Source organism: Lathyrus oleraceus, chromosome 4 (genome assembly GCF_024323335.1).
Source record: "Lathyrus oleraceus cultivar Zhongwan6 chromosome 4, CAAS_Psat_ZW6_1.0, whole genome shotgun sequence".
Classification (NCBI taxonomy): Eukaryota; Viridiplantae; Streptophyta; class Magnoliopsida; order Fabales; family Fabaceae; genus Lathyrus; species Lathyrus oleraceus.
This window is the reverse complement of record NC_066582.1, coordinates 445,450,117-445,594,295: the sequence shown is the minus strand read 5'-3', so window position 1 is coordinate 445,594,295 and position 144,179 is coordinate 445,450,117. Positions and strand designations below refer to the sequence as shown.

At 37.9% G+C, this 144,179-nt stretch overlaps 1 non-coding gene across 1 annotated transcript; it reads right to left on the bottom strand.

The window, feature by feature from the left end:
- Positions 1-131,580: 131,580 nt before the first annotated feature.
- On the bottom strand, positions 131,581-131,686 carry LOC127077429 (small nucleolar RNA R71). The gene has a single exon (XR_007787242.1). It is a non-coding gene; the product is annotated as a small nucleolar RNA R71 (small nucleolar RNA).
- Positions 131,687-144,179: the final 12,493 nt, after the last annotated feature.

Sequence of the window (144,179 nt, the reverse complement as noted above, 5' to 3'; positions counted from 1 at the left end):
AGGTACGTAGGCAGGAGACCGTGCGAGGTCTCTCCGGGCACTTTTCTTTCTTTTTGTGTTAGTGCTTGACAGTTATAGGCTCGAGTTCCCGACTCCCTATTAACTTGTTGGCTGGTGTGTGCTTGGAAGCTGATGTAAGTCCATCGAGTGGCATTCGGGTTCCAGTGTGCGTGTGTTTGGTTCAGATGCTGATGTAAGTCCAGTGATTGGCTTTCGGGCTCCACGTTTGCCTTCTTGTGTGTGTTTTGGTTCGGATGCTGATGTAAGTCCAGTGATTGGCTTTCGGGCTCCACGTTTGCCTTCTTGTGTGTGTTTTGGTTCGGATGCTGATGTAAGTCCAGTGATTGGCATTCAGGCTCCCAGTTTGCCTGTGTTTGTGTTTGCTTGTTTGGCGTGCGTGAGTCGAACTACGGCAGCTCTGATTCTCGTTCCAGACGAGATATGTAGGCATAGGATGCGATGTCCTAGCGAGCCCTCTCCTCCTTTACCCCACCTGTGTGGTCTTCAGTGTGCGTGTGTGATGTTTGTTTAGCAACCTTTTCTTTCTTTTAGAGCGTGGATCCCGTCGAGTACGACGGACGTGAGGGGTGCTAATACCTTCCCCTTGCGTAACCGACTCCCGTACCCTTTCTCTTTGGTCGCGAGACCATGCTTTTTCCAGGTTTACTCTGAGCGTTTCCTTTCCCTCTTTTGGGATAAATAACGCACGGTGGCGGCTCTGTGTTGTTTTGTTTCAGCTCGCCGGTTGTTTTTCGCGGATGCGTCAGCTGGCGACTCTGCTGGGGAGTATAAGATGTTGACCTGTGCTGGTCCATCTTCCCTAAGCGAGTCTCTCCTAGCGTTTTAGGATAGTTTAGGTTGCTTGTGTTGTTATATTTATCGCACTTATTATTCTGATTGTGTATATATTTGCATAAATACTTGCATGCATCATACTATCATGTTGCTGTCCTCTGTACAGGTGGTTCCTCTGTTTGGGGTGGGTGTTCTGAGTGGGGCTAAAACCCAGGCCCGAGTGTACACCTAGGATTAGTGTGGTCTCACGTTCCTCATTTGCTTTATTAGCATATTGTTGCAACGTGACGTACCACAAGCCGGACGAGGTTCATCTGAGAGCTCTTCCTTTGTGGAGCACTCCACTTTGGTTGGGTTACCTCTTTTGGACTATTGACTCTGGTGGCCGATCATTCCCGGATCTTTGGTTTAGATGATCTCAGGGGAGCTACAATGGCACACCCGAAAGGGCAAACCCATTGAGTATCTCTGCCCGATTGTCGAGACTATTATCCGCCTTAGGGTGACCTGATTAGAATTTACCTGTGAGGGGAGGGTGGTTCTTTCAGATGCATGTTCAGATGGTGACTTTGATGGTGACTTTTGGTTCCGTTGATCAGAGGCATATTTATAAGTCGGATTTATGGTCATTTATTTCAAAGACGCCGGAGTGATGTCCGAGTTATTTATCAGTGGGGATCCGTTTATTTCAGGATTCCCCGGGCCGATTCAGAGGATTGTGGGTATCTGCTCAGAGTTTGTCTGATGATGATGATGATGGTGATGTATCTTCCGTTTATTTCGGAACCCTTGAGTTGGATTTGTGGTTACATATTCCCTCAGATGGTTGTGATCGGTTCAGAGATCAGGACTGTGATTCAGTGCAACAGAGGGTCAGATGACTTGGAGGATGGCACTATGCATTGCATTCATTCATCAGCATCATTAACATTTGCATTTACCTGCATCTAACACATGTTTATCCATATGCAGGGACATTTTGATCGAGACCCTGGTTGAGAGACTTTCTGCTTAGATATGAGGACCGGTTTGAAAGATGATGTTGCCTATAGTTTCTTTAACCCAGAGATTGACGAGCTGAGAGATATGATAGCCTTGATTACGCCCGACCATGTGGGGATGTTTCGAGAGGCATACGGTGGTATTCTGAAGATGGTTTTCAGACTCACTGACAGTGACAGAAGCGCCATTCATACTCTTCTCCAGTTTTATGACCCGGGTCTGAGATGTTTTGTGTTCCCGGACTATTTGTTGGGACCTCTGATGGAGGACTATGCTAGTATATTGGGTATTCAGATCCGAGATCAGATTCCTTTCTGTGCTATTAGAGGAGTGTCTGACGTCCTTGGGATTTCCCGTGCTCTTTATTTGAGTCCGGAGATGGTCAAGGAGGGTTTGAAAGAGAAAGGAAAATTACCAGGTTTTCATTTGAGTTTCTTGGAAGCCAAGGCCAAGGAACATGCTGCTGCAGGTAATTGGAAGACAGTATGTGCTTTGATTGCTGTGGGCATTTATGGTGTCATTCTGTTTCCTAATCAGAAGAGCTTTGTGGACCATAATGCTATCAAATTGTTCATGCAGAGGAACCCTATTCCTACTCTGGTCGGAGATGTCTACTACTCGGTTCATAACAGGAACGAGAAGCGGTGTGGTGGTCTGATCCGGTGTTGTGCTCAGATGCTATTCAGATGGTTTATGGGGTATTTGCCTTCCCGAGGTGCTTTTGCTTCTCTTGATCCTACGGTCAAGTGGTCGGTCAGATTGATGGGTTTGCGGGCTGCTGATATAGCATGGACTCATAACGGTATGGCAGGACGGGATTTCATATATAGCTGTGGGAGATTTCCCAATGTGTCTCTCATAGGTGTTCAGGGTTGCATTAATTACAACTCGACGCTTCTTAGGAGACAGATGGGGTTTGCCATGGAGGTTCCTCCTCTCGAGCGAGAGATTCAAGAGTCCTTTTACTTCTCAGCTGAGGGTGATCAGGCCAAGTTGAGGCAAGTATCTGGGTCATGGCGTAACATCCAGAGGAAAGGAAAGGTTCCTTTTGGCAAGGTCAACAGCCGGTCTTTTCCTCCATTTGATGATTGGCTGCGGAAGAGGATCGAGATTACACATCTACCATTTCCTGGAGGTGATCCTTGGTGTCCTATGATTGAGGGTCCGCGTTCTTCTGTCAGTATGGAAGAATTCCTCGAGATGAAGAGAGCCAGAGATCAGTTGCTTGCAGAGAAAGCGGAGTTGGAGATGAGTGTTGCTCGGATTCAGATGGCTAATCAGGAAATTAAAGTGAAGATGGAGGATCAAGACAAGCGACATGCCTTGGAAGCAAAGCGCTTTGAGATGGATACTGCCTACTATGGGAAGGTCAATCAGGCTTTAGCATCGTCCACAAGGGAGCATGACGTCACGAAGGAGAAGCTAGCCAGAGCTGCAAAGGTCATTGAAGATGAGAAGAGGAGGCAAATTCTCGTGAGGGATCAGAGGGATGACAGGGTCCGAGTTCTCATTGCTGAGTGGGAGGTCAAACTGAAGGTTAAGGAAGCCGAGAACGCGAAAGTCATTGCCGAGAGAGATCATTACATGGCTGAGAGAGATCATTACTTCAGGCAGATGAAGATTCATCAGAAGGAGGTGGGGAGATTACAGCAAGAGAACACCGAGCTCAGGTTCGCCGCAGAGTTTGCTAAGATGGTTGATGATTTAGGGCCATCTGTGGGACCTTCATCAGATTAGATCTTTCTTATTTGTGTTGAATTACCGTCAGGCTTGTTGACGGAATTCACTTGCTTGTATTTCCTTCCCGATTCTGGAAGATTGTATTGGATTTATATCTGATTTGATGTATGACTGTGGCACTTATTGTGCATTTTGCTATGTGATGATTATTTTCATTCAGTGATTGATCTTCAAGCTTTATTTGCTTTACTGTATGTACTCACACAGCACACACACATGGTTGGGCGGTATTTTGCTAAATCATATATCTCTGATCGAATGCTGAATATCAGAATATTGCTGCCGGGTTATTATATGTCTCGATGAAGCCAGGATCGAAAGATGGAGTGTCCCTCATGTGGATGGACATTGCATTCATGCATGAACCATAATAACTTGTCTTCTGTTTTGCCGGTGTTAGTTTCTAACCTGTTTGATTGACACAGGAATGATGAATCCGTCCGACACAGACATTCTCGAGCTGAAAGAGAAGATGGGAGAGCTGATCAATATCATGCAAGAGTTCGCCTTGGGGCAGAAAGCAATCGCCGAGAAGGTGGGGAGGATTGAAGACTGGCTGAGGAAGGGGGAAATACCGGGAAACGCTTCGTCGTCTGGACCGAAGAAATCCTTTGGTAATGACCAGCGCAAGAATGAGGGTGAATCGAGTGCTGTGTATGCCCAGAGAGGATACGGTAGGAATCGTTACTACCAACACACTGCTGCAGTAACCATCCCTGCTGGTAATCAATCAGTCCGACAGCAACATCAGCCAACTCCACAGAGGGCACAGGGAGCTGGGAGCCAAGTGAGAGGAAAGGGGGTTGATCGTCATTTTGATAGGCCACCCATGCCGTATGCTCTTCTGTTGAAGAAGTTGAAAGATCTCGGAATGGTACAATTGAGGATGTTGACTCCGTTGAAACCTGATCAGAGGCCACCTAACTATGATGAGAACGCCAGGTGTGAATTCCATTCTGGTGCGCCTGGGCATAACATTGAGGGTTGTAGAGCCTTTAAGCATACTGTCCAAGATCTGGTGGATTCCAAGGCCCTCAATTTTACACTGTCATTGAATGTTAATGCCGATCCCATGCCGATGCAGGGTCAGGTGATGGGGGGGGGGGGGGGGGTAATCGCTGAAAATTCAGATCGCGTCTGTGCGATGGAGGAAGAGACTGACAGCGACTGTGAACTGGAGCCGTGGATAAAATCGTGCATACCAGGGAACTGGAAGGCCTAAAAAAGATCATCACTGTCACTCTACTGAAAGAGTAATATTTTCCTGTTTTCAGTTTTATTTGCATGAAAGCCATACGTTTTGCCCGAAACGTATTGGTCCATTGTAAGGGCCACCTCATGTTTCATTTTGCAACATTTTGCATCATTAATAAATGGATGTTTGTCAATTAAAAGCGGTGTTCCCTGTTTTTCATTTATTTTTGCAGTTTAAAAACAAATAAAAATGGCAATGTTTGTTTTTATTTTTTCCTTTTGATTTGTCTCGTTCCGACTTCGAACAATAAGTCTCCGGATCTCATTGATAACAATTCGGTTACACCTCTGTATGACTTCGACAATCCGATCTATCATGCCGAAGAAGAAGGCGAAGAAGATTGTGATCTGCTGGAATTAGCCAGGTTGTTGAAACAAGAGGAGAAGGTGATTCAGCCGCATGAGGAGCGGGTTAAGAATGATATTCCAGGCACCGCCTAGGTCAGACAGGAAGTGAAAATTGGGGCCGCTTCAGAGGCGAGTCAAGAATGGTAGCCTTGTTAAAAGAGCATGTGGACATCTTCGCCTAGACATGTCAGAATATGTCATGGTCGGAAACCGATGTCATTATGCACAAGCTATCATGGAGAGGAGACTGTCCTTTAGAGAAGCAGAACGCCGGTGCTACTTATCAGAGAGCCATGGTGACTTTGTTTCATGATATGATTCATCATGAAATCGAATGCTATGTTGATGACATGATAGCAAAGTCCCAAACAGAAGAGGGACATCTGGTGGATCTGGCCAAGCTGAGTGGACTGGTTGAGAAAATTCAACCTGAGGTTGAATTCAGATAAGGGCACTATCAGAGTGCAGTCCGGTAAGATGTTGGGGTTCATTGTAAGAGAGGAATTGAGGTTGATCCTGCTTAAAAAAAAAAAGTAAAAAAAAAAAAAAAAAAACAAGAAATGCCTGAACCGAGAATGGAAAGAGAGGTTCGTGGTCTCCTGGGTAGATTGAACTACATGTCATGGTTCATATCTCACCTAACAGCCACGTGCGAACCAACATTCGAGCTGAAAAAAGATCAAACGGTCAGGTGGAATAATGATTGCCAAGGGGCATTGAAAGATAAAAGCATAAGTTGCAGGAGCCTCTGATTCTGATACCTCCTGTGGAAGGAGCAATCGCTAATCTGTACTTGACGGCCCTCGAGGGGTCTATGAGGTGTAATGGGGCAGCATGAAGAGTCTTGTCGAAAAGAGCATGCAATTTACCTTAGCAAAAAGTTTGCCGACTGTGAAACAATACATTCACTGTTCGAGAAAACTTGATGTACTTTGGCATAGGTTGCTCGCCGACTGAGACAGTATATGCTGGTTCATACCACTTTGTGGATTTCAAGATGGATTTGATCAAGTACATATTTGAAGAGCCAACAATGACCGGACGGGTTGCAAGAGGGCAAATGATGTTGACGAAATACGATATTCAGTATACCTCTCAAAGAGCAATCAAGGGGAGTGTATTGTCTGATTACCTCGCCCAGCAACCTATTGAGGATTATCAACCGAGGAAGTTTGAGTTCCCTGATGAGGACATCTCGAGGTGCTCTGATCGAAAGATTGAGAGTAGCCGATCCCGGAGGAGGGGCCTGACCCTAAATCTGAACGGATTTTGATGTCTGATGGGGAGGTTAAGGTGAATAAGTTTTTGCTACCCGGATAACGTTTGAATGCACCAACGGTGTGATTGAGTAGGAAGCTAGTATCCTGGGTATCGAACCTCGGTGCGCCTACTGGGGCAACGCCTTTCTCACTCGTATAAGAAGGAAGTTGCCACCGGTTGAGGTTCAGATTCCTTCTTTGAGAGTCCTGATGGACGTGAAATTGCAAGAGGCTGAATGGGTAAGAACCCGGTATGAAGAGTTAAGCCTGATTGAGGAAAAAAGGCTAGCGGCCATCTGTCATGGGCAGTTATACCAGCAGAGGATGAAGCGTGCTTTTGACAGAAAGGTACGACTTCGGGTATATCACGTGGGTGACATGGTGCTGAAAAGGATCCTTCCTCCTCAAAACGATCGAAGGGGCAAATGGACACCCAACTATGAAGGTCCATTCGTGGTCAAGAAGGCTTTCTCCGACAAAGCCTTGTTGCTAACGACCAGGGATGGCGAGGATTTTCCATCCCCTGTGAATGCGGACGCAGTTAAAAAATACTTCGTGTAAAGAGACCCGCTGGACGAAAAGAATAAAATAGTCCAGGCAAAAAGGGGCATCCCGGCGAACCAAAAAACAGAAAGAAAAGGTTCGGGCAAAAATTAGGGATAAAAAGAAAAAATGTACACCCGGCAAGTCGAAAACCTGAAAAGGCGACTTGGGCAAAAAAGGGTATCCCGGTGGACTGAAAACCCGAAAGGGCGGTCCAGGCAAAAGAGGGATTGAAACGAACAACTGCGTTCAGCATGATCGTTTGCGCTTTGGTTAAAGCATCATGGATAATACCCGGTAGGGATCAATCAGAAGCGTCTTGTTCAGAAGGCAGAAAGCACGGAGAGTCTGAGGACATATGGGGTGTAACTGAGTTGGAACTCGATGAGATCACGGGTTTCACATTGCCATTAGGATAGATTTTTCCTTTTGTGCGCAATTACCTCTTTTCAGGAATTGCTTCCGTTGTATTGCTTCATTTGAGCCACACTTTTCCAATCAATAAATGCATATCCAGTCAAATACTTTTGTTTTTGTTTTCATTACCGCTTTGAGTGCAAAAACATCCAGATTATTGTGATCAAGAATTTTGCATTTTTAGACGTACAGATCCCTTCCAATGCATGCTTATAAGATTGAAAACTTGAAATCTTATTCGGAAGGTTGAGTGACCCAAGTGTTGAAATCTTGACACGCCTGGGGCACGGTTTTATCTAACGATCTGTTTTGCAGGTACTGTTAGGTATTTTTCCTCACTTGCAGGTTGTGATGTGGAAGCTGTTGACAAAACAAATCCCCACGGAGTCCGATCAGGGACGGATGGATAGAAGAACGGTGGAAGAGACGACGAGGCGTACGACGCTCCTGGATATTAATCAAGAAGACTCTTCAAAGTCGGAAGATTGAAAAGTCTGTATAAGTCCCGGGAGTTCGCTCTCCATCGAGCGCGAAGCGGTTTGGAATACAAGATGATGGAGCAGAAAAGGTCCAGACGAGTCGGGATGCATATCCCCAAGCAGAGTCAGAAGGACCAACTCTGCAGCAGATTCAAGGTCTGTGACTTCCCTAGCAGGGTCAGGATGGTTATCCCCAGCAGGTGTCAGATCAATGCTTCCCCGGTCGCCGGGCTTGAAGGTTGCATTTTCCCCAGCGGAAGTATCTGTGTGCGGTGGTTTCCCAAGCGGAGTAGGGATTGATATCCCCAGCAAGTCAAAGACAGGTGTATCCCCACAGAGCGCTGGTAGATCTATCCCCAGCAATTCCCCAGGCGGATTGGGTGCAAAGGATAGTTGTTCCCTAGCAAGGGTTGCCTTTTCCCAGCAGCAGCGCTATTCCCCAGCAGGGTGGAGATCGGAGTGTTGGCGAGTTCCTCAGCAGAGTGTCTCGAGCTTCCCAGAAGAGTCCCTTGAGGGGGATACTTTTATGCACTCATCATGTAGAATAAGCATAGCATATTGCATAAAAAATATAATAAATCGCGTAGCATTTCCATAATTATGGAGCATTACGCTGGAAAAAGATCATGCATCATTATTGCAAGCATACGCTAGTCTCAAGCCGTGGTATTTGTTTGAGAGGTGGTTTTGCCCAAAGGTGAAGGTGTTACTCTGAGGAGTTTGGCATCGTGATTTTGAATCAAAATTTCTGTCGAGCGAAGATGGGAATGGTAATCAAAGAGGTTTCGGGGTCCAAAAAAAAGAAAAACAAGAAAGAGTAATCCCCAGCTAAAAGCAAAGTGTTCGTTGGCTAGGGTTGAGCAGAGAGTAGCCGACACGGGGCTTGTTATCCCCGACATGTGTCACTATTCCTTTTCGCCGATGCTGATAGGCATGAAGAGTTTTCCGGTATCCAGACCGAGGTGGCGTTCAGGCCAAGTTTCCGATTTTCAGATCGAAGAAGTTTCCGACGATCAGGTCGAAGTACTTATGGCATTCAGGCCAGTTTTCCGGTGTTCAGACCGAGGCGGTATCCAGACCGAAGTGGCGTTCAAGCCAATTTCCGATTTTCAGATCGAAGAAGTTTCCGACGATCAGGTCGAAGTACTTATGGCATTCATGCCAGTTTTCCGGTGTTCAGACCGAGGCGGTATCCAGACCGAAGTGGCGTTCAGGCCAATTTCCGATTTTCAGATCGAAGAAGTTTCCGACGATCAGGTCGAAGTACTTATGGCATTCAGGCCAGTTTTCCGGTGTTCAGACCGAGGCGGTATCCAGACCGAAGTGGCGTTCAGGCCAATTTCCGATTTTCAGATCGAAGAAGTTTCCGACGATCAGGTCGAAGTACTTATGGCATTCAGGTCAGTTTTCCGGTGTTCAGACCGAGGCGGTATCCAGACCGAAGTGGCGTTCAGGCCAATTTCCGATTTTCAGATCGAAGAAGTTTCCGACGATCAGGTCGAAGTACTTATGGCATTCATGCCAGTTTTCCGGTGTTCAGACCGAGGCGGTATCCAGACCGAAGTGGCGTTCAGGCCAATTTCCGATTTTCAGATCGAAGAAGTTTCCGACGATCAGGTCGAACTACTTATGGCATTCATGCCAGTTTTCCGGTGTTCAGACCGAGGCGGTATCCAGACCGAAGTGGCGTTCAGGCCAATTTCCGATTTTCAGATCGAAGAAGTTTCCGACGATCAGGTCGAAGTACTTATGGCATTCAGGCCAGTTTTCCAGTGTTCAGACCGAGGCGGTATCCAGACCGAAGTGGCGTTCAGGCCAATTTTCGATTTTCAGATCGAAGAAGTTTCCGACGATCAGGTCGAAGTACTTATGGCATTTAGGCCAGTTTTCCGGTGTTCAGACCGAGGCGGTATCCAGACCGAAGTGGCGTTCAGGCCAATTTCCGATTTTCAGATCGAAGAAGTTTCCGACGATCAGGTCGAAGTACTTATGGCATTCAGGCCAGTTTTCCGGTGTTCAGACCGAGGCGGTATCCAGACCGAAGTGGCGTTCAGGCCAATTTCCGATTTTCAGATCGAAGAAGTTTCCGACGATCAGGTCGAAGTACTTATGGCATTCAGGCCAATTTTCCGGTGTTCAGACCGAGGCGGTATCCAGACCGAAGTGGCGTTCAGGCCAATTTCCGATTTTCAGATCGAAGAAGTTTCCGACGATCAGGTCGAAGTACTTATGGCATTCAGGCCAGTTTTCCGGTGTTCAGACCGAGGCGGTATCCAGACCGAAGTGGCATTCAGGCCAGTTTCCGATTTTCAGATCGAAGAAGCTTCCGACAATTAGATCGATGCAGCTTGTGGCATTCAGGCCAATCTCCCGGTATTCAGACCGAAGTGGTGTTCAGACCAAAGTGGTGTTCAGACCAAAGTGGCGTTCAGGCTAATCTTCTGGTATTCAGACCGACATCAATACTCTCATATTGTGATGCTCAGTATACAGACTGACGAGCGGCGTTCAGGCCATGGTTCTTGTGTTACTGTTATCCAGATATTTCTGTTCGGTGTTCAGGCCGACTTTCTCCGTTCCAGACGGATTTTTCTCAGAGATTATTTCTTTGCCGATTCTGACAGGCATTGTTAATTATTTTCCCATCAGAGTGCAAATTGTTCGTCTGTTCTTGGTATTCAATCACTCTTCATCCTGATCATCTGAAAGCCGAGGTGTTCATATCGACAGGTTCATAGTGGATTGAATAGGGGCAGCTGTAACACCTCAAAATATGCCCTCCTCTCTTGGGACTAGCTTAACATATTGCATATCATTTTTAGGTCATTAGGCATTGCATCTTGCATATCATGTGGTTACATTGAGCAAGTCATCCTCCTAGGTCTTGGTCAGAAGATGAAGAGGTCAAAGTGCAAACTAGGGTTTCATTGAATGGATCATTAATCATCTGAGGATGTGTGATTCAAATTAGGGTTTCTTGATTTCTCAAGGGGGTTGATCTTCATCTTAGTTGAAATGGTACATCATCATCATCATGGTCTTGACATCACCAAGAGATTCCTTGTGCTTGATCAGATACCTTGGGATTAGGGTTTTGACCTCTGGTCAACCCTAATCAGTTGTATTGTGCCAATCAGGGCTTGTGAAGGAGATGAGGTTTTCAATGGATAGGGGGATCATCATGTGATTATATTGAGCTTATGGAAGCTAGGGTTTCACCCTTGAGCCATTTCATCAGGAGCTTGAGGCTCAACTTGATCAGTGCACAGCCAAATTCATCTATCAATCAAAAAGGTCAACTGTGGTCAACTGTGCCTGATTTTATGGATTGGAAGGTGGGAAGTGGTTTGAAAGGCTTCATTCATGTCCACATAAGTTTCATTTGACATTTCAAACATCAAGAATGAAGAAAATAAAGTCAGGAGAAAAATTGCCAAAAATAGAAAGTGACTTGTAATGAAAGTTTCCAAAAATGGAAAGTTTTTCACCACAAAATTACATGTCCAAAAATGCTTCAAATGAAATTTTGTTCAACATGAAAGTTGTAGATCTTGCTCTCACCTTTCCAAAAAGTCCAAGAACTTGAAATTCTCATGAATGGTTGACAAGATATGGTCCAATCATTTTCCAAAAATGCCTAAAATCAAAGTGGCATAACTTTCACATGGAATGGCCAAAATGGATGATCTTTCTTTGAGCAAACCCCATTTCACATGTACTTTCATGATGCATAATCCAATTTCATCAAAAATAAGCATGGCAAAAAGTCATTTTTCAAGTGAATCCTTTTGAATTTTTGGTGTGGGATAGTGAATTTGAGATTTACAAGGAATTTGCACATGGGACTTTTTCCAACACACTCCAAATGCCAAATGAAATTTTCTCCAACTGTCATTTGCTGTCACATTGCATAATTTGGAGAAGGACATTTTTGACATAGCACATGAAAATGGCATTAACACTAATTTCACTCAATTTGCTAATTGTGATTAGCAAAATGGATTAAGCAGGGGTATATATCACTAATCATAACAGAAATTGCAAATCACATCACATTCTCCAAGATTGCAACAACCTTTCCCTCCAAAACCTCTCAAATTCACAAAACTTCATCACACATTTTTCAACATTTCTCATCCAAATCTTCATCAATTTGCATCATTCTTCTTGGATCCATGTTCTACAAGACTTGTGGATGAACTGTTTTGCAAAAGCCATGCCAAAAGCTTGATGATCATGGACTGTGGAAAGCTTGGTCTACTATGGTGTTTTGCTAATTCTTGCAACTGGAGTTGTTTTGAGCTAAGGCACGCGTTCTATTCACATTCCTGACCATTAATCTCCATCTGTTTTGACTTGTTGGACCTTGAAAGTGCCAAAATCAACATCTGCCATCATCTACAAGGTAAAATTCGATTTCCTCCATTGCATGAATTATGATGTGGCTTCGGTAGGTCTTTCAATGTAGAGTAACATGATGCTTGTAATTTGTGATTTGATTAAGTATTGAGAGAGTAATCGTGATTTGAGGTTTGATGTGCATTTCTATTTTCGATCGATCCCGTTAGCACAGTTAGAATTAGGAAGAATCAATGGCATATTCATGATCTAGGTGGAGAGACGGTTCTTTTGATGTATGGATTGTAGCATTTGGTTAGGAAAAGTTCATGAGCATTTCTGGAAATTTTCTGAAAGTTCTTGATGAAGAACAAGTTGGAGAGCGCGTTTGATCTTCAATTTCGCTTGGCCTCGTTTGAAACTTGTTTACCACCAAGCCTTGCCCAATCACGCTGCGCCAACCAGTTTAATGAAACGACCGTGTTTTGGTCGTGTGGCCAGGAATTACAAATATGCCATTTTCAGCATTAATTTATATTATTTCATTTTTTCTTTTTCATTTGTTATTTCAATTTGATCACATGAACTTTAAAAATTCATAGAGGATTCATTTTATGTCCAAAATTAGTGAGACTTTTTGCATTGTTCTCCTTGTGATGTGTAGATTTTAATGATGATTTTTATTATTTTTGTGCACGTGTGAAAATTAAAAATGCTTAGGGATTGTTTGAATGTGTCACTTTTGTACATGTCTTGCCATATCATTCATAAAATGATGATGCTTCCAAATAAATTCATGAAATTTTTTGTGCTTATTCTGGACTCTTTGATGGTGATTTTGATGTGTAGTTTGTAGTTTTTGGATACCTGATTGAGGAGATATGAATTTTTGAATAGAGGTGTGACAATTTGTGTCACACCAAGCTTGATGAACTTCATGATTTTATTTGATGTGCTTAGGGATGTTGAATTGAGCCAATTGTTTGCATGATTGAGCATATGGATGTTGAGAATACATGTGAATTTTTCTGGATTTATTGATGGCATTTCCTATTTGATTGAAATTTTTCCCTCTGTTTGGTCATTTTGTGATTTTTTTGTGACACATGTTGGTATTTGATTTGTGAAATTCTGGTCATTGATTGTATGAGTGTGAAATTTGGTATGAGCATTGTAGACACATTATAGGTCATTATGGTTTTGATCCCATTCATTTATCATGTATTGTCACTGATTTATGATTTTTGGAAGTTAATGATTGTTTTGATGCCTTGTGTTGGCTTGCTTGAATTTGTCTGAACTTTATGAATTTAATTTCCATACTTACATTGATCCAAATGAGCTGAAAATTGATATGCTACTCATTGAATGTGTTCTGTTTAGGTTAGAATTTTTGTGGAATTTATTGAGCTGTTTTGATATTGATTTGGTTGTGATCATTCTGTTTGGTCTTTTGATGTTGCAAATAGCATGCTTTGTGATATTTTGTGCATAAAATGATAATGGTGATTGATATGAGCATGGGACCAATTGGTTTTGCTTTTAAATTGTTTGATCTTGGTTTTGGATAATTTTCACTTGCTGTTTTGAATTTTTCACCTCCTTTGGACCCTAGGCTTGTCCTAGTGGTCTTGTTTCTCACTTTTGGATTGTGTTTCAGGTTGAGATGCAAATGCCTTAAGGAGAAAAATGCAAGTTGATTGAATTGAGTTTGGTTGCTTGTTGTAAACTAACTTGTGTGTTTTGTAGGATGCTTGGCTCAATTGAGTTGATTGTGCTTTGCACATTGCATTGGTTGACTGTATATATTAATTGTTTGACTTTTGCTGTTTAATGTTGGTTTGTCTGGGATACTGACTGTACTTGATTGATTCCAGGTACCATAGTCGCTTTAGTTCTTTAAGAACTTGTTGTGTTGCTGCTTGGTTGTATAAACCAATTGAGGTAGACTCTTTTGTCTCCATGTAGTCTGGAAGACCTGGCTTGTTATTTAGCCACGCAACTGTCTGAAGTCCTCCTTAAGAGGCGATGTTTGTGATTGTTTAACTTTGTCCCCAAGCAGGTAAAGACCTCTATGAGGCAATTGGCGGAACCCAAGGGATATGCAATCTACCCCCCGCTATTCTGTGGAGTCGTCCCTCTGCTCACACCACTGTGTTGATGCATTGGGACATTAACCCAAGATCTTGTGTTGTTGCACAGTCGAGTCAGAGTCTTGAGCGTAGAAGGGTTCCTCCTTTCTGAACCCACGCTCCTTTGTCTGAAGCTCTCCCTGGCCAGGGATAAGAGCTGTGAAGTCTAATCTTCACTCACCTTTCATCTGCTTCACCCTGACTCTCAATGTCAGGTTAAGAGCGAACACTACCCTGTACAGTTGACTTGCCTCGGCAGTCCACCCTTGTGTGAGCCTCACTTGACTGGATATAGTGTGTGCTATGTGAATGTTTGCTGTATTTTGATTGATGCTTGCATGCTTGTTTTCCTGGTTAGGATTAGCTTGCTGTTGTGCAAGTAGGATAGAAACCATAACATAGGGCAATGATGCATGATAACACTAGGCTCGAGTACAGCTCCCTAGTAGTGTGTCTCCCCTTTGTATCTGGTTAGAATTTCTTTCCCATTCAGGGGAACTACGTCGCCCTGATCCTCATACCAGATGAGGTACGTAGGCAGGAGACCGTGCGAGGTCTCTCCGGGCACTTTTCTTTCTTTTTGTGTGTGTGCTTGACAGTTATAGGCTCGAGTTCCCGACTCCCTATTAACTTGTTGGTTGGTGTGTGCTTGGAAGCTGATGTAAGTCCATCGAGTGGCATTCGGGTTCCAGTGTGCGTGTGTTTGGTTCGGATGCTGATGTAAGTCCAGTGATTGGCTTTCGGGCTCCACGTTTGCCTTCTTGTGTGTGTTTTGGTTCGGATGCTGATGTAAGTCCAGTGATTGGCTTTCGGGCTCCACGTTTGCCTTCTTGTGTGTGTTTTGGTTCGGATGCTGATGTAAGTCCAGTGATTGGCATTCAGGCTCCCAGTTTGCCTGTGTTTGTGTTTGCTTGTTTGGCGTGCGTGAGCCGAACTACGGCAGCTCTGATTCTCGTTCCAGACGAGATACGTAGGCATAGGATGCGATGTCCTAGCGAGCCCTCTCCTCCTTTACCCCACCTGTGTGGTCTTCAGTGTGCGTGTGTGATGTTTGTTTAGTAACCTTTTCTTTCTTTTAGAGCGTGGATCCCGTCGAGTACGACGGACGTGAGGGGTGCTAATACCTTCCCCTTGCGTAACCGACTCCCGTACCCTTTCTCTTTGGTCGCGAGACCATGCTTTTTACAGGTTTACTCTGAGTGTTTCCTTTCCCTCTTTTGGGATAAATAACGCACGGTGGCGGCTCTGTGTTGTTTTGTTTCAGCTCGCCGGTTGTTTTTCGCGGATGCGTCAGGTATCAACCTACAAAACAATTCAAAGTTAGTCAACATTAACCAATTAATCTATCCAAATGAGTGAACATCATCAACTATGGACTTGGATGTGTACACTTGAAATCAAAGCTCAACTGTGAGTAACTAACCACTAGGTCAAAGCCTAGGGTCAAAGATGGAGAAAAAAATCCAAAACAAAACATGAAATTTAACATGAATCATCTTCAATCAATTAAGAACACAATCCAAAAGGTCTCATATCATTATCATTCACCAAATTCATTTCATGAACCAAACATGGCAAGGTATGCAAGTTGTAACCACATTGTAACATCAGAATGAATAAATGCACATTAATTCAAAAATGATTCAAATAATTTCAACAAACTTCATGAGCAAACAGGACATACAACATGATCAGCACACAAAAAATTAGAGGCACTGGACATCATTAAGCATGGTAATCACATTGTATAAGTCAAGGCAAGCATAACAAGCACATGTGTGACACCAATTGTCACACCAACTTAGCATAGGCCTAAAACAGAAATGATTCATGGTAAAAACCTCAAACCAAAGCCAAAACAACATTCAACATGTCTAGAAATAGTGTGAAAAGTTTCACATTCATTGGATAAAGAACAAGTATTTCACAAAAGAATGAAGATCAAGGCAATTCAAAAGTTCAAATGTGACCATCCAGAATGAAAAATCTCAATTAAATCAGAAATCAATCCAAAAATTCCAACAAACATCATGAGCAATCACAACATCCATATCATGCATCATACAAAAAATCAAGGCATTTGGATAACATTTGGCATGGCAAATTCATCAATCAAGTTGAACATCATAAGGTGTGACACAAATTGTCACACCTAACTTAACATGATCATAAAACAGCAATGGTAATTGATAAAAATACCAAATCAACACCAAAATGTCAAGCAATTAGTCTAGTTATAGCATGCAAAATTTCATAGGCATTGGATCAAAAACCAGCATTTCACAAATGATATGGCAAGGCAAGGTCAAGAATGCATACATGTTCAAGTATCCTAGCACAAAATGAAATCCAGCCAAGCACAATTTATGGAAAAATGATCAAAAAATACTAGACAAGATAAGGAATGCAATGCAAAAAACCACATAATTTTTGGAGCAATTTTCAATTATATATGAATTTTTAAAGATGATGAAAAATTAAAAAATGATGTGAAGCATGTACATGGCATAATGAAGAAAAATGAATGAAGGAAATAAACATTGTTGCAGCCAAGAATCGAAGTAGGAGTCAATTTGAAATGAGAGAAACGCGCCACAGCCAAAACGACTGCGTTTTGGATCCAAACCCTAGCCTGGCGCGCATTCCATAATCCGCAGGAAACTCTATGAACTGGCAAATAAATCCGCAGGAATTCTGGAAATTAGCATGAACATGCATGAAGAACACGATGAAGATCATGAAGATCTTCATCCACTTTTTTCCAGATTTTCAAAAAAAAGTTCCAGAAATTAACCAAAAGCATACCATTCGATTCATCATGCAATGCACATTCACAATCCATAATCATTTCAACATAAAACACCAAAACAAACACGGATCGAAGACATTAAGAATCAGGCATGAAACTTCAAACAGTCATATCTCCCTCAATTTTGCACGAAATCTCATGGTTCAAAGCTCAGAACACTCAGCATAAAAAGATCTATCATAACATCATAACCTAATTGAGAATTAAGAGCATCGATTCTGTTACCTCTTGAAGAGCAGAAGTGGAATTCGATGGATTCAAGGCTTTGTAATGCTCAACAGTCCTTCTATGATGCTAGTACAAGTGTTTGTAGGAGAAAACTCAGCTCAATTGTGCATGATTTCATCAAAACTTGGAATCACCATTGTTGCTTCAAGCTTGATGAATGCTTCACTCTTGCACTGATGGCCTCGATTCCACGTGTAATCCTGCTCAAAAACAACTCAGCAACAAGAATTAAGCAAGAAGAATGGATTGAATGTGAAGAACTTTCAAGAAAAAAGTGAGAGAAAAAATTTGGAGTTTTAGATCTAGATCTGAAATTATGGTTGTTGTTAGTGAAAAACAGTTAGGGTTTCTGTTATATATGTTGTGTGTCGCATCCGCGAAAAACAACCGGCGGGCTGAAACAAAAACAACACAGAGCCGCCACCGTGCGTTATTTATCCCAAAGGAGGGAAAGGAAACACTCAGAGTAAACCTGGGAAAAAGCATGGTCTCGCGACCAAAGAGAAAGGGTACGGGAGTCGGTTACGCAAGGGGAAGGTATTAGCACCCCTCACGTCCGTCGTACTCGACGGGATCCACGCTCTAAAAGAAAGAAAAGGTTGCTAAAACAAACATCACACACACACACAAAAAACAACGCAGGTGGGGTTAAGAAGAAGAGGGCTCGCTAGGATATCGCATCCTATGCCTACGTATCTCGTCTGGAACGAGAATCAGAGCTGCCGTAGTTCGGCTCACGCACGCCAAACAAGACACACACAACCACAGGCAAACCTGGAACCCGAATGCCAATCGCTGGACTTACATCGGCTTCCGAACCAAAACGCACACAAAAAGGCAAACGTGGAGCCCGAACGCCAATCACTGGACTTACCTCGGCATCCGAACCAAACACACGCACCCTGGAACCCGAATGCCACTCGATGGACTTACATCAGCTTCCAAGCACACAACAACCAACAAGTTAATAGGGAGTCAGGAACTCGAGCCTATAACTGTCAAGCACACACACAAAAAGAAAGAAAAGTGCCCGGAGAGATCTCGCACGACCTCCTGCCTACGTACCTCATCTGGTATGAGGATCAGGGCGACGTAGTTCCCCTGAACGGGAAAGAAATTCTAGCCAGAAACCAAGGGGAGACACACTACTAGGGAGTCGTACTCGAGCCTAGTGTTATCATGCATCATTGCCCTATGTTATGGTTTCTATCCTACTTGCACAACAGCAAGCTAATCCTAACCAGGAAAACAAGCATGCAAGCATCAATCAAAATAAAGCAAACATTCACATAGCACACACTATATCCAGTCAAGTGAGGCTCAAACAAGGGTGGACTGCCGAGGCAAGTCAACTGTACAGGGTAGTGTTCGCTCTTAACCCTGACATTGAGAGTCAGGGTGAAGCAGATGAAAGGTGAGTGAAGATTAGACTTCACAGCTCTTATCCCTGGTCAGGGAGAGCTTCAGACAAAGGAGCGTGGGTTCAGAAAGGAGGGACCCTTCTACGCTCAAGACTCTGACTCAACTGTACAAATGTACAAGATCTTGGGTTAATGTCCCAATGCGTCAACACAGTGGTGTGAGCAGAGGGACGACTCAACAAGAATAGCGGGGGATGGATTGCGCATCCCTTGGGTTCCGCCAATTGCCTCATAGAGGTCTTTACCTGCTTAGGGATAAAAGTAAACAATCACAAACATCGCCTCTTAAGGAGGACTTCAGACAGTTGCCTGGCTAAATAACAAGCTAGGTCTTCCAGACTACATGGAGACAAGAGAGTCTACCTCAACTGGTTTATACAACCAAGCAGCAGCACATCAAGTTCTTAAAGAACTAAAGCGACTATGGTACCTGAAATCAATCTAATACAGTCAGTATACCAGACAAACCAACATTAAACAGCAAAAGTCAAACAGTTAATCTGTACAGTCAACCAATGCAATGTGCAAAGCACAATCAACTCAATTGAGTCAAGCATCCTACAAAACATACAATTTTAGTTTACAACAAGCAACCAAACTCAATTTAATCAACCTGCATTTTCCTCCTTAAGGCCTTTGCATCTCAACCTGAAAATCCAAACCAAACATGAGAAACAAGACCACTAGGCCAAGCCTAGGGTCCAAAGGAGATGAAAAAATCAAAACAGCAAGTGAAACTTATCCAAAATCACAATCAAACAATTGAAAAGCAAAACCAATTGGTTCCATGCTCATATCAATCACCATTATCATTTTATGCACAAAATATCACAAAGCATGCTATTTACAACACTAAAAGACCAAACAGAATGATCACAATCAAATCAATATCAAAACAGCTCAATAAATTCCAAAAAACTTCCAGCATAAACAGAACATATTCAATGAGTAGCATATCAATTTTCAGCTCATTTGGATCAATGGAAGTATGGAAATTAAATTCATAAAGTTCAGACAAATTCAAGCAAGCCAACACAAGGCATCAAAACAATCATCATCTTCCAAAAATCATAAATCAGTGACAACACATGATAAATGAATGGGATCAAAACCACAATGACCTATAATGTGTCTACAATGCTCATACCAAATTTCACACTCATACAATCAATAACCAGAATTTCACAAATCAAATGCCAACATGTGTCACAAAAAATCAACAAAATGACCAAACAGAGGGAAAAATTCCAATCAAATAGGAAATGCCATCAATAAATCCAGAAAAATTCACATGTCATCTCAACATACATATGTTCATTCATGCAAAAAATTAGCTCAATCCAACATCCCTAGGCAAGGCAAATAAAATCATGAAATTCATCAAGCTTGGTGTGACACAAATTGTCACACCTCTATTCAAAAATTCATATCTCAACAACCAGGTATCCAAAAATTGCAAACCACATATCAAAATCACCATCCAAGAGTCCAGAATAAGCACAAAAAATTTCATGAATTTATTTGGAAACATCATCATTTTATGAAAGATATGGCAAAGCATGTACAAATGTGACACTACCAAGTAAACCCTAGGCATTTTAATTTTCCACACGTGCACAAAAATCACAAAAATCATGATTAAATTCTACACATTACAAGGAGAATCATGAAAAAAATCTCACAAAAATTGGACAAGAAATGAATCCTCTATGAATTTTTGAAGATCATGTTATCAAATGAAATAAAGTTTGAAAAAAGAAAATGAAATGAATTAAAATAACATGAACCAGTGGCACGGTTGTAATTATCAGCAACAACATCAAAACGACGTCGCCTTCATTAACGCAGTGGCGCGTTTTGATTGGCCAAAATGTGGCGGTAAACAACATTTGAAAACAAGGCCAGGCAACTGAAGATCAAACGCGTTTCTGCTCATGTTCTTCATCGAGAACCATTCCGAAATTTCCAGAAAATGAAGAACATCAAATCTCAACCAAAATGAACAAACTATACATCAAAAGAACCGTCTCAACATGTACATCATGAATATGTAATTAGTTTGCCCTAACTCTAACTGTACAGCACGGATCGAACGATTTAAGATATGCACATCAAACTTCAATTCGATATATCTCTCTCAATACTTAATCAAAATCAAAACCACGAGCATCATGTTGATCTATGTTGAACAATCTACAAAACGCATATCAAGATTCAAGTAATGGAGATTTTCGAAACTCTACCTCTTGGAGATTGCAGATCACGATTTGTGCTTTTCCACGTGTAAAAACCAAAAACAGATGAAGCCTGAAGCTATGGAAGTTGATTAGAGTGATCAGCTTGGCTCGAAACAGCTCCAAGTGCAAGAATCATGAAGATGCCATTGTTGTGCAAGCTTTGGACAGTTGGAATTCTTGAAGATTTGGCCACGAATTTTGCAAAACAGTTACTCACAATTACATGTAGAGCATGGATCCACGAAGAATCAACCAAAATGATGAAGAATTCATGAAGAAATGTGAAAAAAAGTGATGAAGTTTTTGAGAGAATTTGAGAGGTTTTGATGAAAAAGTTTGTTGCAATCTTGGAGAATGTGATTGTGATTACCAATTCTGTTACAATTAAGGTTATTGTCGCATCCGCGAAAAAACAACCGGCGGGCTGAAACAAAAACACAACACAGAGCCGCCACTGCGCGTTATTTATCCCAAGATAGGGAAAGGAAACGCTCAGAGAAACCTAGAAAAGAAATGGTCTCGCGACCAAAGAGAAAGGGTAAGGGAGTCGGTTACGCAAGGGGAAGGTATTAGCACCCCTCACGTCCGTCGTACTCGACGGGATCCACGCTCTAAGAAAAGAAAAGTTTGCTAAAACATCACACACACACACACCGAAGACAACACAGGTGGGGTTAAGGGGAAGAGAGCTCGATAGGACGTCGCATCCTATGCCTACGTATCTCGTCTGGAACGAGAATCAGAGCTGCCGTAGTTCGGCTCACGCACGCCAAACAAGACACACACACCCACAGGCAAACCTGGAACCCGACAACCACTCGATGGAATTACGTCAGCTTCCGAACCAAAACATACACAAGAAGGCAAACGTGGAGCCCGACCGCCAATCACTGGACTTACGTCGGCATCCGAACCAAAACACACGATCAGATAACAAGTAAACACACACAAAAAGAAAAAAAAGTGCCCGGAGAGACCTCGCACGGTCTCCTGCCTACATACCTCGTCTAGAACGAGGATCAGGGCGATGTAGTTCCCCTGAAAGGGAAAGGAAGAACATGCAAACTAGTAGGGAGTCGGGAACTCGAGCCTACAAGTCATCAAGCAAGCCAGAAGAGACGCTGAGACGTCAGAAGAAACGGCACACACAGACTAACAGGGAGTCGGGAACTCGAGCCTGATAGCTGCCAAACAAAACACACGCAAAAAAGAAAAGGGTGCCCGGAGAGACCTCGCGCGGTCTCCTGCCTACGTACCTCATCTGGCATGAGGATCAGGGCGACGTAGTTCCCCCTCAAGGGAAATAAAATCTAGCCAGAAACCAAGGGAAGACACACTACCAGGGAGCTGTACTCGAGCCTAGTGTTGTCATGCATCATTGCCCTACGTTGAGGTTTCTACCTACTTGCACAACTGCAAGTTAATCCTATCCAGGAAAGAAGCAAGCATACAAGCATACAAGCATCAACAGATCAAAACAAGCATTTCAAGCAAGTATTCACATAGCACACACTATAGCCAATCAAGTGGGCTCAAACAATGGGTTTGACTGTCGAAGCAAGTCATCTGTACATGGGTAGTATTCGCTCTTAACCTTGCCATTGCGAGGCTAAGGTGAAGCAGATGAAAGGTGAGTGAAGATTAGACTTCACAGCTCTTATCCCTGACCAGGGAGAGCTTCAGACAAAGGAGCGTGGATCCAGAATGGAGGGACCCTTCTACGCTCAAGACTCTGACTCGATTGTGCAACAGCACAAGATCTTGGGTTTGTGTCCCAATGCATCAACACACAGCCGTGTGAGCAGAGGGACGACTCACAGAATAGTGGGGGATAGATTGCATATCCCTTTGATCCACCAATTGCCTCATAGAGGTCTTTACCTGCTTGGCACAAATGTAAACAACCACAAACATCGCCTCTTAAGGAGGACTTCAGACAGTTGCCTGGCCAAGTAACAGGCCAGGTCTTCCAGACTACATGAAGAATAGAAGTCCTACCTCAAGTGGTTTAAAAACCAAGCAGCAGCAAGCAAGTTCTTAAAGAACTGTAAGCGACTAAATGTACCTGAAATCAATCAAGTATCATTAGTACTCAGACAAACCAACAATAAACAGCAAAAGTCAATCTATACAGACAACACAAGTTAATGCACACAAGTGCAAGCTATAAGCCCAAGCTCAAGCATCACAACCTACAAAACAAAGTCAAGTTAGTTTATAAACATCAACCAAACTCAATTCAAATTGCCTTGAAGCAATCTCCTTAAGCATTGTGCATTTCATCCTGAAAATCCACACCAAATGTGAGAAACTAGACCACTAGGCCAAGCCTAGGGTCCAAAAGGGAGAAAAAAATCTAAACAACAAGCCAAACCAATCCAAAATCAAATTAAAACCATTCAAAAGCAAATGCAATTGGTCCCATGCTCATACCATTCACCAATATCATTTTATGCACATTTTAACATCAATCATGTAATTTGCAACACCAAAAGACCAAACAGAACTATTTCACTCAAAAGCATACCAAAACAATTCCAAAAATCCTCAAATAATTCACACCTAAACAGGACACAATCAACAAGTAGCATGTCAATTTTCAGCTCAATTGGACAAAAGAAAGTAGGTCAATGAAAATCAATAAGTCCAGACACATTTATACAAGCCAATTCAAGATATCAACACAAGCATCAACTTCAATAATTCATGAAACAATGACAACATATTAGAAATGAATGGGATCAAAACTATGATGTCCTATAATGTGTCTAAAACCAGCATACCAAATTTCATCTTCATCCAAAACCATATGAGAATTTCACAAACAATATACAAACATGTGTCACACAATATTACCAAATGAGCATACAGTGAATAAAATTATCAATCAATTGGAAAATGCCATAGAAAAATCCAGAACAATTCACATGTTATCTTGACATACCAATGATCATTCATGCAAAATTTCAATCCAATCCAACAATCATAGGTCATGCAAATAAATTCATGAAGTTGACCTAGCTAGGTATGACACAAATTGTCACACCTAGATTCAAAAAATCATATCTCAATCATCAGGTATCCAAAAATCATAAACTTTACATGGAAATCACCATCAACATGTCCAAAATGAGCACAAAAAATTTCAATCATTTCTTTAAATGTATGAGCATTTCATGATGAAAATGGCAACATGTACAAAATTGTGACACATTCTACAAACCCTAGGCTCATTATTTTTCCATTCATGCAAAAAATCCACAAAAATCATGATAAAATTCTACACATTTCAAGAAGAACAATGCAAAAAATTGCACTCAATTTGGATAAAAAATGAATGAGTTATTAATTTTTGAAGATCATGGCACAAAATGAAAAAATGAAAAGAAAATGAAATAGAATAATTATTAAATTAAAGCTGGAGTGGCATTTTTGAAATTAAAGAGAAACCGGCCAAAACGGCGTAGTTTTGAGCGCGGAAACGAAATAATCCTATTGGCTGGAAGCGGCGCCAAACAACATATTCAAACAGCCAGGCCAATGAACGGATCTAACACAACTATTTTCCAGAAAATCATCAACATTCTTTATCACTTTTCCAGAAACGCATCAAATTCAAGAACATCAAATTTTCACTAAAACCTACAAACTTTATATCCACGTGCTCGTCTCTTCGCCTAGATCAAAGTTATGTAACTATTTTAACCTAACTCCTACTGTAGCTCACGGATCGAGCGATTAAAGTTCCACATTCAAACATTCAAAGCATGATAACTCAATCTACAGTTAATCATAATCAAAACTAAGCACATCACGACGATCTACATGCAACGATCTTTCAAACGCACATCACAATTAAAGCAACGGTGAGTTTCGAATTCTAACCTTGTTGTGATGGCAGAAGTTGTTCTTTGAGCTTTTACGCGTAATTCTTCAAAACAGATGAAGATTGAAGTTCAGCCAAGTGAATGCAACTCGTAGCTTGATCCGAAACAGCTCCACGTGTGAGAAATGTCAATTCACCATTGATGAGCACACTTTGAACAGTGGAGATTCAGAAGGTTTCAGCACGAATCTTGATGAAACAGTTGGAGAAGAAGGCTCAATGAACACGAATCCACAAGAACTTTGCAATTTGGTTAAGGTTTGATGGAGATTTGGTGAAAAAAAGCTTGATGAAATTTGAGAGAAAATGCACTTTTGGAGGGAAAGTTTGTTATGAATCTTGTAAATTGCGATTTTGATCCAAAGTTAGTTATGATTAGGCTCTTATACTTCCACTTAATCACACTCTTAATCATGAATTAACCAAAATGAAATGTGATTAGCAAAAATGCATTTTACTAAACAAGGGCAAAATGGACTTTTCACCCTGGGGCCCATGACAGCTGTATGACAGCTCACACACTCTCCAAATTCCATTTGTGATGTGTTGCAACTTGTCTCATGGAAATTGGTTTTGTATTTTTCATTTTCACCATGTCATGCCAAATTGTGTAATTTCAAGTGCAAGTTCAAAATGCCTTTGCCAAATATTGGACTTTGGAAGTTTATGACAGTTGAGACAATTTCTAATTTGCATTTGTGAGGTGTTGCAAAAATCCCCATGCCAAAATTCCCATTATTTCTCAACTTGGACCATTTTGCCCTTGGATTTTTAACTGTACACTTGAAAATTGACTTTTTGCATTGACCATTTTTGATGAATTCCAATTATGCACCATGAAAGTACATGTCAAATGGAGTTTGCACATAAAAAGATCACTCAATTTGGACACTCCATGTGGAAGTTATGCCACCTTGATTATAGGTCTTTTTGAAAAATGAATGGACCATAACTTGCCAACCATACATGGGATTTTCAAGTTCTTGGACTTTTTGGAAAGGTGAGAACAAGATCTACAACTTTCATGTTGAACAAATTTTCATTTGAAGCTTCCTTGGACATGTAATTTTGTGGCAAAAAACTTTCCATTTTTGGAAACTTCCATTACAAGTCACTTTCTATTTTTGACAATTTCTGTCCTTACTTGATTTTCTCCATTCTTGAGCTTTGACATGTCAAATAACACTTGTTCCAACACGAATGAAGTGTATCCAACTCTCTCCCACCTCCAAATCCATAAAATCAAGCACAGTTGACCATAGTTGACTTTTCCAACTGATAGATGAATTTGGCAATGCACTGATCAATCTGAGCCCCAATTCTCCGATGAAATGGCTCAAGGGTGAAACCCTAGCCTCAATAATCTCCATACAATCACATGTTGATCCCCATATCAATCATAGACCCCATCTCCTTGCTATGCCCTGATTGGCCCAATGCACCTGATTAGGGTTGACCAGTGGTCAAAACCCTAATCTCAAGGAATCTTGATCAAACACTTGATGATGACAAACCATGATGATGATGATGAATCATTTTGAACAAGATGAAGACCAACCTCCTTGAGAATCACAAAACCCTAATTTGGACCTCCACATCCTCAGATGATCAATGATTAGTCCAATGAAACCCCAGCATGCACATGACCTCTTCATCTCCTGATCAAGACTTGTGAGGATGACTTGCACAATGTAACCACATGATATGCAATATGCAATGCCTAATGACCTAAAAAATGATATGCAACATGATATGCTAGTCCCAAGAGAGGAGGGCAAATTTTGAGGTGTTACACCTGCCCCTATTCAATCCACTGTGAACCTGTCGATATGAATAGCCTCGGCTTTCAGATGATCAGGATGAAGAGTGATTGAATACCAAGAACAGACGAACAATTTGCACTCTGATGGGTCAGAATCGGCGAAGAAACAATCTCTAAACCAAAATCCGTTTGGTACGGAGAAAGTCGGCCTGATCACCGAAAAATGTCGACCTGGATACCAAAATAAATGGTAACACAGGGATAACTATGGCCTGAACACCACACATCCGCTGGGGATTATTATTCCTCTCTTTTTTATGCTTTTCTTGAACCCCGAGATTTCCGATAATCGCTTTTTTTTTCATTTTCTTGAACCCCGAAATTTTCTTCTGCGCAAATGATCCTCAAATCACTGCATTTGAACCCCGCTCTCCTATTTGCCAAATAATGAACCCCATTCTCCAGTTTGAACCCCAGTCGCCTGACGATAACTCACGATCGCCATTGTGAACCCCGCTCTCCAGAAAATGTCGCAACATCTCCCTTTCTCCATTTGAACCCCGTCTCCAGAAAATGCCTCAACATTTCCTTTTCTCCGTTTGAACCCCGTCTCCAATTTCTCGTGATAATTCCGCTGGAAACGTCGGAAATAACACCAACACCACTCTGAGGGCGACATGTCAGAGGGTATACCTTCACAAAGGAAGGTAGCATGTGTATCTCTTCCTCAAAAGACACCCATAACGACCTCCATCAGCCTCAGCCAGAGTCTAAGGTGACACATGAACAGAAGATAATCCTAAGGACCTCATCCCGGATACATTCTTCAACTCCAATCTTCATTTGAACCCCAGAAAATGCCTCAGCATATACTCTTCTCTGATTGAACCCCGATCTCCAGAAAATGTCGCAACACTTCCCTTTCTTCATTTGAACCCCATCTCCAGAAAATGCCTCAACATCTCCTTTTCTCCATTTGAACCCCGGAATTGCGCTGATCGCGTAACGTCCTTTGATGTTATTTCCATCTCTGCTTGATAGAAAAATTTCCTCCAATATCGCACTACTGGGGAACATTGCTGATTTAACGTCATGATGCTGAACTCCTCAGAGTAACACTTTCGACCAGACACTGACTGATGACTGGGAGAAAACTCGACGTTTACTGGACATCGAACAATGATGTTTACCTGACACCAAAGAAAGATCGACCAGACACTTACTGATGACTGGGAGAAAACACGACGTTTACCGGACATCAAACAATGATGTTGACAGGACATCGAACAAGGATGTTGACAGGACATCGAACAAGGATGTTGACAGGACATCAAGCAATGATGCTGACAGGCATCAAACAAGGATGTTGACAAGACATCAAACAAGGATGTTGACAGGATATCAAACAAGGATGTTGACAGGAAATCGGATAATGATGTTGACAGGACATCAAACAATGATGTTGACAAGACATCAAACAAGGATGTTGACAAGACATCGAACAAAGATCGACCAGACATTAAACAATGACTGGGAAATAACTCGACGTTTACCGGACATCGAATGATGATGTTTACTGACGCCAAAGAAAGCTCGACCAGACACTAAACAATGACTGGGAAATACTGCTGCTCCAAAATCCCGCTGCTGAACTCCTCGGAGTATCGTCTTCACTGTCCGGCAAAACCGATCCTCAAGCGGTAACCACGGCTTGAATCGCGCTGATCGCGTAACATTTCCATCTCTGCCCGACGGAAATCTCCTCCAGTATCGCACTACTGGGGAAATACCTTTGATCAAATCATGAGGCCAAACTCCTCGGAGTAACACCTCTACTTCTGGTAAAACCACCTCTCAAACGGTAACCACGGCTTGAGACTAGCTTGTGCTTGCAATATGATGCATGATTGATTTTTTCTGCGTAATGCTCCATAATTATGGAAATGCTACGCGCTTTATTATTTTTCTATGCAACATGCTATGCTATTTTTTTTCATGATGAATGTATAAAAAGTATCCCCTTCAAGGGATTCTTCTGATGAGCTCGAGACACTCTGCTGAGGAACTCGACATTGCTCCAACTCCACCCTGCTGGGGAATAGCACTGCTGTTGGGAAAAGGCCACCCTTGCTGGGGAAAACCTCCTTTGCACCCAATCTACCCGGGGATTTGCTGGGGATAAGAACCACCAACACTCTGTGGGGATACAACAATCTTTGACTTGCTGAGGATATAAATCTCGACTCTGCTTCGAGAAAACCTCACAGATACCTGACGACTTCACTGGGGAAATGCTTACAGATACTCTGATGGGAAAACAGCCACCTCCAGGCCTGGCAACTGGGGAAACATCGATTTGACACCTGCTGGGGATAACCATCCTGACCCTGCTAGGGGAAATGTGTGCTACTCCGCTGGGAACAACCCATGCAATCCATAGATAGAATCAGCTCAGCTGGGGATGCAGATATCAGTCCGCTATGGAGACTCGTCCAATCCACTGGTAGGATGAACACTGTTGGAGATATATTTCATTGAAACCCGCTCCACTCGGGGAATAGCAACCTTCAGGCCTAGTTGCTGAGGAAACACCGTTCTAAACCTGCCGGGGATAATCATCCCGACTCGGCTGGGAAAGTCACAGACCTTGGATCTGCAGGGGAGTTGGCCCTCTGATTCTGCTTGGGGACCTAGCTGGGAAATGAGAAAAGTAGGTACAGAACACCCATCAACTCATCGAACCATGGTATCCACCTCCCAATCTCGTACCGACTTTCCACTTTTGAGAATTCCCAGACTCGTCTGGACCTTTTCTGCTCCATCATCTTGTATTCCCAATCGCTCCGCGCCCGACGGAAAGCGTACTCCTGGGATTTATACATACTTTTCAACTTTTCGACTTTGAAGAGTCTTCTCGATTAATTCCAAAGGTCGTCGGACGTCTCGACGTCTCCCCTCGTCCCTCTACCCATTCATCAGTCCCTGATCAGACTCTGCGGGGAATTTCTACAGACTTTCCAATCTTCCGATTTTGAAGAGTCTTCTTGATTAAAATCAAGGATCGTCGTACGTCTCGACGTCTTCTCGTCGTTCTTTCGTGCACTCGTCCCTGAGCAAACTCTCTGGGGATCTGTTACAAAGTTTCCACATCACAACCTGCAAGTGAGTGAAAACATCTAACAGTTCCTGCAAAACAGATCGTTAGATAAAACCGTGCCCCAGGCGTGTCAAGATTTCAACACTTGGGTCACTCATCCTTCCAAATAAGATTTCAAGCTTTCAATCTTATAAACATGCATTGGAAGGGACCTGTATGTCTTAAAATGCAAGATTCTTTATCAAAAATATCTGGATGTTTTTGCAATCAAAGCGGTAATGAAAACAAAAAACAAAGTTATTTGACTGAATATGCATTTTATTGATTTGAAAAGTGTGGCTCAAATGAGCAATACAAAGGAAGCAATTCCTGAAAAGAGGTAACTGCACAAAAGGAAAAATCTATCCTAATGGCAATGTGAACCCCGTGATCTCATCGAGTTCCAACTCGGTTACACCCCGTATGTCCTCAGACTCTCCATGCTTTCTGCTTTCTGAACAAGACGTTTCTGATTGATCCCTACCGGGTATTATCCATGATGCTTTAACCAAAGCGCGATCATGCCGGACGCAGTTGTTCGTTTCAATCCCTCTTTTGCCTGGACCGCCCTTTCGGGTTTTCAGTCCACCGGGATACCCCTTTTTGCCCAAGTCGCCTTTTCAGGTTTTCGACTTGTCGGGTGTACAGTTTTCCTTTTATCCCTAATTTTTGCCCGAACCTTTCTTTCTGTTTTTTTTTGGTTCGCCGGGATGCCCATTTTTGCCTGGACTATTTTGTTCTTTTCGTCCAGCGGGTCTCTTTACACGAAGTATTTTTTAACTGCGTCCGCATTCACAGGGGATGGAAAATCCTCGCCATCCATGGTCGTTAACAACAAGGCTCCGCCAGAGAAAACCTTCTTGACCACGAATGGACCTTCATAATTCGGTGTCCATTTGCCCCTTCGATCGTTTTGAGGAGGAAGGATCCTTTTCAGCACCATATCACCTACGTGATATACCCGAGGTCGTACCTTTCTGTCAAAAGCACGCTTCATCCGTTGCTGGTATAACTGCCCATGACAGATGGCTGCCAGGCTCTTTTCTTCAATCAGGCTCAGCTCTTCGTACCGGGTCCTTACCCATTCAGCCTCTTGCAACTTCACGTCCATCAGGACTCTCAAAGAGGGGATTTGAACCTCAACCGGTAGCACCACTTCCATTCCATACCCGAGTGAGAAAGGCGTTGCCCCAGTAGATGTATCGAAGATCGATACCCAGGCTACAAGCTTCATACTCAGCCACCCTTGCTGGTGCATTCAAATGTTATCCGGGCAACAAAAGCTTACTCACCTTAACCTCCCCATCAGACATCAGAATCCGTTCGGATTCAGGGTCAGGCCCCTCCTCCGGGATCGGTTACTCTCAATCTTTCGATTAGAGCACCTCGAGATGTCCTCATCAGGGAACTCAAACCTCATCGGTTAATAATCCTTCACGAGTTGCTGAGCGACGTAATCAGACAATACACCCCTTGATTGCTTTCTGAGAGATGTACTGGATATCGTACTCAATCAAAATCATTGGCCCTTTCGCAACCCGTCCGGTCATTGCTGGCTCTTTCAGAAATCTACCTGATCAGATCCATCTTGAAATCCACAAAGTGGTATGAACCAGCATATACTGTCTCAGTCGGCGAGCAGCCTATGCCAAAGTACATCAAGTTTTCTCGAACAGTGAATGTATTGTTTCACAGTCGGTAAACTTTTTGCTAAGGTAAATTGCATGCTCTTTTCGACCAGACTCGTCATGCTGCCCCAGTACACACCGTAGACCCCTCGAAGGCCGTCAAGTACCAGATTTGACAATTGCTCCTTCCACAGGAGGTGTCAGAATCAGAGGTTCCTGCTCCTTATTTCATTTTTCAATGCCCCTTGGAAATCATTATTTCACCTGACCGTTTGATCTTTTTTTTTTCACCAGCTTGAGTATAGGTTCACACGTGGTTGTTAGGTGAGATATGAACTATGACATGTAGTTCAATCTACCCAGGAGACCACAAACCTCTCTTTCCATTCTCGGTTCAGGCACTTCTTGCTTTTTTTTTTTTAGCAGGATGAACCTCGATTCCTCCCTTACAACGAACCCCACAGCTTACCGGATCGCACTCTGGTAGTGCACTTACTTGAATTCAACCTCAGTTTGAATTGTCTCAACCAGTCAACCGACTTGCCCCGGTCAGCCAGATGCCCCACTTCTGTATGAGACTTTGCTATCATGTCATAGCATAACATTCGATTTCATGATGAATCATCTCATGAAACAAAGTCACCATGGCTCTCTGATACAGGCACTGGCGTTCTGCTTCTTTAGAGGACAATCTTCTCTCTATGGCAGCTTGTGCATAATGACATCGGTATCCGACCCTGGCATATCCTGACATGACCAGGCGAAGGTATCCACATGCTCTTTTAACAAGGCTACCATTCTGCTCTCGACTTGCCTCTGAAGCGGCCCTAATTTCACTTCCTTCCTGACCTTGGCGGTGCTTGGAATAACAATCTCAATCCGCTCCGCATGCGGCTGAATCACCTTCTCCTCTTGTTTTGACAACCTGGCTAATTCCAGCAGATCACAATCTTCTTCGCCTTCTTCTTCGGCATGATAAATCGGATTGTCGAAGTCATATGAGGGGTAACCAAATTGTTATCGATGAGATCCGGAGAATTATTTTTGAATTCGGAACGAGACAGATCAAAAAGGAAAAAAATGAAAACAAACATTGCCATTTTTATTTGTTTTTAAACTGCAAAAATAAATGAAAAACAGGGAACACCGCTTTTTGACTGAAAAACATCCATTTATTTATGATGCAAAAATGTTGCAAATTATGAACATGAGGTGGCCCTTACAATGAACCAGTACGTGTCGGGAAACACGTATGGCTTTCATGCAAATAACATTGAGAAACAAGAAACATTACTCTTCCAGATGAGTGACAGTGCTGATTTTTCAGGCCTTCCAGTTCCCTGGTACGCATGATTTTATCCACGATTAATTTCACAGTCACTGTCAATTTCTTCACTCACTGTATAGGCGTGATCTGAATCTAGCATTCCAGCACTGACAAAGGTGAACGACGGACGACGTCCTCTGTTCTGCTCGGACGAGTCTTGACCTGGATGATAACCAATCCCAAACATATCCGCCTTTACCACAATGCCTATGATCTGTCCCCAGCCTGGGATCCCTCCATTTCTCAACATTTCCAGTGCCTGTTTGTAAGAAGACACGGACGGTTTTTTCTCTTTCTCAACACCAACGGCATTTTTCACCTTGATGGTTTCAACTGCCAGACTGGGTACTTTACATCTCACATCGCCCATTTCTACTTTCATCTTTCTCTGGACCGATTCCCCAATTACTACACACCCCTTTGTAGCGATGGCCGCACAACAATCATCAACACGAGGGAAAGCTCCATTTTTCGTCGGGCGTTTTGGGACCACAGACATTGGCATTTTTAACTGATCCTTCTCAGTCACCTCTACCCCTTTCTTGTCCTTCGACATCATCTCCACTTTTACAGGACCAAGCCTCGTCACGAGGTTAGCGCTATCATCTGTCGTCGGTGCAAAGCTGATTGTCTTAGAATCCACCAAGTCCTGGACCACATGCTTAAAAGCTTTGCAATCCTCAACATGATGTCCGGGTGCCCCAGCATGGAACTCACACCTGACATTCTCATCATAACTGGCAACCCTCTGATCCGGTTTCCCTGGAACCAATATCCTTGGCTGCACCAACCCAAGATCCTTCAACTTTTTAAACAGAGAGGCGTAAGTCACGGGCGGCTTATTGAAATGACGATCCGTCGTCCTTCTTCTCACTTGGCCCACTGCTCTTTGTGTCCTCTGTTGAGGTGGTGGTTGCCGCTGTTGTGCAGATTGATTACTAGTAGGGATTGTTACCGTATCAGCATATGGGTGATAACGATCCTTACCGCGTTCTCTTTTGGCCTGCGCACCACCTGATTCAACCTTCTTTCTCAAGATGACCATTGCCAGAGGGTTTCTTTGCTACAGAGCCAGAGGGATTTGTTACTTCGGATGACGGAGCCTTTCCCTGAACTTTCTCCTTGATCATCCAGCCCTCAATCCTTTCCAATCTCTCGGCCATGGCTTTCTGCCCCAAGGCAAGCCCTTGCACAACACTGAACAAATCCCTCACCATCTCTTTCAGTTCGAGGATGTCGGCGTTGGGAGAATCCATCAGTTTGGATTTGTTGCCCCTAGCAGGATATCTGAGCAAACAAGTTATGCGCACCGGCTGACACCTACAAAACAACAAACAGGTTAATATGCATGAATGCAACGTCTATTCATATGAGGAACATTCCGTCCTTTGATTCTGGTTTCGTCGAGACAGATAATATTTCACCAATAACATTTTGACATCCAGATGTCTCTCAACCAGATTCTCAATCCATAATACTCCCCATATGGCTAGACGTAGGTTTGATGCAGATGAATGCAAAATGAGAATGATGCAGATGTATGAATGCAATGCATTGCCATCCTCCAAGTCCTCTGATCATCTGTTGCTCTGAATCACAGCCCTGATTTCTGAACCGATCACAACCATCTGAGGGAATATGTAACCACAAATCCAACTCAAAGGGTTCCGAAATAAACGGAACTGCCAAATACATCATCATCATCATCATATAATCTCTGAGCAGATACCCACAATGATCTCAGAATCGGCCCAGGGAATCCTGAAATAAACGGATCCCCACTGATAAATAACACGGACAACACTCCGGCGTCTCGGCAATAAATGGCCATAAATCCGACTTATAAATATGACTCTGATCCACGGAACAATAAGTCACCATCAAAGTCACCATCTGAACATGCATCTGAAAGAATCACCCTCCCCTCACAGGTAAATTCTAATCAGGTCACCCTAAGGCGGATAATAGTCTCGACAATCGGGCAGAGATACTCAATGGGTTTGCCCTTTCGGGTGTGCCATTGTATCTCTCCTGAGATCGTCTAAACCAAAGATCCGGGAAATGATCGGTCACCGAAGTCAATAGCCCAAAAGAGATAATCCAACCTAAGCGGAATAACTCCACCCGGCAAGACTCTCTCAAATGAACCTCGTCCGGCTGTGGTGACATGTCTCCGCATCATGTCGTACAACATGTGAAGAGACATGAGACCACGTTAATCCTAGGTGTGTACTCAGGCCTGGGTATTGGGCCTCACTCAGAACACCCACCCCAAATCAGATGAACCACCTGCACAGAGGACGGCAACATGATAGTATGATGCATGCAAATATTTATGCAAATATATACACAGTCAGGATAATAAATGCAATAAATAAAACAAAACAAGCAACCTAAACTATCCTAGAACGCTAGGAGAGACTCGCTTAGGGAAGATGGACCAGCACAGGTCAACATCAGCAAATTCCCCAGCAGAGTCGCTAGCTGTCGCATCCGCGAAAAAACAACCGGCGGGCTGAAACAAAAACACAACACAGAGCCGCCACTGCGCGTTATTTATCCCAAGATAGGGAAAGGAAACGCTCAGAGAAACCTGGAAAGGAAATGGTCTCGCGACCAAAGAGAAAGGGTAAGGGAGTCGGTTACGCAAGGGGAAGGTATTAGCACCCCTCACGTCCGTCGTACTCGACGGGATCCACGCTCTAAGAAAAGAAAAGGTTGCTAAAACATCACACACACACACCGAAGACAACACAGGTGGGGTTAAGGGGAAGAGAGCTCGATAGGATGTCGCATCCTATGCCTACGTATCTCGTCTGGAACGAGAATCAGAGCTGCCGTAGTTCGGCTCACGCACGCCAAACAAGACACACACACCCACAGGCAAACCTGGAACCCGACAACCACTCGATGGAATTATGTCAGCTTCCGAACCAAAACATACACAAGAAGGCAAACGTGGAGCCCGACCGCCAATCACTGGACTTACGTCGGCATCCGAACCAAAACACACGATCAGATAACAAGTAAACACACACAAAAAGAAAAAAAAAGTGCCCGGAGAGACCTCGCACGGTCTCCTGCCTACATACCTCGTCTGGAACGAGGATCAGGGCGATGTAGTTCCCCTGAAAGGGAAAGGAAGAACATGCAAACTAGTAGGGAGTCGGGAACTCGAGCCTACAAGTCATCAAGCAAGCCAGAAGAGACGCTGAGACGTCAGAAGAAACGGCACACACAGACTAACAGGGAGTCGGGAACTCGAGCCTGATAGCTGCCAAACAAAACACACGCAAAAAAGAAAAGGGTGCCCGGAGAGACCTCGCGCGGTCTCCTGCCTACGTACCTCATCTGGCATGAGGATCAGGGCGACGTAGTTCCCCCTCAAGGGAAATAAAATCTAGCCAGAAACCAAGGGAAGACACACTACCAGGGAGCTGTACTCGAGCCTAGTGTTGTCATGCATCATTGCCCTACGTTGAGGTTTCTACCTACTTGCACAACTGCAAGCTAATCCTATCCAGGAAAGAAGCAAGCATACAAGCATACAAGCATTAACAGATCAAAACAAGCATTTCAAGCAAGTATTCACATAGCACACACTATAGCCAATCAAGTGGGCTCAAACAATGGGTTTGACTGTCGAAGCAAGTCATCTGTACATGGGTAGTATTCGCTCTTAACCTTGCCATTGCGAGGCTAAGGTGAAGCAGATGAAAGGTGAGTGAAGATTAGACTTCACAGCTCTTATCCCTGACCAGGGAGAGCTTCAGACAAAGGAGCGTGGATCCAGAATGGAGGGACCCTTCTACGCTCAAGACTCTGACTCGATTGTGCAACAGCACAAGATCTTGGGTTTGTGTCCCAATGCATCAACACACAGCCGTGTGAGCAGAGGGACGACTCACAGAATAGTGGGGGATAGATTGCATATCCCTTTGATCCACCAATTGCCTCATAGAGGTCTTTACCTGCTTGGCACAAATGTAAACAACCACAAACATCGCCTCTTAAGGAAGACTTCAGACAGTTGCCTGGCCAAGTAACAGGCCAGGTCTTCCAGACTACATGAAGAATAGAAGTCCTACCTCAAGTGGTTTAAAAACCAAGCAGCAGCAAGCAAGTTCTTAAAGAACTGTAAGCGACTAAATGTACCTGAAATCAATCAAGTATCATCAGTACTCAGACAAACCAACAATAAACAGCAAAAGTCAATCTATACAGACAACACAAGTTAATGCACACAAGTGCAAGCTATAAGCCCAAGCTCAAGCATCACAACCTACAAAACAAAGTCAAGTTAGTTTATAAACATCAACCAAACTCAATTCAAATTGCCTTGAAGCAATCTCCTTAAGCATTGTGCATTTCATCCTGAAAATCCACACCAAATGTGAGAAACTAGACCACTAGGCCAAGCCTAGGGTCCAAAAGGGAGAAAAAATCTAAACAGCAAGCCAAACCAATCCAAAATCAAATTAAAACCATTCAAAAGCAAATGCAATTGGTCCCATGCTCATACCATTCACCAATATCATTTTATGCACATTTTAACATCAATCATGTAATTTGCAACACCAAAAGACCAAACAGAACTATTTCACTCAAAAGCATACCAAAACAATTCCAAAAATCCTCAAATAATTCACACCTAAACAGGACACAATCAACAAGTAGCATGTCATTTTCAGCTCAATTGGACAAAAGAAAGTAGGTCAATGAAAATCAATAAGTCCAGACACATTTATACAAGCCAATTCAAGATATCAACACAAGCATCAACTTCAATAATTCATGAAACAGTGACAACATATTAGAAATGAATGGGATCAAAACTATGATGTCCTATAATGTGTCTACAACCAGCATACCAAATTTCATCTTCATCCAAAACCATATGAGAATTTCACAAACAATATACAAACATGTGTCACACAATATTACCAAATGAGCATACAGTGAAGAAAATTATCAATCAATTGGAAAATGCCATAGAAAAATCCAGAACAATTCACATGTTATCTTGACATACCAATGATCATTCATGCAAAATTTCAATCCAATCCAACAATCATAGGTCATGCAAAAAAAATTATGAAGTTGACCTAGCTAGGTGTGACACAAATTGTCACACCTAGATTCAAAAAATCATATCTCAATCATCAGGTATCCAAAAATCATAAACTTTACATGGAAATCACCATCAACATGTCCAGAATGAGCACAAACAATTTCAATCATTTCTTTAAATGTATGATCATTTCATGATGAAAATGGCAACATGTACAAAATTGTGACACATTCTACAAACCCTAGGCTCATTATTTTTCCATTCATGCAAAAAATCCACAAAAATCATGATAAAATTCTACACATTTCAAGAAGAACAATGCAAAAAATTACACTCAATTTGGATAAAAAATGAATGAGTTATTAATTTCTGAAGATCATGGCACAAAATGAAAAAATGAAAAGAAAATGAAATAGAATAATTATTAAATTAAAGCTGGAGTGGCATTTTTGAAATTAAAGAGAAACCGGCCAAAACGGCGTAGTTTTGAGCGCGGAAACGAAATAATCCTATTGGCTGGAAGCGGCGCCAAACAACATATTCAAACAGCCAGGCCAATGAACGGATCTAACACAACTATTTTCCAGAAAATCATCAACATTCTTCATCACTTTTCCAGAAACGCATCAAATTCAAGAACATCAAATTTTCACTAAAACCTACAAACTTTATATCCACGTGCTCGTCTCTTCGCCTAGATCAAAGTTATGTAACTATTTTAACCTAACTCCTACTGTAGCTCACGGATCGAGCGATTAAAGTTCCACATTCAAACATTCAAAGCATGATAACTCAATCTACAGTTAATCATAATCAAAACTAAGCACATCACGACGATCTACATGCAACGATCTTTCAAACGCACATCACAATTAAAGCAACGGTGAGTTTCGAATTCTAACCTTGTTGTGATGGCAGAAGTTGTTCTTTGAGCTTTTGCGCGTAATTCTTCAAAACAGATGAAGATTGAAGTTCAGCCAAGTGAATGCAACTCGTAGCTTGATCCGAAACAGCTCCACGTGTGAGAAATGTCAATTCACCATTGATGAGCACACTTTGAACAGGGGAGATTCAGAAGGTTTCAGCACGAATCTTGATGAAACAGTTGGAGAAGAAGGCTCAATGAACACGAATCCACAAGAACTTTGCAATTTGGTTAAGGTTTGATGGAGATTTGGTGAAAAAAAGCTTGATGAAATTTGAGAGAAAATGCACTTTTGGAGGGAAAGTTTGTTATGAATCTTGTAAATTGCGATTTTGATCCAAAGTTAGTTATGATTAGGCTCTTATACTTCCACTTAATCACACTCTTAATCATGAATTAACCAAAATGAAATGTGATTAGCAAAAATGCATTTTACTAAACAAGGGCAAAATGGACTTTTCACCCTGGGGCCCATGACAGCTGTATGACAGCTCACACACTCTCCAAATTCCATTTGTGATGTGTTGCAACTTGTCTCATGGCAATTGGTTTTGTATTTTTCATTTTCACCATGTCATGCCAAATTGTGTAATTTCAAGTGCAAGTTCAAAATGCCTTTGCCAAATATTGGACTTTGGAAGTTTATGACAGTTGAGACAATTTCTAATTTGCATTTGTGAGGTGTTGCAAAAATCCCCATGCCAAAATTCCCATTATTTCTCAACTTGGACCATTTTGCCCTTGGATTTTTAACTATACACTTGAAAATTGACTTTTTGCATTGACCATTTTTGATGAATTCCAATTATGCACCATGAAAGTACATGTCAAATGGAGTTTGCACATAAAAAGATCACTCAATTTGGACACTCCATGTGGAAGTTATGCCACCTTGATTATAGATCTTTTTGAAAAATGAATGGACCATAACTTGCCAACCATACATGGGATTTTCAAGTTCTTGGACTTTTTGGAAAGGTGAGAACAAGATCTACAACTTTCATGTTGAACAAATTTTCATTTGAAGCTTCCTTGGACATGTAATTTTGTGGCCAAAAACTTTCCATTTTTGGAAACTTCCATTACAAGTCACTTTCTATTTTTGACAATTTCTGTCCTGACTTGATTTTCTCCATTCTTGAGCTTTGACATGTCAAATAACACTTGTTCCAACACGAATGAAGTGTATCCAACTCTCTCCCACCTCCAAATCCATAAAATCAAGCATAGTTGACCACAGTTGACTTTTCCAACTGATAGATGAATTTGGCAATGCACTGATCAATCTGAGCCCCAATTCTCCGATGAAATGGCTCAAGGGTGAAACCCTAGCCTCAATAATCTCCATACAATCACATGTTGATCCCCATATCAATCATAGACCCCATCTCCTTGCTATGCCCTGATTGGCCCAATGCACCTGATTAGGGTTGACCAGTGGTCAAAACCCTAATCTCAAGGAATCTTGATCAAACACTTGATGATGACAAACCATGATGATGATGATGAATCATTTTGAACAAGATGAAGACCAACCTCCTTGAGAATCACAAAACCCTAATTTGGACCTCCACATCCTCAGATGATCAATGATTAGTCCAATGAAACCCCAGCATGCACATGACCTCTTCATCTCCTGATCAAGACTTGTGAGGATGACTTGCACAATGTAACCACATGATATGCAATATGCAATGCCTAATGACCTAAAAAATGATATGCAACATGATATGCTAGTCCCAAGAGAGGAGGGCAAATTTTGAGGTGTTATAGTTATATACCAAGCTTAATCCACCTTGCTAATCACAATTAGCAAATCCAAGTGAATTAGTGTTAATGTGGTTTTAAGTGAAAGTCCAAAAATGACCTTTTCAAATTGGCAATGTAACAGTAAAATGACGGTTCACACAAGTCATATTTGGCATTTGGAGTGTGTTGGAAGTGGTTTCATGTGCATTGGCCTTGTATTTCTCAATTTCACTATCTCACACCAAAAATTCAAAAGAATTCACTTAAAAAATGACTTTTTGCCTTGACCATTTTTGATGAATTTTGACCATGCAACATGAAAGTACATGTGAAATGGGGTTTGCTCAAAGAAAGATCACCCAAATTGGACATTCCATGTGAAAGTTATGCCACTTTGATTTTAGGCATTTTTGGAAAATGAATGGACCATAACTTGTCAACCATACATGGGAATTTCAAGTTCTTGGACTTTTTGGAAAGGTGAGAGCAAGATCTACAACTTTCATGTTGGACAAAATTTCATTTGAAGCTTTTTTGGACATGTAATTTTGTGGTGAAAAACTTTCCATTTTTGGAAACTTTCATTACAAGTCACTTTCTATTTTTGGAAACTTTTCTCCTGACTTTATTTTCTTCATTTTTGATGTTTGAAATGTCAAATGAAACTTGTTTCAACATGAATGAAGTGTATCCAACTCTCTCCCACCTCCAAATCCATCAAACCAAGCACAGTTGACCACAGTTGACTTTTCTGATTGATAGATGAATTTGGCTGTGCATTGATCAAGCTGAGCCCCAATTCTCTGATGAAATGGCTCAATGATGCAACCCTAGCCTCCATAAGCTCAATACAATCACATGATGATCCCCATATCCATTGTAGACCCCATCTTCTTACCATGCCCTGATTGGCCCAATGCAGATGATTAGGGTTGAGCAGTGGTCAAAACCCGAATCTCAAGGTATCTGATCAATCACTTGAATCTCTGGATGATAACAAAACCATGATGATGATGATGTACCATTTCAACCAAGATCAAGACCAATCTCCTTGAGAAACCATGAAACCCTAATTTGGACCACCACCCTCAGACAGTTAATGATCAGTCCATAAACCCTAGCTTGCATCATAACCTCTTCATCTCCTGATCAAGACTTAGGAGGATGACTTGCACAATGTAACCACATGATATGCAATATGCAATGCCTAATGACCTAAAAATGATATGAAATATGCTCAGCTAGTCCCAAGAGAGGAGGGCAAATTTTGAGGTGTTACACTGTGCTAATCACCCTTCTAATCATGTTTAGCCAAATGGTAATTGGAATTAGCAAAAAGAGGTGTATGTACCAAAATGTGATTTTCACCTTATGCATGAAAAATGCATGTGAATAGTGCACGAATTTCCACTTAATTTCACTCAAAAGTCTATTTTGGAGCTATTGGCAATGATAGAATGTTCAAATAATGCACCAATTTTAAACTTTAATTTTTCCCTCCAAAAATCAAGTGAAATGCAAATGATTATGTGATGACAATTGGTGTAATGCAATGCATGTTTTGGAAACTAGAGGTCAAAAGGAGAATTTAGCAAAAAGAACCACTTGAATTGGAGTTTTGGTTGAGAAGTTATGCCCATTTGAAGTTTAATGCATCCTTGGCCAAGTTTTGATCACATCTCCTTAACCACACATGAGAAATCCATGATCTTGGACTTTTTGGAAATGGGAGAGAAAGATCTTCAACTCTCATGTTGGACAAAATTTCATTTGAAGCTTTCTTGATAATGTAATCTTGAGTTGAAGTTGGTCCAAAACCTTTCCATTTTTGGAAACTTTCAAATTACAGGTCACCTGCTATTTTTGGAAAGTCTTGATCTGACTTCAAATCCTTCAATGTTGATGTTTGAAATGTCAAATGAGACTTGTTCCCACATGAATGAGGCATCTCTAACCATACCCCACCTCCAAATCCACAGTTGAACTGACAGTTGACTTCTGTTGACTTTTTAGGGTTTCAGATGAATTGCACATGGACTGATGAGCCTTGAGTTTTCAACACTTGGCCAAATCACTTCAAAATGATCCCTGGGTCACATGAACTCATTGTACCAACCCTAGGGCTTTGATTCCAAGGAAAATGCACTTGCTTGCTTGCACAACTGAATCTTCTGACCAGTCTAGCCTGATGACTTGTGGACTATGCAAATGATAATGCAATGTTAATGACCTAAAATGAAAATGTATATACAAAATGGGAGGTGCAAATTTGAGGTGCTACACTTGGGGATAAACTTCTCAAGGAAGTCACCAAGGAGAATATTGTGGCTTCGATATGGGAAAAACTTGAATCATTATATATGACCATATTTTTGGCTCATATGTTGTATCTGAAACAACAACTCTACTCATTTTGAATGGTAGAGAAAAAATCTATAGTGGAGAAGTTGATTAAGTTTCATAAGATTAATGATGATACATAGAATATTGAGGTAAAAATTGATGATGAAGACAAGGATAGACTTTTATTGAGCTCATTACCTATATCCTTGGAGTAATTTAAATATGCATTTCTTTATTATAATGAATGTACTATTACTTTGGATGAAGTCCCAACTGCTGTGAGACCCAAAGAATTTTCAAAGGAGAAATATTTGAAAATCGACGATAATGGTGAAGGATTGAGTGTCTCAAGATGAGGAAGTGAGCTTAGAGGGATACCGAAATCAAAGAGGTTTGACAAGTGAAGGTTATAATGCTTTATTTTTCAGAAACCGATCACTTCAAAAGGGTTTGTCATGAGAGGGATGACAATGAAGATTCTATTCAAATTTCAGTTTCCTTTGATGATGATAGTTATGAGAGTACTGGTGTGTTAGTGGTGTTGAGTTTGGAGACTGAAAAGGGTTGGGTCATTGACCCATGTTGCTCTTATCAAATGTGTCAAAGAAAAGAATACTTTGAGACTTTGAATTAGTAGCAAGGTGGGGTAGTTATCCTTGGTGACAATAATGCTTGTGAGGCTCGTGGTATTCACACATTTAGATTTAAAATGTTCTCTGATCATGAAATTCTTTTTCACAATATGAGGTATATTTTAGATCTCAAGCAAAATTTGTTACCTATAAGCGTGTTTGATGATCTAGGATATTGCACTAGAATTGAACATGGGGTGTTGAAGATTTCACATGGTGAAGTGATCATAGCTAAAGGGTCTAAATTATATGATTTATATATTTTAAAAGGTTCCAATATTGTTGTTCATTATTCATCAGTTAGTGAAGATTTTCTTGACAAGAACAAACTATGGAATCTGAGGCAAGTCATAGTGGATGCTTGTAGGTTGTTTCATACACTGCTACAAATAACTCCATTTCACCTCAGACGTAAATGGGGTATAACCTCGGTTACATAGGCGAGATAACAAAAGGAGACATGAAAACATGTCACTTTACCTCTCGGTTTTTTGAATAACCGAGGGAAAAAGTGGAACTGGTCATGGGTTCCATCCCCAACAACTGCATTCTTTGGATTTTCAAAATTACGCTACTTTTTACCTTGGTTTTTAACAATAATCGAGGGGTAAAATCCTGCTTACAAAATTTTAGTTTTATTTTATTTTTTGATTTTAATATGCAAAGCATCAAATTTGTTGACAAATTCTAATCCTTCCTCATCATCAACAACAACACCAATAACAACAATAAAAACAAAATCAATAGAATTCTTAAGCATTAAATTTCAACAACAACAACAACAATAACAACAACAACAAAATCCATGGAATCTTTAAACAATAAATCTCAACAAAACAACAACAATAAATAAACAAAATCAATAGAATCATTAAATACTAAATTTCAACAACAACAACAACGATATTAAACATTTTACTTGATATAAGTACAACATTAATAAGTAACTTTTATGCTTTTCTAACTAACATTAAACATTTTTAACAAGGAATTACTAGAGAAAAAATTATATTAAGAAACCAACATTTTCTTTTATCATCATTGTTTTCAATATGTTAAGTTTAAATTTCAGAACTTTGCATCCAAGATGGATACTTGTGCCATTCACGTTTTGATTGGCTAGTGAAAGTTTCACGTGGATCACTAATATTTAATGTGGATTGATGATTTGACAATGTCTTGACTGCTAATTTATAAATGGACGACAACGATTCGTTACTTAATTTTTTCATCAAATTGGTCATAAATAAAAAAATAAATAAAAAGTAAAATATGCTACTTTACCCCCTCGGTTTTTAGCAAAACTAGGTAATAGGTTATAAAAAAAATAAAAAAAAATTAAAAGATGATAAAATGTAGTTGGTATGATTCAAATGAAAGTCCTCTAAGTACTTTATCCCTTGGTTTTTCAGCAAAACTAAGGTAATATGTCATAAAAAAATTAAAAGATGCTAAAATATAGTTGATGGGATTTGAAGGTATGTCCTCTAAATAATTTATCCCTCAGTTTCCGGCTCAATCGAGGGAATATATGTTTTTTTTTAAATGTGACGCGTCTATGGTTTTCACCTCAGTTTTTTATTGGGTGAGGTGAAAGTTTCGTCATAAAATGTTCTATTAGTAGTAGTGATAGAACTTTAATGATTTTTGCACAAGACAGAGGATAAAAATGCATGTGATTGTTGAGTTTTCATTTAATTTTCGGTGTAAGGTTGGTGCCAAAGTAACTTAATTGGTTTTCATGTTTTCGTTTACAGAAATAGAGTTCCAAAATACTTATGGAGGTTTGGAGTAGGAAGACTGTAACATACTCTATTTTGAAGATCGTCAAAACTTTGTTTATTAATCAAATCAAGCTAATTCAACTTGATGATAAGATTGTGGTTTGTGTCTTCAATGGCCATCCAAGAGATAGAAAGGGTTAACTAATGTTGGGAGTGGAACCTAGAGGATCAAAGTTCATTAATCGATGATGTTTTACTTTCTATGAGTCCCATCATGGAAATAAGAGTAAAGAACTGAGGATGGAACTTTTATAAACTATGACGGAGAAGACTCAGTTTAAGGTGGAGGTTCTTACTATGGTATTAGATAGTGATTCAATATAGTAGATAACAACAAGGTGGTTGATGGGTAAATTATCATCACCCCAGTTTCAAGTAAAGGTGGAGATTATTGAAGTATGCCTTAAAACAGTAAGTGATGAAGAGAAAGAAAATATATGCCGAGGTTGCAGAAACCCTAAACTGCGGTGATGATAATGATTCAATATGTGTCGAGTTTGAGGTGGAGGTTCTTACTATGTACTAGATAGTGATTCAATATGGTAGATAATAACAAGGTGGTTGATGGATAAATTATCATCGCCATAATTTCAATTAAAGGTGGAGATTATTGAAGTATGCCTTAAAATCTTAAGTGATGAAGAGAAAGAAAATATATGTTGAGGTTGTAGAAATGTGATATCAGTTTAGAAGTCGAAGAAGACGACATAGTCGTTAGAGAGGTTGGCAACAAGGTTGGTGCGATGACACAAAATGAGACTTGCTACAGAGCTAGCATGGTGTGAGGTTGGCTCCGGAGCTAGCTTGACGTGATGCTAGTGGAGAAGCCAATGACGATAGCGTAATAATGGGCATGGGTCTGAAGAGTGTACAATTCGGTTAATTAGAGCAGGTTTTCTGTTTTTTATTTTTATTCGTGGATATGTTACTTTATGGGTCTATGTTTTAGTCTTGTTATGGATCCGTTGGGTTTCAACAATTATAAATATGTATCTCTTGCATGTTTGTTATCACAACCTTCAGAACTTTAGAGTTAGAGAGAGATAGAGAGAGAGAGAGGAGAGAGAGGGAAAGAGAGAGAGAGAGAGAGAGAGAGAGAGAGAGAGAGAGAGAGAAGGTAAAAGATTTAATGTGATATTATAGAAGTGAAATATATATGGATAGTGGAGTAATGTTGATGACTTTTGGTGAAAATTAAAACTATATAATGTTATTATATGTGTTGTTAGTGGAGTCCATATTTATTTTTGAACAAAAACTTAACAAGTTATTTTTAAGTAATTTCTAAATAATTTGAATTGTTAAATATTAGTAATATATTTATAGTTAAATCTTACACTACACTATGATGGAAAATTCTTTTCCATCATAGTTAGTGAATTACCCTGGGACCATGAAAATTTAACTTGACACCCCTCAATAAAATCGGGCACCCCTCTGTTTTGAGCGAAATTACCTTGATACCCTTGTAAAAATTCTAGAAAATTTGAAAATTCCAATTTTGTACCAGAAATTTTAAGCGAATACCGGAAATTTTATGAATTTACAGGTTTTTACTGTTGTTGTATGACAGGTACCGTAAATTTTGAATTTCCGGAAGATATATACCGGAAATTTCAAATTTTTCGGAAGAGTTATACCGGAAATTATGACTTTTGCGTAAAATGGTTAAGAATTCCGGAAATTTTGGATTTTCGATCTACCAGAAATTACAAATTATGTCAAATTTCTGGTATGCTCCTAGAATTCTCAAACACATGAATTTTCAAAAAAAAAATTGGTGCAACGACCTGCATAAATGGTTTGATTAAAAAGTCATCACATATAATATATACATGTTTACCACAAAAGTTGTTCTAAGTACTATCACACTCGACGCAGATCTAAGCCTAAAATGACATTTCACTTTCATACTATAAGCGCCTTGTAAGGGTTTTCTGCTTTCAGATGCATTCTTCCTTTTATAATTATCTCCTCTCTCACAACCCAAAATCAATTTATCTTTCCTACCTCGCTAGCCATTTGCACTATCAGAATAAACAGTCATAACTATAATATCATGTTGTTTGCCAATATTATGTGCCCAGACTAATACTTCAGATCGAGACTCAAATATCTGTCATTTACATCACAAAAAAAATATACTACCAATATCATATAAGGGCGAAAAATATTTAATTTAAACTTATTACATAACAAAACATATTTTTTATGTGGTAAAGAACTGTGTACAACCGCTATATGTATTTGTAGATGACTCTGCCGGCTCCAAACCACAAAAATAAAACATTTTTTGAAAGTTCTTCTCTATTACCGGAAATTTCAAATATACTTAAAATTTCTGATATATCGGAAATTTAGAAATTTCCAGTAATTGTTGTTTTGTCCATAGAAATTTTGAGAATTTCCGATATTGTATACCATATTTTTTAAAATTTCTGGTATTTTTTACTGTATATTCCCAAATTTTCAGTATAAATGCCTGAATTCTGAAAAATGCGAAAAATTGTGTACCGAAAATTTCATTTTTGTAAGTTTTAAAAAGTAAAAATTATGGAAGAAAAGTAAAATTTGAAGTGTAAATATTAGCAAGGGTTTTTTGAAAATATTGAAAAATTGAGGGGTAAAAAATTATTTAATATAAATAATAATAACAAATTATCACTATTATTTAAATAATATATGTTAAACCATGATAATTATTATCATAATAGAAATTGGTAACATTCACTACTTGAAACATGATTTATATCATATAATATGATAAGAAAATATTAAGACAATGATGACTAGTAACACTTACTTTTCATTAGCCATTTGTTATTTCCTTGTTATTACGGGCAGACACGGTAACTTGCTCTTTTCCATATTTTTATTACACGCAGAGTAACTTGCCCTTTTATAATAATAACAATTATTATATAACAAATATTGCTTAACGATGCCGGTATTCCTTTTCATTATAGTACCGCATTGTATATCTTTTATAATAATGAATAATAACAATTATTATTATATTATAAAAATTTAAAATCCTTAATTCACAACTCTTGTACCGTTATAAAGCCTGATTTTATAACTCTTGACAATACAACTCTTGTGTCGCCATAAACTCTAATGCAACACATTCATACTATCAAAAACATAATGATCCATTATTCAATTTGAATGAGCTAAATGTCATCACTTCACCATATAAATGTTGGATTCTGAATCAGAATGAACATTGACCATTAATATAAACATAATTGTTAGAACAAGATTTGATTCTGCATCTATACCTTGAGTTTTGATGATAACAATGTTGTATTTGTGTGAGAACAATTTTAGTATCCTAATGGTTTATTATTGTGTATCTTTAACAGTTTGTTTTGATTAGGAGCATATGATGTGCAACGTCATCAGTTTCTGAATAATGAGTTCCATTTCCGCTTCTACGCCAATTATAAGAAGTTCTGAAAGATGTTCGATGTTACTGCTACAATGACCTTTCTGCTTCTGTGTTGATTCACTCCTGATAATTTTTTGAGGAGACACTATGTTGTTGCTGCAACGTTCTCTCAGTTCGGGCTTTTGGACGTGACTCTGACCACCAAGCTTCTGAAGAATGGTAAGCTTCTGAAGATTATGTTACGTAGTCGAAGATTCTGAAGATCTCTGGCCAGACGATTGAGGTTATCAAGTTTCTGACTATAGATTCTGAAGACTCTGAAGATTATGAAGATACTGAAGATCTCAAGCCAGGTTATCAAGTTTCTGACTATAGATTCTGAAGACTCTGAAGATTATGAAGATACTGAAGATCTTAAGCCAGACTACTGACGTTGTCAAGGTTCTGACCAAAGATTCTGAAGTTTATGAATCCAGCTTTATGTTTCTTCATTTCATGCTTCATCAACTTTCATCAGAAGCCAATGAACTTGAAGATAAGATCAAATGGGTACGTGATCAAATAGTACATAGTACAAATCAAATAGTACATAGTACAAATCAAATATCATTTCCACTACCTGATTTCATGGGCAAGGACAATAATATACATTACACATGTCACTGATTTTATGGGCAAAGGACAGTATGCAATATCACTCCTTTCACCATCCAACAGTGGACAGTCACTCTATGAGCTTTCCCCATTTTGCCTTCCAACAGTCTTCATTTTATGCTATATAAGTGAGACTTGGAGACTTGAAGAAATAAGTCGGTGCTACAACATTTTGACAAGTCTATTTCTTTGTGAAAAGCTATCAAATTTTGTACACAATTTTTCTTTAAGTATTTGTTTATCGTTTGTGTAAAATCTGCTTGTATAGAAGCAACTTGTAAGACACAAAATATTATTCAAACTGTTTGTTTGAGTCCTTAAGGAGACTAGGGTATATTCAGATCCTTGAGAATACAAAGAAGGTTATTCTTTGTGAGTCCTTAAGGATACTATTGTAATCTGTTGATTATAGTGGATTAAGTCCTTGTGTATAAGGCAAAATCACCTTGGCAGATGGACTGGAGTAGCTTTGAGTTTCAAGCAAACCAGGATAAAAATACTTGTGTTTTTATCTCTTTGTTATTAACTTTTAAGTGGTATTCTTGAGTTGGTAAAAAGCTTTTCATTCCTTTAGGCCTAGGTACAAGGTCTCATACTTCATTTCTTATAAACTGCTCTAGTTCTTCTTTCATAGCATTGATCTAGAATTCATCAGTCAAGGTTTCTTTCATATTTTCAGGTTCAAACTTTGAGACAAAGCAAGCATTTGATATCACATCTCTAGATCTAGTGGTGATTGTCATACCCCGATTTTGGTCCTGAATTTTTTATGTTTGGCATGCTTGGCCTAACCTTGCTTTGGTTTTATATGAGGATTGGTTTTGATTCAAAGTCATGGTGTTGTGATTGTGGATACATCTATGGTCTGGGTCATCTGAACAACCAATTTTCTTGTGTTTCTAGCCACTTGCCAGTCATGTTATTGGTTCATGGATATCCCTTTCAAATCCTAACCATTATGGTCTTATTTCATGGTTTTGTTCATACACATTATCAGTCAAGTTATTTTCTTTTCAAGAGTCAAACATTCAAGTTATGATTAAACCAATTGTGAAACCAACTTCAAACCATTTTGTTAATCCATTTCAATTTTATTTCATTACATTTGATTCCATACAAAAAATACACAAAATTGACACTTTGACCAATTGTTGACTTTGGTCAACAGTTGACTTTTTGGTCAACTTTGACCAAAGTCAACCCTAAATCCTAGTACCCTAAATTTCACCATAATCATCAATCCATTGTCTGTTTACAAGAAAAACAAAAAAATATATAGATTTTGACTAATTGTTGACTTTGGCCAACAGTTGACTTTTTAGTCAACTTTGACCAAAGTCAACCTCCCCATGTTCTGATCATCCAAAACCTAATCTAGCCTTTTTTCTTAATTCTTCATCCAATTTTCACGCTTGGTTGTGTTATCTTTTGGTTGCTTCATTTCCAAGTAAATGGCCTTGTTTCTACCTCATGCATAGCATGCCTTGTTTGACATGTTGGCTCATCAAATCTTGGCCTTAGTCTTCCCTGAACCAGGTCTTAATACAGCACACTGCAGCATCAATAAACCCATATTATGTTGTGAGATACAATTCTGAAAATGACATCCCTGCGGGAATCCAAGGGGGAACAACTTTGGTCTCATGTGTACCAAAATTTGCTGATCGTGTGCTTAATAATAACAAGGATCTTTATAGGAAAGGCTACGATGCATCTGGTCCAAATGATGAAGAGTTGTCTGATGAAGTAGAGTTTTCGGATGATGAGAAAGAAGCTGAATACAGGAAAATGCAGAGAATGACAAAGAGAGGGAATAGTGATCAAAATCCTAGCAGGAGAAGAAACAATAAAAATAAGTTTTCATTGAAAGAGATGGTGCCACCTACTCTCCCTAATGCACCTGCAGTAGCACCATTGGTTAATCATGGAAAACCGATCTTCATTTTTAGGCACTGGACAGGGTGGAATTACCACAGTTTCTCCATTTCAACCTTTAAATGCAGGTCCTAACTTTGCTGCAAATGCAATGTGGGCAAATCAGACAACATTTCCTCAGCAGTCACAGCTTTCCCTGCTTCCAAATGCATTTCTTACAAATGCCATGTCATATTATCCACAAAATACACAATTTTCTCATCAGTTTCCTGTGCGAGGAGGTCCGTTCCAACTGCAACCAAATTCCTTGCTCACAAAACACCAATCTTTACCCCGCTGAACTGGCCCTGCATTCATCAATAACCAAATACCCTAATCACATGATCAAACATGGTACATACATGATTGATTTGGTAAAGCAATGCACATGAATTATGGTTTTGAACTCACCTTGACACACCTTGTACTAGCCTCCTGTCATCATGGTCCTGCAGCTGCCAAATCGAAACTTGAATTCCATAAGGTCATGGCATGATGACTGAACTTAGAGCAGATGATTTGAAGCAATTCCATTTGAACAAACTTGTACCAATTCACAATGCATCACAAACCAACCTGCGATGTATCAGCTGCAGTTAAGGCTTCATTGCACAATTGCCTTACAAAACCAAACCACCATGGTTCTCATACCTATTATCCACGAGCACCTGCTGCAGAACTAGTACATGAACATTAAGCCAGCATAAGCCTTAAGCAACAGAAGATCCTCCCTGGTTCAGCCATGACACCCAAAACAGACAAATGCATCCGAAGTTGTAAGTCCACAGCAACTGGCCTATAATCAAAACAAAATATCCAAAGACTTGTCTTCCAAACTGAGTGCCAAAACACAAGCCTCGAAACATAATCAGATTGGCAGATGGTTGTGAGTCTACTAACCTGTTAGAAAAAGCCATCAAACAAAATCAGAATACCACAAGGTACATGCTAAGGCATTGTTTAAACCAAGGACGGATATCCCATGAGATGCACCAAACCATAACAGCCCTGCACAAACACCATCCTGCTGTCATGAAACAACGTATTGCCACGAAGAGCTTTTTCGTTGCAGATGCATACATGCTGCTACAACATTGCTGCCAAGAAGTCCAACCAACTTTCCGTCAACACAACATGTTGCATCACCAAGACCACCATAGCCATGAATCGCTACCCTCAATTTTCCTTGCCCTGCTGATGGAGACAAATGGTGTTGATCATGTTGCCGAAGGGTTGCATCGCTGGCTGTGATGTTGCAGGTGGCATTTCCACAGTCCAAATCCATTAGCCTGCAACATGAAACATCATTAATGTATAGGATCAAAACACCCTGCAGCCATCAATCCAAATATGTGAGCCAACCATACATCACTCTCCATAAACATGTCTTAATAGAGCAATACATTTGGTCACTTGAAACTCACCATGACAGGGGTAATGCATACAACAATTGGCCCTACAGCATGCTATGATCCTGTTACATTAGATGTCTACATCGAATCCAAAATTCTACAGGTGGATAGCATCTTTTCCAAACCCAAGTCAAACCAAGCTCACCATTTTTTTTACTGCGGTAAAAAGGGACACATTAATCAGTCAATTTGCAAAACCTAAAGTGCAAAACCATTAACCAACAGTCAGAGGGCAAAGTCCAAAAACATCCCAAATTGGTATGAGGTCAAAGCAGAGAAGAAAATTTGTGAAGGATACCTTTTCTTGAATCTAACATGGATAGGGTAATTCTGTGTCTGAGCATCCAAAGTGCTTTGCAGAAACACTCCTTTTGAACAGCAAAGACCCCATTGGAAACCCTAATTCACAGAATATAAAAGGAGAATGAATCAGTAAACAACAGGGACCTAGAGGCGGAAAAGAGACCAAAGAAAACCCTAATCCAAGAAGAGGAAAGCAACAGAGACCTAGAGGCGAAAATCTGAGGAAGAAAAAAACCTAAAACCCCAGAACTGTTTACCTGGAGGCCGGCGTCTATACGCCCTTCACCGCCACCACCACGACACTTTGTAAGTACTTCTCCTTCTTTCCTTTTATCCATCTCATGTGCTTATTGATGAAATGTTGTGAGAGTTGGGAGGGATTGATTCGCTGAGCTTAAGGTCGAGTGCGAGAGAGATTCGTTGAGAATTTGAAAGAAGCGTGAGGTGAGGAATGTTTGAATGATGGAGATTGAGAGATGAAGGTTTGAGCTCGTAAGGTGAGAGAGAGTGAGGGAGACGATAGCGGTGGAGACGAGCTTCTGCTGTTTCCATTTTCTTTTTTTTCTTTTTTTTAATTAATTCTTTTATTATTTAATTTATTTCATTTTTAACACAAAAATCAGAAAAATGTATATGTTCTTATTTTCTTTTATTATTATTATTTATTTTTTATTTAGCTTAATTTGTTTTTAACAGAGATAATAAAAAACCATAAAAATGTTTATTTTGTTTTTTTTATTTTGTTATAAGTTTGTCAGCCCAGTTCATATATTTATGGTAGTACCTTAATAGCAAATAGTGTTGAGTGGCCTAGTGGAGAGATGGTAGTTGCATAATATTAGGTGGGGAGGGTTCAATACTCATGTGTGGTTGTTTTTGGCATTTTATTTCTTTTAGCTATATTATTTTTTTCTTTTAGCATTTTCATTTCTTTTTATGTTTATGCCTTTATTACACTCATATGTTCATTTTGTTAATAATGTAAAGTTGTTGTATTTTAATTTAATTCAAGACCATTTTTAAAAAAACTATAAAAATAATATTTTTCTCGATTTAATATCGAGCCCATCTTTCGTACCCTTGTAAGTCGATTGCTTTTTAAGCATCGCCATCAACCTCACATAGCTTACTCTTGGGCTTTCTTACAATGAGCCGGTTCCCTTGCACTTACACTCATACATTGTTTATTGTTTCATTATTTCATTCTTTGATTATTTGATTTGATTATATACTTGCTTATATCTTACTTGTTTGATTAACTGTTGCCTACTTGTATGATGTATGAGGCATATATTTATATGGTTTGATTGCCATGACAACCCCCATTCATAACAAATGTATCCCTCTCCCATGAAATGTATAATATTCTTTCATTCTTTATTCATCTGTTAATACAAGAAATAAAATGAACACCCGATAACCATTTCAAAACAAGACCAAAACCTCGATCCAACGTCGAGTAATCATTTTTCAAAACCTAATAGAACCAGCACGTATTCATCCACCCTTTTGTAAGTCGATTGCTTTATGCATCGCCATCAACCTTGTAAGCCGATTGCTTTATGCATCGCCATCAACCTTGTAAGTCGATTGCTTCATGCATCGCCATCTACCCTTATCCCTAACACTTCTCCTTGCTCCATTCGTCGACTCTTGTTCCGATTAGGTAGCACCCATTAGATAGAACCCTCTGTATGATAACATAGGTAGGATTCCCATATTCTTTGCATGCTAACATTAGGTAGATATTCCCATTTGTAAATCCTAACACTTAAGCACATATTGCATGACAACTTTAGGGCAGAGCTTCCCCCACTTCTAGACCTTTTCGAGCGTCTCCGATCCTGTGGCATGTCAATCCGTCCTATTGCAAAGAGGTAACTGCCTAAGACTCGATTCAGCGAGCTGCGACACCTACTGCTAGGACGTGAACACATTGCCCACTCTCCTTTGACACAACTGGTGTCTTCCTTTGTAAGGCCATGTTCAGATGGCAATCCCTATGTAGTCGAACTACGACAACTCTGATTCTCATGTTCAGATGAGATACGTAGGCACGAGATGCGATGTCTTGCCGAGTTTTGACTGACGACTAACAACTAATCCTCGCTTGCTTTCGCCCTTGTTGCGATCCTTTCTCTCGCCCTCGTTGCGATCGAGACTTTCCCTTTCTCTTGCCCTAGTTGCGATCGAGACCCTTATTCCTGTAGTTAGTTTGAACTACATTATGCTCTGATTCTCATTCCCGATGAGATATGTAGGCATAAGACGCGATGTCTTAGCGAGCACACATCCCCCCAACCCATAGGTACCCAAGCTACGAAGACTCTGATTCTCATTCCAGATGAGATACGTATGCAATGGATGCGACATCCGTGCGAGTCATTTTCTTTGACCTTTTATTTTAGTAAATAGTACATTAGATAAACATACACCCTTTAGACAAGACACAAACAAGAGTGGATCCCGTAGAGTACTACGGATGCGTAGGGGTGCTAATACCTTCCCTTCACATAATCGACTCCCGAACCCAATATTTGGTTGCGAGACCTTGTCTTTTCCTTTCCTTTCTCCAGGTTTACTTCGAGCGTTTCCTTTCCCTTCTTTGGGATAAATAACGCACGGTGGCGACTCTTCTGTCATTTCTTTCTCGCCGGTTTTTTTTTCGCACACTGTATTTTTCAGGTTGCGACAGCTGGCGACTCTGCTGGGGACTACGGTTTCCCTAAGCGAGTCCCTCCTAGCTTTTGTAGGTTTCTTGTTTGTTGGGTGTTTATTCTTTTGTACAGTTATTTATTTTCAGCATTTACCTGCTTTACCTTATTGCATTCATGTACATATGCTTGCTGTATCTGTGGGTTGTTTGTTTGTTGGGTTGGGACTGTTCTATGAGAGATAAGCCCACTACCCAGGCTTGAGTGTACACATAGGTGCTAGAGTGGATAGTCATGAGGCTTGCGTGGTATGTTGCTACGTTAAGTCGTTCATGAGACCCACATTCCAGACGAGGTTTCTTTTGGATATATTCTGTCCTATGGGTGTTCCATAACGACAGATATTCCTCTAGAAATCGTCGACTCTGGTGACCATTTCCCGAGAACTCAGTCGAGGCCTCTCCTCCGAGACGTGATTATGTTAGCTCTGGTGGGCGCATTCTCGCTGCTCAATCCGAGGACCCCGAGACTGGGAACTTGCTTTAGGATATCCTGTTGAGGGGAGTCATCAAAGGTCTTTTATCCCGTAATAATGCCAAACCTTCAGTGGTAAACGTATTATTCTCGACTGAAGGGCTAAAGCTGACAAACTTCTGTTCTTAGAACCTACCAGTGAGGGGTGGGCTAAATTCAGGAAACCTTAACCTCCAACCAACCCGGTTTTCTGGAGCAGAGTTTTGATCTTATATTATATTCTTCAGTGGGTTTTCTCTTCAGACAGTGCAACCCGCTAGTTGCTCAAGCGGATACAGCAGTCTTGATTTCCATGTCACTGCATTGCATTGCATCATTCTGCATTCATATCATTTAACACATGTTTATCCATTTCTAGGGGGTTTACATCTTCTTCTTGATTCCGGTCGGGGTTTTCTGGTTCTCCTGAGATGGATATCGACAGAAAGAGACACGTCGCTTACAAGTTTCCAGTGGTTTGTTTGGAGCCTATTCAACAACTGATGAAGTTAATGGATCACGATTCTCTAGAAGGATTCCGGAGGGATTACGGTTTGATTCTAAGCTTCGTCACGATTCTCTCCAAAGATCAACACGATGCTCTCTTTACACTGCTGCAGTTCTATGACCCTCCATTGAGATGTTTCACATTCCCGGATTATATTTTGGTCCCTACTTTGGAGGAGATTGCCAGTTTTCTTAGAGTTCCTATCAAGTCACAGTTGTTGTTCTACAGTTCTGAGTTTCTGCCCGATCTCAGCATGGTTGCTTCGGCCACATATTTGGGGAAATCAGTCTTGAAGGCTAATATGTGTCAGAAGGGAGGAGTCAGCGGTTTTCATTTGAGTTTCTTACTGGGAGAGGCAAAGAAGAAACTTGAAGATGGTGACCAGAGGGGTTTCAATGCTGTGTTGGCTCTTTGTGTGTATGGGATTGTCCTATTCCCTAATGTTGCCAAATTTGTGGACATGGACGCAATACGCCTCTTCGTGTTGGGAAATCCAGTGCCGACCTTGCTAGGAGATTTCTTTCATTCAGTGCACCACAGGAATGAGAATAGAAAAGGAGGATTGTTGAATTGTTGTGCGCCTTTATTTTATAAGTGGTTCAGTTCTCACCTACCCAAATCAGGAGCGTTCGTTGATGTCGAGGACTCGTTGAGTTGGTCGAAGAGATTGATGGGGTTGAGGGCTGAAGATATTTCTTGGTGGTCTGACAGGAGTTTGCTTCGGGCAGATATTATTCACAGTTGTAGGAACTTCCCAAATGTACCGTTGGTAGGAAGAAGAGGAGGAATCAACTATAATCCTTCTCTAGCAGTTAGACAGTTTGGATATGCTTTAAGAACTCCGCCTTTGGAAGAGGATGTGGAAGAATCTCTGTTTTTCCATTCTTCGCCTGATTTGACTGTATCCCGTGAGGCAGCTGAGGCCTGGCTCAAGGTGATCAAGAGAGGAAGAGCTGTGCTTGGAAAAGGAGATTGTAGGACTTATCCTCGGTATGAAGAGTGGCTTCAAGGAAGAGTTGAAGAGTTTGGTCTGCCGTTTCCTATTGAAGAACCTTTGTATCCGCCTACTCCTGAGCAGTCAACAATGGTGAGCCGGGAGGAGTATGACAAATTGAAGAATGCCATGGAGGGACTTCAAACCGAGAACTCAGAGTTAAGTGCGAAGTTGCAAGACTGTATGCGTCAATTCCATGAGGCAGAATATCGAAAGGGGGAAGCCGTCAGATTGCAAGAGGAAGCAGAAGGGAAATTAGCTGTGGAGGTGGACTTCTTCAGGAAGACAGACAAGGCCTTGGGATCATCCAGTTCTGAGTTGAGGCGAGTCAAGCAACAGTTAGTGGATGCGCATGGTAAATTAGCTGGGTGGCAAGAGCGATGGGATGCATTTTCAACTTCTCGGAAGGCAAAGGAGGAAGAGATGGTGGCCGAACTGACTGGTCAGATGGAGAAATTGAGGATTTCGCTGAAGGAGAAGAACCATGAGCTTCTGTGTGCCCGCTCTACCAATGGTTACGTCACCGATCAACTCAATGAGGCTCGAGGACAGATTGAAGAGCTCAAGGTGTTGGCAGGTTTGAAGAAATCCAGACTTGAAGAGGTATTCGGAGAAGATGATGGGAATTACTACAGAGAGCACATCAACGAACTGGATGGGATCATTCACAAGAGGAATCTACTTATCCGGTGTTTGACAGAATCTCCAGACCATCCCGACACGATAGCATTACTGGCTGAAGTGAGGAGCAGTCCTTATGGTTTGTACACAGGAGGCTGAGTCCTGATTCTTGTTCCTCCCTTTACTTTTGCTTTATTGCTGTGTAATGATGATCCACAGGCTTGTTGTGGAAATCCTCTTTTGATGTACTATCGGCTAAGGCCATTCTCTTTGATTTTATCTATATGAAGACCTTCTCTCTATTGCATCTTGATCTCCGAAATTTATGGCTCGATTTTCTCGTGAGACTGGAATCAAGGGGGTAGAATACCTTTTTGAAGTGATAAACATGTCATTGCATTAACATTTCATTTTTGCATATTCTTGCATAACAGGTGTCGCCGCGGTGTTCTCATATTATTTGGTGTTCCATCAGCAGGATAGCCGATTCAGGAATTCACCGGTACGGTACCCGCAGAAACCAGCAAAGAGCAATGGAGAATCTACAAGCAGAGCTCGCGGAGATGAGGGTCCGCATGAACCAGTTCATGGACGTGGTCCAGGGAGTAGCGCAGGGACAGCAAGAGATTAGACAAATGATACAAAGGAATCCTGCAACTACTCAACCAGAGGTCGTGACTGATCCTCCAATTGGAGAGGTTAATGGGCCGACGCCTATCCCAATCCCACATAACAACCCCGATCAACAACCGATTCATGATGATCAAGATGATCAGTTCCTGCTGCTAGAAGACTTTGGCATGGGCCATGGCATGGATCCCATGTTTAGGAGACTAGAGGAGAGGCTGAAGGCGGTAGAAGGACAAAATCCCCTGGGGGTAGATGTTTCTGACTTAGGATTGGTCCCAGGCGTGAGGGTCCCACCAAAGTTCAAAGTCCCAATCTTCGACAAGTACAATGGTAGCTCTTGCCCGAAGACCCATGTGCAAGCCTACTTTCGAAAGATGGTTGCATACTCTGATGACGAGAAGCTACTTATGTACTTCTTTCAGGACAGCCTAGCTAGGGCATCCCTGGAATGGTACATGAGGTTGGATAGAGCCCATATCCGTTGCTGGAGGGATTTAGCGGAAGCTTTTGTGAAGCAATACCAGTATAATGCAGACATGGCCCCAGATAGAACTCAACTCCAGAACCTGTCTCTCAAAAGCAATGAGTGCTTCAGAGAATACGCTCAACGCTGGAGGGAGACAGCTTCCCGTGTTCAACCTCCCATGTTGGAAAAGGAAATGGCCAACATGTTCATGAATACGTTGCCTGGACCTTACCTGGAGCGACTGGTGGGTTGCAATGCCTCCAACTTTGCCGATGTGGTCTCTACGGGGGAGAGGGTGGAGAATTATCTGAAGACCTACAAGAGCCACATTGGAGTTGGATCTTCATCAGGAGTAAAGAAGCCATTTATGGGAGGACAGAAGCAGAGAGAGGGGGGAGTGAATTCTTTGACTTCATATCAGAGCAGAGGTGGTCGAAGGGATAATTTTCAGACTTATCATCAGCAACCGTATGTTGCGGCTGTGACTATTCCAGCTGCAGCACCACTACAACAACAACAACCACGGCATCAACAGAATCAATACCAACAACAACAACCACAACGTCAGCAAGTTCAGTATCAACAACAGCAACAACCAGGTAACAGACCCGCCTATCAACAGAGGCAGAGAATGATGGACCGGCGTTTCGACACTCTCCCAATGTCGTACGCTCAGCTGCTTACAAGTCTTCAACAACTACAGCTGGTGCAATTACGCACTCTGGCTCCTCCGGTTGGTAGACTTCCGGTGGGTTACGATGCCAATGCTAGGTGTAGTTTCCACTCTGGGGCACCTGGCCACAACATTGAGAACTGCAAAGCTTTTAAGCACGTAGTTCAGGACCTTATTGATTCAAAGGCTATCAGCCTTGCACCGGCTCCTAATGTCGTCAATAATCCCATGCCACAGCATGGTGGTGCAAACGTTAATATGCTGGAGGAAGAAGCCAAGTCTGTTAAGGATGTGTTGCAGTTGAAGACCCCGTTGTGGGAAATTAAGGAATGCTTGTTGAAGGCCGATGTTTTCCCCGGTTGTGGGAAAGGTTGTTTGGATTGCGCTACACAGGGTAAGGATTGCTTAAAGCTGCAGCAGGGTATCCAGGTCTTGCTTGACAATGGTACCCTCCAAGTTGAAGACTTGTCTGTCAAAGAGTTTGCTGAAGGGGTAGTTGAAGAGGTATTTGAAGACGCTGTTGAAGAATTCACAGATGTTGTTCCTGCTGACTTTGTATTTCCCATTGATGTATTTAATCTTTCAAATGTTGTTGTTGATATACCAAACAATGTGTCTGATCTTGATGTAACTGAACTTGATTCCGGTGTTCCGGATGTTTTTGTTTCAATGAACGAGATTCCCGAGTATGACTATGATGTCGCTACTATCACCATCTTTTACCCGACTAATCAGATTAGTGTGCCAGAAGCACAACCAGTGCCACCAGTGCGACCGACCGCCATGACAATCACAACCCCCGGTCCTTTACCTTTCACAAGCGATAGGGCCATTCCGTGGCATTATGGGGGGAATGTATACACACACGATCATGGGGTGGAATGACCTTTGAAGGTAGAAGAGGGTCAAAAGTCTGAACTCGAAGTTGAAGGTCCCGCAATGGATAATGTTGGTGGAATCGGGCGATTCACCAGGAGTGGCAGGTTGTTCTCACCACCGGTTACCCAAGCTGATAATGTTGATGCTGGGGCGAAAGCCAAAGGCAAACAAGTTGTGAGTGAGGGTACGTCTGCATCCCAGGCTGGTTTTGAGCCCACTTTTGCGAAGGATGTGGACGAGCTTTTAAGAATTATAAAGAAAAGCGATTACAAGGTAGTCGATCAGTTGATTCAGACGCCGTCTAAGATATCCATTCTCTCACTCCTGTTGTGTTTAGAGGCACACAGGGAGGCACTTCTGAAGGTCCTTAATGATGCATATGTGCCTCAGGAGATCTCAGTAAACCAGCTAGAAGGGATCATTGCAAATGTTCATGCAAGCAACGGGTTGGGTTTTACTGATTCTGACTTAACACCAGCTGGACGCAATCATAACAAGGCTTTGCATATCTCAATGGAATGCAAAGACACCGTGTTATCTCACGTTCTGGTGGATACAGGTTCCTCTCTCAATGTGCTACCCAAGAGAGCCCTGTCAAGGTTAGAAGTAGAAGGTTTGATCTTGAAACCTTCCGATCTCATGGTGAGAGCCTTCGATGGTTCTAAGAGGTCGGTGTTTGGAGAGGTAGAATTGCCAATTCAGATTGGATCACAAACCTTCAACACCGTATTCTATGTGATGGATATCAGTCCCTCGTACAGTTGCCTTCTGGGTCGTCCTTGGATCCACAATGCTGGGGCAGTCTCTTCAACTCTACACCAGAAGATTAAGTTCCCGGTCAATGGAAGAATTATCACTGTCTGTGGTGAGGAGGACATCCTGGTCAGTAACCTGTCTACATTCAAGTATGTAGAGGTGGAAGGTGAAATTCAAGAGACTCTCTGTCAGGCCTTTGAGTCAGTTCAGATCAAGGATGCAGCTCCGTTAGAAGAGTTTAAAGCAGGGGCCCCTATCTCATCTTTCAAGCAGGCACAAGCCTTGGTGGATTCAGGTGTTGCTCCTGGTTGGGGACGTCTGTTGGAGTTACCAATGAAGGACGACAAGTTCGGGATTGGGTATCAACCAGCGCTGACTTCTACAACTCCAGCACCTCAGACTCGTCAGGGGCCGATTACCTTCTCCAGCGCTGGCATCATTCAGTATGGCCAGATATCAGCAATCAACGAAGAAGATGGGGATAGTGATTGCGACATCGACAACTGGGTGCGTCCGAGGATCCCGGGTGAAGTCATCAACAATTGGTCTTCCGAGGAAATTGTCCAAGTCACTCTTCTAGAGGAGTAATTTTTCTTTGTTTATTCATGCATGTCCAAGTCTTACGTTCCGCCCAGGGCGTAATGACTCATTGTAGGGCTCATCTATGTGAATACCTGCATTGTTTATCATAAATGAAGGACGTCTTTTGCATCCAAATGTTTTGTTCACTGTTTTTCAATTTTTACAGTTTTCAAAATTTCAAAAGAATAAAAATATTTGGCAATGTTTTATTTAGTTTTCACTCACTGTTCACACTCATAAGCACATACCATCACTCATGCAGATGCACATCACCGGATCCTATTGATAACAGTTCTGCTATGGCTCGCTTCGACTTCGAAAATCCAATCTTCCAAGCTGAAGAAGAGGGTGATGAAGACTGTGAACTCCCTGAAGAACTTGCCAGGCTGTTAAAGCAAGAGGAAATGGTTATTCAACCGCATCAAGAGGCTACTGAAGTGATTAATCTCGGCACCGAGGACGCCAAGAGAGAAATCAAGATAGGGGCTGCTTTGGAAGATGATGTGAAGAAGGGGTTGATTGAACTGTTGCAAGAGTATGTTGACGTCTTCGCTTGGTCTTATCAGGATATGCCAGGGCTTGACACAGACATAGTGGTACACCGCTTGCCTCTCAAAGAAGGTTGTCCTCCGGTCAAGCAGAAGCTCAGAAGAACAAGACCAGAGATGGCTGTAAAGATAAAGGAAGAGGTGCAGAAACAGTTGGATGCAGGATTCCTAGCGGTTACCAATTATCCGCCATGGGTCGCCAACATCGTTCCAGTACCTAAGAAGGAAGGAAAGGTACGGATGTGTGTCGACTACCGGGATCTGAACAGAGCTAGCCCTAAAGATGATTTCCCATTACCTCACATCGACGTTTTGGTGGATAACACAGCTCAGTTCTCGGTATTCTCCTTCATGGATGGCTTTTCTGGCTATAACCAAATCAAGATGGCACCAGAAGACATGGAGAAGACAACTTTCATAACCCCATGGGGCACCTTCTGCTACAAGGTGATGTCGTTTGGTCTGAAAAACGTTGGGGCAACATATCAACGAGCTATGGTGACTCTATTCCATGATATGATTCATCATGAAATCGAGGTTTATGTGGACGATATGATTGCCAAATCTCAGACAGAAGAAGAACATCTGGTAAATCTGCAGAAGCTGTTTGAGCGGTTAAGGAAATTCAAGCTGAGGCTTAATCCGAACAAGTGCACTTTCGGGGTGAGATCTGGAAAATTGTTGGGTTTTATTGTTAGCGGAAAAGGGATTGAGGTGGATCCTGACAAAGTGAAAGCAATACAGGAAATGCCTGAGCCAAGAACGGAGAAGCAAGTCCGTGGTTTCTTAGGAAGGTTGAACTACATTGCAAGGTTCATCTCTCACCTAACAGCCACGTGTGAGCCAATTTTCAAATTGTTAAGGAAAGATCAGGCTATCAGGTGGAACGACGATTGTCAAAGGGCTTTTGAAAAGATAAAAGAGTATTTGCAGAATCCTCCTACCCTCATGCCTCCAGTCCCAGGGAAACCGCTGATTATGTACTTGACAGTACTCGACAATTCCATGGGTTGTGTTCTCGGTCAACACGACGAGACAGGTAGGAAAGAACATGCCATCTACTACTTGAGTAAGAAGTTCACAGATTGCGAGTCGAGATACTCAATGCTTGAAAAGACATGTTGTGCACTTGCATGGGCTGCTAAGCGATTGAGACAATACATGCTGACTCACACAACCTTACTGATCTCCAAGATGGATCCAGTCAAGTATATATTCGAGAAGCCAGCTCTCACCGGAAGGGTTGCTCATTGGCAAATGGTACTGACAGAGTATGATATCCAGTATACATCCCAGAAAGCCATCAAGGGGAGTATTCTGTCAGACTATCTTGCTCAGCAGCCGATTGATGATTACGAGCCGATGAAGTTTGATTTTCCAGATGAAGACATCATGTTCCTCAAGATGAAAGACTGTGAAGAGCCAGTTGTTGAGGAGGGACCTGATCCAGATGAAAAGTGGACTTTAATGTTTGATGGGGCCGTCAATGCCAGAGGAAGTGGAATTGGTGCTGTCATTACCACTCCGAAAGGTGCCCACATGCCTTTCACCGCTCGTCTGACTTTCGAGTGCACCAATAATGAAGCTGAGTACGAGGCCTGTATCTTGGGTATTGAGCAAGCCATTGATTTGAGAATCAAGACTCTGGACATCTTCGGAGATTCAGCTCTAGTGATCAATCAAGTAAATGGTGATTGGAACACTCTCCAGCCTACTCTGGTCCCCTACAGAGATTACACGAGAAGACTGTTGACTTTCTTCACAACAGTAAAGTTGTATCATATACCTCGTGATGAGAACCAGATGGCAGATGCTCTTGCTACTCTATCCTCCATGATCAAGGTGGTTCGGTGGAACCATGCTCCCAGGATCGATGTGATGCGCCTTGACAGGGCCGCATATGTGTTTGCTGCTGAACTGGTAGTCGATGACAAGCCCTGGTATCACGATATCAAGTGCTTTCTGAAGAATCAAGAGTACCCTGCAGGGGCATCCAACAATGATAGAAAGACTTTGAGAAGATTGGCAGGCAGTTTCTTCTTGAACAAAGACGATGTACTGTATAAGAGGAACTTCGACATGGTTTTGCTCAGATGCATGGACAAACGCGAGGCGGACATGTTAATGCAGGAAGTTCATGAAGGTTCCTTCGGTACTCATGCCGGCGGACATGCAATGGCTAAGAAATTGTTAAGGGCGGGTTATTACTGGATGACCATGGAATCAGATTGTTTCAAGTATGCTCGGAAGTGCCATAAATGCCAGATTTATGCTGATAAGGTGCATGTGCCGCCGAATCCTCTGAATGTGATGTCTTCGCCGTGGCCGTTTGCAATGTGGGGCATTGACATGATTGGAAAGATTGAGCCGACTGCTTCCAATGGGCATCGCTTCATCCTTGTTGCCATCGACTATTTCACCAAATGGGTCGAAGCAGCATCATTCGCGAATGTCACCAGACATGTGGTTGCCCGTTTCATTAAGAAGGAAATCATTTGTCGTTATGGGGTTCCCGAAAGAATCATTACTGATAATGGTTCTAATCTCAACAACAAAATGATGAAGGAGTTGTGCCAGAACTTCAACATTCAGCATCACAATTCTTCCCCCTATCGTCCTAAGATGAACGGTGTTGTTGAGGCAGCAAATAAGAACATAAAGAAGATCGTGCAGAAGATGGTCGTTACGTACAGAGATTGGCATGAGATGCTACCCTTCGCCTTGCATGGGTACCGCACTTCAGTACGTACATCGACCGGGGCAACCCCTTACTCCCTGGTGTATGGTATGGAAGCAGTCCTACCTGTTGAAGTGGAGATTCCTTCTCTAAGAGTCCTATTGGATGTCAAGCTAGATGAAGCTGAATGGATTCGGACAAGGTTCAACGAGTTGAGTCTTATTGAAGAGAAGCGAATGGCAGCCATTTGTCATGGGCAGTTGTATCAGAGTCGGATGAAGAGAGCCTTTGATCAGAAAGTGCATCCTCGATGTTTCCAAGTTGGAGATTTAGTGTTGAAAAGGATCCTTCCTCCTCAGACGGATCACAGGGGCAAGTGGACCCCTAACTATGAGGGACCGTATATCGTCACCAAGGTTTTCGATGGTGGGGCCTTAATGCTTGCAACGATGGATGGTGAAGACTTCACTTCCCCGGTAAACTCAGACGCAGTTAAAAAATACTTCGCATAAAATAGACCCGCTGGACGGTAAAAAAGAACAGTCCAGACAAAAATGGGCATCCTGACGAACCAAGAAAATGAAAAGGTTCGGGCAAAAGTTAAGGATTAAAAATGAAAAGATCGTAGACCCGGTAAGTTGAAAACCTGAAAAGGCAACTTAGGCAAAAATGGGTATCCCGGTGGATTGAAAACCCGAAAAGGGCGATCCAGGCAAAAGTTAGGGATTAAGCGAATGACTGCGTTCTGAGTTAGTTCTGAATCTCATCTCATGTCGATGACTGGAAACTTTCAAAGGGGAGGAAACAGTCCAATCACCTTTTCAGAAGGCTGATCATCTAGAGGATCGTGAAGACGAGCGGGTCATAGCAGAATTGGAACCCAATAGAAATCCATTTCACATTGCCATTAATTTCTGTTTTTATCTTTTGTGCAATTACCTCTTTCCAGGGATTGCTTCCTGATGTAAATGCCTATTCAGAGGCCATTCAATCAATAAAATCATGTGATTCAGTACATCTCTGTGTTCATTTTTATTTTACTGTTTTGTTTGCAAAAATGACGTCCGAATTTTTGATAAACATTGCATCATGAAACATAAGAGCTTTACAGGTACATGCTCGATGAACATTTAAAATTGCTGTAAATTTTAAGTGCTTTGGATCGTCTATTCAGAACAGATACCCTCGGGGCATTTCCTTAAAATCCCCTGCAGATGATCGTGAATATCTTCCCCAGTGAAGACACCAACAGACGAATCCGGTGTCTTATCCCTGCAGAGCTGATCAGAGTGTTGGATTCTTCAATCCCCAGCAGGTTCTCACCACTGTACTCCCCAAGCGGTTGTTTCAAACTATACACTCCCTAGTAGAGTTAACAGTGCCAGACTGTATATCCCCAGCGGAGTTGACAGTGCCAGACTGTATATCCCCAGCAGAGTTGACAGTGCCAGACCGTATCCTCCCAGCAGAAGTAGTTGCTCCTCAGAATTCGATGCCAGATCGATGATCCCGATGCCAGATCGATGATCTCTTGCCTTGAAACATAACCTCGGTACCGTATCGGTGTTTGCTCCCCCTCTGCTGAGTCATATCTCGTAGATTATGGTTGCCAGAACCACTATCCCTTCCCCCAACAACAGGTTGGCAGTGCCATTCTCTCCCCAGTCAGAGCCTCGGTATCTCGCCATTGCCAGAACACCGCGCGACCAGTCATTTCCCCAACAGGATTCCTTGCTTCGGCTTGGCATTTTCCCCAGCATTTCGCGTCCTTGCATGTAGAATCATATTGCATTGCATCCTCCCAAATCGCGTAGCATTTCCATTTTCATGGAGCATTACGCCATTGAAAAATTCAAACATACGCATGTAAGCATAAAACATTCTCGGCATCCCAAGTGACAAGCCAGAAGTTTGTTTCCAGTGCTCAGACTGAAGGTTGTTCATGACTTATTATCCCCAGCATGGGTCGTCGGCCCACGTGCCGCCTCAATTATCATTTTCCCTATTTCTGCCGATGCTGACAGGCATGAAGTTTCCGGTATCCAGACCGAAGTGGCATTCAGGCCAATTTTCCGGTATTCAGACCGAAGTGGCATTCAGGCCAGTTTCCGTTTTTCAGATCGAAGAAGTTTCCGACATTCAGGTCGATGTAACTTGTGGCATTCAGGCCAGTTTCCGGTATCCAGACCGAAGTGGCATTCAGGCCAATTTTCCGATATTCAGATCGAAGAAGTTTCCGACATTCAGGTCGATGTAACTTGTGGCATTCAGGCCAGTTTCCGGTATCCAGACCGAAGTGGCATTCAGGCCAATTTTCCGATATTCAGATTGAAGAAGTTTCCGACATTCAGGTCGATGTAACTTGTGGCATTCAGGCCAGTTCCCGGTATCCAGACCGAAGTTGCATTCAGGCCAGTTTCCGTTTTTCAGATCGCAGAGGTTTCCGACGATCAAGTCGAAGTACTTGGGGCATTCAGGCCAGTTTTCCGATTTCCAGATTGAAGTGGTGTTCAGACCAGATTTCCGGTGATCATACCAACATTGATACTCTCATATTCCGATGCTTAGTGCGGCGTTCAGGCCATGGGTATTCCTGTGTTACCATTTATTTTGGTATCCAGGTCAATTTTCTGTTTCGGTACTCAGGCCGATTTTCACCGTACCAGACGGATTCTTCTTTTGGGATTGCTTCTTTGCCAATTCTGACAGGCATGGTTAATTATTTCATGGGAATTCAGGATCAAAATCCGGGTCTTCTTAGTATTTAACCATCTCCCACAATGATCATATGAAGAACGTCCTGCTTCATATTCTCTAGTTGAAGACGCTTAAATAGGGGCAGCTGTCATACCCCGATTTTGGTCCTGAATTTTTTATGTTTGGCATGCTTGGCCTAACCTTGCTTTGGTTTTATATGAGGATTGGTTTTGATTCAAAGTCATGGTGTTGTGATTGTGGATACATCTATGGTCTGGGTCATCTGAACAACCAATTTTCTTGTGTTTCTAGCCACTTGCCAGTCATGTTATTGGTTCATGGATATCCCTTTCAAATCCTAACCATTATGGTCTTATTTCATGGTTTTGTTCATACACATTATCAGTCAAGTTATTTTCTTTTCAAGAGTCAAACATTCAAGTTATGATTAAATCAATTGTGAAACCAACTTCAAACCATTTTGTTAATCCATTTCAATTTTATTTCATTACATTTGATTCCATACAAAAAAATACACAAAATTGACACTTTGACCAATTGTTGACTTTGGTCAACAGTTGACTTTTTGGTCAACTTTGACCAAAGTCAACCCTAAATCCTAGTACCCTAAATTTCACCATAATCATCAATCCATTGTCTGTTTACAAGAAAAACAAAAAAAATATATAGATTTTGACTAATTGTTGACTTTGGCCAACAGTTGACTTTTTAGTCAACTTTGACCAAAGTCAACCTCCCCATGTTCTGATCATCCAAAACCTAATCTAGCTTTTTTTCTTGATTCTTCATCCAATTTCCACGCTTGGTTGTGTTATCTTTTGGTTGCTTCATTTCCAAGTAAATGGCCTTGTTTCTACCTCATGCATAGCATGCCTTGTTTGACATGTTGGCTCATCAAATCTTGGCCTTAGTCTTCCCTGAACCAGGTCTTAATACAGCACACTGCAGCATCAATAAACCCATATTATGTTGTGAGATACAATTCTGAAAATGACATCCCTGCGGGAATCCAAGGGGGAACAACTTTGGTCTCATGTGTACCAGAATTTGCTGATCGTGTGCTTAATAATAACAAGGATCTTTATAGGAAAGGCTACGATGCATCTAGTCCAAATGATGAAGAGTTGTCTGATGAAGTAGAGTTTTCGGATGATGAGAAAGAAGCTGAATACAGGAAAATGCAGAGAATGACAAAGAGAGGGAATAGTGATCAAAATCCTGGCAGGAGAAGAAACAATAAAAATAAGTTTTCATTGAAAGAGATGGTGCCACCTACTCTCCCTAATGCACCTGCAGTAGCACCATTGGTTAATCATGGAAAACCGATCTTCATTTTTAGGCACTGGATAGGGTGGAATTACCACAGTTTCTCCATTTCAACCTTTAAATGCAGGTCCTAACTTTGCTGCAAATGCAATGTGGGCAAATCAGACAACATTTCCTCAGCAGTCGCAGCTTTCCCTGCTTCCAAATGCATTTCTTACAAATGCCATGTCATATTATCCACAAAATACACAATTTTCTCATCAGTTTCCTGTGCGAGGAGGTCCGTTCCAACTGCAACCAAATTCCTTGCTCACAAAACACCAATCTTTACCCCGCTGAACTGGCCCTGCATTCATCAATAACCAAATACCCTAATCACATGATCAAACATGGTACATACATGATTGATTTGGTAAAGCAATGCACATGAATTATGGTTTTGAACTCACCTTGACACACCTTGTACTAGCCTCCTGTCATCATGGTCCTGCAGTTGCCAAATCGAAACTTGAATTCCATAAGGTCATGGCATGATGACTGAACTTAGAGCAGATGATTTGAAGCAATTCCATTTGAACAAACTTGTACCAATTCACAATGCATCACAAACCAACCTGCGATGTATCAGCTGCAGTTAAGGCTTCATTGCACAATTGCCTTACAAAACCAAACCACCATGGTTCTCATACCTATTATCCACGAGCACCTGCTGCAGAACTAGTACATGAACATTAAGCCAGCATAAGCCTTAAGCAACAGAAGATCCTCCCTGGTTCAGCCATGACACCCAAAACAGACAAATGCATCCGAAGTTGTAAGTCCACAGCAACTGGCCTATAATCAAAACAAAATATCCAAAGACTTGTCTTCCAAACTGAGTGCCAAAACACAAGCCTCGAAACATAATCAGATTGGCAGATGGTTGTGAGTCTACTAACCTGTTAGAAAAAGCCATCAAACAAAATCAGAATACCACAAGGTACATGCTAAGGCATTGTTTAAACCAAGGACGAATATCCCATGAGATGCACCAAACCATAACAGCCCTGCACAAACACCATCCTGCTGTCATGAAACAACGTATTGCCACGAAGAGCTTTTTCGTTGCAGATGCATACATGCTGCTACAACATTGCTGCCAAGAAGTCCAACCAACTTTCCGTCAACACAACATGTTGCATCACCAAGACCACCATAGCTATGAATCACTACCCTAAATTTTCCTTTCCCTGCTGATGGAGACAAATGGTGTTGATCATGTTGCCGAAGGGTTGCATCGCTGGCTGTGATGTTGCAAGTGGCATTTCCACAGTCCAAATCCATTAGCCTGCAACATGAAACATCATTAATGTATAGGATCAAAACACCCTGCAGCCATCAATCCAAATATGTGAGCCAACCATACATCACTCTCCATAAACATGTCTTAATAGAGTAATACATTTGGTCACTTGAAACTCACCATGACAGGGGTAATGCATACAACAATTGGCCCTACAGCATGCTATGATCCTGTTACATTAGATGTCTACATCGAATCCAAAATTCTACAGGTGGATAGCATCTTTTCCAAACCCAAGTCAAACCAAGCTCACCATTTTTTTTACTGCGGTAAAAAGGGACACATTAATCAGTCAATTTGCAAAACCTAAAGTGCAAAACCATTAACCAACAGTCAGAGGGCAAAGTCCAAAAACATCCCAAATTGGTATGAGGTCAAAGCAGAGAAGAAAATTTGTGAAGGATACCTTTTCTTGAATCTAACATGGATAGGGTAATTCTGTGTCTGAGCATCCAAAGTGCTTTGCAGAAACACTCCTTTTGAACAGCAAAGACCCCATTGGAAACCCTAATTCACAGAATATAAAAGGAGAATGAATCAGTAAACAACAGGGACCTAGAGGCGGAAAAGAGACCAAAGAAAACCCTAATCCAAGAAGAGGAAAGCAACAGAGACCTAGAGGCGAAAATCTGAGGAAGAAAAAAACCTAAAACCCCAGAACTGTTTACCTGGAGGCCGGCGTCTATACGCCCTTCACCGCCACCACCACGACACTTTGTAAGTACTTCTCCTTCTTTCCTTTTATCCATCTCATGTGCTTATTGATGAAATGTTGTGAGAGTTGGGAGGGATTGATTCGCTGAGCTTAAGGTCGAGTGCGAGAGAGATTCGTTGAGAATTTGAAAGAAGCGTGAGGTGAGGAATGTTTGAATGATGGAGATTGAGAGATGAAGGTTTGAGCTCGTAAGGTGAGAGAGAGTGAGGGAGACGATAGCGGTGGAGACGAGCTTCTGCTGTTTCCATTTTCTTTTTTTTCTTTTTTTTAATTAATTCTTTTATTATTTAATTTATTTCATTTTTAACACAAAAATCAGAAAAATGTATATGTTCTTATTTTCTTTTATTATTATTATTATTTATTTTTTATTTAGCTTAATTTGTTTTTAACAGAGATAATAAAAAACCATAAAAATGTTTATTTTGTTTTTTTTATTTTGTTATAAGTTTGTCAGCCCAGTTCATATATTTATGGTAGTACCTCAATAGCAAATAATGTTGAGTGGCCTAGTGGAGAGATGGTAGTTGCATAATATTAGGTGGGGAGGGTTCAATACTCATGTGTGGCTGTTTTTGGCATTTTATTTCTTTTAGCTATATTATTTTTTCTTTTAGCATTTTCATTTCTTTTTATGTTTATGCCTTTATTACACTCATATGTTCATTTTGTTAATAATGTAAAGTTGTTGTATTTTAATTTAATTCAAGACCATTTTTAAAAAAACTATAAAAATAATATTTTTCTCGATTTAATATTGAGCCCATCTTTCGTACCCTTGTAAGTCGATTGCTTTTTAAGCATCGCCATCAACCTCACATAGCTTACTCTTGGGCTTTCTTACAATGAGCCGGTTCCCTTGCACTTACACTCATACATTGTTTATTGTTTCATTATTTCATTCTTTGATTATTTGATTTGATTATATACTTGTTTATATCTTACTTGTTTGATTAACTGTTGCCTACTTGTATGATGTATGAGGCATATATTTATATGGTTTGATTGCCATGACAACCCCCATTCATAACAAATGTATCCCTCTCCCATGAAATGTATAATATTCTTTCATTCTTTATTCATCTGTTAATACAAGAAATAAAATGAACACCCGATAACCATTTCAAAACAAGACCAAAACCTCGATCCAACGTCGAGTAATCATTTTTCAAAACCTAATAGAACCAGCACGTATTCATCCACCCTTTTGTAAGTCGATTGCTTTATGCATCGCCATCAACCTTGTAAGCCGATTGCTTTATGCATCGCCATCAACCTTGTAAGTCGATTGCTTCATGCATCGCCATCTACCCTTATCCCTAACACTTCTCCTTGCTCCATTCGTCGACTCTTGTTCCGATTAGGTAGCACCCATTAGATAGAACCCTCTGTATGATAACATAGGTAGGATTCCCATATTCTTTGCATGCTAACATTAGGTAGATATTCCCATTTGTAAATCCTAACACTTAAGCACATATTGCATGACAACTTTAGGGCAGAGCTTCCCCCACTTCTAGACCTTTCTGAGCGTCTCCGATCCTGTGGCATGTCAATCCGTCCTATTGCAAAGAGGTAACTGCCTAAGACTCGATTCAGCGAGCTGCGACACCTACTGCTAGGACGTGAACACATTGCCCACTCTCCTTTGACACAACTGGTGTCTTCCTTTATAAGGCCATGTTCAGATGGCAATCCCTATGTAGTCGAACTACGACAACTCTGATTCTCATGTTCAGATGAGATACGTAGGCACGAGATGCGATGTCTTGCCGAGTTTTGACTGACGACTAACAACTAATCCTCGCTTGCTTTCGCCCTTGTTGCGATCCTTTCTCTCGCCCTCGTTGCGATCGAGACTTTCCCTTTCTCTTGCCCTAGTTGCGATCGAGACCCTTATTCCTGTAGTTAGTTTGAACTACATTATGCTCTGATTCTCATTCCCGATGAGATATGTAGGCATAAGACGCGATGTCTTAGCGAGCACACATCCCCCCAACCCATAGGTACCCAAGCTACGAAGACTCTGATTCTCATTCCAGATGAGATACGTATGCAATGGATGCGACATCCGTGCGATTCATTTTCTTTGACCTTTTCTTTTAGTAAATAGTACATTAGATAAACATACACCCTTTAGACAAGACACAAACAAGAGTGGATCCCGTAGAGTACTACGGATGCGTAGGGGTGCTAATACCTTCCCTTCGCATAATCGACTCCCGAACCCAAGATTTGGTTGCGAGACCTTGTCTTTTCCTTTCCTTTCTCCAGGTTTACTTCGAGCGTTTCCTTTCCCTTCTTTGGGATAAATAACGCACGGTGGCGACTCTTCTGTCATTTCTTTCTCGCCGGTTGTTTTTTTCGCACACTGTATTTTTCAGGTTGCGACAGTGATCCCTTCATTAAGATTTCCAATAATAAGTTATGTTAGATGATCTTTCTGAATTCTAATAGAGGAACCTTTGTTGACTTGATGGTTGTTTGGTTCAGTGCCTACTGGTTCACTATTTGACTCAATAATTCCCTTATTTTCAGAAGTATCAGTCTGCTGAAATGATGTGCCAACATCTTTTTCAACATCAGTTTCTTTCTCTGTGATATTATCATCCACTACAATGTTGATGGACTCCATCATGACTTTGGTTCTGGAATTCAAAACTCCATAGGCTCTGTTGTTTCTAGAGTACCCCAGAAATATTCCTTCATCACTCTTGGGATCCATCTTTCTTCTTTTCTCATGATCAGCTAAAATGTAACATTTGCTTCAAAATACATGAAAGTATTTGATAGTAGGATTCCTTCCTTTCCACAGTTCATAAAGAGTAGTTGAAGTACCAGTTCTTAGAGTGACCCTATTATGAGTATAGCAAGCACTATTCATTGCTTCACCCCAAAAGTGGTAGGGTATATGCTTAGCATGAAGCATGACTCTAGCTGATTCTTGTAGAGTCATATTTTTGCATTCAACAACTTCGTTTTGTTAAGGGGTGACGGGAGAAGAGAACTCATTATCAATACCTTAAGAGAAGCAAAATTCAAAAAAATTCTATTTTAAAATTCCTTCACATGGTCACTTCTAATCCTGACAATACCATATTCCTTCTCTCTTTGAACCCTTTGACATAAATCTTTGAAGACCTCAAATACATCTGATTTTTCCTTGATGAAGTTCACCCAAGTGAATCTTGAAAAATCATCAACAATAACATAGGAATACATTTTCCCACCAAGGCTCACGACCTTCATAGTCCCCATTAAGTCAATATGAAGAAGTTCCAGAACCTTTGAAGTGGTCTGATGTTGCAAATTTGGATGTGACATCTTGGTTTGTTTCCCAATTTGACACTCGCCACATATTTTACCTTCTTTAATCTTGAGTTTAGGAATACCTCTGATGGCTTCTTTTGACACAACCTTTTCCATGCCTTTTAGATGTAAATCTCCAAGTTTTTGGTGCCACAGGTTGACTTCATCTTCTTTGCATACCAAGCATGTGGAAGAGAAATTAATTTCTTGAGATGTCCACAAGTAACATTTGTTCTTAGACCTGACTCCCCTCATCAAAACTTCATTTTTCTCATCAATGACCAAAGACTCAGATTTTGTGAAATTAACTTTAAGACCCTCATCGCATTGCTGACTGATACTAATCAGTTTAGCAGTCAAACATTTTACTAACAGGACATTATCAAGACTCGGGAGTCCTATACAGGCTAGTCTTCCAATTCCTTTAATTTCACCTTTAGCCCCATCGTTAAAAGTGACATAACAGGTGGAGTAGGACTTGATGTTCTCCAAGAACTTCTTGAAACCTGTCAGGTGTCTAGAACATCCACTGTCAAAATACCAGTCTTCTCTACCTAAAGCTCTAAGAGAGGTGTGAGCTATGAGACTAGTGTTAATAGGCTTAGGTATCCACTCCTTTCTAGTGTTAGTTACAACCTTGGGTTGTGTTGGATACCTGGGATAGCCATACAGTTTGTAGCAGAAAGGCTTTATATGACCAAATTTTCCACAATAATGATATCTCCAGCGTAATAACTTGCTTATCGTTTAAGTATTTTGATGTCTGGCATGATGTTGAGTCATATGATTAGACATTACGGGCCCAAGCTCCCTTTTAGGAAGAATGAAGTTTGTCATAGAGCTTTCTCCTTGTTTGTCCAGAGATGGATACTTAAAGCCTATCCCCCTCAAATCTCCAACCACTTTCCCAACTTGCAACACTTCATCTAACACATCAGAGCCCTTATTCAGCATTCTTATAGACTTTATCATGTTATTCAGTTTAGAAGTCAACGAAATCACCTCATCTTGAAGATCAGAGATGGTAGATAGATATTTTTATTTTTCAGCCTGCAGCTGAGGTATAATTTTCTTATGTTTTTCTCCCAGCTAACAAACTTCTTCACTTCTGATGCATAGTTCTTTGCAGGAAGCAGCCAGTTCCTCATAGGATACTTCTTCATCACATGAATCTTCATCAGATTCATATCTCCCAGTTAAAGAAGTTACATGTTTTGCAGCTTCATCCTCAGATTCACTTTCAGAGTTATCATCATCTAACCAAGAAACAAACAACCATTATTTTTGTTTCTTGAGATATGTAGGGCATTCTGCTCTAATGTGTCCAAATCCTTCACACCTATGACATTGAATGCCTTTACCTTGATTGGATATTCCTTCTGTTCTTGTTCTTTTCTGAAAGTCATTGTTATTCCCGATGTCAGATGGGATGTTCTTGACATTTGGTATTTACTTCCTGTCCATTCTCTTTAGCACCTTGTTGAATTGTCTGCCAAGTAATACAATAGCATTATTCATTCTTTCATCAGTATCCAAGTCACATTGGTCCTCTTCATCTTCAATGTTGGATACAAAAGTTATGCTCTTGTTCTTCTTTTCATATCTGTGACTAATACCCAATTCAAAAGTTTGGAGTGACCCAACAAGTTCATATACTCTCATGTTGCTGATGTCTTGAGCTTCTTCAATGATTGTGACCTTCATGTCAAATTCATTAAGTAGGTACCTGAGAATGTTTCTAACCAGCTTTTCTTCTGACATCTTTTCTCCCAAGGCACTAGACGAATTTGCTATTTCAAGAATATTCATGTGAAAATCATGAATATTCGCATCATCTTTCATCTTTAGATTCTCAAATTTGGTAGTGAGGAGCTGAAGTCTAGACATCTTCACTTTAGATGTGCCTTCATGAGTAGTTTTGAGGATCCCCATGCATATTTGGCCAGAGTATATGTGTTTATTAAAATGAATATGTTTTTGTCGACTCCATTGAATAGAGCATTCAAAGCTTTGGAGTTTCCAAAAGCCAGTTCATCTTATTCCTTAGACCAGTCCTCTTCAGGCTTCAGGTCAGCAGTAGCCTTCCCATCTTTGTCATTCACGACAGGATGTTCCCAACCCTTGATGACAGCTTTCCAGGTCTTGCTATCCATAGATTTTAGGAATGCCACCATTCGTGCCTTCTAATAGTCATAGTTGAAGCCATTTAAGATAAGGGGTCTGTTAATAAATCCTTCTTCCTTGTCCATGGTACCAGAAAGTATCTTCCCTGGATATCACCCAGAAATATAGCATGATGCCTACTCTGATACCAATTGAAATTCTGGTATGCAGATCCCGGATGTCGTACCCGATGTCACTACACCAGGATTAGTACATAGTGATATAATAAACAATGTCAGGATTAAAATATGCAACACTTAAGTAAATAACACAAAGAGTTGTTAACCCAGTTTGATGCAACGTCACTTGCATCTGGGGGCTACCAAGTTAGGAAGGAAATCCATTATCACATAATTAGTTTGAAGTTCTAAACAACCTCAGGTTTTACAAACTTCTCAATTAATCTCTACCCGTTGAGGTTTCTATCTAAGACTCTCTTAGATATAAGACCACCCTCACTTCCCTTCGAACACACAACTTATATAAAAAAACACAATTCACTCTTGCTTAAAAGCTCATGAGGGATTGACAATTATAACTCAATAAAACAAGTACAATCCTAGTATCGAAGAGATACTCGAATGGCTCATACAAAACAAGGACAACTAAACCCTAACACAAACAATATTCAGCGTCACTTTGATACCTTCTTAGGTTTAGAAACGATCCATAAATAGCAATAGAAAGACATGGGCTTCGGGCTTGATTGACAGCAGATCCATGAACTCTCTGCAATCTTCTACAAATTTGATTCAATCAAATCAGATGTTTCCTAAAATATTTTGATATTTTTACTTCAAAAACAAGTCAAAGCAAAACAGACTTTTTCTTTTTAGAAAACACGTTTCTAGACCCATATATCTCGTGAAATAAATCTTCAAAGGATATTCAAATATCTTACCAATAGAAACAAATATTTCTAGAAACGAAATATGTCACACTCCAATGTTGAACGAACATGTCAGGACATATTATCCAACATCTTGCTTGAGTACTTGTTTTTCCAAAATGCAACTAATCACTACATACCAGACTTAACAATATGAAATGATGTTTAGCAAAAACCCCACTAATGAGAATAAAGCTAATTTCAATAAGTACTTAAATATTCCTATTAATGAAAATATTCAAAGCTACCTTATTTTACCTACTCAAGTCGTACAATCTAAAAAACAAACTTTCAGTTACCTACTTGACAAAGTTATACAAAACCTCAAATGGGTGGAAGACCCGAAGTCTTTCATTTGCTAGTCATGCCACCCTTATCTAAGTAGTATCATCAAGAGATTCATCCTTATTCCTATCTCAATTTGCAAGATGGATCAAATGGTGGCTAAAATATGGTGGGGTGGTGGAAAGAATAAGAATAAGATTCACTAGAGAAAATAGACAAATCTAAGCAAACCTAAGCAAGAGGGAGGTATGGGATTTAGAACCCTCAAAGAATTGAATGAATATTTGTTAGCTAAATAGTGATAGAGATTACTCACCAGCCTGAAGACCCTGGTAGCTAGAACTCCAAAGAATAAGTATTACCCAAAAGACAACATTCCCCCATATAGGCTTGGCAACAATTCCACCTATCTATGGAGAAGTATTGTTCATAGTAACATGATCCTCAAAAAGAGAATTTGTTAAAGTATTGGTAAAGGTAATAAAGTGAACATATGGGAAGATAATTGGATTTTAAACCAATGTGGGTTTAAAATCCTAACTCGCAAACCCTTGGAAATAAGGGTAAACTGAGTTAGGTACTCATTGATGAAAAAGAAAACTGTTGGAACCATAGCACTATAAACAACCTGTTTTTGCAAGCAGATAAAAAATCCATTACCAAAATACCTCTCATAAACCATGATGACGAGGAAATTACTAGCTGGATGGAAACTAAGAATGGTATCTACAATGTCAAATCTAGATAGCATTGTATTAGGGATGAGAAAATAACCTTTGCTATAGAAGGATCTGAAAGAAATAAAGATAAGGTTTTTTGGAAAAAATGGTTGGTCTAGTTAAGCCATCCTAAGGCAGTAAACTTTAATTTGGAGACTTATGAATAATGCCATTTTAGTCATAGAAAAAATTACAGAGAAGAATAGTTGTTGAGATCCTCTTTGTCCTAGATGTAACTATAAAATAAAGTCCATTAATCATAATTTCAAAAATTGTATTTAGGCAATTGTTGAAAAGTATATTTTCGGCAAATATTTTAATATCGTATCCACAGAGATTGGTTGTTATTACCGCCGTTCTATAATCCAAATTGTTATAAGTTTAGAAAGTAACCAAGTTGTTTTGTTTGAAAAGTTATCTTTTGAGTAAAATGTCACTAAAACAATAAAATAGTTTTAATCAAATGTAAGAGGCTTGGCAAGATTGGAGTTCACTATTCAAATTGCTTATGCTTCCTTATGACAACTATATAGATTCAAGATTATTGATGATGTTCAAGTATCCTCTCAATATCATTTATGTCTAAATGATAGTGTGATAATTATTATATTAATCTTTAGACAATTTCTCCACCTAACTATCAATATAGCAATCTTTAATGGTTGATACAAAAGAAGAGTAGTGAATAAATCTATTTCTACAACTTATTCACTACTTGAAAATATATTTTATGTCAAAACTTAAATAATCTCTTTCAACAACTACTCAAATCTAATATTCAACTTAGGGCAAAAATATCATTCAATACATCAACAATCTTTTATCATATATAAGAGTCAAATGAAATACATAAACAAATAAGAATAGCTACTACCTCCAATCTTGACAAAATGGGGTTTAGCTCCTCATCATCATTTTGGAAAGCAAAAGGCAATAGGAAGAACTCTGTTTTTCTCTTACAAAATATCAAACTATGAATGAATCAATAATTGAATGAACAATTTCCATTTTGTTTTCTAAAAAGGGTTGACCTTTCCTAAAATGCTCATTTTCATCAAAAACTGAAAAGCCCCCTAAAACAGATACAGAATTGACAAACACAGCTGGCAGTGAAAACAGCACCCTTGGCAAAACAGCTTGTTGGATTCGCAAGGTTCGCGGCGCGAAGGGAGATCGCGGCGCGAACTGAAGCTACTTCAGCTTCCTTGCCTTGCAAGCTTCATCCAATTATTCTTCCAAGTGTTAATCTTCAAACATAGGCCTCCAAATTGCATTCAACACTTCTTCCAAATTATGATTATGCATTCCGAAGCTCTCTTGACCAAAAATTCTACAAGACTAACAAATATGTGAAATAACTACTCAAAACAACATTAATTAAACCTAATTGCATTTATACAAAATAGTGAGAATAAAAGTGTGTAATTACATCAAAAATTGGTAAAAGGGACCAATAAAATTATATAAAAAGTAGTACTAATTGGTCCCTAACAACTCTCCCCAACTCAGCATTTTGTTTGTCCCTAAGCAAAAGTTTCCATCATCACAACCAAAGCAATGACACAAAAGATTGAAACAAGGGTTAACCAAGGACATTCAAATGGTTCAAAAGTGTTTGGCACTTTCTCAATCCACCTATCTCAATGCTAGACAAAACATGAATAAGAGCAATGGTTGGGTGCAAAAATCATACCAAGGAATTCAAAACCATATATGTCAAAATTGAATCAAACTTACACACACATCATAATAATGATGAATAACATGAACGTTTACTTTCACTCATCCAAGCAATTAAATCAACAACAACTCAAATCATGCGGTCATCAAAACAAATACCAAATCATGTGAAAAATGAGAATCAAGAGGTCTTTCAAGGGTTGTAATGTGGCTTGGGTTACAAAAAAGGATATGATTAAGAGAATTCAACAAAGTTGCCTATCCTAAGGGAGCATTTCCATATATTCAACTCTAGACAGTTTCCATTTCTTTGATCCCCGTCTTTTTCTTTTTCTTTTTCTTTTTACATCCACACAACCATGAGCCTTTTCTTTGTTTTTTCTATCTTTTCTTTTTCTTTGCTCTATGGTTTCAAGGGTGATTTCTTTTTTTGTTTCTTTTCATATTTTCACCCTTTCATAAAAACTCACTTCTCCAAGTTTCTAATCAACTCTTTTTACTTTACTCTCCCCAACTTTAGATTCCAAAACCAAATTTATTCAATAATGCTCCCTACTTAGACATAAGCAAAAGGCAAAATTTGCAAACAACTCAGTTTGAGGGTTCAATTGACACGAAAGAAATTAGGATTCATTTATTCACAAAATTTTCAATTGATTTTACACTTATCAATCAAATGAATCCTAAAGTAAGCTCAAAGGGGGTTAACTAAGGATTACTCCTCACATGATTCGTTGATTCAAAACTTTTTTGTCAAGTAGTTTTTCTCAACAAACAATGCCTCTATCATTTCCAATATTTTCACACAAAAATAGCTTGATGTATGATTTAGCATGATAAGAATGAGTTGAAATAATGTTCGGTTTCCCGCATTTTAGTGTACAATGGAAAGCCTCCTCACAATTGGTTAGGTTCTATTTTGATTCAAAAATGACATGTATTTCAATGAATTTATGATATGGAATTTGCAACACACCATCAAACTACTCATGTTAAGTCTAGAAAGCGATAAAGTGTACCTTGAAATGCCGACACTAATTCTTATCATCACCACTCGAAGTGTCCTATGCTTCTTTCTTTGCGAACATTTCTTGGTTGCTTTAAGCTTGACTTAAGAGTAAGAACAATTAAACAAAAAATGTTGGTAAACCAAATTCATTGTAACACACTTAAATCTCACAGAGTATTCATGCAATTAACAAAATAAACTAACAAACCAAAGTTTTGGTGAACTAGAGCCACCCAAAAGTACAATCAAAATTTTACAAAAGCAATAATAATACAAAGAAAACTCAAAATTAAAACAAACTCTAAAATTCAAGAAACTCCTCAATCTTCCTCCTCTTGGCCACCACCAACAGATCCAAGGACGTCCTCCATCTCATCGTCATGGGTTGCACCACCTCCTGCACCCCCCATAAAAGTTGGCCTGCCCTCAGGCCAATTAGCATAAGCAACATATTCCGCCTAGGAAGGAAATATGCGGGCTTCAGGTGCAAGGAAAGTGTTCTGAAATTGTTGTTGCATAGCATCAAAGATGAATTATTGAGACCTCCTAGAGGCCTCAAAACTCTCACAGCAATAATTAGCAAATGCCATCTGATCGAAAGTTGGAGTAGTGTGGGCTCGGGGTCTAGAGGACGAAGTCCCAGCTCCTTCGGCTCTGTCCATCTGGCTTTGGCAAAACCTGTTCAGATAAGCATCATTAATAACACTAGTGATAGAGAAATGTACTTCATCCGGAATGGGAACATTCGCCCGTCGGCAAAGTCCCATAATCAGCCCCGGATATGCAAGAACACCTGCTTTACCACCAAATTTTATTCCGCTTATAGCCATCTTGCGCATTTCCCCCGCAATAATGGATGCTACATCAACAGATTTGCCTATCATGATGTAATACAATAAACACCCTACATCCAAGGGGATAGTGGTGTTGTGGCTCCTTGGCCGGATATTGTTCAACAGCAGCACCAAAAATGCCCTTGCCTCCAGATTCAGATTTTCTCTCTTCCATGACTTTGGGAGTCCTTGATCATTTAAGTCAAATGTCTTTCCTTTAAGGCATAAGGTAGCGCTCACCGCTGGAAGATCCCAAACGTTGGCCAATTCCTTGGCACGATACTCGCACCGCTCATTCTCTCCCAAGGTGAGAGGATTACCTAGATACGTGTTAATTGCATCTCTATTGAAAGATATAATCTTGCCTCTCACTCTTGTTTGATAATGAAAAGCTACTCCCTCTTCAAGATGCAGAGCATTGGCATAAAACTCTCGCACAATGTCGTAATTTATTGCCGACTCTGGTTCACAAAGCTTGCCCCATCTTCTCCTCTCAAAATTCGATACCAAATTCCGATAAGTTCCACCCGGTGATAAGCGGATGAACCTTTCCGGTTGGATGGTTCTCTTGATTAATTTTTCAAATCTTTCTTCATGTTCATCACTTGTGAACCGTCTCAATGAACGAGAAGGACCCGAAGACATGGTTTTTGTTCTCTTAGACATCTGCAATAAAAATCAGAACAACCACACAACAAACCATAAGGGGAGTTAGCAATCAAAAGCATAAAACATGAGACTGGAATTTCCCAGTTCGCAGCGCGAAACCCCGCGAACCAGGAAAATTCCAGGAGCCTTCTAGGGTTCCTAAGGTTTTCACCACCAACAGTCATAATCATAATCCCTAACCTAACCCTAATTTGAATCCACATCGGACATGCAAGGTTATTTCGAATATCAAATTTCAATTTTTGCAAAACCCTATTCTTACCTAAGTGAGAAACCAAAAAGGAACGGGAAGAGAACACACATACCTTGTTGAAATTGACTTGGTTCTTTGTTAACAAGTTGGGATTTGGAAATGGAGGGAAAAATTTTTGATTTTTGGAAGTGGGGTAGTGGGAGTGTTGAAGAAAAGTTGCTGTTTTGTGAAAATAAGAGTGGATAGAAAATAACCTAAACAAAACTTAAGTGGTTCTGCCACGCTCAGTTCGCTAGGCGAACTTTGTTCGCGGCGCGAACTGAAGCTTTCCATTCAGTTCGCCCCGCGAACTGAAGGAATTTCTGAAAAAATTAATTTGTAGTGGACAAAACTCAAGTTTCACAATAAAAGACACAACAAAATATCATAACAGCAGAATTGAGAAAATTTAAAATGCAGACTTACAACGTTGGGTTGCCTCCCAACAAGCGCTTTGTTTAACGTCGTTTTGAGCTCGACGGTTCAATGATTCTCTTCACGATCCGTATTTACTAAGCAACTTAACCAAGGGCTTTGTTGTCTTTAAGAGGTTCTTGATGAACCTTCGATAAAATCCAATACCACTCTTTTTCGGAACTACTTGCACCAGACTCACCCATTCACCATCGGAGATAGGACAAATCATCCCGGCCTCCAATAGTTCGACAACTTCCTTCTTTTTCAGCACTCGTATCAATTGATTCTCCTCTTTTGTGGACAAGGTATTGCTAATGATCACCGGTTTAGTACAATCATCACCAAGGAACACATACTTCAAGTGTGGCTCTAGTTTTGGCTCTTCCACTTTCTTTGTCATATCCAAGCCTTCATTTATCTCTTCATGAAAAATAAGCTCTCCACAAGACTCTAATTCATGTAAAATTGATTCAATCTCTTTTCCTTCATTTTCGGTCGAAACTTTGTAGACTCCGATAAGAGATCTCTCTGATGGATTAGAAACATGAACCTGGTTTGCGACCTCCACTAGTTCCTCCTTGGTGGCATCGATTCGGAAAGAATCATGCTTATCATTAGGATGCTTTTTGGCTTCAAAAAGATTGAAGGCTACCTCTTCATCTTGCACCCTTACTTTCATTAGTCCATCATCAATGTCAATCATCATTCGGGCTGTTTTCATGAATGGTCTTCCAAGAATTAGAGGAACGTCACGATCCTCATCCATGTCTACTATCACAAAATCTACCGAAACAAGAATTTGTCCACCTTCACTAACATGTCTTGAGCAACTCCATATGGTGAAGTGGTGGACTTATCAGCTAGTTGTAAAGTCATCCTTGTAGATTTGATCTCAATATTTCCCAATCTTTTAACAATGGATAGGGGGATTAAATTGATGCTAGATCCCAAGTCAATCAAGCCATTACCAATGTAGGTGTCTCCAATGGTTACCGGTAAAACGACTCGGCCTGGATCGGATTCCTTCCTTGGAAGAGTTTTTTGGATGATGGCACTACAACATGCATCAAGCAAGATGGTTTCGTCTTCCACATGTCTCCTTTTCTTTGTGAGAATGTCCTTCATGAACTTTACATACCGTGGCATTTGCTCTAATGCATCGGCAAATGGAATATTGATTTGAAGTTGTTTGAATATGTCCATAAACCGTGCATAATGTCTAGCATTATCCTTCTTTGATGGTTTGTGCGGATAGGGTAGATGTTGAACTGGAATGACATTCACTCCTTTGTCTCTTTTTTTCTTCTTTCTCGGTTCGATTTCCTTCTTCATTTCCGCTTCACACTGTTGTTCTGCTATCAATTGCTGGTTCTGCTTTTTTCGCGGCGCGAACTGAACAGTTTCTGCCACTTTCTCCTTTTCACAATCCACACCCTCATTTTCATATACAACACCCATCTCATTCTCTATTGTAATCTCCTCACTTTTTCCACTTGTCAACTCTCTACCGCTTCTAGTAAAAATTGCTTTACAATGCTCCTTTGGATTAGTTTGAGTGTTAGCGGAAAAAGAAGATCCTGCGTTTTGTTCCGATAATTGCTTCGCAAGTTGGCCTACTTGATTTTCCAGATTCTTAATTGTTGCCTCGTTACTCTTCTGATTTTCCATGGAAGCTTGCATGAATTGTTGAAGAGTGTCCTCTAGCTTTAAATTTCCTCCTTGCGATTGTTGTCCTTGAGAGTTTGGGTGTTGATAAGGACTTTGTTGCTGAAAATTTTGTTTATTGAACCTTGATGGTTGATAACCTTGATTGTTTCTTGGATATGAGTTGTTGGGAGGTTGTCTTTGATAGCCTTGATTTTGATTGCTCACATAGCTCACTTCGTCTAGTGGAGGGCAAAAACCGGTTGGATGATCTCCTTGACATATTTCGCAACATGCTACTTGATGTCGAACTTGAGACCCTTGAATTTCCTTCATTTGTTGTGGAAGCTTGGCCATTTGTTGAGTAAGCAACTCCACTTGTTGAGAAAGTAGCTTATTTTGAGCAAGAATGGCATCATTGGTATTTAACTCAAGAACTCCCGGTTTACGTTGTGAAGGACTACGATCATGTTGACTTTGACGATCATTGAGTGCCATCCGGTCAATAATGACTTTAGCTTCTTCCGCATTCTTTGACATAAGAGAGCCACCCGCGGTAGCATCCAAAAGTGTCTTGTGAGTTGATTGGAGCCCATTTAGAAAAATATGGATTTGAGTGAGCTCATCAAAACCACGACCCTTGCATTTTCTCAACATTGACTTGAATCTTTCCCAAGCCTCATTTAGAGACTCGTTGCTTCCTTGAGTGAATACCGCAATAGCCGTTTTGGCTTCCATGAATCGGGATTGAGGGAAATATCTTTCTAAGAACTTTTCTTCTAGCAAATTCCAATCCGTCATCACTCTTGGTGCTTGATCAAGGTACCACTCTTTTGCCTTTCCCACTAAGGAGTGTGGGAACATCCTCTTGAATAATGCCTCTTCACCCGTTTCATCAATTCCCGTAGAACCTGCAATCTCATAGAATTTGATGAGATGGGTATACGGATCTTCATGGTCCATTCCGGTGAATGGATTTGCATAGAGAAGTTGGAGGATTTCGGTCTTCATCTCCGTATTCCTTCCTCCACGAGTAAATTGAGCATTCCTTCTTGGACTATTAGCGGACATTTTGGTAGGAGTGTCATCCGCCATGTTTCCGTCACAAGCCTCTACAACCACTTCTTCGATTTGAACAAGTGCGGAAGTAGATGCTTCTTCTCTCTGGTTCCTCTCTTCGGCTAGTTTCCTTCTTCTTCGTGTTTTACTATTGAGCTTTCGAAGTGTTCTTTCAATTTCGGGGTCGAATTGAAATTGCTCCTCGGTAGCTTTTCCTCGCATGCACTAGAATCTACACAACTAACAAACCAATTGAAACATAAGAGGGATAGTAATAAAAGTAACAAAACTTAGAACAATAAATTATTGCAATGCTTGTAATATCGAACACCAATCCCCGGCAACAATGCCAATTTGTTGAAAAGTATATTTTCGGCAAATATTTTAATATCGTATCCACAGAGATTGGTTGTTATTACCGCCGTTATATAATCCAAATTGTTATAAGTTTAGAAAGTAACCAAGTTGCTTTGTTTGAAAAATTATCTTTTGAGTAAAATGTCACTAAAATAATAAAATAGTTTTAATCAAATGTAAGAGGCTTGGCAAGATTGGAGTTCACTATTCAAATTGCTTATGCTTTCTTATGACAACTATATAGATTCAAGATTATTGATGATGTTCAAGTATCCTCTCAATATCATTTATGTCTAAATGATAGTGTGATAATTACTATATTAATCTTTAGACGATTTCTCCACCTAACTATAAATATAGCAATCTTTAATGGTTGATACAAAAGAAAAGTAGCGAATAAATCTATTTCTACAACTTATTCACTACTTGAAAATATATTTTATGTCAAGACTTAAATAATCTCTTTCAACAACTACTCAAATCTATTATTCAACTTAGGGCAAAAATATCATTCAATACATCAACAATCTTTTATCATATATAAGAGTCAAATGAAATACATAAACAAATAAGAATAGCTACTACCTCCAATCTTGACAAAATGGGGTTTAGCTCGTCATCATCATTTTGGAAAGCAAAAGACAATGGGAAGAACTCTGTTTTTCTCTTACAATATATCAAACTATGAATGAATCAATAATTGAATGAACAATTTCCATTTTGTTTTCTAAAAAGGGTTGACCTTTCCTAAAATGCTCATTTTCATCCAAAACTGAAAAGCCCCCTAAAACATATACAGAATTGGCAAACACAGCTGGCAGTGAAAACAGCACCCTTGGCAAAACAGCTTGCTGGATTCGCAAGGTTCGCGGCGCGAAGGGAGATCGCGGCGCGAACTGAAGCTACTTCAGCTTCCTTGCCTTACAAGCTTCATCCAATTATTCTTCCAAGTGTTAATCTTCAAACATAGGCCTCCAAATTGCATTCAACACTTCTTCCAAATTATGATTATGCATTTCGAGGCTCTCTTGACCAAAAATTCTACAAGACTAACAAATATGTGAAATAACTACTCAAAACAACATTAATTAAACCTAATTGCATTTATACAAAATAGTGAGAATAAAAGTGTGTAATTACATCAAAAATTGGTAAAAGGGACCAATAAAATTATATAAAAAGTAGTACTAATTGGTCCCTAACAGCAACCCAAGTTTGGTTTTTCTCTCAGCCTAACATCAACTTTCAACATGACAGGCACTACTCTCTTATATAATGGACCAGATAACCCATCCCTAATTTAACTTAATACAATATTGCCCTAATATTTAATGTCATAGATAATATTTGGATCTCTAGAAATAGGTTAGTGTTTGACGAAAAATAGACACTTCTTGAAGAGACAATCAGAAGAAGCAACCAAGACATAAATACTTTTTTGAAATTGAGAAAAGATGGAAAAATCAACACAGAAAACATCACTAAAAAAGGATAACAAGAGAAAGAACAATGATAAGCTTAACAATAATGAATATGAAAGGAACAACCTGAGGTATGACATTCAAAGTAAAAAGTGTTGGCAGAAGAAAATCCAAATAAACCTGCATGATCATTAGTACATCGAACCTACCATCTCCAAAAGCATAAACAACAAAGTAAGGGAAGAAGAATAAAGTAACAACAACCCCAAAGATACCTACCAAACTAATACCAATCTGGGTAAAGATAACATCAACTTAGGCGATGAAAACATTTGGCAGACCTGCAACATAAATATTAAAGAGAATCAAACAAATTCCAAAAATAATTTCAACTACAAAAAGAATCAATGATACAACAAAAAGATCAACAAAGATACTTACCCTATCAATCAGAATAGCGATAACAACTCCAACCGCAAAAATTATTATGACAAAAATCTCAATGTTAGAAAAATCAAGAATATGATAAGAAACAATAAGGGGGCAAAGGAGGAAAATTACCTTAATGAAGAGTTGAAGAATACATATATTCACATTGAAGATAAGAGAGATAAGATTGGAACAAAATATAAGGAAGATTATCATAATAAAGAGAATTAAAATCACAAGGAAAATAGTGGTGTTGACCAAAGAGATAACCTTTTGGAAGATCACAACAATCCTCACATCATCCATATTCAAAGAAACCTGAACACCCCTGACTCTAGATCCAAGAGCAAGAACAACAATGCTAACATACAAAGTACTAACAATAAAGATAATATGAATATCAACACTCAGAGTACCATGAATAATCATAACAAACATAACTATGAAGAGATACAATAAATCAATAACAAAAAAGCAAGCAAAATACCATACCTAAAATAGTAGCTAGCCTTGATTCAGAGAAAATCAATTGCAACAATCACACGCATCTAACAATAATCCACATGTATGAGACCATTGATAAAGAGAAAGGTCTGAGTAACATTAGAGACATTCAGGATTCCTCAGACAAAAGAAAAAAACCAAAACAATTTCAACAAAGATGAAAATAGCCACGACTGTCGAAATGAGGGAAACAAAATAAAAAACAATCAAATACTTACTAATGAAGTTGAATCTGAGTGGCTCCCTCTTAGCGAAGGTTGGACAAAATGCAATGTAGACGCAAGCTTAGCATAAGGAGTTTGAGGCTTAAGTATAATCTTTAGAAACATAAAAAGGAGAAACTTTTATGACTAGTACGAAGACTATGAAAGGTAGAAGCGACTTGTAGCTCACATAAGCCATGGCTATAGATAGAGCAATTATCTTGGCTGAGGAATGTTGCTTCTAAACGGTGGAATTTGAAACAGGCATTAAAACCCTAGCAAAGAACCTCATAAGAAAGGGTATGGATAACAAAAAAAAAAACGCACCAGCAGATATCTATAGATAAAATCCATCACGAATACAGGACGTGTAGCTTAATGAATATCCTTGGATAAAATAAATGGATATTTAAATATTCATTTTTTTAATAGATACAGATAAAGATACATGTTTGATGATATTGTGCCCACGGATATCTGTATCCATTAATAAATTATAAAAAATATTTAATATTAGTTTATTATACTATGTTTTTTCATCTTTAAAAAAAATTAATCTTCTCATTTTTTTGGTTTTTTGAAGTTTTCTTTGAGGAAAACCTTTCACATTCCATATAAATCTTATTTGGTCATTTCATATTTAAGCTTCTTCTATACTCTAGTCATCACTTAAACAATTTCACCATCCAACCAATCATTAATACCATTTCTCTGTCCAACTTGTGTTTTTCTTCCTACTCTTTTGCCATCCGCCCTTCCACCATAAGTTACAATCACAATATCTTTTATTTGTTTTGGTTAAAAATGAAATGTATGTATATAATGTTTAAATGTTATTATGTTTTGGTGAAAAAGAAGAAAATTAATTTATGAAATTTTGTTGTAAAATTGAGAGTGAATTATATGGTTATTATGTGATAATAACTTTTTGTGTCTTCAAAAGAAGCTGAATTTTTTTTTCAAAAAGTAATTTAAGAAAAAAATATTATCCATGAATATCTGTAAATTTATGCGAATATCTGTAAATTTATGCGAATATCTTAAAATCCAAAATATCCGTTTAATGGATACCCGCACAAATATTGGACAGATACAAATATCATATTTATCCAACGAGACGAACACAAATATCATATTATCCGCCATCATTGATATTCATTTACATCCATAAAAAAAAGGATACGACGCTATGGGGTAGAGTTCGTGAAAGCATCCCAAAGAAAGCCAAACACTTTAGCACTATTAGATTTGTTTACACCAATAGGAAAAATTATGTGGTAGCTCACACTTTAGTTAGGTATGCTATTAACACCCTCAATAGAGTTTGGGTTGAAGAAACCCACACTATTTTAAAGTCCAATCCTCTAAAGAGATGAGACCCAAATAATATATATGTGGTTTGAAGTATTAAAAAAAAAAGTACAACAAACACATTCCATCCAAATAACATGTGTTAAGAATGTAGGAGCATGGAAAACATTTAAATTTGACAAAGGTTATTCACATTAACTAATGTTTAGTGTTTTGTTTCCATCATTAAGTAAAGAGTTTGCATATACTAATTCACCTCTGTATCTCTAATTAAACTTCTGAAATTAATCAAACCGACTCTCTTTGCATTTGATAGTGCCATGCAGTTGCTATATATTCTACAACGGCACACACTATTAAAAATGTTTATTTAGGTTTAAAATTTATTTTGGTAAATATTTGATATTCATGGTGAAAGACAAAAAACATAAGGGGAAAGTGGTTAGGGTTTTTTAAGTAGTGAAAAAAAATTATATAAAAAGGATTAAAAAAATATATAGTAAAAATAAATAGATGAGACAATCTTAGTTTAATTATTTGGGTTTTATGTGAAATATTTATTAATTAAAATTTTAGGATAAATGATCATTACCAGTTCCTTAGACTTTAATAATTAAAGTTTTTGGAATCGGATTAGCAATATGGAGAAAATTTATCATGTAATCTATGTCTATGGTGCTCCCAAAATGATGCACACACATGTGCTCTAGTAAGACGATAAAACGATTTACCACCACTCAAACCAAAAACAGAGATGAAAACATAACAATAACACACAACAAAACTTTTGCTAACATTATAATATGCTCAATCACAATTCATGATGAAATAGATAACAAACAATTGGGCCAACAATATATTTCAAGCATGAAGATTAACATAAAGTCACTATAAGCATATAAATTGACATACATCAATTAGACATTTTTGGAAGTGAACATTCATGAAATATCTTATACAACAAGAATATCAATCATTTGGAACATAAACAACATACAAAAGGAAAAGTTTACACATAAAAAAGGGAAAATTGAACGATAGTACCTTGCTTATGAATTGGTGAAGAATGCACTCTTATATAATATAACTTCCAAAGAAGGTTAGAGAAACAAAATATATGTAAAGTGCATGCAACAATTCATATTTAGACATGATTTGAAATGTCAAGAATCCCCAATTCCCTTCGAATGTTAAAAAATGGTTCGATTGCAAGTGATTTTGTAAAGATATCCGCAAGTTGATTTTTACTATCAACATGCTCTAATACGATGTCGTCTTTCTAAATATGATTGTGTAAGAAGTGGTGACAAATCTCAATATACTTAGTGCGAGAATGTAGCACCGAATATTTCGTTAGATTAATAGCACTAATGTTATCGCACATGATAGGAATATGTTGTAGTTTAATATCAAAATCAAGTAGTTGTTGTTTAAGCCACAAAATTTGAGCACAACAACTATTGGCTTCTATGTATTCCACCTTGGAAGTTAACAAAGAAACGAAAACTTGTTTCTTGTTATGCCAACTAACTAAGGAATTTGAAAATATGTGGCAAGTTCCACTAATACTCTTCCTATCCAATTTGCAACCGGAAAAATCAAAATCGGTATAACCAACCAAATTAGAATCACTTCCCTTGGAAGTATCATGAAGATACCTAAGAATGCGTTTAACGACTTTTAAATGTGATTCCTTAGGAGCCGATTGGTAACGGGCACACATATAAACACTAAACATAATATCCGGCCTAGATGCAGTGAGATATAGAAGAGAATCAATCATACCTCTATACTTTTTCATATCAACATCTTTACCATTTTCATTCCTTTCCAAATTACCGTTTGTAGGCATCGGAGTGTCAATTGATTTTGCACCTTCCATGCCAAATTTCTTTAGCAAGTCATTGTAATATCTGGTTTAACAAATGAATGTGCCTTCATTGAGTTGCTTGATTTGAAGACCTAGGAAGTAATTCAACTCCCCCATGAGGTTCATCTCAAACTCACCCTGCATAAGCTTAGAAAACTCTTTGACAAGTTGCATATTTGATCCAAAAATGATATCATCGACATAAACTTGAACAAGAAGAGTATCATTTCCATGGTGCTTAATAAAAAGAGTAGTATCTACCTTCCCCCTTTAGTACCCTTGATTTATCAAAAACTTACTAAGTCGATCATACCGAGCCCTAAGTGCTTATTTGAGACCACACAAAGTGCATTTTAATTTAAAAACATGATTGGGATACTCGTGATTTTCATAACCGGGAGGTTGAGCTACATAGACCTCTTCATTAATATAACCATTAAGAAACACACTTTTCATGTCCATTTGAAATAACCTGAAATTCTTGGAGAAAGAATAGGCTAGTAGAAGGCGTATAGCCTTAAGGCGCGCGACCGGAGTATAAGTCTCCTCATAGTCAATGTCCTTCTCTTGGTTATAGCCTTGAGCCACTAGCTGGGCTTTGTTCCGGGTTATAACTCCATTTTTGCCAAGCTTGTTTCTAAAAACTCATATTGTGCCAATTACTTGATGATGTTTTGGACCAGGGACAAGGTCCCAAATGTTATTCCTTTTAAAAAAATTTAGTTCATCTTGCATGGCCATAAGCCAATGCTCATCAAGTAATACATCTTTAGCATTTTTAGGTTCAACTTGTGAAACAAACGTAAAAGTGATAACAAAAGTTACTTATCTTGGAGCGTGTTGTCACGCCTTTGGTGATGTCTCTAAGTATGTTGTCAATAGGATGATCTTTGGATGTTCTCCAAGTCAAAGGAAGGTCGTCCACTACAACAGGACTTTCAACCTTTTCCTCTTCATAATCACCACCTTCCATTTTCTCGTTTTCCACCGCTTTAGGTTGATCAATTCCATCAGCGGGTTCCTTGAGAATATCTTGTGAAGATACACCTACATCATGAAAAGAAACACATTTCCCAACATTTTTCGAAAAAGACTCATCAAAATTAATGTGAACCGACTCTTCAACAATAAGTAGCCTCTTATTATAAATACGCTTTACTAGATTGTGAGATCCGAGGAAAATACCCTCATCCGCTTTCGCATCTAACTTGCTAAGATTATACTTTCCATTGTTTAACATGAAACATTTACATCCAAAAACGTGAAGATGAGAAACATTAGGTTTTCTACCCCTAAGTAGTTCCTAGGGAGTTTTGTCTAAAATAGGACGTATAAGAATCCTATTCAAGACATAACACACCGTGCTAATGGCATCGACCCATAAATACTCTGGTAGATTACCTTCATTAAGCATAGTCCTCGCCAACTCCTCTAAAATACAGTTTTTGCGCTCCACAACCCCATTTTGTTGTGGAGTTCTGGGAGCGGAGAAGTTATGCTCAATGCCATGTTTTTCACAATACTTCCCAAAGAGGAGGTTTTCAAATTCTCCTCCATGATCACTTCGGATGGAATCAATTTTCAAGTTCATCTTATTTTGGAACAATCTTGCAAATTGTTTGAACGTCGGGTATGTCTCATATTTACTATACAAAAACATAACCCAACAAAATCTAGAGTAATCATCAACAATCACAAATCCATAATAGTTACCACATATGCTTTTGGTCCTTGAGGGACCAAAGAGGTCCATATGAAGAAGCTCAAGAGATCTCGAGGTTGAAACTATATTTTTCTATTTAAAAGAGACTCTTTTTTGCTTTCCTATTTGACATGCTTCACATAGGTGGTATTTCGTGAACTTCATTTTTGATAGACCGATTACTAAATCTTTTGAGGTTACTTTGTTTAGTAAATCAAAGTTGATATGAGTTAGGCGTCTATGCCATAACCAAGAGTTTTCACTCATGGTAGCAAGACACTTAGTTCTAACCAGGGATACATCATCTAAGTTAAGCATATAAGTGCTATTAACCCTCAAGCCTTTAAACATACAATCGTTCTTATCATTATGTTCAAATAAGCAACAAGTGTTTGTAAAAGTAACTTTAAATCCCTTGTCACAAAGTTGACTAATGCTAAGAAGGTTATGTTTAAGACCATCAACTAACATAACATCGGAGATAATAATAGATAGGGGATTACCTACACTACCTTTTCCAAGTATAGCTCCCTTGTTGTTATCTCCATAAGTGACGAACCCCTTTTTCTTTGGCACAAAGTCAATGAATAGAGATATGTCACCCGTCATATGTCTTGAGCATCCACTATCAAGATACCATATATTTTTCATATAGTCAAGACATTCAACCTGTAGAATTAAACAAGGGAAATAGGTACCCAATTTTAATTGGGACCTTGGAAGTGAGTTAAATCTAGGTTTCATTTGGGCAACCATTGAGAAGCTCATTTAGGAATACAAACTTTCCTAAATTTACACTTTTCAATAGTATGACCCTTCTTGCAACAGTAATGATAAGATAGGTTATGATGAGATGTGCTTTTGCCATTTGAATCATTTTTGAAATTCAATGTTGATAGAACCCATTGGCTACAAGTGGGTTACAAAACCAAATTCAATGTTGATGGAACCATTGAACGACATAAAGCACGACTAGTCGCAAAAGGTTTCACACAAATTGAAGGTATCGACTTCTTTGACACTTTTTCTCCCGTTGCAAAACCCACTACTGTAAGGTTGATTTCTGCCCCTGCTTCATCTTTAAATTTATATCTTCATCAATTACATGTCCATAATGCTTTTCTTTATGGTGATTTAGATGAGGAGGTTTATATGTCCTTACCTTAAGGCATCACACCAACTCATCCAAACCAAGTTTGTAAACTGTTAAAATCCCATTATGGACTAAAACAATTAAGTCGACAATAGTTTGCAAAACTTATCACTGTTTTAACATCTAATGATTTTCAACAATGTTCTACATATCATACCCTCTTTATTCAAAATTCCATTAATTATTTTACTATGATTCTGATTTATGTTGATGACCTTGTTATTGCAGGTAAGAATCTCAAGTTTTTCAACAACCTCAAAGTAGTTCTTCAACAACATTTTCACATAAGGACCTAGGCACCCTCAAGTATTTTCTCGGCCTTGGAATTTCCAAATCCAAGGCAGGCATCAATCTCTGTCAACGAAAGTACGTGCTGGATTTACTATCACAAATAGGCTTACTTGGATGTAAACCAACCATTACCCTCATGTCAAGAGATACAAGACTCAAACTCAATGAAGGCACACCTCTCTCGGATCCTACCTCCTACAGAAAACTTGTTGGGCAACTCATCTACCTTCTCAATACTAGACTCGATATTGACTACGATGTTCAACAATTAAGCCAATACATGAGCCATCCCACCAATCTTCATCAAGCTGATGCTTTTCGCGTCCTCGGGTACCTCAAAAACTCACTCGCCCAAGGAATTTTCTTTCCATCTTCTTCCCCTTTGCAACTTAAGGCTTTCTCAGATTCTGATTGGGTCACCTGCCCCGATACCAGAAAATTCGTCACTGGATTCTGCATCTACCTTGGTCATTCTCTGATTTCATGGAAATCAAAGAAATAACTGACAATATCTCGCAGTTCCATGGAGGCTGAGTATTGTGTTATGGCCTCAATAGTTTATGAATTACAGTTGGTCCACAACATTCTCCAAGAACTTCGCCTAGTCTTCATTCAATCGTCCCTTTTGTACTACGACAACGCCTTTGATAGACACATTGCCAGAAACTCATCTTTTCACGAGCGAACATAATATATTGACATGGATTGTCATATCGTTCACGAAAAACTTCAAAATGGCCTCTTCCATTTACTGTTTGTCCCTTCCTCTTAATAAGTGGTCGACATCTTCATTAAGTCCCTTGACTTGAAGCCTTTATGTACTAATTTGTCTAAGCTTGGAGTTCAAACTATATTCCCTCCAACTTTTGGAAAGTATTGGATTGTACCGTTACTTACTAGCAGTTGAGTTACCGTTACTTTATGTTAGTATATACTTCATTAGATTCCTTTTCTATAATATAACATTCATTTGTAACATTTCATTCTTTATCAATATTATTCCAAGTCCAATGGGTCTTTCCGCTCCAAGATCCATGATCTTGTAATAACAAGAACACATTTTTCATGTTCCTATTATTTGTTCATTAATTTAAATTTACATTATTAAAAATTGTAAAATAGAATGTGAGTCATGTGTGGTGTATGTGAATCGTGTATCGAAAAATATAAGTTAGAAATTCTCCAAATAAAAATTTAGGCTTGTGAACTCATGTGTGATGCATGTGAGTCAGACCAAGGCGCGTTGCCTCAAAATTTTAATTAAGTCTAAATGTTTTCTTTCTATTTTGGTAATTAAAAAGATTTTCTAAAGAGAGAAATAGATATTTATAATCTTATAAGTTGAATTTTTTTTATAATTTATTTAAAGGTTAGAAAACACTTCTAAATAATCTGGAATTGTATTATTTATTGAGAGAAAGAGATGTTGGGTCAAAATAAGTGTCCTTGTTGATACTTTCATACAAATCAAAAAAAATATAATAAATGAACAAGAGAGAATAACAATTTTATAAAATTATTCTTAATATATTATTATTAACATTAATGCAACGTGAAATAAATAATAAATTAAATGTATTAATTCGATGATACATTTGAAAGATAAAATTAAAATTGTATGAGAAACTAAAAATGTTACTTATTTTACCAATAATTTTTGCAAATGTGATATTTATTTTGTGATTAAGGAAGTAATTTTTTTTACCAAATTGGATAAAATAATGATTTGTGCGACAATTATCTACTTTCATCTTTATTTTATTACGGGTAGATTCTCATCGTTTAAATCGAAAGATTAATATTGTTTGAGATTATTTAATGTGATTCTCTTAATTATTATCAGATACATCATTGTTCTATTGTGTTTGAATCTTTCATTTTATAATATTATTAAATATAATTTATATTTTATATTAAATCTAAAAAATTAATTGTGTGTCTGAGATAAAGATGAAAATTGTCCTCATACGAGTATAGACACGAGTAATTATTCATTAAAATAAGAAATTATAAGTATTTTATTACTTTCACCCGCTACATATCCGCATATTATTTATTTATATATTTTAATTTATATCATCATATAAAAATACATCACAACTAAATTAAGCTTAAATGAATTTTTTATTCTTTATTTACATATTTTTAACCTTTTAGTCCTCCAATCAAAATTTTCATATTTTTAGTCCTCAAATTTATTTTTCTTGGAATTTTTTTGATTTCCCTCCAATTTTACATATGTAGCACTCATGGATATGATAAATTATTTATTTTTAATGTAGTTAATTGGAATAATAAAAAATTATTAATCAATAATTTAAAAAATATTATAAATAATTAAATTTAAAATAAAAATCAATTAGTTAATTTTTTCAGAATATAATAATTAATTAATTAAAATTATTTAATACAAAGTATATAATAATTGTGTGGGTCGAAGGCTTTTTAACCCTTCAGCCCAAACGTGTCCACAATCTTTAGTTTGTTTAACTCTATAAACACTAAAGCTTTCTTCATAAAAAACGGTGAAGGTTTTCATTAGGGTACAATCAGTCTGTAAAGAAATGTGACTTAGTTCAAACCTTCAATTCCACTACCAACTTGGCATGCCATGTGAGAGAGATAGATGTTAACCACAAATGTAGAAAAATCCAACTCAAAATATACTTATGTTCTCAATGATTTTTTTTGGGAAAGTTATTTAAAATAAAAGTACAGTTTGTAGCCAACATTATCTTTGAGAAGAGTGGCAGAAATATCTCAAGAAAATCATATTCATACCTATTGTAGTTTGTTAAGTGCGTGATGAAAAAATGAAAAAGTATAATGCTTCATTGATTGAGAGAGATTACAAACAAGAGTTGATACAATATATAGAGTGTGAGCTAGAACTAAGAGTGATAGTTGGAATTAAGTAACTAACTTTCAGTTAGCTAGTTATTATTTCTAACTGATTTTTCATCAAAATCATGATATTCCCCCTCAAGTTGGGAGATATATATTGTCAATTCCCAACTTGAATGTAAGATAATGAAATAAGTGTTTTGGAGGGCCTTAATGAGTGGATCTGTCGGGTGGTATTTTGATTGAATGTGGATTAACTTGATGAAATTTGTAGAAACATGGTCACTAATGAAATGACAATCAATGTCAATGTGTTTGGCTCTTTCATGACTCAAAGGATTGGTGGCCATTTGAATTGCAGAAGTATTGTCACAGAAAACTTTGCAAGATGAAACTTATATATTGAATGCCCTCAACAATTATTTTAGCCATAGCAGTTCAGATGTTGTAGAGGCTAAAGCTCTATATCCTGCTTTTGCAGGTGATCTTGACAGAATAGCTTGCTTCTTAGACCTCTAAGCTATCAAATATTCATCAATGAATATGCAGGATCCTGTTGTTGATTTTCTTATGGTGTTGCAACTTTTCCAATCTGCATCTGAATATGCAGAAATGTGAAGAGATGAACTTGCAGTAAACATAACTCCTTTGTCTGGTGTGCCCTTTAAGTATCATAGGATATGGTGGACACCATTCAAATGAGGTTGTCTTGGTTTGCCCATGTACTGACTGAGTTTGTTAACTGCATATGGAATATCAGGTATGTAAATTGTTAGATACATTAATCTACCAATTATCATTGAAGTTGACATTAGAATCCATAGAAAGAGAACAAGGTTTGGCATCTATGAAACCTATATCTATGAGAAGCTGCAAAGTATTTTTTCTCTGACACAGGTGGATTCCTTTACTTGACTTGGAAATCTCTAGGCCAAGGAAATATTTGAGATCTCCCAAGAACTTTAACTTGAACATGCTTTGAAGAAGAACCTGAGTTTCTTAGATCAAAATTGAATTAGGACTAGCAATCATTATATCATCCACATACACTAAGAGAGCCAACATAGAATTTCCTGATCCTTTTGTGAATAGTAAATGATTTTTTGATGATTGTTTGAATCCATGTTGCATGATTGTTGTAGAAAACTTGTGATACCATTGTCTTGAAACCTGTATTAAACCATATAAGGACTTATGCAATTTACACACCATATTTTACCCCTTACTTGAATAGCCAAGTGGTAGATCCATGTAAATTTCTTCAAAGAGATCATCATTCAAAAAAGAATTATTAACGTCCAATTAAGCTAGTTTCCAATTGCAAGTAGCATTTATACTAGTAAGTACTCTGACAGAGGTTAACTTTGCCACTGAAGAGAACGTGTTTATGAATTCAAGGTCAGGTTGTTGAGTATACCCCTTGGTAACTAGTCTAGACTTGTATTTGTCCAAAGAACCATCAGAATTAAATTTGGTTTTGTAGATCCATTTATATCCAATGGTTTTATTGCTAGGTGGGAGTGCTTGAACTATCCAAGTATGATTAGCCTTTAAAGTTATTATTTGTTCATACATTTCCTTACACCACTCAGGTATATTAGCTGCTTAATGGTAAAATTACGGTTCATAGATGGATGATACATTCAAGACATAATCTCTGTAAGGATTTGAAAATATGACATATGCGAGGGAGTGAGTAAGAGGGTACTGAGTATGGCACACATAATCTTGAAAGATAGTATGTGGTATATGTGTTCTACTTGACCTTCTAAGATTTGACACAACAGGCACGTTTTGAGATGAAATTGGTTTAGGCAAATCATGTTCAAGATTATTTTCTATAGGTATGATTTTTGCCTCATATTCATTTGAATCATGACTGTAAATTGGATTTGGCAAGACTAATTCGTGAAAAAGGGTCAACATGTTCATTATTTTCAGATACAAAATGAAAAGAAAAAGTATCCTCATGGGAAAAAATGTCCCTAGACACATGGAAAGTTTTGGATGCCAGGTCATATACTTTGAACCCTTTGTAACCAACATGATAGCCTAAGAAAATACATGGAATGAACCTTGGTGTGAATTTGTTTCTATGTTGTGGTATGGTGGAAATATAGCATAAACAACAAAAACTTTGAACTCATAGTAATTTGGTAGTTTGTCATACAACACTTCAAAAGGTGACTTACCCTTTAGAACTATTGAAGGTGTTTTATTTATGATGAAAGAAGTTGTGGCTATGTTATCTCCCCTGAACCTGATGGGAAATTTTGCATGAAACATTAAGGCTCTTTCCACATTTAACAAGTGCTAATGTTTCCTCTCCACCATTGAATTTTGTTTAGGTCTGTAAGGATAAACATGTTGATGAATTGCTCCTTGTTCCTGAAGAAATTGAGTCAGGGTAAGTTCTTTTGAATTGTCAGATCTCAAGGCTTTGATGACTTTACTAAATTGAGTCTTGACTAAGGAAAAAATGGTTGAATCCTGATAGAGGCATCAAATTTATTGGATAACAAATAAGTCCAAGTAAATCTACTGAAATCAATAACAATTTTTAGAAAATGGACTTTGCCATCATAAGTATTTTTTCTGTAAAGGCCCCATAAATCATGATGTATAAGATCAAAAATTTGAGTAGAAAAATGATTATTGGAATTAAACGGTATCCTTTTGAGTTTGACTAAAGGGCATATGGTACATTTATTTGAACTAAAATCAGAAGGTACATCAAAATGAATCTTATGACTATCACTTTTTAACATGGAATTATTATACCCCAAATTTCCCCTCCCATATTTTGTTTTACCTGGCTTATTGCTACAGTCATCTGCATACACAAGTCTTATTAATTGTTCATTTAGGTGAATCGGTCATTCATATCATCTGCATCATACACCATTTTTAGGTCAAAGGTTCTTGGTATGAATTCAACTCATTAGTTGATCTCAATATGCGGCCTATTCTCAATACTTAGTGACAAGGTGCTCTCAAAGGGAATTAAGGTTTTGTTCTCTATATTATAGTTATACGTGGTTCAAGTTATTGATGAATGGATTAGTGATTTGAAAAGAAAGGGAAATGATACAAGACAGGAAGCTTTGATTTTTATTGGAAGAAAAGAGTTCCATTACAATAAGTCTTTACATTCAAGTTCAAGTTACAAAGTATAATTATATAGACAAAAAAATAAGAAAAAAACTCATATACATCCTTATTGGGTTTCATATAGTCAATAGTTCAGGAATTATAATTTACATACCTAGTATCTCAGGCCACCAAATTTACTATACTAGAAGTGGTTCAAATCATATTTTCAAAAGGAGAGACCAAATCCATTTCTCTCGGAAAATAATAATGTAGATCAACCACGTGGAAAGTTTAGATCAAGACCTTTATTGTTCACCTTATCACCACTTGTTTTTTTTATGATGTTGGTAATATCTATGCATGGACAACAAACATCCTAGCTACAACATCAATAGCACAACAGACCTTCACAATAGCTTGTGGTCCGATACTTGTCTCCCACTCAAATACACAACCAATCAAATACAATTTTTTGCCTTAGGGAATTTGAAAACTTTTCACAAGGGACATGTTCTTTCCGTTCTACCACAATACAAGCAACACTTAAACCTCCCACAAGCGAGTATACAAGCAACACTTAACTGCTAGAATGTGAACGTTAACATCGTTAAATAAAAATAACCAACAGATCCATATTTTCTACCACCAACTACAAAGCTCTGATTTTCTCATTGCACTATGAGAATACGTAGGCACGGGATTTCAAAATTTTTGCGAGCACACTAATTAAAAACTTATTTTTCCCCTTTAACCATTCATAAGTAACCTTTAGATAATAACACTCATTCGGACAAAGAATAATCAAAATGGTTCTCGTTTAGTACAACGGATGTGAGGGCTGCTAATACCTTCCCCTTGCATAATCGACTCACGAACCTGATTTTGGTTGCGATGACCATCTTATTTTATTTTAGGGATTTTATCGATATTTCACCTTTCCTTTGAAATAAATAGAGTTCAGTGGCGACTCTGTACTTTTTGCGGCGCAACAGGAATCAAATAGGTGTCCTGGTCTATGATGCCATGGTTTGGCATTCTGAAAAGAAGAAACTGAATTACAGGCATTTTCAAAACTAGCTATTGGTCTAACATCATCAACTTCAAATATGTATAAACCTGAATTGAGATCACCCTAGCCAATCATCTTGGATTGCTTGGTGTCTTGGATAAGAAAATGATGAGAGTTAAAAATCAACTTGAGATGAGGATTAAGAAGTAGTTTTCCTACTTAGATGAGATTCACATGAAATGTGGTAATATACAAGACATCTTGAAGAACTAATGTGTCACTTAGAACAATGTTACTTATGGCTTCAACAGATATATGATTTCCATTAGGAAGTCTTACAAACTTGTTAAGTAAAGGTTTTGAAGAATCAAGCAAATAAATATCACAACATATGTGAGAGGTAGCTTCTGAGTACACTATCCAAGGTTTTGCACAAAGTGATTTATGAGAGTCAATAGTGGAAAAACTCATACATATGACTGAATTGATAGAAGCATTTGCCTCAGAAGCTCCAGCTTTGGACATTTGAGCTTGTAAAAAGTTTATTAGTTGTTGATAACCTTGTGAAGTCATATCAGAAAAAGATTCAGTGTCTGCATTGCCATGATCATTCACATTGTTACTTTGGTTTGATGCTAGGAAACTATGAGGTTTCTTGTATCCTGGAGGGTTTCCATGAAGCTTGAAACACTTCTCCTTTAGGTGGCTAACAACACCACAATGAGTACAGGTTGGCTATCTTTCTTGAAGATCTTTGAGCTGTTAGATTGAACAACATAAGCAACAGGAGTTTCGGTAGGATTCAAAGTAGTTGTAACTCCTCTTTTTTTCACATCTTGAGTGACCATAGACAACACAACATTGATAGAAGGAAGGGGATCCATGAGAAGAATTTGACCACAAACTTGATTGAAGGATTCATTGAGTCACATCAAGAACATGAGAATGTGCTCATTTTGAAGGTGATCCACGATAGGTTAAACTCCACCACAATTGCATGTGTGAACAGGTTGATACTCTCCCAATTCCTCCCATAAGGACTTGAATTGTGTGTAGTAATTAATGACATTGGATGAACCTTGCACACAACTGAGAAGATTATTTTTCAACTGAAAAATTCGAGGACCACTTTTCTGTTAAAAACGATCTTGAAGCTCTTTCCAATTTTTTGCAGCATTTGCAACATAAATGACACTAGCAGAAATCTCTTTGGACACTGTGTTGAGAAGCCAAGATGTAATTGTGTTATTGTTGCACATCCAAGAACGGTATTGAGGCGAGTTTTCTTCTGGTTTTAGAAGTGTTCCATCCATGAAACCAGTCTTATTCTTGCCATCAAGAGCCATTAACATAACACGACACCATGAGTTGAAATTATCGTCGATTAAAGGTTGTGAAACAAGAACAACCCCTGAATGATTGAAAGAATGAATATAATAAGGGTCATCGTGGTTTGCCATGGAAGAAAGTAGCAAAGGAAAACACGAGATGAAGAAGAAAGAAGATGTGAAAGCAAAAGAAGATCATAAAATTTCTTCTGATACAATATTGTAGTTTGTTAAGTGCATGATGAAAAAGATGAAAAAGTGTAATGCTTCATTGATTGAAAGAGAGATTACAAACAATATTTGATACAATATATAGAGTGTGAGCTAGAATTGAGAGTGATAGTTGGAACTAAGTAACCTTTAAGTTAACTAGTTATTCTTTCTAACTGATTTTTCATCAAAATTATAATAATATCACCATCAAATCTTATGCAGACCCATCATATATTTGTTGTTGTTGGTCCTCCATTGATGAAAACGGAAAGGAACTTGGCGCTAGAACAATAGATTTGTGTGAATCTTAAAGCTAGAACAATGGATTTCATATCAATGAGTTCCATCTTGTTTTCTATAATAATAAAATTAGTGTTTATAATACTAATTCACACAATATGTGTGTTGGACTACTCATGCATAAAATTGGGCTTATAGTCCAACCGATTCCCTTTAAAATTTGAATTATTATCTAAATAAATTTTTAAAAAAACTTAATTAAAATTACTAAATAATAATTTATTATGGAAAAATATATTTAAAAAATATAATAATTAATTAATATAATATTATAAAAATATTGATTAATATTTTTTTTAATTTTTATTCTAGTCAACAATGCCACCTCATTAAAAATAAATAATTTATTTTATTCATTGTTGCCACATATGTAAAATTGAAGAGGGACTAAAAAATTTCCTCATAAAATAAATTTAAAGATCAAAAGCGCGTTTAAGTCATTAAATTATTATACATTTTAATATAAATGGTCATTTATTTTATAATTCAACAATAAAAATTTTAAAATTATTTTATTAATTTTGTTAAAAATTTATAATGATATAATATTTTCCAATTGATAGATTTACTTTTAACTAGAATTATGAGTGACGGATACGAGAATAAAGGTTGAAGCATAAGCGGGTATAAACTTAGGTAGAGTGATTTTTTAACTATAACTATAGTATTCTATCTAAATCCTAGTAATCCCTAATTTGAGTTCTTCATTTTACCTAATTAGTAATAAATTAAATTTATATTTTATATCAAATCTAAAAAATTAATTGCACAAGACTAAATTTCTTAATCAACCAAAAATAAAAAAACTTTTCCTTTTCTTTCTTCTAATAGTGATAGGAAGTTGTGCGCATAGGAAAGGAAGCAAGAAGGTGGAGGGAGGAGTTGTAAAGTTATAGGTGTATTTAATACTTATATACAAAACAAGTTTCTAAAAGATAATCAGTATGAGAATCCCCCAATTTCAAATGCACTGGAGAACTGGGCCAACCCAAGATTCTACTATTTTTAAAACTAAAATCAATATTATTTATAATTAAAATTGTTTTATTAAAGATTTAAACAATTACCTTTATCATTAATTAAACAAAGTTAATTACATTGGTTGAATAAATACTTATTTTAAAATGCATAAGAAAAAAATATGAATAATGCTAATTTTTGCATTAAAATACAAGTTAAGAAATTTAATTATAAAAAATTTATAATGAAAAAAGCAATACAAAAATTAATTTTATATTTTTATTAAAATTAGAATTTCAATATACTAATTTTCCATTTAATTGTTAACTTATATTTCCAGAGTATAAGATTATCCAACTCAGAATTTAGTAATTTTTAAAAACATTATTATGAATTTAAAAAAAATACTTTTTTTTTATAAAAGAGTCTCAAATTTAAATTGGCTAGACCCACCTTACTATTATAAGTCACTTTGAAAAAATATTGTGTACCACGATATAAATCGTTTTATAAAATAAATAAATCATCAATATTATTTTTCATATTATATCCTTAAATATTTATCATTCTCTCTCTTTTTAATTATGTTAATTTATCTTTCCAATATAATTAATGAAAGACAATTTTGTAAAACTCTTCATAATTTTACTTTGTCATACAATAATTATTACATTTTTTAATATGTGCGAAAAGTCAAAAATAATTTATAATAAAAAATAAGGAAAGTATTAATTAAAAAAATAAATGATAAAATCTAATAAAAAATTAGAAAGGAAGGAAACTAGCAACTTTATCATTTATACCACGTCCATGAATAATGAATAGAAAACCTAACAAAGTATGATATATTAATTTTAATATAGAATAGAAAACCTAACAAAGTATAAGAAGAATGAAATTAGAAAGGTCAACAATCACCCCCTTTCTAAGTAGATTCTCTCTAGAAGGGAACTTATCTTACAAGAGCTGCCAAGAAAATACTACAACTTTAGATGAGGCCCAACAAACCCTGATAAACAGCAAGATCAAGATCCTAACCGGGGAAAAAGAAGGAAAAGAAAACTTAAGATCTATCTGAACCAACTTTCTGAACAATAAAATCTATAAATCGATTAGACGGATTATCCTTTTTGGATCCAAGAAGAGACATTCATTTTCACCAAGAGGATGATGATCGGAAACTCGAATCCCTCTCACCTCTTAAATAAGAAACTACTAGAGAACTATATATAACTGCTAAGATATTAACCCAAAGACCATAAGAACATGAGATCAGTCCCCACCTCCATTTAGCCATAACAACCTTACTTATCAAACCATTAATCCCATATGCCACTAGTAGAAAAGGGGAAATAGCCAAATAACGGCCTTGCTTCAGACCCCTTTAGATACTAATATAATGCATTGGTAAATGAGTCACCAACACCGCAAGATTACTACCAAACACACAAGCCTTAATCCAAGACCTCCATTTATCATTAAAACCATATCTGATAAGCATATAATCCAGAAAACCCCAATTGATTGAATCATATGCTTTCTCAAAGTCCAATTTAAAAATGAGACAATACTTTTTAGATTTCTTATCCAAGTCAATCACCTCATTAACAACCACCACTTCATCTATAAACATTTTACCTTTTAAGAATGCCGATTGATTTGAAGAAATAAGCTTGTCCATCACATCTCATAGTCTTTAGGCCAACACTTTGGCCATCAACTTATATAAAGATTCCACCAGAGAAATAGGCCTAAAATCTCCTAATTAAGAAGAAGACTTAAATGTAGGGACCAGAGTCACAACATGGGATGTAAAACTATGAGGTAACGAAGAAAAATAATGAAATTGATCAAACATAATCCCTAAGTCATCTCTTAGCAAGCTCTAGAATCTTTTCAAGAAAGAGAGGTTAAAACTATCACGACTCAAGCACTTAGTACCATCACACTACACAACAAATTGATCTAATTCCTGGAGAAAAAATGGGTAGTCAAATCCAAATTGTCGCAGTCCAAAAGAGATAAAGAAAAAAGTAACACCATCTAGATGAGTTCTTTATGAATTTGGATCTACAAAGATACATGAAAATTATTTAAAACCTCTTGTCTAATTTCATACACACCTTCGAACCAATCATAACCAACATTTAAGGCTAAGTTACATTCCTCTTATTCCTACTCTTGACAGAGACATGTAATTATCCATCATTATTATCACCTTCCTTAAGCCATTTTGTCTTAATTAAGGACAAAAGATCTGCACCAACTTTAGATCTAGCATTTATTTCCTCCACATATAACCTCCTTTGATCTTTCAAAGAATTTAACTTACTCGCCTCCTCTCTAAAATGCTTAATCTAAAAATCAAGATTTCCAAACACTTGTTTATTCCAGGTTTTTAAAGTCAACTTAAGAGCTTTGAATTTTACAAAATTAAGAATGCTTTTAAACCATGAATCGAAGAACCAACGAGGAGGAGTGACCCAACTCAAAAATAATTTAACTTACTCGTCTCCTCTCTAAAATGCTTAATCTAAAAATCAAGATTTCCAAACACTTGTTTATTCCAGGTTTTTAAAGTCAACTTAAGAGCTTTGAATTTTACAAAATTAAGAATGCTTTTAAACCATGAATCGAAGAACCAACGAGGAGGAGTGACCCAACTCAAAAAGGTTATTATGAGATAACCAATAATTGTTGAATCTAAAAGGATTAGGACCCCCACAATTGATTAGAATACTTAAGAATAATAGGACAATGGTCAAAGAAATCTCTAGGAAGATCACATTGCAACATCACTCCCCAATGATCCCACCAACCATAATATACAATAATATAATCAAGGATACTAGTCTCCCTTCCCTTTAGTTGGAACCAAATGAATTTCCTTCCCAAAAGAGGTTGATTAATCAATTCCATCATGCCAATAAAGTTATTAAAAGCTACACAATCAAGATTTTCAAAGGAACTCAAGGAACTACTTCTTCTATTCCACTCTCCAAGAGATTAAACAGAATTAAAATCACCCAAGACACACTAGATATCATCTTCTAAGGTATCTTTCCGGAGACAAAGCTCATCTTGTTAAAAATGTAATTCTATGTGTTAAGTATTCGACAGAATCGAAGTAGGTAGCTGTTGAAGGAGTTAACTTTGAAAGAGTTAAACTTAGCATTTATTTTGTTCTTTTAGTTAGTTAAAGATTACTTGGCGTGCAAGTAATCTAATATATAAATAGGGAGGTACCATACTATTCTAAAAAAGAATTTGTTGAATAAGATAAATTCAGTGAGAATAACACACAAAGATAAACTCTGTAGAATTTGATTCATCTTCTTACCATTTCTTCCAAAATCCTAATTTCTCTTTTCTTCCCCAATTCACTTTCACATTTTTTTCTTGTCAAATTATTATGCAGAAGAAGCATCTTGCAACCAAGGTGTGGTTGGATCAATCGAGTGAAGAGTGAGGAATGAGAGGAGCTATCAATCATAAAAATTGTTTCTCGTTAAATCAAGATGAATTCGGGTTATCTCCAAGATTGGGGTTTAATTATAACATCTGGTATTAGAGCACTAGTTGCGGTTCTTTGGAGGAATAATGTAGTGAATTTTCATCAGAACAAGCATTTTCCAGCAAATATTCCAATCTTGAATGGTAAGAATTATGAAAATTAGGGTAAGCAGATGAAGGTAATTTTTATTATCAAGATTCTTGGGGATCTTGTGAATAATGGAGTAACACCAATTAGAGAGAATGCTACTGATGAACATAAAGATTTGAAGAATAAAGATTATAAAGCTTTTTTTATAATCCATCAATAAGTTGATCTAGACAATTTTGAGAAAGTTGGTGATGTACACTTAATAAATGAAGCATGAGACATCCTGGAGAAATCGTTTGGAGGGGGTTGAGAAGGTGAAAGAGATGAGGTTACAAACTCATAAAAGAACATATGAATTGCTTCAAATGGAATAAAGTGAAAGCATTGATGACTGGAAGGAAATATTGGTTTGTCAACATGAGTCCCTCGATGAAGAACAAGGTGAAAATTACAAATGACAATACCCTGGCTTCTGAAGGTATTGGTGATGTTTTGATCATGAGGAAATATAGCAAGAGGTTAATAATTTCTAATGTATTATACATACCAGACATGAATAATAATTTGCTCATCATAGGGGAACTGATCGAGAAGAATTACAAAGTGTTGATCAAAGATAAGATGATGAGAGTTCTTGACTCAGGTGGTGGGTTAATCTTGAAGGAACCTATGTCTCAGAACAAAAATTTCAAGATTAAACTCAATGTGATAGAGCACAAGTATCTGGCAACTGCAGCTAGCTGAGATCAATGGCTATGGCACTACAAACTTGGCCATCTCAACTTTAAAGACATCAGAAATATGAAGACAAGAAACATGGTTTCAGAATTACCAGAAATGGACATTCTAAATGAAGTGTGTAGAGAATGTGTTAAAGCAAAGCCGCACAATAATAGCTTCAGCAAAGATGCAGTAAGCAAGTCGAAGGCAATCCTTGAAGTCATATATTTAGATGTGTGTGGTCCTATCCAGGTATATTAGATCGAAGGTAACATATACTTTGTTCCATTCATAGATGATTTCAGTCGAAAATTATGGATAAATCTGATCAAGAAGAAAAGTGATGTGCTTGAGGTATTCATAAAGTTTAAATCTATGATAGAGAGACAAAATGGTCAAAAGCTCAAAACCCAAGAACTGATGGTGGTAGAGAATATGTGTCAGAATATTTATATGCTTTATGTGAGAATGAATGAATTATGCATGAGGTGGTGCCACCCTACACTCCACAACAAAATGGAACTACTGAGAGGCATAATAGAACCATCATAAATATGGTGAGGAGTATTCTAAGAGGAAAACATCTACCAAATGAATTATGGGGTGAGATTGTGTCGACTATAATATACATCCTGAACAGATGTCCAACTAAGAAGCCAGACGGAATCACATCAAAATAATGTTAGTCTGGTGTCAAGCCTAGCTTAAGTCATCTGAAGGTGTTTGGATCTATAACACATAGACATGTGTTTGATTAGTTGAGAAGGAATCTTGATGATAAGTCTATCCAAATGATCCTGATAAGATATCACTCGATTGGTGGATACAAACCGTTTGATCCTTTGAACAAGGAAGTTGTAATCAGTAGAGACGTGATCATAGATGAGCTAGAGGAGTAGGGTTAGAAATACAATGTCATAAAGGATTCAGTGATAATTTTATGTGATGAATCAATTAGTGAAGCTGACATAGAAGTTCGAAAAGAAGAAGTCAGAGGTCAAACATGCACTAGCAGACCTCAAAAAACAAGAAACATATGGCTGCAAGATTGCAAAAATGTGTGATTACATCATATGATGTGGTTGATGATGAAGGTAAACTTGTCCACTATGTTTTCTATTCAGATACTGAGCAAGTCAATGTAATTGAGGCATTGAAGGACTCGTAGTGGATGCAAGCCATGATGGAAGAATTGAAGTCCATAAAAGTAAACAAAACCTGGTCACTTATCAAATTTCCATAAGGCAAAAAGGAAATTGATTTGAAGTGGGTATACAAAGTGAAGTTGAATCCAAAAGGAGAAGTAACCAGACACAAAGCAAGACTAGTAGTAAAGGATTTCTTTAGCGAGAAGGAATCGACTTTGACGAAGTCTTTGCACCATATGCTAGGATCGAAACAATCAGGTTGGTTACTGGTCTAGCAAACAAAAGCAACTAGTATATGTGTCATATGGATGCAAAATATGCATTCCTGAATGAACCTCTAGATGAAGAGGTTTATATAACACAACCAGTTAGGCTTGTGAAGCAAGGCCAAGAAAGCAAGGTATACAAGCTGCATAAAGCCATGTATGGACTCAAACAAGCTCCAAGAGATTGGAATAAGAAGATATATAGTTTCCTAAGGGAGAAGGAATTTGTGAAGTGCACACTGAGCATGAAGTATATGTCAGAAGAAGCAAGAGTGGACTACTTATATTATGTCTCTATGTCGATGACCTGTTAATAACAAGAAGTTGCAAAAAGGAGACCGATGACTTTAAAGTTGATTTGAGCAAGAAGTTTCAAATTTATGATATTGTAAATATTTCATATTTCCTTGGTATCGAATTCTGCATGATTAATAGAGGCCCTATAATACATCAAAGAAGATATACAAGTGAAATACTCAAAATATTTGAGATGGAAGACTGCAATACAACTTCGACACCTGCTGAACTGAAACTACAACTATTGAAGGGCTCAAATGAAGATGATGTCGATCCAACTCAATATAGAAGACGCATTGGATCATTAAGATACATTATCATACAAGGCCTGCTCTAGCATATAATGTAGGTATAGTGAGTTGATTCATGCAGAAGCCAAATGTATCACACCTTTCAGCCATAAAAAGGATACTAAGGTATCTCAAAGAAACTCTCGACTATGGCATTTTGTTTTCTACATCAGATGAAGGAAAAGAATGCAAACTAATAGGGTACACCGAGTCGAGTTGGTCTGGTGATGCCAAGGATAGAAAATCCACAAGTGGGGTATGTGTTTATGCTATGTGGTGCACATGTTGCTTGGAGCTCAAGAAAAGAACCAATAGTAGCCTTGTCATCATGTGAGGCTAAGTACATAGTTGTCTACCTTTGTGCATGTCAAGCAATATGGATGGTAAACCTGATCGATGAGATTTCAGGAGAAGACCGTGAAATAATGATCATGAAGATCGACAACATGCCTGCTATCAACCTGGCCAAGAACCTGATAGCACATAGAAGAAGAAAACATGTCGAGATGAGGTTCAATTATCTTCGATAGCAAGTAGCAAATGGGAAGCTAAACTTGGAACACTACATAATGAGAATCAGATTGCATACATCATGATGAAGGGTGTGCATGTCAAATTGTTCAAGAGATTGGGAACTATGATGAATGTAGATAGCTTAGACAAAATGAAATAGGTGGTGTGTTATATATGTAATTCTTTGTGTTAAGCATTCGACAGAGTCAAAGTAGGCGGTTGTCGAAGGAGTTAACTTTGACAGAGTTGAACTTAACATTTATTTTGTTCTATTAGTTAGTTAGAGATTACTTGGTGTGCAAGTAATCTCATCTATAAATAGGGAGGTACCCTACTATTGTAAAGAGAAGTTGTTGAATAAGAGAAATTCAGTGAGAATAATCACAAAGAGAAACTTCGTAGAATTTGATTCATCTTCTTCCCCTTTCTTCCAAAACCCTAATTTCACTTTTCCTTCCCAATTCACTTTCACAAATTCTTTTCTTCTCAAATTATTATGGGACAAAATCATCTTACAACCAATGTATGGTTGAATCACTCGAGTGAAGAGTAATAAATGAAATGAGCGACAATCAAAAATATTGATTCTCGTTAAATCAAAATTGATTTTAATTATCTCCAAGATTGAGACTAATTCCAACACATCCCACATAATTTTTTTTTCTACCAATAAAATAAACATTAACCACAAAACAAATTGATTGATAAAATATAAAAAATTATATAAATTTATTTCAAAACCAATCTTCAAAATTATATCGAAAACACGTTTATTACATAACTCAAAAATCCACTTTTTGCTTGACCTTTAATTTGTGTAGTGGAAATTAGCTGTGTTTATTTATATATTTATATCTTGCACGTATATTCAACAGTGACAACATGCTTTTGACCCTAATCAACACAAAGATTTTTTTTCCTAATATATTCTTTTTTTTTTCTGCTATGTTTAACCTTTTTTTCTTTTGTTAGTATGTTTTTATCATTTTGAACTTTGCCACATATATGCTTTATTATCTATTACTCCTCTTAACATCAAAAAGTTTATGGATCAGTTTGATTTTCCTTTAGATCTTGATTGCAATGTTTGAAAATTGGAATGATTAATCACCACTTACGTATTCACCGACCAAATCATCTAGTCAATGGCTTTTAGTTTTATATCATCATCACTGACGTCGATTGCTTCAAAAGTTGTCGTTACAGTCACAAATTTATTTTAAATCTTTAAATATGGTGTTGGACACTAGTGTTTGGAGGCATTTGAATTGGTTTCGATGCTGCATGGTTTAATTTTAGTGCTTAAATAGTGACATATTTGTAACAAGAGTAAGGTTATTACACCTTATTTACTATATTTATAAATACGGTGAATATTAATTTATTTATTTTATTTTGACTAAAAATTTGATTGATATAATGTATATTTTAGTTAATATATATTTTCTGACATTAAAATGTAATATTAAGTGTTAGAAAATTAATTTAAATAGAATGGATCGAGGTTAAAATCGTTAACGAAATCATTTTTCTTATAAATATTTTAAGTATTATCAAATGTCTTAGAGTTGAAACACAAAAATACCTAGGATAATTCAGTTTATACTCGAGTTTGTATAAGACCGATAAAAACTCGAATATATGGAAGATGAAATCTGGAATTTTGTGTGAAGAGGATATGTTTTTGTGTTGTATTTTTTAAAATCCGAAATGCTCAATTTATAGGTCAAAGTAGTGTGATTTCATAAGGTTGCGACCCTTGATGAAACATACAATTTCAGCGACACTTTTACCAAATGTTGCATTGTTTCGTCTACAACAACACTTTTACCTAATGTTGTACTGTTTCGCCTACAACAACACTTTTACTAAATGTTGCACTGTTTCGGATACAACAACAGTTTTCAAAGGTTGTATTGTTTCGCATTCTGTAACACTTCACAAAGTGTTTCCTATTTTTGAATTCAAAATATAAACTGCCTATTGCAACACTTCACAAGTGTTGTTTGTTTCTGAATTAAAAATTAACCTTCACTTGCATATTTTCTTGTTATTTTAGAACACGCTCAAGATTATTAATTGTTAATAATTTACAATAATTCTCCACTTGTTATAACAATGACAAGATCGATTCCAAAAAAAGAGAGGAAAATAATGTTAATATAGTTAAGTATCTTTTGATTTGAACTTATCCTTAGTAAAGATAATGAAAAGTTTAATCAGAATGTTAAGTAGCTATGTTTTGAACCGTTATCCCTTGTGATTATATCAGCGTTACCTCACACACATTCTTTAATAGTTACTCACTTACATCTCACGCGTAACTCTATTTATGGCCATTGTGTTTTTCTTGTTTTCGTGAATTTTTCATGAGAGAAACTCCAACTCTCACTTTGAGACGACACCATCTCGAAATTCATATAAGCGAAGTTCATTTTATATCTATTTCTTGAGATACATATCCTCGATATAGAACTTCATTAAGAGTTTGGAAAAAACTCAATTCTCAATATGTAATAGTCAACATTGTCACAAAATGTTGCAGGAACATCCAAATCAACAACTTGTTGTTACCTATTGAATCTTAGGTTAAAGTTTGTTAACTTCATATAGGGTTGCTACCGTTGTCCAAACCCTTATTCAAGGATTTTCAATCACATACTTCTAGAGATAGTGTTTACTAAATCTCTGACCAGTTGTTTATTAAATCGATCAAGCAAACCATAGCTCGATCGTATACACGTGAATGAAATAATTACATCCTTAATTAATTTTCTCACGAAAGAATGTCTAATTCTTACTTGCCTAGACTTTCTGTTATACATTTTTTGTATGCTTTAGGTAAAGTGGCTTGACTACCGCAATGTATCAACACCTTTGAAACATTGTCTTTAGCCAATGGAACTTCCAACAGAAGTTCCCTCAACCATTCAACTTCTTCACCAGCGAAAACAAAAGCCTCAAACTCTGATTCTATGGTTGAGAGGGTAATTCACATTTCTTTCTTGCTCTTCCAAGAAATTGCACCCCAGATAGTGTAAATATCCACTCAAATGCAGATTTATGATATTCAACACTTGATATCCAATTCGCATCGATATATCCTTTTAATATGACAGGAAATCTACCATAATGGAGACCAAGATTTTTGGTTTTTGTAAGATAGTCGAAAATTTTAATGATGACATTCCAGTGCTCACAATTTGGATTGCTAGTAAAATCTACTCATTTTACTAAATGAAAATGTTATGTCCGGTCTAGTACATTCCATGCACTTGCATATTCCAGTTGAGCCACAACTCTTCCATCATTCTTTTGAAGTTTGACACTAGGACCAAATGGAGTACTCACTTTCTTGAAATTTAAGTGTTTGAACTTGTCAAATACTTGTGTTTGACTAAGTTCATAACCCCCACTATTTCGCTTTACTTTGATCCCTAAAAGTGTGTTAACTAGTCCAAGATCATTCATCTTGAATGTGGAAGTTAGAAATCTCTTTCTTTCTAAAATTGTATTCATCTTATTGCTAATGATCAATATGTAATCAACATAGAGATAAAGGAATATCACAATGTTGTCACACAAATTTGTGTACAAACACTTGTCACAAGAATTAGATGAAGAAGATTTTTAGATAATCATGCATGATGATTCAAGGTTTTTAGATGAAGTGGGAAATGAAATTATGAGCAATTTAAAGTAATATAGTATGAATTGTAATGAGTATCTTAATTAAATTCACTTGTCTCAAATCTTCACTTGAATTTTCATGTTCAACCTTCTTAATCAAATTCATCGTTGATGTGCATGACACTTTTGATCCCTTTCTTCTTTGATAATCTTTGTCTTCATCAAAACTGAACTAGATATAAGATGTATTCTTTACAATCTTCCCCTTTTGATGATGACAAACTCTTGTGTGTCTCCCTTTAATCGGTGAATCTTACAATGATAGAGTCAAATTTTTGATGTCATTGTTTCAGTGGTTTGTTTTAATTCATACAAGAATTTGACAAGTTTGCACATTTTTGTTCATTACCAAGAAGTACATAACATTCTGGTTGCTTCATGTAAATCTCTTAATTGAAATATCTTTTTATGAATATTATTTTGACACCCATTTGATGAACTATAAGGTTATGCAAGGAAGTTAATGCAAACGAAACTCTAATTTCGTTATGCTTGCTATTAGTGCATATTTCTCAAAATAATTAACAATCTATGGAGAACATTCCTCACTAGGTTCTTAATTTTGTGGTAATCTCGAATTCCTTATCCTCCGTGATAAGGTTATCAAAATTTCACATCTAGGATTCAATAATTACATCAGACTCCAAATTCAGAGGTCTATATACGTCTTGGTCCATCTTTGAATGATCTTCATAAGTCTCATTGAACATAAACATGTTATTTTCATAGAACAAATCAAAATCCACTTATATAATTTAAAATCATGAACTTTAATAAATCTGATCACTTTGGTGATTAACAAATTTTTAAAATTAAATAATTTTAAATTAAACGGGACCTTTTTCAATTTAAAATTAAATGATAGATTAAAATTCATAATTAAAATTCAATATTGTAAAATTATAATTATAATTTTTTATGAATTTGTAACAAACTTAATTTAATAAACAATTTTAAAGTATAAGTGTAATATTTTATTCCAAGATTAATAAGTAAAGTGAAACTTTTAATCTGGTTTAACTTCAAAATTTATTATAAAAACTAATGAAATCAATACAAAGTTAAATTATTGCTATTATATATATGTTAATGCATATTTAAAATGACTTAATATTTCTTTAACACAGTACCAAAGCATATATTTGCTTTCGGGTGTTACTCTACAAGACTACATGTATATGTATTAATTTATTATTACAGAATGTATATCTCCATTCTTTATATTAAAATATTCAAAATAATAAAAATATTAAGCAAGGTATTTGTTTATGCCTTCGGTTCATGATACAACGTTATGCTGCAATCATGGCTTTCTGCACAAGATATTGAATGCACTTTCATCTCGGATCCATAACGTACCCAATCAAATTCATTTGATACATTAAGTAGCATTAATACATGTATTAGTGACATTTACATATAAATTTCATTTATATATCCATATCAATTAATTCAAAATACTTTCTTATCATTTATGTATTATCGGAGAATTATAAAATCAATAACTTTGATCTCATATCAACAGATACATTTTATTTTTTTTCATATTCAGAATTTTGATATTATGATTTTTAAAATGCTCTAATTTCTATGAAAAATAATAAAAACGTACTTAGATTCATTATGTGTATTCAGAATGTGTTTACGACACGTTCGTTTATCCTTTGATGTTAGAAACAGAATTCTCAGTTACCAATATTTGACATACTTATAAGTTTGTTAGAAAATTTATTTAAATCGAATAGACCGAGGCTAAAATCGTGAATGAAATCACTTTCTTTATAAGTATTTCAAGCACTATCAAATGTCTTAGAGTTGGAACACAGGAATATCCAGGATAATTCAGTCTATATTCGAATTTACACAAGACTGATGAGAACTCGAAGGTAGGAAAAATAAAATCTCGAATTTTATGTGAAGATGATAGACTTTTGTGTTGTATTTTCCTGAATTCGAAATGCGCAATTAATATGTCAAAGTAGTGTTGTTTCAAAAGATTGCAAACCTGGATGAGACACACACTTTCATAAACACTTTTATCAAATATTTCATTGTTTCGCCTGCAATAACATTTCTACCAAATGTTGCACTGCTTCGCCTACAACATCACTTTTACCTAGGGGTGGCAAAACGGGCTCGGCCCGCGGGGAATGCCCGTTTTGCCCGCACTTTTGTGCGGGGCGGGCCAAGGATTTAGGCCCTCACCCTCAAATGTGTCCGCCCCACCCCGCCCCATTTTTTTCACGGGCTTTTGCGGGCACGTGTATTTACATATATTTTTGCATTTTTAGGCTTAAAGAGTGCAGTGCCCGCGGGCTTTCCCCGCCCCGCCCTCAATTTTTTGCGGGGAGGGTCTAAGTTTTAGGCCCGCATCCTCAACTATGACCGCCCCGCCCTGTTTTTTTGTGGGCTTTTGCGGGGCGGGCCTAAACGGGGCGGGCATGCCCGTTTGCCACCCCTACTTTTACCAAATATTGCACTGTTTCGCATACAATAACAGTTTTCAAAGGCTGTATTATTTTTCATTCTGCAACACTTTAGGAAGTGTTGCCTATTTCTGAATTCAAAATACAAACAACATACTGCAACATTTCAAAAATGTTGTCTGTTTCCGAATTAAAAATTAACCTCCACTTGCATATTTTTTTGTCATTTTGGAATACACTTAAGATTATTAATTGTTAATATTCTATAACATTAAGTAGTAAAATGAATTTGATTAATTGAGTGCGAAAATTTGATTAATATAGTTTATAATTTGGTTATTGAATATCCTGACATCAAAAAATAATCTTACGTATTGAATCAACTTTGGTTAATAATGTGCATAAGGTTGGTTAATACAGTTTATAATTTGGTTAATGAGTTCTCAGACATGAAAAATCTTAAATAGTAAAATGAAGTTGATTAATAGAGTGTAAATACTGGTAAATACATTTTATAATTTAGTGTCAGTCAGAATATGGTTAATTTTATGTATTTTAATAGTTAATATAATTGTGAAAGTGATTAATGAATTATAAATAAAATAAGTGGTTAATAACATGTATTTTTATGGTTAATACAATGATAAAATTGGTTACACTACTATAAGTAATACATTTCATGACAAAACTTTCACCTCACCCTACAAAAAACAGAGGTAAAAGGTCAAAGTGCGTCATGTTTTATATTACTTTTTAATAAATACCACATATTCCCTCGGTTTCTAAATAAAACCGAGGGTAAAAATATTTTAGGACATGCTTCGAATCCCAGCATCAGCCGTTTATGTTTTTATTTCATTAAAAGTGGTGTCTTTCTTTTTATTTTATTTTTAATTTTAAATTAATGATCTATTCCTTCGGTTATATTTAATAGTCGAGGGATTAGATTATCATATTTTACTATAAAAATACTCGTTAATTAGATTTTATCATAAACCTAACTTATATGTAGCCGCTCCAAAGTCTTACACATCATTCTCTATGATGAATTACAAAACAGAAAAAATCTTCAATGTTCTTCAATATTGAACAAAACATTTTTCCCCTTACAATCTATCTCACATAATGATGTTGATGTTGTTGTTGTATTTTTGTAATAAACTTCCTATGTTGTCAATCGAAGAAAACATTGAGAAACTTATTGTTTTCCTCGATTGAAAATATTGAGAAATTTATAATTCTCTTATTTAGAACAAATCACTTATTATAATTTTGAAAAGATAGATTGTTCTCCAAAAAATCATTGTCAAACTCTTGATTTGTTTAAACAATTTACTTTAATATTATGTGTAAACAATGTAAATATTAAAAAAAAACTTTTCTCCTCAATTTTTAACAGAAATCAAGAGGTATGTGGCGATTGGATTGAAACATATTTTTTTTATTTTTTTTATTTGAAAAGAAACACATTTTACCTCGATTTTGAGTAATAATCGAGGTAAAATATAAGCGTGTTTATTCATCTTCTTCACCGTCCTTAAACAAATCTTTGTCGTCAATTTAATGAGTATCAACGTTCAAGACACTGCCATTAGTGATCCTCGTAAAATCTAAAAGTCTCATTATAAAAGTATTATGAATATTAAAATTTGATAGTAGTGAATCCACAAGAAACTCAAATCTTGTTGTGAAACCATCTATGTTTAATCAAAGCGCCATGAGATTTTACAAAGCAAAAGTATCAATGTGATAGATTTTAAGAGCATAAAAAATTTAGGTTTATTTAATATGTGATAGGTGAGAGTGTATTTATTTTACCAAAAACTTATGTAATGGATTGCAAGAGTAGAAAATAATTATTTGGGTTCAAGTTTTGTGTTCTTAAATAATAACATAACTGAATATGTATTTTATTTATCTAACTTTTTATTTTGTTTTATATCATAAACAAATGAATGCAAAAGCCATAGAGAATATATTGCATTCAACATTTGATCTTCCTCAAGATCAGTGAAACGAGGATACCCAACATTTTCTCTTCTCCAAGATATCCAACATTTGTTTTTCACTGACAACAATGACAATGAAAAACAATATTTTTACTTTAATATTTTGTGTAAACAATATAGTTTATAAATAAATTAATTTATTAATATTATGTATAAACAATGTAATGAATATATATATATATATATATATATATATATATATATATATATATATATATATATATATATATATATATATATATATATATATATATATATCCCTTTGGTTTTGTTATCAAACCAAAATGTATATGGTGCTAGTTCGAAAAATATAAAAAAAGCTATCGCTGGGGTTCGAATCCGTAACCATTTAAATTAACCCCTCAATTATTTTTAAACCGAGAGGTAAAATTCTCACTTTTCATGTCACTCTTAGTTATCTCGATATTATAACCGAGGTAAAATTCATTTTACATCCAACATGACATGTGTTATTTGTAGTAGTGTTAATTACACAATATTATATTTGTGTTACAAAATAATTTAAACATAAATAAATATTTTTTTATAAATAATATATTTTATTTTTTAAAAAATAAAAACATTGTTCACAATATAAATACAGGGAACAATGTTTAAATGTAAATGTTTGGTGTAACATTTTGATGTCAAGATATCAATGCGCTTCTTGTAATAATTTCTATTAAATGCATTCCTAACTGAGACACAATAGTAGTATATTTTAGTAGACCTGCTAAAAAAATTGTCTATCAAGAGGATTCAATGGAAAGTAACATCAATGGATTGAGGGTTTGAATAAAAACTTACGATGATAATCGAATAATCTCTGCACCTTGGTACAACTTATGATGCATTAACTTCTACGTACTCCATTTGTTTTAAAATGACTGTCATTTATGGTTTTTTGCACATGAATTAAAGAAAGTAATAATATTGTCATAAGGCATTGCACTTTTACTAAATTAACTTTATTAATGTGTTGGAAATAGTGTACAGAGTAATATAATAAAATGGAAAAATAACAATCAATTCTATATTGAAAAGTGAGAATGGCATTCATTTTAAAACAATTTTTTTTCTTTAAAGTGAATGTCATTTTGAAACGGATGGAGTACAAGTTAGCCCGCAAGGATTTTGTGTTTGACCTGCGAAACTTGTACTTTGAAAAAAGTCAATTATATGTGTGCAAATAGGAAAATAAGTATGGGTGTCGTTTAAATCTAAATTTTTTATTTCTACAAAGTGGCTCTTACAAATTTTGTACATGAATCTTTTTGCTCCATCCACAACCAAAAGTTTTGATAGCAATATCTACGCCCTTGTAATTGTGGATGACTACTCTCACTTTAACATGGACATCATTCATATCTCATAAAAGAGACGTATTTGCTACATTTGAAAAAAAAATCAGGATTATCCATAACGAGAAAGAATTAAACATTGCTTCGACCCGAAGTGATCATATCAGTGAGTTCAAGACACTACTATAAATAATACATTTCATGACAACTATTTCACTTCACGTATCGAAAAATCGAGGTATAATTCCTGGACGCGCCCTATTTTTTTTTTGTCAAAAAAAATATACAATATATTTGTCAGTTATTTATAAAAACTGAGGGGTAACATTATTCAGCGTACATGCTTCGAATCCTAACAACTTCAACTTATGTTCTCATCTCATTAAAAATGGCACCTTCTTGAATATTTTATTTTGGAGTGTAAAAATGATAACACTGAAACACATTGCGTATTTGACTCGGATTGCACATGCCTATAAGGTTTTTATTGTCATTTTCTTGTGTTATATTTGCATTCTGTCATATTTTCAGGTACTTTGCCCTACAAGAGCCTTTTGTGAAGAAACGAAGTCAAACGAGCAAAAAATCGAAGTTTTTGTGGAAATTTATACACATGGCGGCCATCATGGCGGCTATCAAGGAGGGTGCAATGACATGTAAGCTATCAACCGGTGGTAACCGCCACGTTCCCATGATCATTTCATATTGTACACATGGCAGGCACCTTGGTGGGGATGGCGGGTGCCACCTTTGTTGGCATGACCCCACTAAGGGTAGTTGGAGGATAGCTTTGTCTTTTGCTAGCTTTTTAGAATCTCTATAAATAGGCATCTTCACTTCACAAATTATCATCCAACTTAGTTCACAACACTAAGCCTAAAGTTCACCATTGTAAAAGCGATAATTTGTCACATCGGGGGGTTATCGCACTTGAGTTGTAGTTAGGTTGGAGCACTGTACAAACAATTTTGCCGTCATCTTACTTTCTAGTCAAGTTTTCTTTTCAAGTGTACTGTTAGGGACCAATTAGTACTACTTTTTATATCATTTTATTGGTCCCTTTTACCAAGTTTTGATGTAATTACACACTTTTATTCTCACTATTTTGTATAAATGCAATTAGGTTTAATTTATTTTGTTTTGAATAGTTATTTCACATATTTGTTAGTTTTGTAGAATTTTTGGATGAGAAAGCTTTAGATTGCAGCATCATAATATGGAAGATTTTGGATGAAGCTTGCAAAGTAAGGAAACTGAGGCAGCTTCAGTTTGCCCCGCGAACAAAGTTCGCCCCGCGAACTGAATGACAGTGTCAGTTCGCGCCGCGAACATAGTTCGCCCCGCGAACCCTGCGAATCCAGCAAACTGATTTTTGGGTCAAAAGTGCTGTTTTGAAGGCCAGCTGTTGTTGCCATTTTGGTGTCTGCCTTGGAATAGCTTTTCTGCTTTGGATGAGAATTACCAATTAGGGAAATGTCAACCCTTTTTGTAAAGAAAAATACATTATTCTTGGGGGATTCATTATCATTCACACATTCAGATTTTTTGCAAGGGAGAAAACAGAGTTTTCTCTTCTTTAACATTCTGCTTTGTAACAATGGTGATGAGGAGCTAAACTCCCTTTTGTCAAGATTGGAGGTAGTAGCTATTCTCATCTGTTTATGTATTCACTTTGATTTATATACGAGATAAAGATTGTTGATGTATTGAATACTGTTTTTGCTTTACGTTGAAAACCAGATTTGAGTAGTTGTCGAGAGAGATTACTCGAGTTTAGACATAAAACAGATTTTCAAGTAGTGAATAAGTTGTAGAGATAGATTTATTCATTACTATTCTTGGTTATTGAACATTAAAGATTGCTATATTGATAGTTAGGTGGAGAGATCGTCTAAGGATCAATATAGTGATTATCACGATATCATTTAGACATAAATGACTTTGAGAGGATATTTGAACATCATCAATAATCTTGAATCTATTTATTTATCATAGGGAATCATAGACATTTGAAATAGTGAACTCCAATCTTGCCAAACTTCTATATTTGACTAAAACCACTTCATAGTTTTGTTAATTTTCACTCACAAAATATTTCTCCAAACAAAACAACCCTGTTACTTTCTAAACTTATAACATTTGAATTATAGAACGGCGGTAATATTACCCAATCTCTGTGGATACGATACAAAAATATTTGCCGAAGATATACTGTTCAACAAATTGGCGCCGTTGCCGGGGATTGGTGTTCGATATTACAAGCATTGCAATAATTCATTGTTTTAAGTTTTGTTACTTTTACTGCTATCCCTCTTTTATTTCACTTGGTTTGTTAGTTTTGTAGATTCTAGTGCATGCGAGGAAAAGCAACCGAGGAGCAACTTCTATTCGATCCTGAAATTGAAAGAACACTTCGGAAGCTCAATAGCAAAACACGAAGAAGAAGGAAACTAGCCGAAGAGAGGAACCGGAGAGAAGAAGCATCTACTTCCGCACTTGTTCCAATCGAAGAAGTGGTTGTAGAGGCTTATGAAGGAAACATGGCGGAGGATAATCGTACCGAAATGTCCGCTAATAGTCCAAGAAGAAATGCTCAATTTGCCCGTGGAGGAAGAAATACGGAGATGAAGACCGGAATCCTCCAACTTCTCTATGCAAATCCATTCACCGGAATGGACCATGAAGATCCGTATACCCATCTCATCAAATTCTATGAGATTGCGGGTTCTACGGGAATTGATGAAGCGGGTGAAGAAACATTATTCAAGAGGATGTTCCCACACTCCTTAGTGGGAAAGGCAAAAGAGTGGTACCTTGATCAAGAATCAAGAGTGATGACGGATTGGAATTTGTTAGAAGAAAAGTTCTTAGAAAGATATTTCCCTCAATCCCGATTCATGGAAGCCAAAACGGCTATTGCAGTATTCACTCAAGGAAGCAACGAGTCTTTAAATGAGGCTTGGGAAAGATTTAAGTCAATGTTGAGAAAATGCAAGGGTCATGGTTTTGATGAGCTCACTCAAATCCATATTTTTCTAAATGGGCTCCAATCAACTCACAGAACACTTTTGGATGCTACCGCGGGTGGCTCTCTTATGTCAAAGAATGCGGAAGAAGCTAAAGTCATTATTGACCGGATGGCACTCAATGATCGTCAAAGTCAACATGACCGTAGTCCTTCACAACGTAAACCGGGAGTTCTTGAGTTAAATACCAATGACGCCATTCTTGCTCAAAACAAGCTACTCTCTCAACAAGTGGAGTTGCTTACTCAACAAATGGCCAAGCTTCCACAGCAAATGAAGGAAATTCAAGCTTCTCAAGTTCGACATCAAGTAGCAGGTTGCGAATTATGTCAAGGGGATCACCCTACTGGTTTTTGTCCTCCACTGGAAGAAGTAAGCTATGTGAACAATCAAAATCAAGGCTATCAAAGGAACAATCAAGGTTATCAACCATCAAGGTTCAACAATCAAAATTTTCAGCAGCAAAGTCCTTACCAACATCCAAATTCTCAAGGACAGCAGTCGCAAGGAGGAAGTTCCAAGCTAGAGGATACTCTTCAACAATTCATGCAAGCTTCCATGGCAAATCAGAAGAGTAACGAAGCAGCAATTAAAAATCTGGAAACTCAAATAGGCCAACTTGCAAAGCAACTGTCGGAACAAAACGCAGGATCTTCTTTCTCCGCTAACACTCAACCCAATCCAAAGGAGCACTGTAAAGCAATATTTACTAGAAGTGGTAGAGAGTTGACAGGTGAAAAAAGTGAGGAAATTACAATAGATAATGATATGGATGCTATGATGGAAAATGAGTATGTGGCTTGTGGAAAGAAGAAAGTGGCAGAAACTGCTCAGTTCGCGCCGCGATCTCCCTTCGCGCCGCGAAAACAGCAGAACCAACAATTGATGGAAGAGCAGCAGTGTGAAGCGGAAATGAATAAGGAAATCGAACCAAGGAAGAAGAAGAAAGGAGAGAAAGGAGTGAAGGTCAGTCCAGTTCAACATTTACCATATCCGCACGCACCATCAAAGAAGGATAATGCTAGGCATTATGCACGGTTCATGGACATCTTCAAGCAACTCCAAATCAACATTCCATTTGCTGATGCATTAGAACAAATGCCGCGGTATGCTAAATTCATGAAGGACATTCTTACCAAGAAAAGGCGACACGTGGAAGATGAGACCATATTGCTTGATGCACGGTGTAGCGCCATCATCCAAAAGACTCTCCCAAGGAAGGAGTCTGATCCGGGCCGGGTTGTTCTACCGGTAACCATTGGAAGCACATACGTTGGAAATGGTTTGATTGACTTGGGCTCTAGTATAAATTTAATCCCCCTCTCCATTGTAAAAAGATTGGGGAATGTTGAGATTAAATCGACGAGAATGACTCTACAACTAGCCGACAAGTCTACCACCTCACCATACGGAATCGCTCAAGACATGCTTGTGAAAGTGGACAAATTTTTGTTTCCGGTGGATTTTGTAATAGTAGAGATGGATGAGGACCGTGATGTACCCCTAATTCTTGGAAGACCTTTTATGAAAACTGCTCGGATGATGATTGACATAGATGATGGGCTAATGAAAGTGAGGGTGCAAGATGAAGAGGTAGCCTTCAATCTTTTTGAAGCCAAAAGGCATTTCAATGGTAAGTGTGAGTCGTTCCGAATCGATGCCACCAAGGAGGAACCAGTGGAGATCGCAAACCAGGCTCATGTTTCTAACCCATCAGAGAAATCTCTTATCGGAGTCTACAAAGTTTCGACCCAAAATGAAGGAGAAGAGATGGAAGCAATGTTGCATGAACTAGAACCTCGCGGAGAACTTGTTTATCATGAAGAGACAAACGAAGGCTTGGATATGACAAAGGAAGTGGAAGAGCCAAAACTAGAGCCAAATTTGAAGTATTTGTTCTTGGGTGATGACTGTACTAAACCGGTGGTCGTTAGTAATACATTGTCCACAAAAGAGGAAGACAAATTGATTCAAGTGCTGAAAAAGAAGGAGGTTGTCAAACTATTGGAGGCCGGGATGATTTGTTCTATCTCTGATGGTGAATGGGTGAGTGTTGTGCAAGTAGTTTCGAAAACGGGTGGTATCAGATTTTATCGAAGGTTCATCAAGAACCTCTTGAAGATAACCAAGCCCTTGAGGAAGTTGCGTAACAAAGCCGGATCGTGAAGACCGTTGAACCGTCGAGCTCTAAACGACGTTAAACAAAGCGCTTGTTGGGAGGCAACCCAACGTTGTAAGTCTACATTTTCATTTTTTCCTGCTGTGTGAGTTTCTGCTGTGTTAAATTTTGAAAAAAATTGGGTTCTGTTTTTTTCCGTTCGCCTCGCGAACACAGTTCGCCCCGCGAACTGAATTCACAGCTTCAGTTCGCGCCGCGAACAAAGTTCGCCCCGCGAACAGTGAATGGCAGAACCATTTTTTTTGAAATTTCCTTCAGTTCGCCCCGCGAACAAAGTTCGCCCCGCGAACTGAAAAAAAAAAAAAAAAAAAAACTTTTGTTTTATGTCATTTTCGTTTCATTCCTATTTTCACGAACTTAGGAGATTCTTTCAACAACCTCGCTACTCCACGTCCAAACCTCCAAATTTCAAAACTTCCCCTCTTCATTCCCTTCCTAAGAGGATTTTGTTGATTATGCTAAGTGGCCTGAGGGCAAGCCAATTTTTTTTTTTGGGGGTGCAGGAGGTGGTGTAACCCATGGCGATGAGTTGAAGGAAGATTGAGGAGTTTGTTGAATTTTAGAGTTTGTCTTGATAATTGCATGAATACTATTTGAGATTTAAGTGTGTTTTTAATCAACTTGGTTTACCAACATTTCTGTTAAATTGTTCTTACTCTTAAGTCAAGCTTAAAGCAACCGAGAAATGATCGCAAAGAAAGAAGCATAGGACACTTCGAGTGGTGATGATAAGAAGTAGTGTCGGTATGTCAAGGTACACTTTATCGCTTTCTAGACTTAACATGAGTAGTTTGATGGTTTGTGCAAATTTCATATCATAAACTCATTGAAATGTATGTCATCTTTGAATCAAAATAGGACTTAATCATTTGTGAGGAAGCTTTCCATTGTACACTAAAAAGCGGGAAACCGAGCATTATTTTAACTCATTCTTATCATGCTAAATCATGCATCAATCTATTTTTGTGTGTAAAATTTTTGAAAATGATAGAGGCATTGTTGTGAGAAAAACCACTTGACCAAAAAGTTTGAATCAACTAACCTTGTGAGGAATAATCCTTAGTTAAACCCCTTTGAGCTTAATTTAGGATTCATTTTGTTGATCATTAAAAAAATCAATTGAAAATTGTGGAATAAATGAATCCTAATTTCTTTCGTGTCAATTTAAACCTTAAATCGAGTTGTTGAAAATTTTGCCTTTTGCTTATGTCTAAGTAGGAGCATTATTGAATAGATTTGGTTTTGGAAGCTAAAGTTGGGGAGAGTAAAGTGAAAAGTTGATTAGAAACTTGGAAAAGTGAATTTTTATGAAAGGGTGAAAATTTGAAAAGAAAAAAGAAAAAGAAAATACCCTTGAAACCATAGAGCATAGAAAAAAAAAAGATTAGAAAAAGAAAAGCAAAGAAAATGCTCATGGTTGTGTGGAGTTGAAAAGAAAAAGAAAAAGAAAAAGATAGGGACCAAGGAAAAGGAAATTGTGTAGAGTTGAATGTTTGGGAATGCTCCCTTAGGATAGGCAACTTTGTAAAGTCTCTTAATCATATCCTTTCTTGTAACCTAAGCCATATTACAACCTTTGAAAGACCTCTTGATTCTCATTTTTCACATGATTTGGTATTTGTTGTGATAACCGCTTGATTTGAGTTGTTGTTGATTTAATTGCTTGGATGAGTGAAAGTAACCCTTCATGTTATTCATCATTATTATGATGTGTGTGTAAGTTTGATTCAATTTTGACATATATGGTTGTGAATTCCATTGGAATGATTTTTGCACTCAACCATTTTCCTTATTCATGTTTTGTCTAGAATTAAGATAGGTGGACTGAGAAAAATTCCCAAACACTTTTGAACCATTTGAATATCCTTGGTAAATCCTTGTTCCAATCTTTTGTGTTATTGTCTTGGTTGTGAGGGTGGAAACTTTTGTTTAGGGACAAACAAAATGCTAAGTTGGGGAGAGTTGTTAGGGACCAATTAGTACTACTTTTTATATCATTTTATTGGTCCCTTTTACCAAGTTTTGATGTAATTACACACTTTTATTCTCACTATTTTGTATAAATGCAATTAGGTTTAATTTATTTTGTTTTGAATAGTTATTTCACATATTTGTTAGTTTTGTAGAATTTTTGGATGAGAAAGCTTTAGATTGCAGCATCATAATATGGAAGATTTTGGATGAAGCTTGCAAAGCAAGGAAACTGAGGCAGCTTCAGTTCGCCCCGCGAACAAAGTTCGCCCCGCGAACTGAATGACAGTGTCAGTTCGCGCCGCGAACATAGTTCGCCCCGCGAACCCTGCGAATCCAGCAAACTGATTTTTGGGTCAAAAGTGCTATTTTGAAGGCCAGTTGTTGTTGCCATTTTGGTGTCTGCCTTGGAATAGCTTTTCTGCTTTGGATGAGAATTACCAATTAGGGAAATGTCAACCCTTTTTGTAAAGAAAAATACATTATTCTTGGGGGATTCATTATCATTCACACATTCAGATTTTTTGCAAGGGAGAAAACAGAGTTTTCTCTTCTTTAACATTCTGCTTTGTAACAATGGTGATGAGGAGCTAAACTCCCTTTTGTCAAGATTGGAGGTAGTAGCTATTCTCATCTGTTTATGTATTCACTTTGATTTATATACGAGATAAAGATTGTTGATGTATTGAATACTGTTTTTGCTTTACGTTGAAAACCAGATTTGAGTAGTTGTCGAGAGAGATTACTCGAGTTTAGACATAAAACAGATTTTCAAGTAGTGAATAAGTTGTAGAGATAGATTTATTCATTACTATTCTTGGATATTGAACATTAAAGATTGCTATATTGATAGTTAGGTGGAGAGATCGTCTAAGGATCAATATAGTGATTATCACGATATCATTTAGACATAAATGACTTTGAGAGGATATTTGAACATCATCAATAATCTTGAATCTATTTATTTATCATAGGGAATCATAGACATTTGAAATAGTGAACTCCAATCTTGCCAAACTTCTATATTTGACTAAAACCACTTCATAGTTTTGTTAATTTTCACTCACAAAATATTTCTCCAAACAAAACAACCCTGTTACTTTCTAAACTTATAACATTTGAATTATAGAACGGCGGTAATATTACCCAATCTCTGTGGATACGATACAAAAATATTTGCCGAAGATATACTGTTCAACATGTACCAGATTAAAGTCTCTGATTTGGAGCAGGTTTCTTATTCAAGTTTATTTGCATTTACGTTTTATTTATCTTGCATGCTTTACTTTATTTACTTGCCTGTCTGCCTTTTACCTACTCGCTTATTTAAGTTGCACATTTTATTTACCTATTCTTTTAAACATGATTAATTCTACTATGTTGATTTCTATTTCCATGTCTGGCTAAATCTTTAAATGTTAGGATGTAAGGATCGTCGTTAAGATGATACTCCATTATTTGTATCTACAGAAATGCTTTAGGGGTTGTTTTGATTTTAACACAAGTTTTCAGTACTTATTTTGATCGGTAACTACGAAAGTAAAGCTGAGGTATAGTTGGGTAAGATCGAAAGCCTTCCAAATCTTAAAGATAAACATGGTTAGTTTTAACTGGTCAAAAGTAGCGAAAGCACTTTGTTCGGTTAATTGGGAATTCTTAACACTACTAGAAAAATATTTTGAAACTATTTTCGGACGCGTTTGTAGGTTTAAAATCCGGATCCTTGAGCGAAAGTCATGGATCCCTTTTAAGTTAAACTTTTCAAATCAAAATCACTTTTTAACTAAGTCAAGAATTTAATTTCTTAAAAATAGGTTTACTACTTTAACGCAACTAGAACCCTTCATCAGTGACAATGAAGGGCATTAATTAGAGAGTAAACTCGGTTCTGAATACACGAGAGCGACAGTTCCTGCTAAATTGATTCTCCTCATAGTATGAAATATTTCCCCATAAGTAGTTCTATTTTGAAACAATTGGAGTATTTCCTAATTAATGTGAATTACATCCGAGCCTGCATTTTATCTGAATTTATTTACTTTATTATTTCCTTTTTAGTGTACTTGAACCTACTTATTTGATTTGCCTTAGATCAACACCGTAATAATAGAAATCGATAGATTGACATTTTGGTCTCTGTGGGAACGATAATCTTTTGTATTACTTTGACATGTTCCGTATACTTGCAGAGAAAAAATCGCACACCATCAAGTTTTTGACGTCGTTGTCGGAGATCAATTACGTCAAATTTTCGTACCCTGCTGTTACACCGTCTAGACTAAGGCCCTTTTAACCGGTAAATGCGAAAAACTCGCAGTACCGAAAGTTTAGAGGATCCAATAGCAAAACCTAAGTGATACGCTCGCGCATGTTGTTTGCTCCAAAGAATTAGGAGAGCAATGACCGAAGATTAAAACCGAAGACCACTTAAGGAATTTGCCCAACCTTCTAACGAAGAACCCAGTTCTAGTATAGTAAACTCGATTATTCCTGCTAATAATTTCGAATTAAAACCCTCTTTATTACAACTAGTACAACAAAACCAATACGCGGGTCTCGCTACAGAGAACCCAAATGAGCATTTAAAAGTATTTATCCAATTAGTTGATACGTTCAAGACCAACGGTGCTTCGCCTAAGGCAAATCGTCTGAGACTATTCCCGTTTTCCCTCAAAGATAGAGCACGATCTTGGTTAGATTCCCTTCCGGATAACTCGATAACTACTTGGGAAGACCTCGGGAGAGTGTTCCTTGCAAGATATTTTCCCCCGAGTAAGACCGCTGTCCTACGAAACCAAATAACCAGATTCACTCAAAATCAGGGGGAATCACTTTTTGAAGCTTGGGAAAGATATAAAGAACTAGTAAGAGCATGTCCATATCATGGTCTAGAACAGTGGTTGATTATTCACAAATTTTATAATGGACTTCAATGTAACACAAAGATGTCCATCGATGATGCCGCCGGTGGTGCTCTGATAAACAAACCTTACCCCGACGCTTACGCTCTCATCGAAAATATGGCACAAAACCATTACCAATGGGAGTCGGAACGAGCATCAATGGAGAAAAGGGAGACTGAAGGAGGAATACATGAGGTAAATTGTATGGACATGATGAAAGCTAAAATGAACGCTTTAGCCTTGAAGGTTGAACACATGTCTGCAAATCCTACAACTGCAGTAGCTGTAGATTGTGAAATCTGTGGAACCAAAGGACATCTTGCACCAGAATGCAAGCTGTAGATTGTGAAATCTGTGGAACCAAATGCAATCTTGCACCAGGTAAATTATGCCCAAGGAACCCCGTTTTCAAACACTTACAACCCTGGATGGAGGAATCACCCAAACTTCTCTTATAAAAACAATAACCTTATTCAAAACTCTACACCTCAAAGACCACCAGGTTTTCAGGCTGAAAGACCAATCCAACCTATGTAGGTCGTTCATCAAAAGCCAAACCTTGAGAAAATCATGGAGAACTTCATTTCGACCCAAACTCAGCAAAATAAAGAGTTCCTAAACTAAGATATTCATATAAATGAACTGATCACACAGTTAGGAACTAAGGTTAACTCGATAATCACTCACAATAAGATGCTTGAAATCCAAATCTCACAAATAGCACAATAACAAGCCCCTCAGGCCACACCTGGAGGGCAATTTCCTGGACAACCTCAACCCAACCCCCGAGGGAAAGCTAACGTTGTTACCCTACGAAGTGGGACCACTTATGACGAACCTGTAAAACCAGCCTTGAGTGAACCAGAGGCTTCTAAGAAAAATGTTGTGTCTATAGATGAAGTAGAGGAGCTAGAGGGACAAAAAGACCAGGAAGTGAAAGATAAGGGAGAAGATAAAGATAAAGTTTATGTTCCACCCTCTCCTTATAAACCACCAATTCCATACCCGTAAAGACTTAAATAGACCAAAATTGATAACCAATGTAAAAAGTTTATAAAGGTGATCGATAAACTCCACGTAGAAATCCCATTCACCGAAGCCATCACCCAAATACCATCTTATGCTAAATTCCTTAAGGACATCTTGACCAACAAACGTAGGCTTGATGATCCCAAACCTTTAGAGTGCAACTCCATTGCTGAGAATAAACTTGCTAAGAAGGAGAAAAATCCCGGAAGCTTTTCCATACCTTGTATTTTAAGGAATCATGTTATAGATAAAGCATTCCTAGACTTGGGAACAAGCGTAAGCTTGATGCCTTTAGCAGTGTGTAGAAGGCTAAACCTAGGAGAATTGCAACCGACTAAGATGTCTCTTTAATTAGCCGATAAATCTATAAAATATCCAGTAGGCATATTAGAAGACATTCCAGTTAGAATCGGATAACTTTATATCCCAATAGATTTCGTGGTAATGGACATTAAAGAAGACGACGAAATCCCAATCCTCCTTGGTAGACCTTTCTTATCAACAGCGGGAGCCATAATAGATGTTAAAAGAGGAAAATTAACTTTTGAAGTAGGTGATGAAAAGAAAAAGTTTATACTTTCCAAATTTCTAATGGCACCAGTCATAGAAGACTCGTGTTATGCCATCGATATCATTGATGAATGCATAAGGGAGCTAGACCAAGAAAGACCTCCCGAGACAATAAAATTTCCCTCGACTTCCATAAGAGAAGATGACGGATTTGGAATGGAGCCTTACATGGATGACAACCTTTATGCATGCTTAGAACTTACCCCAAATCATATGCCATGTCCTAAAAACCATATATGGATCTTAAGGAATTACCCAAGAATCTAAGATATGAGTTTTTAGATGAAGAACTAAATCACCCCGTTATAGTGAGCGCCACCTTGAATAAAGATCAAACGAATCAACTTTTAGATATCTTGTGAAAATATCCCTTAGCTCTAGGATATAACATATCTGATCTCAAAGGGATAAGCCGATTTGTGTGCATGCACCGCATTTTGCTAGATGAAGATTCTAAACCTTCCAGAGAACATCAACGAAGGCTAAACCCTATAATGAGCGATGTGGTTAAGAAAGAAGTACTAAAACTACTAGAGGCTGGTATAATTTATCAAATTTCAGATAGTAAGTGGGTGAGCCTTGTACACGTGGTACCTAAAAAAGGAGGTGTCACAGTTGTGGAAAATGAGAAAGGCGAGCATGTAACTAAGTGTGTAGAAAGCGGTTGGTGTATGTGCATCGATTACAGAAAACTAAATAAGGTAACTAGGAAAGATCATTTCCTTTTCCCATTCATAGATCAAATGCTTGAGCGTCTAGCTAGACACTCTTACTTTTTCTATTTAGATGGATACTCGGGATTTTTACAAATTCCTATTCACCCCGAAGATCAAGAGAAAATAACCTTTACATGCCCTTACGGAACATTTTCCTATAGACGAATGCCTTTCGGACTTTGCAATGCTCTAACCACCTTCTAACGCTGTATGATGTCAATCTTCATAGATTTCCTCGATGAGATTATGGAAGTTTTTATGGATGATTTCTCGGTATGCGGATTCAGTTTTGAAAACTATCTAGCTAACCTTGAGAAAATTCTAGAAAGATGCGTGGAAGCAAACCTTGTGCTAATTTGGGAAAAGTGTCACTTTATGGTTACCGAAGGAATAGTATTAGGACACATAGTCTCTGAAAAAGGCATTGAGGTTGATAAAGCCAAAATAGAGGTTATAGAAAACCTCAAACCACCTAAGACCATTGGGGAAGTCCGAAGCTTTCTTGGACACGCCGATTTCTACTGACGCTTTATTAAAGACTTATCTAAAATAATCAAACCTCTGACTAGCCTTCTAATGAAAGATGTCGAGTTTATTTTCGACGAAAAATGTATTAAAGCATTCAACCTTTTGAAACAAGCACTGATTTCCGCACCTATTATGCAACCTCCAGATTGGAACCAACCTTTCTAAATCATGTGCAATGCTAGCGATTACGCTGTTGGTGTTGTTCTAGGGCAAACAAAAGATAAGAAATTACATGTAATTTACTATGCCAGTAGAACCCTGGATACCGCCCAACTTAACTATGCAACAATCGAGGAAGAACTCCTCGCTGTTGTTTTTGCTATTGATAAATTTCGATCTTATCTGGTCGAAGCTAAAATTATAGTTTATACAAATCATGCAGCTAGTCGATACCTGATAAGCAAGAAGGACGCTAAACCTAGGTTACTTCGATGGGTCCTTTTACTGCAAGAGTTTGACCTGGATATTCGAGACAAGAAAGCCACGGAAAATGTAGTTGTTGACCACCTTTCTAGGCTTGAATATTTAAAACCAGACCTAGTGCCTATAAATGACGATTTTACCTATGATAGACTTATGGCTAAAATCGAAACCATTCAGGATGATGACTCGGACTTTTCAATGGATTGGAACATTGAAAAAACTCTAGCAGTGACCAACATACCTTGGTACGCCAACTTTGTTAATTACCTAGTTGCTGATATCATACCCCCCGACCTTAACTGCCAACAGAAGAAGAAATTCTTTAGTGATGTAAGATATTTTTATTGAGACAAACCACTCCTTTTTAAAAGAGGGACAAACGGCATTTTTCGTCGTTGTGTCCCTGGAGAAGAGGTAGAAAACATCATAAAACATTGTCACTCCACACCTTATGATGGACATGCATGCACATCTAAGACATGCGCTAAAATTCTCCAAGTTGGCCTTTACTGGCCAATGTTATGGCATGATGTTCATGCTTACATTGTCAGATGTGATCAATGTCAACGTACTGGGAACGTCTCAAGGCGTGACGAAATACCATTAAGAAATATCCAAGAAGTAGAAATCTTCGATGTTTGGGGGATTGATTTTATGGGACCATTTCCATCATCAATGAAAAATAAATATATCTTAGTAGTTGTTGACTACATGTCTAAATGGATTGAGGCTATAGCCTCACCTACAAATGACACACGAGTAGTGATTAAGTTATTAAAAAATAACATATTCCCTAGGTTTGGAGTATCGCGCCTTCTTATAAGTGATAGTGGATCACATTTCATATCCAATTTTTTGATAAACTATTAGATAAATATGGAGTTAAGCATAAAGTAGAAACACCATATCACCCGCAGACTAGTGGACAAGTGGAAGTATCAAATAGGGAGATTAAACAAATCTTAGAGAAAACGATTTCAATATCTAGAAAAGATTGGTCTCAAAAGCTTAAAGAAGCATTATGGGCCTATAGAACTATTGGTGTAAGCCCTAGAGGCCAATTATTTTGGTACTTGTTGTCGCAACCTGAAAAATACAGTGCGAAAAAAAAAGACAGGAGGGTCGCCACCGTGCGTTATTCATCCCAAAGGAGGGAAAGGAAACGCTCGAAGTAAACCTGAAAAAGGAAAGGACAAGACGGGGTCTCGCAACCAAATCTTGGGTTCGGGAGTCGGTTATGCGAAGGGAAGGTATTAGCACCCCTACGCATCCGTAGTACTCTACGGGATCCACTTGTGTAGTTCTTGTCTAAAGGGTGTGGGTTTATCTTGTGCTATTTGCCAAAAAAAAAGAGGGTTAAATGAAAATGACTCGCGCGGATGTCGCATCCACTGCATACGTATCTCATCTGAATATGAGAATCAGAGTCTTCGTAGCTCGGCTGACCTATGGGTTGGGATGTGTGCTCGCTAAGACATCGCGTCTTATGCCTACGTATCTCATCTGGCCTGAGAATCAGAGCAAAACGTAGTTCGGCTAACTATGGGGTTATGGATTGGGTTTTGGACGAACGACGTCACTACGCAATCTACCGGATGCTCGACCTTTGGAGACTTACTCGCCTGTAGTAGAAGGAGCTAACGTGTTGCTTTGGGTTTTAGGAGAAGAAAAATCAATGAAGGGTTAGGGTTTGGGATGCTCAAGGGCAAAAAGGCAGTCCTTGACGAAGGAACCGCGCTACCTGCAGGGATATGAATACAAAACACAAAACATGTATCTTGAGGTAAAATGCCACCAAGGGGCTCAAACGTTGCCTCATATCGAGGTCTTCCAGCTAGGAAAGCAGTAAAATGCGGGAAAAATGTAAAAGTACCACGCGGATAAAGATCCGAAGTAACAGCAATTAGAGGAGTAAGAAACCCTGAGATCCTTCCAAGCTAATGCCATCAAAGAAAAGTGAGTCAGTACAGGTAATCGGAATGAACCTTCAGGGGTTATCCCACAAATAAAGTGGGAAACCATGCAAGTTATCCCTGCAAAAGTCATGTGAGCCCTCACAAAAACTCAACAAAAGGGTTAGTGAAACACCATAAGCATTTTTTTCATGAATAACAGTATGGTTTCAGAAACCTCAAACCCTGTGGCATACACTCAAAAATTAAACGGTTAAACATTCAAGGCATTGTTTATACATTCATATACATATTAAACCCATGGGCAAAGGTAATGGGAATAATGGCAAACCTTCTCTCACTATCTTTTTCCTCAGGGTTTTGTTCCAAGGAAACCTCAGAGTATTTTGCTCCTCTTCCTTCTTCTCCTCTTCTGTGTGGCTTTTGTTTCAATGAAACTCTAGTATTTATAGGCTAATATTGGTAGCTTAGTGGGCTTTTGAGAAAGGTCCAAGTCCAAAAAAATTTATTATATTTTATTTATTTAATTATTTAATTAATTAATTAAAAAAAATTTATTTTTATTTTTATTTTTTTTGTAAAAAATTATATATATATATTTTTTTCGTTTTTTTTTTCGTTTTTTTTTTGTTTTTTTTTTGGTTTTTTTTTTGGATCTAATTCTGATTGACATGATGAAATGCAATATGAAATGATAAATGAATGCATGAATGAGGAGGGCAAATTTTGGGGTGTTACACTTGTATCGAATTATTTATTAATAATAAAAGACTTTTTCTTTATTATGTTTGTTTAATAAAGTCCCTAGAATAGCTAGTCTGTTTAATGTATCAAGTATGACTTAATCATGAGATCACATTAAACATAAGGACACTATTCTTAAAGTATCCGTAGTCGAGCTTTAGTGTGAAGTGGGATAACATTAAAGCATTAAGACTATTATGTTTGTAGACTGATGATCACGTCTCATGGATCATGCATTAAGACTATAGTGTGAAGGAAGAAGAACATATTAGAAGATGATATGCATACCCCCAAAAGCGACTCAAAACCACAAAGCCCAAAGACCAATCCATGAATCCGGCCCAGCAAGAACAACAAAGATGGTGGGCGCCATCTAGCCATAGCGGGCGTCATGGGGTCTGAGCATTATCTCAGACAGAATCAAAACAAACCTCCATTTTCACCCCAAAACTCATTTTCAACCTCTAAAAACCCCCATTTCCTCCATCCTTAACCACCGTTAAAACCCACTCAAATCCCATTAAATTTCCATTCAACCAAGAACCCACTATCAATCCTACTTCCATTTCCAATTTCCACCATTAAAATCCCATTTCACCATCTTCCCCTATAAAACCCATTTTCTTCCTCATTCATCACCAAGGGCAAAAAAATGGAGCATTATCAAATCACTTTTCGCAAAGGAAAACCTGAAGATGGGCAAAGGAGGATATTCGAGGAGTTGCAGACAAAGGGAATTTTCTCCACCAGGTATATCGTTGAAGATTGTCTGTATAATTTGGGAATTTATCACAATGTTTGCTATATGTTAGACAATTTAGGATTGCATGATATTTTTATTAAAAAGGAACCTACATTTGAGTACCTTACCCGATAATTCTTAAGTTCCCTAACTTATAAGTTCATCCTAACACTGCTAGCACATCTGGTACAATACAATTTAGAATGTTTAATGTTGAATACTAGTACACTACCGATGAGTTAGCAGGTTTGTTAGAAATTCCTTACGGGGAAGGTGCCCTATGTGAGACACCCTTGGACTCTGAATGGTCATCTGAGGCATTAGAATTTTGGTAAAAATTGACAGGTTTAGACACTGGCTCTTTTGAGGGGAACCTGGCCTCAAATATTCATAACCCGGCCATACGCGTTTTTTGCTATCTGTTGGCTTGCAAAAAATTTGGCCGGGAAAATCCTAATAAAATCAATGCCAAATAACTTTTATTTTTATAGGGTAGCCTCACACAGAGAAAAATTAACTATGTTCCCTTTATGCTTGCACATATGTGTGTCGTTCGGAAAAAGGGAAGGACTATTTCTTTTGGAGGCTTAATTACCTCCATTGCCAGAGCTTTGCATCTTGACACTGAGTTGGCTATATTAGAACCATTACCTCACTGTATTATAAATTTAAAGTTTTTAAAATATATGCAATTATGTAGGGTGAGGAAAGGGGGTGGTTTTAACCTTATGGTTCATAATGTAGCTATCCCAAGTGTAGTTTTACCTTGCTTTCGACGTACAGATATGCGCCTTGAGAGAAATTGGATTTATGATCTGCAACCTCCACATTTTACTGGCCCGTTTCCACCCAACGTACCTTTTGAAGAAGGTGATGGGACCGATGATGAGTATGAGCGGAGAGACCAGTCTCCCGTTCCGACCATGCATTCACACCATGCATCACTTGCACACATTGCACCATCTTTTACTCACCCTTCTGCATGTACATCCTCTGGATTCCACATTACTAAAGAACTGAGGTGAGAGCTACAAGCTCGAGAAGAAAGGCGGGATGTCTATTATCTGCCATGAATCAACAGCTGAAGGACAACATGGACTTCATGCGTGAATCACAGCGGCAGACGGATAATTCTCTTCGCAACATCATGGAATCCCAATAAGCCCTCCTCTCTAATCATCAGCGTCAACAAGCGATTTTTCAGAGACACCTTACCCTGATGGAGGCCACTCAAGGCTCCGTACTGGGTAACCTTCGACAACTGCGGGAATCTGATGCCTTATTATCGGCTAGATTTGATCGCTTAGAGGTTTCAAGAGAGGAGCATCATCGCAGCAGGAGTCGTCATCCCAGGCATTCAGAGCCAGGAGGCGAGGGTACCAGTGATCAACAGTAGTGTCATCCAAGTTACTCTTTCCTCATCTTTTATCGAAACATTATAGACAATGTTCGGTTTAAGCGTGGGAGGAGATTTCTATGCTTTACCATTTCTTGAGCCTTACAAAAAAAAATTGACAAAGAAAACAACTTTTATTTTGAAAAGTTTGGGCTTTTAGATAAGTTTAGGATAAGATGTTAAAGACTTGGGAAAACTTTTAAATAGATATCGTCTAAACACCGTAAGCTTCTTGACTTTGGAAACTAATCCCGATACTTACTATATTATAGCCTTAATTTTAATCCCAAATAATAAAGCTCTTAAGTAGTTTATTTTAGCAGTCAACTCTGGTTTAAGCATACTCTACGTAAGGAAATTGATGAAAATAAGTGAATGATTCTAAAATTCTTGTATGCCAAAAAAATAAAATAGTCGTTGTAGTTGGTTGAGAGGTATCTGGTGCTGGACTTGGTAGGCAGAATTACGGTCCGATCCCCCATAACTACAATAGGGAAAACAAAGGGGTTACACCAATTATGTACTAGAGCCCCATGCAAAAAGAAAAAAATGATAAAATAAAATACCCGTTGGTAGTTGGTTCAGAGGTATCTGGTACTGAACTTGGTAGGGCGGATTACGGTCCGATCCCCCGCAACTGCAATTGGTTAAAATAAAGGGGTTACACCAACTTATGTATCGGAGCCCCATGCTTAGAAAAATAAAAAAATAATAAGCCTATTTGTTTGTTGGTTCAGAGGTACCTGGTGCTGAACTTGGTAGGGTTGATTACGATCCAATCCCCCACAACTGCAAAAGGATCAGAATCACTAACCGGTCACCTTACTATGAGTATGTACGAATAACGGGCTTAATGTGATTGCGCCTGAATGAAAAGGGATTTAAAAATAGGGATGAAAAAGGTAGGTTTAAGTATAGTAACATGATATGAATTGGTTTGTATAGGAAAGAAGTTTATGACCGCATTTGCATGATGTGTAGCCCCGATATTTTTGGTTCATCAGTTAGTACCTATCGACACATCCTTGATTGAACTTAGAATCTTTTAGCCTTAATTGAATACTTGTGTGTTTCTGTTTTTCTTTCGTGATCCATAAAAGTTTTGCTTGAGGACAAGCAAAAGTTCAAGTGTGGGAGAATTTGATAACACTGAAACACACTGCGTATTTGACTCGGATTGCACATGCTTATTAGGTTTTTATTGTAATTTTCTTGTGTTATGTTTTCTTTTTGTCCTATTTTCATATACTTTGCCCTACAAGAGCATTTTGTGAAGAAACGATCCAAACGAGCATGAAATCGAAGTTTTTGTGGAAATTTGTACACATGGCGTCCAACATGGCAGCCACCAAGGAGGGTACCATGACGTGTAAGCTATCAACTGGTGGTAACCGCCACGTTCCCATGATCATTTCATATTGTGCACATGACGGGCGCCTTGGTGGGGATGGCGGGCGCCACCTTTGTTGGCACGACCCCATTAAGGGTAGTTAGATGACAACTTTATCTTTTGCTAGCTTTTTAGAATCTCTATAAATAGGCGGCTTCACTTCACAAATTGTCAGCCAACTTAGTTCACAACACTAAGACTAAAGTTCACCATTGTAAAAGAGATAATCCGTCACATCGGGGGGTTATCTCACTTAAGTTGTAGTTAGGTTGGAGCACTATACAAACAACCTTGTCGTCATTTTACTTTCCAGTCAAGTTTTCTTTTCAAGTGTACCAGATTAAAGTCTCCGATTTGGAGCAGGTTTCTTATTCAAGTTTATTTGCATTTACGTTTTATTTATCTTGCATGCTTTACTTTATTTACTTATTTGTCTGCCTTTTACCTACTCGCTTATTTAACTTGCACATTTTACTTACCTGTTCTTTTAAACATGATTAATTCTGCTATGTTGATTTCTATTTCCATGTATGGCTAAATCTTTAAAGGTTAGGATGTAAGGATCGTCGTTAAGATGATACTCCATTATTTGTATCTATAGAAATGCTTTAGGGGCTGTTTTGATTTTAACACAAGTTTTCAGTACTTATTTTGATCGGTAACTACGAAAGTAGAGTCGAGGTATAGTTGGATAAGATCGAAATCCATCCAACTCTTAAAGATAAACTTGATTAGTTTTAACTGGTCAAAAGTAGCGAAATCACTTTGTCCGGTTAATTGGGAATTCTTAACGGTATTAGAAAACGAGTTCGAAACTATTTTCGGACGCATTTGTAGGTTTAAAATTCGGATCCTTGAGCGAAAGCTATGGATCCCTTTTAAGTTAAACTTTTCAATTCAAAATCACTTTTTAACTAAGTCAAGAATTTAATTTCTTAAAAATAGGTTTACTACTTTAACGCAACTAGCACTATTCATCAGTGATAATGAATGACATTAATTAGAGAGTAAACTCAGTTCTGAATACGCAAAAGCGACAGTTCCTGTTAAATTGATTCTCCTCATAGTAGAAAATATTGCCCCATGAGTAGTTCTATTTTGAAACAATTGGAGTATTTCCTAATTAATGTGAATTACATCCGAGCCTGCATTTTTTCTTAATTTATTTACTTCACTATTTTCTTTTCAGTGTACTTGAACCTACTTATTTGATTTGCCTTAGATAAATACCATAACAATAGAAATCGATAGATTGACAATTTGGTCTTTGTGGGAACGATATTCTTTTGTATTACTTTGACGTGTTCAGTATACTTGCGGATAGAAAATCGCACACCATCAAAAAATATGCTACATTTCACCTTGATTTTCTTTCCAACCGAGGTGAATATGTTTCTCTGGTATATATAGCTTTAACTTGTAGCATTCAATTTTGCTTGTCGAAATAACACAAATATAACCCTAACGAAAAAACCCTTAAAAAAAGAGTCCTAAACACATATCGTCTTCAATACAAAAATGTTAAGTGTTTAGTTCTCTCGTTTCTTCTTCAGAGATCCAAAGTCATTTTCTTTTACTTCATCTTCAGAGATCTGGTACGTCAAACATCATTACTCATGTATTTGTTGTTGTTGTTGTGTTGTTGAGATCCAAAACCCTAGAGGTTTTCTTGTTATTTTTGTTATTCTTATTGATGTTATTTTTGTCGATGTTGTTGATCTTGTTGCTGAGACCCTAAATCCTAGAGGTTGTTTATTGACATTGTTGTTGTTGGTGTTGTTGTTGATGTTGTTGTTGTTGTTGATGATGTTTTTATTTGCGTGTTGTTGTTGTTGTTGTTGTTCTTCTTCTTCTTCTTCTTTTTCTTCTTCTTATTGTTATTGTTATTGTTCTTTGTGCATCTCTCATCTTGTTTCGTCGAGTTGGGTTTATTAGATCTAATATGGATTGTTTGTTTCACTAACCCCTATTTGAACATATAACCTATTAATCTGATTTTGGAAATAATCATATGTAGAATTATGTTGTATTTGAACCTTATCTTACACTGATTAATGACTTTCTATCATTTTGTAACTCATCATTCATCTCATATTTTTTTATCGTTAAAATCTCTCTAATACTTCTAGTTTTCATTCAACTTTTTTCCATATTTGTTCATTTTTCAAAGCATCAAATTTTATGCTTTCAATAATGAATTAGTAGAAAAATAAGTTTTAAATAATGAACTTGAAACATTGGAGAGACTTTAACTATAAAAGAGCGTGAGATGGATGATGAGTTGAAAAATGCTTCAAAATCACTAATCAATGTAAGTTGTTATTCAAATATAACACAGTTGTTCATACAATTATTTTCCTAACAAATTTTGAGAAGTTACATGTTCAGTATAAGGTTTAGTGTAATAAGCAATCCACTTTTGATTTAATAAACCCAAAATTATTTTACCCCTCGGTTTTATGAGATAACTAAGGTGAAAATATGGTATATCCGTCGGTGAAATGAAAAACCGAGGGATATGTGTTTTCGCCATTTCAGAATTTCAAAAAGGTCTCACTAGGGATCGAACACATGACCTTTACACATACCCTTCATTTGTTAAATCGAGAGGTCAAATGTGCACTTTTCATGATGCCCTTTGTTACCTCGCCTGTGAAACCGAGGTAGGACCTCTTTTTCAACCGAGGTAAAAGGCATTTTTTTGTAGTAGTGAGAATGATAAATTTGAAAAATATTGTAATGTGAATGACATTCATCATACTTTTTTCACTATATGAACTCCCTAACAAAATAGGGTACTGGGTAGGAAGAACAGGTCTTTAAATGAGCTAGTAAGGACAATGCTCAATAAGACTAACCTTCCAAAATATTTTTGGGTCGATGTTGTAAGCAATCCTTGTTATGTAATGAATCATGTATTGATAAAGTCAATTCTAAAGTTGACGCCCTATGAGTAGTATAAAGGATGAAAGTCAAATATTTCTCATTTACATGTCTTTCGATGCAAATATTTTATTCTTAATAACAA